Source organism: Haliotis rubra, unplaced genomic scaffold (genome assembly GCF_003918875.1).
Source record: "Haliotis rubra isolate DU_JTF1 unplaced genomic scaffold, ASM391887v1 Scf9, whole genome shotgun sequence".
Taxonomy (NCBI): domain Eukaryota; kingdom Metazoa; phylum Mollusca; class Gastropoda; order Lepetellida; family Haliotidae; genus Haliotis; species Haliotis rubra.
In genome coordinates this window covers 1,398,399-1,542,577 of record NW_025767634.1, presented here as the reverse complement: position 1 = coordinate 1,542,577, position 144,179 = coordinate 1,398,399, and the positions used below count along the sequence as shown (strand labels likewise).

At 40.8% G+C, this 144,179-nt stretch overlaps 5 protein-coding genes and 1 long non-coding RNA gene across 6 annotated transcripts; 2 read left to right on the top strand and 4 right to left on the bottom strand.

Annotated features, from left to right (window-relative positions):
• Positions 1 to 48,841: 48,841 nt before the first annotated feature.
• On the bottom strand, positions 48,842 to 50,858 carry LOC124263858 (dextranase-like). Its single transcript, XM_046698578.1, has 2 exons — positions 49,901 to 50,858; positions 48,842 to 49,459 (listed from the first exon to the last, which is right to left on the bottom strand). Exons 1-2 carry the CDS (start codon positions 50,801 to 50,803, stop codon positions 48,917 to 48,919), a joined length of 1,446 nt encoding a protein of 481 aa, XP_046554534.1. The 5' UTR covers positions 50,804 to 50,858; the 3' UTR covers positions 48,842 to 48,916.
• A 5,154-nt stretch (positions 50,859 to 56,012) lies between these two features.
• On the bottom strand, positions 56,013 to 58,630 carry LOC124263835 (dextranase-like). The gene is made up of 2 exons (XM_046698558.1): positions 57,723 to 58,630; positions 56,013 to 56,583 (listed from the first exon to the last, which is right to left on the bottom strand). Exons 1-2 carry the CDS (start codon positions 58,620 to 58,622, stop codon positions 56,041 to 56,043), a joined length of 1,443 nt encoding a protein of 480 aa, XP_046554514.1. The 5' UTR covers positions 58,623 to 58,630; the 3' UTR covers positions 56,013 to 56,040.
• Positions 58,631 to 61,438: 2,808 nt separating this feature from the next.
• On the top strand, positions 61,439 to 72,358 carry LOC124263827 (suppressor of SWI4 1 homolog). Its single transcript, XM_046698552.1, has 10 exons — positions 61,439 to 61,558; positions 63,049 to 63,219; positions 63,872 to 64,195; positions 64,632 to 64,708; positions 65,466 to 65,573; positions 66,630 to 66,743; positions 68,113 to 68,256; positions 68,752 to 68,885; positions 71,079 to 71,141; positions 71,544 to 72,358. The coding sequence occupies exons 1-10, from the start codon at positions 61,541 to 61,543 to the stop codon at positions 71,927 to 71,929; spliced, it is 1,539 nt and encodes a 512-aa protein (XP_046554508.1). The 5' UTR covers positions 61,439 to 61,540; the 3' UTR covers positions 71,930 to 72,358.
• Positions 69,361 to 88,142, bottom strand: LOC124263828. Its single transcript, XR_006894964.1, has 3 exons — positions 88,128 to 88,142; positions 85,326 to 85,330; positions 69,361 to 69,604 (listed from the first exon to the last, which is right to left on the bottom strand). It is a non-coding gene; the product is annotated as an uncharacterized LOC124263828 (long non-coding RNA).
• LOC124263826 (sodium-coupled monocarboxylate transporter 1-like) lies at positions 84,126 to 114,307 on the top strand. Its single transcript, XM_046698551.1, has 16 exons — positions 84,126 to 84,414; positions 92,589 to 92,984; positions 101,859 to 101,924; positions 102,430 to 102,481; positions 105,208 to 105,275; positions 106,679 to 106,833; positions 108,156 to 108,296; positions 108,591 to 108,720; positions 109,335 to 109,423; positions 109,605 to 109,720; positions 110,217 to 110,284; positions 110,866 to 110,952; positions 111,597 to 111,841; positions 112,221 to 112,321; positions 112,971 to 113,089; positions 114,075 to 114,307. The coding sequence occupies exons 2-16, from the start codon at positions 92,616 to 92,618 to the stop codon at positions 114,204 to 114,206; spliced, it is 1,938 nt and encodes a 645-aa protein (XP_046554507.1). The 5' UTR covers positions 84,126 to 84,414; positions 92,589 to 92,615; the 3' UTR covers positions 114,207 to 114,307.
• Positions 114,308 to 139,710: 25,403 nt separating this feature from the next.
• Positions 139,711 to 140,157, bottom strand: LOC124263890 (corneodesmosin-like). Its single transcript, XM_046698617.1, has one exon. The coding sequence runs from the start codon at positions 140,155 to 140,157 to the stop codon at positions 139,711 to 139,713; it is 447 nt and encodes a 148-aa protein (XP_046554573.1).
• Between the last annotated feature and the right edge of the window lie 4,022 nt (positions 140,158 to 144,179).

The window sequence follows — 144,179 nt, the reverse complement described above, 5'->3', positions numbered from 1 at the left end:
GGACCCTCCTCCATGTCCTCAGGTTCCACTGCCGACGGGCCATACACCACCCAGAAGTAATATATTCTGATTGAATTTCAAACGAACTAAAATCAACTTGCATGTTGTCTCGCAGATGAATTAGTAGTGATCATGAAAGGTACGAAGTCATCACTACTCGGTTGGCGTGTGCCAACGGCGCTTACACATTCGTATATATAATGCCATACCGAGAGAATAACTAGTCTCGATTTCATTCTAGCATTGTGGTTTTCTTTCATCTGCAACACAGCTTTCACATTCTGTCAAGTGCCATTATCTAACGCGAGCTTAGAGGTTTGAGATGTCAGTACCTTGATGATGAGGGTCGCCTGCACGTCAACTAGTGTCACTAGGTCCGTGAACGTTCCTATTTATTGTGTCCGATGTATTTGTTTCAAATCAGCAAATGGTTACTTCCAGTTCACTGGATACACTGAATATCAGCATACCATGCCATACATTGTCAACTAGTTTTTTTGTCAATCCAAGACTAAGGACTTTTATAACTTTACTATGATTAGGACGTGGATTTTGAATGGAGACTCTTACTGATGTAATACAAACAGTACGGCCCAACCCGTCTGGAAATTGGAAATTACGGCTTTGTAACGTTTCCCATCTTGGGCCAGCAATCTACGAATGCTCTTTTACATTCATTTAGATTCATAACAAATGCCTATCCGTGGAAGACTTTTTTTCTATTAAAATTTCATTTCAGAGGATCATAAAAGTACAGGAAGTGCACACACAAAATGATCATTAATAGACTCTCTCAACAAAACATGTCTTAATTTGATCTTTATGTGAAATTTTGCTTGATCTTACGAAAACGAAAAGTGCAAAGCACGATCTACTCTACAAACGTAATGAGTGATCGATTACATTGATAGTTCATTTCTATGTTCAGGTGACAATGGTGATCGATGTATGGAAGGACATTCAACGCAGTGATGGTACTTATAAATGCAGAAAAAGATTTCTTTAACTAAAATATAATATCATCTGTTTGGATTAAATGAAACCAAGAAATCAGTATTCCGTCATGTCTTTCCGTTTCAATTTGTTTGTTTGTTGAATAACTTTCTCTCGGCAGTATTCCATCACGGCGACAGCTCTGTTACATGCAATGTCGTCATTTGTTAAGAGATTCTTTGACTTTAAATATTCACTCACTCACTCACTCACTCGCTCGCTTGTTTAGAGATTCGTATTTAACGTGATCGTGGGATGTCGATATAACCTTGGTAATTATATCTGTGTAACCTCTCCACCCAATATTTCTAACGGTAAAATTTAACAATTAGAAATTCCGTTATCCTTCAAAGCTTCAATCATTATTCATAATCCTATTCAATATCTATAATAACTTCAATTACGCGAAATTAACATACATCGACCGAACGGTAAATTCGAACAGGGTTTTAGATGTTTTCATTGTTCAAGTAGAGTAGCAAAGTTAGAAGGACTGTTTGCAATTTTAACCAGATCACAAAGTAGCAAGTGAAAATGACTTACCTAAAGGAGATGATCCCAGGCAAAGAGGAATAAGTCAGTGGCGAGCTACTGCGTTTAAACACGAAACCCCTGTAATTTAACATAGGTTGGACACATTATGCAAGTTTAAAAATGAAGGAGGAAGGAGGAAGGAATAATGAAAGGACGATAGGTGACTACCAAGGTACTACTTGGTCATGCTACATGCCAACTGGTTCCTGCCAGCACTGTAAATCTCAACCTGACTTCTGGAGTTACACCGAACTCACTCAAGACTGCGGTACTAAAACCACTGCTGAAGAAACCCTCTCTTGACCCGGATATGCTCAAAACCTATAGACCGGTGTCGAAATTATCATTCCTCTCAAAGTTAATATAACGTGCAGTGTGTCTTCGGTTGTCTGACAGACAGACAGACAGGTTTTATTCAGTAGTTAAGGCCCAGTGGCCCAAAGTACAATTGATGATGCACAATTTCAACTATTGGTCACGTGACATGAAATTATGGTTTTACATGCGATTTACGGATGGACATCAAATGTTTTATGAAAATGGCAACAGATTCGATAATATCAGCATTATTTGAATTAAGTACATTATATATTGTGGGGTATCATTAGAGCATTTTAAATACTTCTTTCGGCGGGCAGAGAAGGCATCACAGACTAATAATAAATGGTGTTCGTCTTCAGTTTTACCAGAACAATAAGAACATGATAAATCTTCCAATGTATTATTATCTTTTCTAAAACGTTGTATTTTTAAGGCACGTAAAGAGATTCTAAATTTACAAAAGTTTCTTAAAAGGGACTTATCATTAAGAACACTGATATATTTTTCAGGTCCGAACATCGATTTACATTGTGAATAATGACTAAGAAAACTAGATGAATTTACTGATGTGTACCAATTCTGAACATAAATATCTTTTATTCGTTGTTTAAATGTTGAAAAAATATTTTTATATCACCAACATCTTGCTTAAACCATACATTAGAAAATAGTTTGCTCACCAAATTTCTGATCCGTATAACAAAATTGGTGCTATTTTAGTGTCAAAATGTAAGGAAGCAAAATGAAATGAAATAAACGTATTAACTTTAAAAGTTTGAAAATAGAAAATAATGCCTTCTTAGTTTGTGCTGCGATGGTTTTACATGCCATGGACCGATTTAATCGACTGGAAAATAAAAGACCCAAATATTTATAATATGAAACAACATTCATATTTTTGCCACGGAATGACCATTTTTCAGAATGCTCCACTATACTCCCGTTTCTAAAAACAACTATACTAGATTTTTCCATATTCAACTCTAATCCCCATGTGTCACAAAATGTTTGAAGAATATTCAGCTGTCTCTGCAAACCGTTTACCATAAATGAAAACGTAACAATATTGTCTGCAAACAAAAGTAAAAGTAAATCCTTGATTTTGGGAGTAACGCATATTCTTTTATTACATGATTTATACATAAAGCGTCCAGGAGCTGCTGTGCATCAGGACTCATTGTCTCAATAAAGCTGATTACATCATGTGATTCACAAAATGATATAAAGTCTGAATGTGATATTTTGGTATTTATACCACAGATATTCCATGAACAGAAACTTAGATGATTTGGAGTACTCTTATGATCCGCCGATTTCCTATCTGGAACCTGAAGCAGACGACACATCTTGCGGGGAGCCAGCCTGGTCATGAGCAGACAGTGGACGGGGAGTCAGAGCGGTGATGAGCAGGTTGACTTCTGCTCGACCAGTTCCGACGTCGGCCAATCTGACGGATATCTTTGGTCTCCTCGTCAAAAACAAACAGATCGCCGTCAATGACCAGTTTATCATCGCTTAAAAAAACTACCTTGTTACCATCCCTTGCCTGCTTCCTAAAGGGAAATAACTGCTGTCTGATCCAGCGAATGTTTTCGGTAAAGTCATTAGAAACCCTATTAACAACATCTCCCACCTTCCATAACGGATTCCTTCTCTTTATAGAAAGTGAAACGGGCAATGACTGGTCTGGTACCAGATTTTCTATGCAAACGATGGGCGCGGTCAATGGGAACTTATGTTGCATTAACCATGTTCAGTTTAGTTGAGAGAACGTCTCTAACTTTACTTTAAACTTTGTCCCACGTCTCTCCTTGCTCTTCAGCAATGCCATGTATAGTAACATTATTGCGCCTGACTGGGCTTCTAACTTGTCTGTCTTCCTCTCTAAGAACAGCACTCGGTCACGGAGTGAGTCGTTTTCTGATTGAAGCGCACGTATCTGTTCGTTGAAATCACGTGCGAAGCGGTCAAACGTATCGTTAAGGGAGGTAAGATCAGCCTGTATCGAATTGAGTGCTACAGCGAGTTCCGACCCACCTGACAATGGCGATGATGACACAATCCCTGTGACATTGGTCGTAGATAATCTGGTCTGCGTCCGATCCCCGGAATTGTGAGTCCTGCTCTGGGACTGGCGAACTCCCGGGTTGGACTCGGCGTCCCCGGGGATAGACAAGAGAGTGAACAACAACACAGCGAGTCTGAGTGTCAAACGGGTACCCTGGGGTAGCCTTAAAACAGGGCAGAAAAACACACGTCTCACCCTGGTCGGAATAAAACATCCTACAGCTCTTCTCCAGGTATCAGTACATACACCCATGTCGGCGTCACGGTACCTTCACACTTTTATGCAACACCCTGTACCATTAAATTGATGTCGCAAGTTGATATTCGACCATAAATTGCAAATTTATGTACCGAGCAGTAAACACGTCTACCTGCACAGGTAAGTCACGTGATCACCACGTGTCTGAACACCTTGACAAGTATGATCTACGAGAGCGCTTTCAATCAGTTTATCGTCCACGACACAGCACGGAAACAGCCCTGCTCCACGTTCTTAGTGAAATCCGAAACGGTGTTGATAAAGGAAATGTTCCTCTGTTAGTTCTTTAGATTTCCGTTTCTGGTGTCCTCTGCTAAAAGCGGCGTAAAACCCAACTCACTCACTCATTCTTTTAGATTTCAGTGCAGCATTTGACAATATTGACCACAGAAACCTCCTTAAGTGTCTTGAGAGTCAGATTGAGATCAAAGATTCTGCTCTACAGTGGTTTGATTCCTACCTCAGTGATAGAAGTCAGGCAGTGTCATCGATGGATGCACCTCAACATCAAGCAAGTTAGTGTGTGGAGTTCCACAAGGCTCAGTGTTGGAACCTGTCCTATTCACACTTTATACAAAGACCCTTGGCAACATCATTGACAATCATGGACTCCATCAACACTTTTACGCAGACGATTCTCAGTTTTTGGATATGTTCAAGCCACAGACATCTTCAGGAATTGCTGTAAAAATCCAGGATCTCATTCTGCTATGAGGATATCAAGAAATGAACGACAGCCAATAAGCTCAAGCTCAACGATGCGAAATTGAAGCACTTCTGATTGGACCCACTTCCAGACGGGAACAGACTGAACTGAAAAGACTTCCATTTGTTCCTCATCTATCGCCCTTTCTCATCTGGGCGTCGTACTGGGCTCTGAGCTGACGATGGAAAACAGTTCTATCTTCACATCAGAAACATCAGCTCTATACAGAAATATATCGCTACTCAGTCTGCCGCAACATTAACAGTGTCACTAATCCTTTCCCGACTCGATTAATGCAACAGCCTCACTGCGGAGCACCAAAGGCTGTCACATCCAAACTTCATAGAATCAAAAACACAATAGCTCAAATTGTCTCACTCACACGCAGATACGATCACATAACGCCCGTTCTGAAGAACCTACATTGGTTACCAGTGTGAATACAGACTGAAGTTCAAAGTCCTCTGTCTGACTTTTTAATGGCACAGCTCCAGGATACCTCCGCGACATGATTGAGGTTTACCATCCCTCCAGGACACTCAGATCTTCAAACCAAAACCTCTTCACAACATCACGGCGGGGACACCAGAAATGGGCAGTACATGTGAAAGACTCACCATCTCTTCAATCATTCTGTAGAACACTGAAGACCTTTCTCTTTCACCAAGCTTTCTGTGCCTGAACTCTGAACTGTGTGACATCCAGACTTCGTATTTAGTTTTATTCATGTGAGCTTAGAGCATGCTGATGCATGGAATACAGCGTTATATCAAAACACTTATTCTTAACTGAAGGTGAGAAATTCTTCAGGAATGTTATCTTTCGTGTTGGTTTTCTTTGTTAATTATTCTAGGCTGGTCAACCGTGTCAAGAGTGGTTATGCCCGTACGAATAGAGTCCAGTGTTTGGGCCACAAGGAACAGGGACCTAACATTTAATCATGTTCCAAGTCAAGAAATTTATGGATGTCAACTTCTTTATTGTGAATGAAACGGGAACATACAGCTATATATGTACATGTTAAAACAACAACAGTTTGGAGATAAAAAGGGAAACCAGTAGTTACTTCCACTTGTCCATCAAGTTAGTGCTAATTATATCTCCATGGCTTCTATTTGTTTTTCTTATCCCTTGTTAAATTGCCACCTTTGTTACCTTAGTCATGCCTGGATTAGCAATCCCTGGCTTCCACTTGTCCATCTACCAATTAACTACTGGTTTCCCTTGTTATCTCATAAGTGTTGTTGTTTTAACATGTACATATATAGCTGCCTGTTCCTAACTGTTTCATTCACCTCGATGCTCATGATGAGACTCGATTATTTACAGACCGCCGCCATGTAGCTGGAATATTGCTGAGTAAGAATATACTTCGAAATATCGTGACCTTTCATTCAATAAAGAAGTTGACATCCATAAAATTTCACAATAAAGAAGTTGACATCCATAAAATTGTTGCCTTTATGTGTATTCACTTCTAAATGCCCTTCAAAGACTCTGTGTTCCAAGTCGATTGACCGGTTCCAACAGCTTGGATACTAGAGCACTGTACACAACTTAGCAGTTTCTGAAAACATTTTAACTGTATTGAGAATAGAAAAACACATGTTCGTAATGTACATAAAAACCTAAATATAGAAATAGTAGTCAGTAGCTAATACCAGTTTCATTGTTATCGTAACCACGGGGCGCCGTGGAGCTTTGGAACGTAAAAGCCTTATTTGGTACATGTGGTTAAGATTGACTGAACATTTTCTGGAGTTAACGGGCAGTCAGGAATGAGATTCGAGAGCGATATTTTGGCCAATCTGTTTGTCACAGTGAATTCGTTCCGGTCGACAGTAAGGTTTGGAAACAAATATCCAGAAACTCCAAGTTGCTCCACTGTGTAGGGAGGTCGAATGCCCCAGTGGGTTGAACAGAGGCTAATGAATAGCTCTAAAACAAGACCACTGTGAATCCGAGGATTGCTTTGATAGGTGAGAAGGAAGTGAATGGACGCAACTGCAAGGGTGATGGCACCCAGGGTAATTAAACATGATACTCAGCAAGATCAGAGACGAGAAGGCCAAGACTAAAAGATGTTTGTGCAATGTAATTTAGATCTAGAGCTACTGGCTGTACCTAACACGAGCAGCACGAGTAGCCAACAATAGTGCAACAGAGAGTACTTGAACTTTGAAAAACATCTTAGTGAACACAATTAAGAGATAACTGAAGTAGCCGAAGCAGAAATGGACATGATTGCAGTAGTATTTGACGGTCAAGCAGAGGTTCTGCAACAGATTTAAATATAGTTAGTGTTTTCCCTGCGCTTCAGCAATACCCTTAAGACTGACATGATACTGTTTATCACTGGCTAACACATTAAAAAATTCATGAATCGTACAAAATAACAGCTCTCCAGGAAGTTGTATCGCCATCAATACCAGAGAGTCATCAAAGAGGTGTTGCATGAGAGCAGGATTGGTTGGGTGAAGGTGCATGATCTGGTGGTGTGAAGCACGATAGGAATCGGATGATGTGGGATAAAATAGATCATCAGTGGATAGAGAAGAGTAATGTGGAGTAGCGATAAGAAGTTACATCTAGGAATCACACTTTTATTGTTCTGAAAGAGGTCAAGACAGTAGAGCTTTATTGAATTGACAGTGTATGACAAATTCACCATCGGATCAGGGAGCTAATGTAGGACTGTCTAGACTTATGAAATGTAGAGAATCAGAAGACAGGACAAAATAGGGCGGGATATCAAGAAGTTGAGTGTAGTGGGTTGATGTGTTGTTCACTTGAAGTGAGAGAGAAATAACCTTATATATTTGGAAAAAATTAGCCAAAGATGATAAAGGAAATTTAACAAATATGTACAAGCACATATTCATTTAGCTTGTAAATAGTAATAGGTTGGGTTGGTTTGGAGATTAGAAATTAGGATACGCATTTGATAAAATTAAAAGGTACGAATAGGTTACTCCAAAAATTGTGGGGCAGTTAGTAAAGGATATTAGATTTGACAGGTCTCATTTGAGCTCATCGAGGTGATGAAGTTGATTTAGTCCATCGAAATGGAAGTAAAAGAAACAAATGGACTGATTATTTCAGGCATTATTCGAAATCGTTGTGGCTGTGAAAGTAATTTCATCATGATTGGCCTTTACCTTTCAAAGCATTTTAAACCTATTGTTGACTAATTTCATAAAGGAAAAGAGGTTGATTCTGTACTGTTGAAGGACATATTAGGGGTTGGTGTAATGTGGAAATAGAGCATCCAAATGCTTGGCAAGCATGTTGACGTCGTCAGTAGTGACTGTACCAAAACATGTTTTAAACAGGGACCCATGGAAGACTGCTCGTTTGGAGCGATGAGGAGAAGAAGCCACATCCTAGTGGAAAGATTTCATTATCTTCTTAAAGCTCTTTAATTATAATGAGTGACAGCTGTTCCACAGGCAAGGTCTGACGCCAAGACCTTTTGGAAACGACGAAGAAAACCTGAGACGACTTCAAATCTGGGCTTAACACGCCAGGAACAGACCTTTGAATCAGTACTAGTGACGGAAGCAGTGGCAGTCAATGGACTTCACCCCAGCATCCTTTTACATAACACATTATTATAACATAGATTTGTCTTAACAATGAATTAGTAGTCTGTCTGTTGAAAACGCTTCGCTAGCTAATTGAATGTATGTTCGTTGCCTTCATTGATATTTATTTTAGATCCCTGCTTTGCTCTTGAGATCCTCTCTGTTTGTTTTTGAAGGCGATGAGATTCCGGATATTCAGGTCACAACAAGGTTATTTCATATGGAGAAGACAAATGGCGTTGTTTGTATCGATTGTATCGATGCACTCTCCCATTGCAACGATCTGATTTTACAGTGACGTCGAAATTCAACAGCGAGTAGGTTAGTGAATATTATTTATATCATGATATCGCTGTTTCCATATTCCACAAAGCACCACTACTTACAGTCTTAGTATTCTGTTTTGTGACAGAATGTTCATTTCTCCCAATTTCTCAGTGAGAAAGAGCACCAACATTTATTTGCAAATCAGAGATTAAGACTACCTCTTCCCCAGGATTTCATAGGAATAATGTACAAAATATTGCAAAACAAAGTCTGCCATCAGTTCTGAGACAACAACACACTGAAACGCTGGAAATTCTTGAAAAACGAGGTCTTGTTGTTTCAGGATTTATAGAAGCACATTGTTACAGAATGGCGGTTCGGGCGCCTCGTGTCTCAGCAAAGGGATTGATATGTTTCTCTGCTGTTTGTTATGTGAACGATACTCCCCATGGAAAGAAGGTTTGTGGCCTTTGGGCACGCTGAAGTGACAAGCACAAAGCTTGTATGAATGTTTGTCCAAGATTTCTTCTTTTGTATTATATTGCTTTCACGTGGACTTGCCAAGGCTTACATTAATGTAACATTTACAACAACACCAGGACATTATTTCTCATTAAAAGACTGCCTCATATTCCATGTTTTAGCATGTTAGTGTGATTCAGTTCCAACCAAGGCAGAGCTGAGGACAACGTATAGTGGCCGAGTACTGTCAATTTATTAAGCCGAATATTGAACACAATTACACACGTTCGTGCTTGTAAAATACCATAGAAAAACAGGGGGCAATAAAGAATACATATATTTGTATATGTTAGTCGAAAACTAGCATCCCAGATCTGAAACAAGTTTGCACAGATTAAGGGCCAATAGAAGATACAAATGTTGGAAAAGATGTCATGGCTTTCTGATGAGCCTTGTGAATACTTCCGTTTACAATGCAGGATTGTTGCTGAGGAAATCAAGCGTACAAAAACGTAATTATGTAATTTCCATGAGGATTATACCAATTGTATGAGCAGATAAAGAGTTCTGGAAGTCCGGCCTTGAAGGAAATGTCATTTCTGCTTTCGTTCATCTTGTTGACTCATCGCGATCTGCCTTCAAAGGTTCAAAATTAGAAATAGACACAAAAACGATTACAAGTTTCGAAGCTCAACGCGTTAAATGAGTACATTGTCAGTAGACAAATCTGTGTGAGAGATATCATATTCTTCCATTCTTATGCACGCAAATTTCAACATTTCGTTATGTGAGTGAGTGAGTGAATTTGGTTTTATGCCGCTTTTAGCAATATTCCAGCAATATCACAGCTAGGGACACCAGAAATGGGCTTCACACATTCTACCCATGTGGGATTCCGGGTCTTCGGCGTGACTTCGTCATGTACGGACTTCAAACGGTGTCATTTATTCTTATATACCCAAACGTCTAATCAAAATATGAATGAGCGATTGAACAATCATTATATTGAAAAGAATATCTTCAAAATCTGTGTAATACATGAAGGACAGCAAACAAAACTGGATGTGTCTAATAGAAATGAAACAAACACGAAATACTCATTGTATCATAACTCTGAAGTGAATACATCTCATGTCAGTTTTAGGTTTCATCATAGGTTTCATTATAATATAGATAGTAACTATTAAAGTTGGGGAAAGACAATCACGTACATGACAAGCATGATACCTAACTATGTTCAGCATTTACATTTTTGCAATATTGGGGAGAATATTACATACGTAAAACGAACGCAAAGTTTCAAGTAAACATAGGAACGGATAATCATTTCCTGCACTACCGTAAATCAGTCGTCACAAGCACACAATGTTGTATTAAAAACAGTGTTGTACATAAAACATAAGAGCCAAACTATTTTTGCCACTCTGCCAGCAGAGCTGTGTCTAATGTTTTAGTGACCAACACTAGGATTAAATTTGCTGCCGTTGACAGATCAATAATTACAAGTGACAGCAGTTAATACATCTGTGATTTTGATAGTAGATCAATAATTAAAAACGACACAACCCTTTCCAAGGACTACAGTTAATACATCTCTTGTAGCTTCATTATTGAGCAAGCAAAGACGTATTGGTGTCAAATCATCCCCATCGTTGTCAAGAACCTATGTTTTAGGCATAGTTTTAACGCGTTGATGTGATACAGTTCCGTAGGCGTAGCAAAGAATGCATAGTTAACAAATATTTTCAATTTATCAAATGGCACATTGAATATAATTACACGCGTTCGTACCTCCAAGGTAGCATAACGAAACAGTGATAAAACGAAACAGGCGTAAAACTAAACTCACTCACTCACTCATGAGTAAGCAAGCAAAAGTCTAGTGTCAAGTCATCCCGATTCCAGGAACAGTCATGTGGTTGAATCATGTTTTAATAAGATGAAACCTTAAGGATACAATAGTTGTTTTACATCGTACTTTTCCCCTGAAGGGATCGGGGGTTTTTCATCCTTTTCTTACTCGATATGAGTTACTTACTCGAGTTAATGAAGAACTAACACTGGAATGGTTTCATTGCATTTATAACGGTATAAAATATGAATATTCATAAGAAGCATTTTATCCGTTATTCAGTCATGAAAACCCATATGGTAAAACACCGAAAACCCCATAAGATAAAGCTGCCAATGATACGCTGTGGCATTATGAGGCATACTCAATAGTAAAATATCTGCTTGACTGCAGGTCAATCAAGGCATCTGGGATTTTACTATTACATGTATTATCTCTTATTTGAGATGAAGATTGAAACGGACCTTGGAATAGGTGGTTGTAGGTCAAACGTTTCCCAAGTTATAGGATAACCATGCTTACAGATCTCGTCGGATGATGCTTCAGTTTCCTTGACGATTTTGTTGCTACTGAAAGGGAACAACTTGCAACAGCCGTTGTGGAAACAGTGACCTGGATGTAACGTTAAAGACATCCTTTTTGTCATAGATTCATGTTGGTTTTGTAAATCTTAATCTATGTGCACCGATCTAAATACGCTATAGCAATAGTCGCTGCGTCACTGTTATCTTCTGTAAACTGAGTTGTCATGGTTTGCTGTACCCAAACAGGACTAGACATGGCGACAAGAGTCACGCCAGAAGTTCATATGACTTAAGCGGGTTTTCTTCAGGATTTTTCTTATTTTATCAAACCATTAATGCAGTGATTTTTTATTTGTTTTGTTTGTTTATTTTTTTTTTGTACAAAATTGTAATCTCGAGTATACGTGCTTTGGATGGCAGCTGGCTGGAACAAAATGGGTATATCCAATTCTATTTTCTCTTTTTCATTTGCGCATTGTTCCAATGACAACATAACCCGCTAATTTAGCTCACCCTGAAAGACATTCGCACAAGTCATAACGTTCTTGTTGGTGCAAAAATGAATGATTTGAAACACACTGAAGCATTTTCTGATTGAATTTCAAACAAACCGAAAATGAACCTGCATGCTAGATGAATTAGTATTGATCATAGATGGTGCAAAGTCATCAGTTGATCGGAGTATGTCAGCGAAGCTAATATATATAACGTCATCTTGACTAAATGTGTAGTCGCGATTGCATTCTAGCTGGTGCTGTGGTTTTCTTTCATCTGCAGAACAGTTTTCACATACTTCTGGATCCCGTTATCTCGAGCGAGCCTAAAGGTGCGTGGTGTCGGTGCATTGGAGATTATGATGTGCAACTGCATGCCATAAACGTATATATTTTTTTAATATTTGTCAACTTCCTCATCTACCTTTATTGTCATAGACCTAGAACTTTCACAACTTAATTATCATATAGACGTGGTCTATCGAATGGGGATTCATATTGAAGTAATACAAACAGTTGGTCCAAACCCATTTAGAAATTGGGAATTACGGCTCTGTGTACATAAGATTCTCAGTTTGCAGCTCGAACCAGCAATCTGCGCATACACAATTCATTTAGATTTAATACCAAATCTCTATGGAAGACCTTTTTCGATTATAACCTAATTTTGAAAGATCTTAAATGTACAGCAAGCACACATTCATAATCATCTTTAATCCATTCTCCCAACATGACATGTTGTAATTTGATTTTCATGTGAACCTTTGCTTGCTTTATCGAAAACGGAGAGTGCAAAGCACGATCTGCTCTACAAGCGCAATGAGTGATAGATTATAGTGATCGTTCATTTCTATGTTATTGTGACAATAGTGATCGATGTGTGACAGGATATTCAGTGCAGTGATGGTTCTTGAAATGCAAAAGAAATATCACACTTCCAAAACGCATGCATTACCTGAAAATATATATATCATATGTTTTCATCAAATGAAACCAAGTCATCAGTAGTCCGTCATACCTTTTCATTTCAGTTAGTTATTTAACCTTCAGTAGGCAACATTCCAGCCCAGTGATCATGAACTTTCTGTTACATGCTGTCATTTGTTAAAGGGACCTTTCTTTAATGTGTTCATTCATTGCCGATATGACCTTGGGAAGTATATGTGTGTTTCGTCTCTACCCTTTATTTCTTGTTTGCTTCAAAACGACGCTTTTTCGTGTCCGGGCTTTAGGCTATATAGCGCTGCAATATTTAAGTCCCATGGTAGCAGCGATTGATACATAGTTCATATGTATTCATGTTTTGAGTTGTACCATACTCTCTCGTGTTCAGGTGAAGCATTGATTAGCCTACACATGTGTTTATGACGGGTGCCACCGGTTTGGCCAGGAAACACTCAACTTTCAATACCTGGTACCATCACAATTTGATACTCATTCATGAAAGCTTCTTCATGATCATCAGAAACCTACAATTAATTCTGCTTTTTGCAGGGATATATCTATGGATATGGAAAGGGTTCGGTCGCTTTGATTTAGATACATGTTGAAAAAGCACCTTATTTGTATCGATTATCTTTAAGCCACACTCTCCTATTGCAACGGTTACATTTTACAGTCACATCGAAATTCAACAGTGCCTTGATGTTATTTATGTCGAGCTATAGTTGTTTTCATATTTGCAAAGCACCACTACTTACAACCTATGATACTTAGTCTGGTTACATGTAAGAAATGAAACCACCCTGTCCGTATGTCACTTTGCTGCCGGAAACACCACTTCCGAGCACATCTGTGTCAATAGGGCTCCAAAATTAATCAAATCATTGGAAAAAACAGTTCGCTAACTTAAGCCAGTGTTTTGTCTAAGTGACAGAATGGGAATTTCTGCCAATTTCTCAGTGAATAAAAGTACCAGCAGTTTCACAAATCAGAGATTAGGACTACCTCTCGACAGGATTTCACTGACATTAAGCGGATTATAGCAAAAAGCATGCCATCAGTTCTGAGACAACATCACAGTGGAATGCTAGAAATTCTAGAAAAACAGAGTTCTTGTTATTTGAAAAATTACAGGAGGACCTTGTTACAGAAGGGATTTCGAGCGCCTCCTGTCTTCGCTTAGAGAGGGATACGTTTTTCTGCTGTTTGTTATGTGAAATGACAAGCACGAAGGTGGTCTGATTGTTTGTCCATGACTTCATGGTCTGTAGTAAATTACTTTCAAGAAGATACACCTGTCCAGGAAGCTATTACTTTAACATTTACAACAACACCAGGACAACATTTCTCATTTGATAGTTGCCTCGTCGTCCATGTTTTTTAACGTGTTAATTTGATACAGTTCCAATCATGGCGGTGCTTAAAACGCATAGCTCACAAGTATTTTCAATTTGTCAAACGACAGATTGGATATAATTACACATGTTCTTGCCTCTAAAGTGCCAGAAAGAAACAGAAGAAACGGAGTGAATACATTTGTGCCGACAAAGTCAGGTGGAATCTGCATCCCAGATATAAAACAAGTTGTCTTCTTTTTCTGATAACCTTCGTTAACAATAACAGGATTTGTTTCTGATAAAATCAGGCGTCCACAAACGTGATTATGTCACGCCCATGGGGATTATAACAACATTGTTTCCTGTTTGTGAAAAGCAATTTCTGCATTTGTTGATCTTGTTCAGACTCATGTTCAGTCTTTAAGGTTCCAAATTTCAAAAAGTTCGAAAACGATTTCAAGTTTCTAGGATCGAAGTGTTAAATGAGTACGTCGATAGAAGAAATATATGTATGTGAAATATCATATCCTTCCATTTTTATGTATTTATTCATCTGGGAAGTGATAATCACGTACATGACAATATTATTGACAAACGTGATACCTAATTATGTTCACCAATTACTTACATACAAGAATTGTTAGATATTAATAATCAACTCCAAACTTCAAATAATAATCGGAAAGGATAATCGTTTCCTGCCACAAGCATGACTGACTCACACAATTTTGCAGTTAAAAAACATACATGTGGGTGAGTATTAGGAGGACTAAAACGGGTTTGGATAGCTCGATGCATCACGTTGACAATCACCATGTTTAGTACTCTGAAGGTCTACAAAAGTATTTCTAGAATACTTTGTTTAGACGTTCATGGTGCAACCTTGGTTGAAAAGCTCAGTTTGTGTCTTTCGCGAAATTTGAAACAAATGTATGTGCTCTGAAGTGTCCTAAGGTTTATTGTTCAACTCAAAAGGAAATGCATCCATCGTTTTCACTCTTGTACATTATCCAGCTTGGGACAGAGGCAGCCATTATTTTATAGTTAAATGCATAGACCCAGATCAAGTAACATCAGTATAATTGGTCGAATTGGGGTAACTAAAAATGTTGCTCAAACTATAATCTTGTGTCTCAAAATTATGTTTCATTTCTAAAAAGGAAAAAGGCTAAATATTCAGCGATTCGAACACAAAATCCAACGAGATCCAATATAGTGTGCAGTTACTTCCCTTTGCATACGCACTGCTCTACTTGCTGTGGTCATTTTGTAAGCCTTGAAGATCGATTTCTGCCGCACATATTCTTTACAATGTCTTTAGAGACCAACACTAGGATTACATTTATTGCTGTTACAAGTTCAATAAATAAGCAACAACGCCTTTTCCAACAACTGCAATATATACGTCTTTCGTTATAATCATCAGCAAGCAAACATGAAATGGTGGCAAGTCATCCCTGGAGAGCATGTCAACACACCATAAAGTTACATCTCTCACTGGTATATCTACAGGAATAAGAATCTGTCGTTTTGAAATACTTGGCTATAAAGAATGCATGTCACTGCAAACGCTTTGACATGCTACCTTAAGGATACTTCTATTATCATGATCGCCAAATGCCCTCATTCTCAGCGCCTTGATCTGACTTTTTGATACTTGTGGTCGTTCCAAACATTACCGTTTCTTCTATTTTTGACCACAGCAATGATAGACGTCGTATTTTTATCCTACGGACATAGAGGTTTTGTGTCCTTTTCTTACTCGACATTGGTTTTGAGCTTCAACTTACTAGTAACAGCCGTTGTGGAAACAGCGCGTTGGTGAGTGCCGTGGAAGTAGCGTCCCTTCGAACATATTTCATTTACGTCGTGTCGAGCTAGTTTAATATGGGAAAACACATTGATAATAAACTTGGATTGCTGTTGCCATTCAGTCTTTTTTATTTAGTCAATCATGGATATGGCGCCTGCAGAGCAAGGATCGTTCCATAATAGCTATCTGGGATGTAAGTTGATGTAGCAGTTATATGACAGTAAGAATTCTCTGTCACAAGCAGCATCCATATAATTCTGACTATTACAAGGGTACATGTATGTGTTCATGAATCACTCCTGAATAGTGAAGATGCCAGGTGATCGCGTAATTGTATTTGCTACGCCAAAGAAGGTATTCGGCCCAAGCGCATGCAGCCAATATAGGGACAGATAGGGGTTGATTCGTTGATCACATTCATTTTGTTATACCTCCCAGATGACAGTTTTTTGTCAGATTTGTGAACTACTCTGAATACGCAACAGGTGAAGTTGTTTCACTGCTCTTCTCTGTTTCTAGGTGATAAGTGCGGCAAACCTCCATTTCTAACTTTGATGGGCAAATGAGTGTTATTGATTTTACTATGAAAGAACGATATTAGATCACAGATAGATATTAGTGCTTCCTTGATTGAACAAAGGAATACGGTTAATTTTGTATACATGAATTTGGTGGTACATTTGGTGGACCCAACAATACATATTTCTTCCAAGGGCAGTGGGGTAGCCTAGCTGTTTAAAGGGTTCGCTCGTAACATTGACGACCCGTGTCCATTGCCACATTGGTACTATTTAAACAACAACGTTGACAAGTCAAAAGCGTAATGACATCTTCAATTTCCATGTTAATAAAGACTCATTCGACATAGTCGTCATATCTGATGATGCCCTCGACATGTTGTAGTCGGGACCAGAGAAACTAGAAGCCGGTGGCTGATAACAGGTGGCAGGCAAGGACGACGTTTGAACCCATAATGATCCGGATTTGACTTGGTCTTCAGTAACTCATGCTTGTCGTCAGAGTTAAATAAACGGAACGGCTGTTGATCACTGGGTTATCAGACTTGGTTATTTACAGACCGGATCCATATAACTAGAATATTGCTGAGTGCTAAACAACAACCAATCCAGATGGGTACAATGTATGAAGTCCATTCCTGGTGTGACCGTTGTTATAATGCTGGACAACTGCTTTAAGGCTCATTCTCCACTAAACGTGCATATAGGTGGGTGTGGGTGCTGAGAAATAAAGTGTCTCATAGATTACCATTTGGTTAGGCAAGCTGCAGAGTAACGTCAGGGGAACATGTTTCTGAAGTGGCTGGACTGTCCGATGCTTGTGCTGGTTGTTATGGTGGTCAACATTCATATACCCCTTTTTGTGTATGGACAGATACGTTACTACATCACTTGTTAGATGAGAGAACTATATACAAAACAACATGCACACATCAGATATTGATGTATTTTATTGAACTGTTGATACCTCTTGTAGTACAAAACACATGTCCAGTGGGTACATGTTGTACTTTGAAGTATGCTAAACAGTGTTTGGGCGAAAAGAACAAACAGCTTCCTTTATTTATTCAATGATTACAAACATAACATTTTCTTCATAAAAAAAGGGAATTGAACCAAGAATGTACATATTTCTCCAGATGAGGCATTTGTCTGTGCACAATATGGTTAAAGAACAGAAAGATGAAAATATATTACCTTAACCTCTCCAAGAAACTATTTTCACCAAGAGTCAAATTGTCACGTATCTGTCACTCCCACGTCACGTATCTGGTTCACTATAAAACGAACATATATAAACTAACAATCCTTTAACCTTTAAACTAACATGTAGGAGATCAACGCAGGATACAACTAAACCAAAACCAGTGAACCCTTACGGATACAACAGCAGCTGAAATCAGTAACGTATCTGTTCACATAGTGGTCTTGGCATTTGTGACGGACTGAACAAGATCTGGTGCCATTTTGTAATACTTTCTGAATCGCCCAAGGGACGTTACTACAACTGGCATGATTATATCATGGAATGTACACCAGATGGCATCACGATGGTCTGGCCATTGCAGTCAGATTTTACCTTGAACAGTTTTCTTTGCCATGAAGGATATAGAGGCACCTGCATCCTCCATATCAACCTCAAGCACGTGTCCTGGAAACCAGTCATCATCATCCTTCACAGCTAGCATACCCCCCACATTTGGGCGGTGTTAGACATGTATAGATGTAAACTCGGTATCTTTTGGCAGAACCCCAGGTGTATCTGATAATGTGGATTGTTGAGTTGAGTGGATTGTTGTAGGTCTGTAGTAGCTGCAGTGTCTGGTTCAGTTACGTTGGTTGTTACTGGTGTCAGCTCATGGGCAATCCATCCGTCACATGGTTGATTCCAGTTCAGACAGTTGTCACAGTAACAAGATGTCTCTCGAACAAAGATAACCCTGTCTCAAGAAGACTGTACAACATGAATCTTCACAGTTCCAGGGACTGTCTTAGATTTCAGTGAGGCAATTAGGCTGCTGCAGCATCATACTCATCCTGGGAGTAGAAAATATACCGGATTGTTTTCTCATTCTCAGATGCCCATTTGTAATGATTATGGGCATCCTGAATTGTACCTATGCCTTGTTTGATAGCATGTGCTGCCATACGTTTAGATGCCCCTATATCCCATCGCACGGACCTTTACCATGTCCACATCAAAAATAATTCCATCTGGCTCGCATGTTGTCAATATATCCCGTGTGCTTTGCAATGGTGTTGAACATAAACCTGTTTCTGTACTGGGAAGATGGACTATCAATTCAGTATTGGATATCCGTGAGCTTTGGATAGAAAATTTTCAATTCAGGTATCAGCTTCTGCAAGATGGTGTACACAGCATTAGCATTATGATAGCTGACATCTGACACATAGACCAAATTCTTATGTGTCACTCTTGATGCTATATAGCTGGAATATTGCTGAGTGCGGCGTAAACCTAAACTCAATAAACTGTGTCACTCCTGAAGTAAACAACAACTGGGTGTAATGAAGCTGCTGTAGCATTCCAGTATGCGGACTGAATTTCATCCATGGTCTAGCATATAAAGTCCGCAAAGTCCATCTGTATCACGGCATGTCCTTTGGGCAAATTTTTTTCAGATTATGGAGCGCTTTGTATTGTGCAGCTACTCTTTCTAAGAAGAGGTGGTACTGATGGGGTTGATACTGATAACGAGAAATGCTGCAGTACTGTAGTAGCTGTAGGGTCTGGTTCAGTTACGTTGGTTATCATCAGATTTCTTCTTGCGTTCTCGATAGGCTTTTTTAATTTCGACCCCTGTTTTGGCCATGACTGTCTGCACTTGAAATTAAAACCCCATTTAGACTTTAGGAATCGTTGATGGTTATCTAAAACTAGAATTTCATGCTTTACCATCTAGTGAAGTTAGTGAAATCTGATAGAATGTGCAGCTGAAAATGTGCAACAGATACGTTACCAAATGCAACAGATACGTTACTATGAAAGACTTCAGTAAATCATCAATGCATGTTTATACAGTAAGCTAATTATAATCGCAATTTATAAATAAACTTTGCATTAAATAGTTAACATAACAAAAACCCAATATAGCATGTTTTTACAACATTTAGACTGGCGACGAAACAAGATTGCATGGACAATAAATACATACCTTTCAGATAGGTGACGTTCCTTCTCATGCGTCCTTCCTACTAACCAGAAATGCTTCTGTGATAAAAAACATCGTTAATTATCACGTCAAACTTGAGTTCTTAACGCGGAAAATTCAAATTTTGACACGGTGGTAACGTATTGGTAACGTATCTGTTCTTAACGTATCTGTTGGACATAACATGTATTGAGATGTGTTGGACAAACAGTTAAAGCCAGAAAAGGGCCATAACTCCCAGACTACTCAACAAACTCCATGCACGATGATCATGTATGAGAGTCGGTGAAAGTAGGACGATTCATTCCAAAATGGGAGGCAACATATGTAACGTATCTGTTGATATTTTCGCGTACTTGTTACAGTTGAGAGTACTCTCTCAAAAAACATAATATTGTGAAAGCATGCGTCAATCCACTGATTGTTAAATATTGTTTTCTATTCATTTGCGGTTGAGATGACATTCTAATTATTGTTATAAACCTTCAATTTTGATTTCATAATGCAACATGATTTTAGGTAACGTATCTGTCAATTATTTTGGCGACACCTACCTCTGAGCCTGGCTTGAAAAACACTGACATACTAAAGTATTGGAATCGTACTAAATATATTCTTATGTTATCGAGTCAACATTAAGATCTAATATTAAGACAATTTGTTCACTATTTCGAATATGACATATATAATTGTTACTGCTCTGTTGGCTAGCGACATGCATATTTATGTAAAACTGGCACATTCAAGAGCCTGAAAGTAAATAAAATCAGTTTCTATAACTTCTGTTAAACATGTTCTGACACTGTCATATCATAAGGTACACTTTGGAGTATCAATTGCTCATTACCAACAAAACATTTTATAACTATCCCAAAGCGACGCCATTATCTGTTAAATGCACGTTTAGTGGAGAATGAACCTTAAGCGCCGCAAAACCATACCCACTGACACATATATTTCTTTCTATGGTGCTTTTGATTCCAGTACAAAAGAGCAATAGACATGTTTTCAGAGTCACATCGGCTGTATTGATGCGAACAGGAAACAGAATATACTGTTTGAAAATGAAATAAACTGGAATCTGAGGCAAGGAATATGCAGCCCCTGAACTGAATATTTGACCACGCTAATGTTTTCTCACTAACACAGCCACGCCGTCGCTGCTGTTATAGTCCCACAAGTTTCACATAATACCGAACTCCGTTGAAACAGCTTTTCAATGTTCAATTTTAAGAAGCCTTTCTAATTTTCAATAAAGCAAATATATTTTATTGTTCACAAAATTCAATAAAGTCACATATTACAATTTTATACTTCCATCCTGGAATATTCCAGAACATTAACGAGGCACTATCATGTGGGGTTCTGCCATCCTTCAAGCTCTCGCTGTCGAGTTAAATTTGAACCTTCTGGTCTGTCGTCGTGTGGACGGACACGTTCTTGTATTTCTGTCAGCTGTACAAGAGAGATTGTTTTACGATATAAGTAAACGCCCTTACTTTGTCATATGCAATTTCTCACCCGACTCCTCTCTTCACGCTCCCCTTTAGTTCGTGAGTGAGTTAAAGTTCTACATCGCGCTCCCTTCAGCCTCTTCTCTCATCACTAAAGATTCTTGCGTTTATCGTACCGTGTATTGCAAATCCTCAGACACTGCCAAACTGACGTCCTTTCGAAAGTTTACTACTACTTGGTAAAGAAAATTCACATTTCAGACAATACATTTCCCAACTACAGCCTTTTTACAGCATGTACCAACAAAATGTTCCCCTTATTAAAGTTATAAGTATAGTATATACGTGTTGTCAGTGTTTCTATATTGCTTTTCCAAATGATCGCACTTTAATTTCAGTTTAGTAACCGATGCTGTGATTGTAGATGTGCGTTGCATTCCTCGTCCAAAGCGTGGATGATAGATGAGCCTGGACTTGATTCACTCTTGTGAATACCAATCTAACTTTGAACAGGAAAATCCGATCTATCAGTTACTCTCATGCCTCACTTCATTTCTTACTTAGTGTTTCTTCGTATGTTTCGAGTCGTTCGTTGGGCATGTTGGTGGACATATTATGAATGGCTCACTGAAAATACAGTGATGACAGCAGGTGTTCGCAGGAGACATGTCTTCCATTTTTAACACTGAGAATAATTCCTTCTTTCAAGGGTCTTAATTGTAATGTACTGACGTCGTATTGTTTCTATACAATCACAAATTGTATCAGCTGCAAAGTAATTTCACCTCCATTGTTAAAGTCAACATATTGTGACATGTCGGGCACACAACTATATTTGAGAGTTTGATAGTCTGAAATTAGCTATTCGATGGCTGTATATTTGGTAGGTATCATAGTTGGGTTTTGGTCAAACCCATTTTGAAGTATGTACGTTCTTTGGCCCCGCCGTTTGTAGGTGTATTCTTTCAAAACGCAGCGAAATACAATTGTCAAACAAAGTTTGTCACTCTTTGAAAAGTTATATCAATATACTGTTGGAAAAGTTATTTTCAATATCCTCTTAAAGGGTTACTGTGGATACCCACTTCAAAAAGTTTTGCAAGCCATAACATAGCAAAGTGTGTTTCATTTCTGTATTTTCGTTATTTCTAGAAAAGTATAATAATCATATGTATTCAAGAATAAACCCAGTGTTCCTTATTGAAGTCTCATTTTGCTGAGATATTATTATAGAGGATGCAGTTTGGTTAATAACGATAAAATTAGAGGGCAAAATATACAAAGCGAATGTATTGCTAGTTTTGGAAGCATTCTTGTGGGTGATGCTGCGGTAGCCCATCCGTATTTCTGTGATTTCTTTGATCTTTTGATATAAAACAAAACACCATAACATAAGTCCAGGTTATGATAGAATGTGAATGATTCCTCTTTTAATTGCAAATGATGTATGCTTGTCTGATTGCATAACTCTTACATGACTGGTCACACATTTACAAATCACTGCTAACAAGGTAACATATACGACTCTTCAAAAGTTTAGACTCACTTACAACACTCACTATATGTTATGTATATATATATATATATATATATATATATATATATATATATATATATATATATATATATATATATACATATATGAGTCCAGATATTTCCTCTTGTCAAATCTCCTTTATATTTGACTCATATTTTATATATTTAATGATAATACACCTGCAGAAATCACGTGTGTGTATATATAATATATATATATATATAAATCGAAGATTGATTTCTCAACTAACTCAAGGGAACCAACTGCAAACTTCATGCAGCTGAATTACACGAGGATCATGTCTCAAATTGTTGAAAAGCATGTGCAAATATTGCGTTGTGGTGTAAAGTTTTCACTGAGTTTCATCTTTTACTGAACTCATGACAATAATCTTTTCAACGTTACGAATTTGTATTACAATGCATCAGTTCATGTGTAAACAGTACCTTTAAACAGTATGGCATATTTCAAAATTTAGTTCACAACGGTTGCCTGAAGTAAGCGGCTATATTTACACAAGTGAGTCTAAACTTTTGATGAGAAGTATATTTAATGACATGCATGTTGAACAATCTGAAAAATATTTGCAGTGTGCATGGATAAGTGCTGGGGTCATTCAGAACACAACCACCAACGACAGCTTGATAAACTGATGACTGGCATAGTGTTGACCAGGTCCTCAAACTACTTGTAAAACATAGTTCCTAATGACCTACACTCTGGTGACCACTGACAGCTAGTTAAACATAATTTCCTTAATGACCTGCCCACTGGTGGCCGTGCTCCGATCAGAGGAAGTTATACATACAGATGTGTCGTGTGATTCTCCAGGTTAACTTGAGGGACAGTCGAACAGCTAAGATTAGCTATGTCTTTCAGGGAAGGACGAACTGATGTAAACTCTGACGTACATTTCAGTAAACTCTGACGTACATTTCAGTAATCAGCTGTGGGGTCAGTCTGTTGTCCAGGTGTATACTGCAGTAATTACATTCAGAATGAGCTCTGATTGAAGTGGAATGTGTAACCAATAACCATAAGTAAAACTGTGTGGGAGGAATCTATGCTCCGTCATGAGAATATTGTTGTGGTAAGAAACATTCATCACAACATTATTTTTTTTATTCTTTTATGTTATTTTTTGGTGTGGGGGAAGGGGGGAGGGGGGTTTGAACAAACTTAATTGCTAAATGAGTCATCTTGAGGTGGGTGGTTCAGAAGTTCCAGAAAGTCTTCTTAGTTTGCATATGCATATTTACCAAATTTCAAAGGTTACACGTTTTTAGAAGAAGGATTTCTTTTTTAAATTTTGGATAATTATCCCAAATGCTGTAGCTCATCCTTCCAGTTGGTTAGAATAAGAACTGTTAACTCATGGAAAAGATTAGAAAAAGGAATAACTTGTAAGCTCGAGGTGAATTTTTGAGAAAAGAAAAGAGACAAACATCATATTGCTCACTGGTTTGTCAAATTTGGAAATGTCCACCACATGTCCACCATATTGCTCGACAGAAATGAAAGAACTGACTATTGAAAAGTTGAAGTCATGTTAAGTCATGTGGACGGTGTTTTGTTACTTTCATACATGTATCTAAATATGTTATTCATTTGTTTTGTTTAACGCCACACTTAGCAATACTCCAGACTGCGGTCTGTAAATAATGGGGTCTAGACCAGAAGATACGCTGCTTGACATCAATAGATCCTGCTGGGAAACGGCTATTTGACCATAGGCGGGCCAAAGACGGATTCAAATGAGTAATTCTGGTTTAAGGATGCTTTTACAGTATTCCAGTTGTGTATCACCTTGATGTAGAAGGAGAACTCTTAATGTGGCTCGTTTAAAACTTTGGTAAAACTCATATTCAAGTACCATATTCAGGTCGAACCGGGATTCGAATCCACTATCATAGTTTTCTGGCGTGTCCAAGGGACGCAACTCTGCACAGCGATTTGTGTCCGCCTTAGACCGACAGATACAAATTCACAAGCGCATGGTAAGACGAATGTTATAAGGTAATATTTTAGGATTCTGATATTCTGATATATAAACTAAACATATCTGTCTGCGTGTGTAACCTGACAAGGTGTAGTGTTTTTGTCGTTGTATGATCATGTTAAGTCCAAGTATGTTTTTGGGAGCAAAAATACCCAGATTCTCAGATTTCACATCTAATGTTCATCAAGTGATGAATTGGTATTACTTTTGTGCGATGATAATTAAAGATGTTTGTTTTCGTTTTGGTGTAGATTATCGCTTTGATATCTGACATATTTGTAGACATCCATGTTCACTTTGAAAAGAAAACTAAACCTAGTGCTCTATAATCACATATTTGAATAAGTATACACGTATTTTACATAATGCTGCACATATCATTCACCTGATGAAGGAGTAAGAATATACTCCGAAACGTCGTGTTACTCAAAATAAAAAAAGTTGACATCCCTAAATTCTGGAGGGAATGGCTGATATTCATACACAGATATCTCCCTTCTTTGGTTTGGTTTGGTTTGGTTGGTGTTTAACGCCGCACACAGCAATATTCCAGTTATATGGCGGCGGTCTCTAAATAATCCAGTGATCAACAGCATGAACATCTACGCAATTGGGATACGATGACAGGTGTCAACCAAGTCAGCGAGCCTGACCACCCGTTAGTCGCCTCTTACGACAATCATGTGTTGCTGAAGACGAATTCTAACCCGAATCTTCACGGCATGGCATCCAGCTCTGATAACTGCATGTGATGGACATGGTTACCGCCGACTGTGATTAGCATTAAACCATGTGTAACTACAGGTAACAAACAATTGGCAATTGCATAAAGCTTATATCAATGAACCTAAAAAATATGGTGAACCTAAAACAAATGGTGACTCCAATGTTTAACAGAACGTTTTTTGCATGATAGTGTTAATGCATAGCTCTTTTGTTGCCATAAACTTAGTTTTACAGAAAGTTCAGAACAGTCAACATAGGTCAACTTGGACCAGTCACCATAACTCACTTGTGACTTCACAACACGACCCGATCTGGTTAATGTTGTTGCAGAGATACTGCGAACAACGCTGTTTCACCCTTTGGAACAGTGTCTCAAACTTGTGTCATGTGACCGCACACTATCAGTCCCGAATCACAGTGTCTCCTTTGCTTGTTGTAATAAGCATGTACTGTTTTGATTCATCGTCCATGTGCATACAACTCTCACCGTTGTTCATCACACCAACTTTTAAATGCCACTCCAGATAGTAGGAGAAACAATCAGTCACAATAAGACAATGTTCCCCTTTAACACAGCCAAGATCAGCTTTAACTTTCTGCCAAGGTCTGTCTGGTAAGCTGAGTTTTTTCTGTGGGGTTCTTTCTTCTGCGATGGTCTGTTGATGGTGCTCTGAGAAACCTTTACTTTCATATCAGTTGAAATGTCAGGCCACCATAAACCTCTGTTTCCAATGCCCGGAGGTCCTTGGTGGATCCAGTCCACAATATCCTCTGTCAACTGTGCTGGTACTGTAATGCGATCTCTGAACATCAAGAGATGATTATCACCTGAGAGATCACCGTGATTTTATTGTAAACATGATATTATGCTGGTACATCGCAGATGTGGCCTGCCCATCCTAACATTGCTAACTGTATTGCTATCGACAAAGAACTGTCTGACATTGTGGCCTTTTTCTGCATTCTGCTATCGCATCTGAAATTGGTTTGTTTACAGAAACTGATTCAACAAAGTCTGTTATTTCTCCTCCATACATGCTTCATCAATCTTCTCTGGCAAAGGACTTCTTGCAGTGTGTCTGGTACAATGAGACTCCTGGCTGACACATTTTCAGCGCTGGCAAAGCGATGGCACGCGATTTATGTCATGGTAGTTAATGAATGGGACCAATTCTGAGGTCTGACAGATTCTAGTCCCTCAAGTTAACGACTAACTTTCTCATGACCCATACACCAGTAAAACAATTTTTTCAATCTTTGCATATTTTACTTCTGAAGCTGTGAGTGTGCTTGAACAGAAGGCAAGTGAAGGTAATGCGTCCCCATGTGCTTGAAACAGTGGTCCACCTTAGCCATAACTACTGGCATCAGCACTGACCACAAATGGTAAAACTGTATCATAGAACTCGAGTACTGAACTCCATACTTGTTAGTACATCTTAGATTGCTGAGCATGCAGTATCTCATGCATAGCCCCCTAAATCCACACTCAATCATTCTTGAAAAATCTGTTTTAGGTTTATTCACAGTATCAGTCAAGTAAGAATTGCCCAAGTAAGTTGATTCGACATAGTCTCAGTTCAGTCACATCGTTATGGTATGTTTCTTGGCTAAAGTCTTATCTGGCAAAGAACAAAAGCTGTCAAGAATCCTGAACCAAATGTAATATGATGAAGCCTAAGATTACAGTCATCATATAGCAACTCAAACACGACGCGAAGAGATTGCGAATTCGAAAGGTACCACTTATCGCCTATTCAAACTGATCTTGTCCTTGAAAAATATTTGACATTATCACTTTCTCCCTGGCTCTTAAATTCCTCTTGTTTAGAGGTTCCTGCCATCGTTTATCTATAGAAGTAAAAAGCAGTATAACACAAAAGTCCACCTGAAGAAAGAATGTGTAACCTCTGCGACACGTGTGATGGCGCTGGATTTCATTATATTTTCTCGGCCCTGCCTTCAAACACTTATATCCCAAACCATTGTATTGAAAGAACATGTTAAGATTTAACGAATTGTTTCAATGTAACAAATTTGTGCTTTAAAGAAACTATGTATAGTTTGTAATACCATCATGAAAACAATCTTCCATGTAAATCACCCTCCCATCCTTTGTACTCTTAACTGTATATTTGCTAGTAGGGCAACGATGGCCTTCAGCTTGTTCCGGTAGGCACTCCTCCCATCCTTAATGACTTTGTATCCAAAGTATACTATGTCTTATCTTGAAATTTGCATTTGTCTTTTTAAGCTTCAAACCAGCTCATAGAATTGTATTCAACATACGATCTAGTCTCTCATCATGCTCTTTTGGTGTGTGACAATTAACTTGAATGTCCCCTGTCAATACCTCACAAATTTTCCTCTGAACTATGCCTGGAGCTAATGTTATTCCAAAAGGAGCACTCCTACAGCAATAACGTCCACATGCGTCATGAATGTCGTCAGCATCTGACTGTCTTCATGCAGAGGCATTTGGTAAAATATGATGGATCTGGTATATGACCAGATGGTGGCCACATGAATACGTGCAAACACCTAGTTGCGGGTACAGCAACGTGCAGTGAACTTGGACAAAGTACTGTGACTATGTGTCCCAGTCCACCCAGCTGTGAATGGGTACCTCGTTAGGATGAGAAAGCCACAATAACTCGGTGCGCCTAATGGCTGCAAGAGCTGTATACTCCTCAGGGAGTTGAGATTGATAATATGATGTGCCGTTGAGATTGAGATCCAGTGATCAAGGGAAAAAATACCAGCGCCTTGAGTAAGCACTAGTTGCTTTGATATGTGCGCTATATAAATATCCTATTATTATATAAATATATATATATATATATATATATACCTGGATGGATCCGAGGTTGAGAATACCGTTGAGCTCGATTCGAGATTCGGCATCATGAACCTCTCATGCTCCAATGCCTCTTGAAGATCCACACAGATTCGAACCTGGTCAGACTTCTTCATTACTGGCCCCATGGGAGCGCAGTACTTAGCTGGCTCTGTTACCTCATTAATACAGCATACATCTTGCATGCAAATCAGATTCTATTCTGCGTTTTGTCGCGATACTATACGGTTGGACATTCTCTTTCAACTTGATGTTAACTTGCTCACTCGTGAACAAGCCCACGGATACAAACATCTGATTTCACCTACATGGGACTCTGCCAATGTTATCTTGAGGGACATATCTATACTCAGAAGAGCATGATACTTGACATCCGTCATAAACGGCCCTGCACACCCATTCTGTTATGCATGCATAACTCCCTGTCTGGGGTATCAGCTTCGTTCCAGGGATTAAATGTTGATTGTGAAATCGCGGTTGTATCAGCACGAGTGACTACTGTAAATTCTACCGGGCTGCCCTGTAGATATAAGGTTACCATCTACACTCGACCATCATCATCACAGGTCACTGATACGACAAAGAAGTCTGATGGTTCGTCCTCTGAAGTGCCACCACAAAGAACCTCATTCAGTTTCCACTGGAATGGCTAGATCGACACAGGGTTGCGGTGTCCAATTTTACGGCAATTGTATCACATTGCCTGTGTGCCCGCCCACAACGTGACCACATGGAAATTGTTGAGTATGGTGTGTACTCTGATGTTTATCTGTACCACCTTGACCATGATGCACCTTTTGCTGGTTGCTAAGGTAACTGCTGTGAATTCTCGTTTGTTGACTTGCCTTCATCATGAGCAATTTGACCGTCTTGATTTATATCTTACTTCTTCGACATCCTTAAAGTCCTGATTTTTAACTTGTCATTTAATCAGTCCAGTTTCTTTGGCCATTTGTAATGCCTAATCCAATTTAAGCCCTGATTAAAGCTGCATTTTCTCTGTAATTTCTTTATCTGATATTCCAATCACAATCCTGCCCCTAACGCCGCTGACATCATGTGCACCGCACGTGCGCTGGGGTCATTTATTCTGCCCGATGAGAACTGATAAGGGAGCGGCTTATTTTAAATACACACTCTGACAGGAGTCAGGATTAATTCCGCATGGAAGAGCCAGTGTGCACTGCAGTCATCATGACAGCTTTGGCACATTCATCTTTGACACACTCATAGATGCGGCATTTTGAAAATGGAAAACCAAACATGTCACCCAGAAGACGTTCGCAAACAGGCTGCATGTGCAGTATTTGGTCTTGTGCTCTACTATTCCCAAATGTGGTCTGTACTTTCATTTCGTCCTTGCAGGAGGTCATGTTTCCGTCCATACCAGACCCGTATTCACTGTCCAATGTAATCACTCATACTGATGTGTGGTAAGCAATGATTTTAAATGTACAAGCGGAGACACATCAGTTTCATTGTTTAGTTTGAATATATATTTGTTACTATTAATACAAAATACATGTATGAGAAAATGAGCCAGTCCACATTGATCATGGGCCGGGAGACAGAGTCCTGTGTTGACTGTTTCCAGTCACAATTCCCTGTTCCCATCCGCTGCGATGTACATAATACTACTTAGGAAAAACATGACGTCTAAAGTCTATATCAGCACCTTCAGTTCATCATTTGGTTTTGAACAATTTATTGATCTTAGAGATTATTTTTCGTTTGAGTTTTGGTCTTGTATAATACAATTTTGTTCTTTGCTTGAAATTGACATTGTTTGCATTACAGTGACAGACAACATGTTTTACATAGACATCTGGAATAATGTTATACGAAGATAATACATTAGGTTTGGATATTGCGGAAAAAACAATTTTCATTATTTCAAAAGCTCATTGAAAGTGTCACGAAAACAAATGATCGATTGTAACAGTGTGATTTCTTTACCAAAATGCCAGATTTGACGGATTATTTTTGTTCAGTTGTATGATATGACCTGGTCTAAGTAATGGCACATACATACCGTATGTCGTGAACCTTGTATGTGAAAAGAAAACTCCATTACACACATCATTGATTGTTATCACATCATTGATATGTAAAAATCTTGTCAATGTCAAGATCAACGTTTCGATATCCGTGCATGCATAACCATCATAAAATTTACATTCAAAAGCAGTGTTTGTGATTCATATCTAATATAAGCTTAAAAATTGATGCACGTTCTATCTACCGAGAGTGAGTTTGTGCTATTTGGTGTCATTGGCATTGTTTTTGTTGGGTTCAAATCCCTATCTCAATGAAACGTTGTGGCATGAAAACTTCTCAGCCAATTAATTTACTTTATTTATACTGTTTGAGAGTTGCTTGAAACTTGGTTGAATGAAGATCTGAATATTCTGGAAGATGACAAAAAAATATTGATGTAAGGGTCATATTTACCTCGGTAGACACCGCCATATATGCGAAATCATTTCTTCCATATCCCGAAAGCTAGCATTTCAATATCTGTGGAACCTTTGTCATCAGTGTCTGACCTTATTCTGCCATGTTCTCTCAAAGAATGAATACAGCACTGTGCTGTTGATGATTATGGATTATCTCCTACAGACGTATCTCAGTGGTAATGGTACTGGTATCGTTAATGTATTCAACGAAACAATTCCTAGTGTTTGAACAAAGGTTGATACATTTGGGTTTTATATATCCGATTAGCTCGTCGTAATGTTGCCTCTACCCTCATATATCAGTTGCGTTACCTGTTCATTTGCTGTAAGTAACGGTTAGTTTTTTCCGTTTGTCGGCACGAACTTGAAAAGAGGAGTATTCACACAGATAACAGATTGACTTGCCCCCTTGTGAAAATTCGGAAGCTTGCTTACTATTACTTTTATTACCATATGTCGCTAGCAAGACATTTGTACCAGGAACATCCATAAAGGTAAATATTCCTCATACAATTAAGGAATTTAAGATCACCATCAAGGTATATCTGAACATGAAAGATCAGTCGCTCAACTGTGTCAGATGATTCAATGTTTCAGCTCCCTTGATGATGTCTGTTAAATCCAGTGCTGCCACCCAATATCCTTCCTGAGCAAAATCCATATTAACAGCTCTTAAAATATTAATAAACACCGTAAATATAAACAATACATAATCTTTTCCGATTCTGTGTGGTGCCTTCAGGCTATCAATAATCTCTCTTGTAAACATCCACTTTTAATTGAAATTATTGAATTGTATAATGATCCTGCTACTGGCCAATGCGACATCGTCTTTTGTTGGTTACCCAGCCACGTTGGCATTTCTGGTAACACAATGGCTGATCTTGCTGCCAAGGCAGCACTCAACAAATCTGTGACACCACTTCTTATTCCATACTCTGATTATAAAGCTGTCATCAGATCTTATATCCGTGATCTAATGCAGAAGAAGTGGGACACCCAGGTAGGTATCAATAAACTACATGAAATAAAACCCTACATTGGTTACACCTACTTCGGTTGTCAGTCCAGATTTAAAGAGGTCATCATCATACGACGGTGTCGCATTGGCCACACAAGATATACACATGAATATCTGTTAAAAGGTGAAGATCCTACGTTTTGCATCCCTTGTGATGGAAGAATCACGGTCAAGCATGTCTTGCTTGACTGTGTTGAATATTCCCTCACTAGGGACATCTATTTCAAATCACGAACTATGAAGGATCTTTTTAATAATATAAGTTCTCATTTAATTATTGCATTTTGAAAAGAATTAGATTTGTTAAATGTAAATAGATACATATTTTATTATTGGTAGTTTAGATTAATAACTGAGATTGTTAGTGGCTGTACCCTCAAAGGGTGTTGAAGTAGCGTAAAATTATTGTCCTCTTGCGAGGGTACGATACTCCCAAAACTTTCAAAGGAAATTTAAATTTACCAGCTGTTTTAAATGTAGCATTTTTGTCATTTTAATTTTGGCTCAATTTGACTTCAGTCGCCAGAGGCTGAAGGGATGATATAAATCCAGCTAGGGTCCATGCAGGAAGCAAAAGTACTGTAAGTCCCCATGGTTCCTAGTATGATGATCTACCTTCAGTTGTTGGCGATCTATAGCCCGTGTTTTATATTGTATTGTCTTTTTTAATTAAAATCTTTTAGTTTAACATTCTAGTTTTATGTTCATATATGTGATATTCTAGTATTTTTACTGTCCATCGTCGACAGGTTTTACTTTCCAAAATGTTTTCATTTTTATTGTCTAAATTGTTTTCGTCACTATATGGATATTGCCGATGTGACGTTAAATATTAACTCACTCACTCACTCCTGCACAAAATCAGTCAATATGTAGTTGCCTTCAAAACTTATATTAGTCATCCCCTAAAATAGTGTAAACCAATATTGAACATCGTTCCACCTTCAGTAGTAAATCCCCTGTTAACACGAAGACACCTGCGCCTAATATTTTAGTTTTCTACAAAGACTTTTGAACGCCATTGCTTTGTCTAGGACCATTGGTTTAACTACACTACATTGGTTTGCAGGTAAGGAGGGAACAACCATATCTGCAACGGAGAGATAAAAACAGATTTTCAACATCATATTTCATATTCTTCAAAGTTTTCAGCATAAAATAATCCGAATCACGGCGGATTATATACATCAGTGTCAACAGACATCAGTGGTACAACTGGTACTTACGTTGTGATACGTTTTACACGCATAAAGATAGTTTTGACACTTCAGTTTCTTTTTATGACTTTTCCAAGATAGTACAATGTAGACATATCACAAATGAAACTAATACGGTTCACATATCACACCGCACAATCTATTAGCAAAACAACATCAGGAATGTTTTAAAGATTTCCTAGTTAAAACCAAATTAATTTTTAAAGTCTTGATATCACTTTCATAAAATGTAAGACAGAAAAACGCTTATAATCCGGAAACCTGAACATCTCATAGTTTTCGTTTTAAAAAGTCATAAACAAATCCCTCTGATCGATGGCTTGTAAAATCTGATGGATTCAGAACGTTTCGAGATGTATCTGAGCTGATTCCTTCTGGCATAGTTCCCTATTTCTTCCACAACCGTTATGAAGAAAACAAATCGAAGATGAATTATACTTTTCTTGAAATCTGTGTCAAACTCCTCCCTCATTCCTTCTTCGTTGTAGCCAAAGCTAAGTGTCTCTCTGTTAACGTCATAGAACTCTCCTGTAGAGTTTATAACCCTGTACCATCAATGTATGGTGTCCGAAATAAATGACAGGTGCATTTGTATCGCACTGTTTTCGCTGCCTTTCCTGGGAATAGATAACAGTTCCAAGTGAATGTCAGGTGCATTTGTATCGTTAAATCGGTGTAGAGTTCTGTTGTTGATGCCTTCCTGGGAATAGATAACAGTTGACAGATCAGTCAAAAGGTTTATCATCGCAGGTGTAGAGACAAGTAGTTTGATGGATAAGATGGAATTGGTTCGTGTCAATACAACTTGTCTCATATCCAAACGTCTGTCGCTCACTGGTCATATTTAAGGGCCATTGCATGTGGAGCAGCTTGTCGGGCGGTGCGGTTTCTGAAATATTGACAGCGGAAAACGTCTTATCATATCAGACAACGGAACTTGGTGCAAGCAGAATTGGTTATCGTGAGTTCAAGCGTCTGAAGTCCAATCATTCCCTCCCTCTTAGTCTTTGAGTACAAATAAAAAGACGATGTAAGAAGTACAGTGGGGATGAATGGATTTATTAATGTATGTTCTACACATTAAATTCTACTTAACCGTATCAATCTTAATCAAAAAGACTCTTTGGGTAAAAATCGCGGTTTGTGGAAAAACCTGATTGTGGAAGCCGCGGTAGCTGAATAGCTTAGACGACAGACTTTGTTTACTGGCGATTAGGTGCCTGAATCTGAGGGTGTGGGTTCTAATCCTGGATGGCACTCAAACCAACAAAAGTAAACTCATGGGAAAAAGAAAGTATAGGTCATTTTGAAGATCAGTAAAACAGAAACAACACAAGATTTGGATTATGTAATAGATGTATTTGTAGCAAATTCATTTGCACTTTGCTGTGTGTACAAATCATTACCTGGTTGAAAGAACTGAAAGGTGACATTGACATTCAAACAGTCAGGGGGTAAATACCAAAGTTACAATGATATTCCTTTGACGAATTGCGCACACAAAAGACAGAAAAGTTCGTTCAAGAACGATCACAACGTCATTAGCGTGTGTGTCCGCGAGCAGCCTCGATGCACGCTCGTGCACGTCGTCGCATCGATGACATCAAGCGTCGTATGACGTGATTTGGCAGTCGCTGCCATTCGTCCCTCAATGCCACTTCCAACTCTTGTCTTGTCTGTGGAGGGTGATGACGACCACAAATTTGTCTTCCCAAATGATCCCACAAATGCTCGATCGGATTCATATCTGGTGATCGAAAGGCCAGGGTAGAACATTAACGTTATTCTGATTAAGAAAGTTTCTCGTCGCTATTGCTGTATGGGGAGTTGCTGGTTGATTGTTCAAGAAAGGTAAGACAACAGGCTGCAAGACTTGATTTCGGTACTCGTCAGCATTGAGATTCCCCTGAATAACGACCAAGGGTGTCGTTTGGTCGCCAATAATGCCACCCCATACCATCACACCACCTCCACCATAGGCATGGACTTCTTGAATGCATGTTGCTGCAAAACGCTCATGCCATCGCCTGTAAACTCTCTGTCGGCCGTCTTTTTGTGCAGACAAAACCGACTTTCATCGGTGAAGAGGACCCTACGCCAGTCACGCACTTGCCAGCGGTATACTCGTCTTGCCCATTGCAGTCTTTCAAGTCGATGTTGTTGTGTTAGTCTCATTCCACGGAATGGTCGATAGCAACGTATTCCACCTGCTCTCAAACGTTTGAGGACAGTCCTTCGACTGATGCGACGTCCCAACGCTGTTTCGGCCGTTGGCGTTGCCGTAACAAATCGATTTCGGAGGTGTATCAGGCGTATATGGTGATCTTCACGTGCGCTGGTTACACGTGGACGTACACTCCTCGGCCTGTCCTGTGTTCGACCTGTCTGTCTGAATCGTTGGAGGAGTCTCGCTGTCGTCAGTGGCGTACAACCAAATCTTCTTGCAATTCTGACGTTCGTCGCTCCCATATCGGACATCCCTATGGCCCTCTCCCTCTGTTCTGGCGTCAGTCGTGGCATACTTTTCATGTGTTTTCAGCAGCTGTGATATGACGGGACCGACGCATCGCACTTATACCGAAACTTTGCACGTGCATTATGTGCTAGGGGCATGGAACATGCTTTCCACATGTGTGACCTCAACACTCTCACCGTTCGAACGTGTTGCGTTTTGGCGGTGTATTTCCCTTCCCAGTAGTGGGGCCAACATTGTCCGCATGTCTAATTCTCATAACCATGTCAATGACAGTGAAAAAATAATTTTTCCAGTCCTATACTTCCTTTGGCCCATGAGTTTACTAAAATTTGTACTTTACTGAGAAAGAGTAATCCCAAATATAACATGTGTCACATATTTTACGCCGTTAATGATACCGATAAATCCAGTGGTGATTAAAGACATTAATGATGGCGATGCCTATGGTCACAACTTCACTCAAGGCAATATAAACGACCACTCCATCTGAGGATTCTAAAGAAAACAATTTGTTGCATGTCTTACAGAGAGGGGCGGTGGGGTAGCCTAGTGGTTAAAGCGTACGCTCGTCACTCCGAAGACCCGGGTTCGATTCCCCACATGGCCGCAATGTATGGAGCCCATTTCTGGTGTCCCCCGCCGTGATATTGCTGGAATATTCAACTAAAAGCAGCGTGAAACCATACTCACTCACTCATTCTTACATTGAGATATAACCACAAAAGCTACAGTGACACAACGTTTATTAAATATAGTTATGCATAATTATATATATTGCACACCTGCATTACGTTCTTTTAAGGGTAAGTAATGTTAAGACAAATCACAAATGAAAGACACTTTCTTTGCAAAAAACATATTGACCGATTGTAATAAATGTATCAGATAGATTCATTTGATAAAGATGTTACAAAAAGTAAAAATTTCCCGCTTTATACCGGTAGCTGCTACTAAGTAGAAAAGATGAAAAAAGGTGCGTCTGTGAGGTTGTAATAAGTATGTCGTAATTGCTGCTCTTTTCCTAGATTCCAGGTGTTAACGATGGTTTCTGGTTGTCGTTATTCTGACGGCTTTCCCTTTTTCTCTCAGTGAAATCTGTCTCGGTGGACTGTTTGAACTCGGGCTTCGGGATTCATTTTTAAATTAATGTATGCTATTAACGGATTTAATTACATGTCTCCAAATGTTAAGAATCTGTGCATGCTATGGATTTTCAAGTTACAATCTTTAAAAAACCTGCATTGGATAAAATGAGAATGTTGATCATGTTTTTGTTTATTAATGAAACTTTCAATCCAAATGCAATTTTGTTTTATTGAACTAACGCCAGGCCACTGGTGAATAGCACAACCATTTTTAACTTTTATAGTTTTACAGACATATTTTCATAAGACAGCAAGAAAATACCATGGAAAGGACACTAAACGCTAAGAGCAAGAACACGCTGTGACATTTTCCGTCAAAATGACTAAAAGGTCGAAGTCAGTCAATTTGTCATTCGTTTGGCGACGTACTAGAAGCAGGGAAATACCGAGACTGAATGCTGCCAATCGCAACATCGCCACAGGACGTCTTGAAACTGTTGTCTTCAGTTGCGGGTACTGTCTTTGTTTTGTTTGTTGTTTAACACGGCACTCAGCAATATTCCAGCAATAAATAATCGATTTCCGACTAGACGATCCAGTGATCAACATCATGAGCATCGAATAGTCGAAATTGGGATACGATGACATGCTTCAACCAAGTCAGCTAGCCTGACCACCCGATCCCGTCAGTCGCCTCTTACAGCAGGCAGGGATTGCTAAAGACCAATTTCTAACCCGGATCTTCACTGGTTCGCGCGTCATTTCAACGTACAAGAGAACCATCTCACTCACGGGATCGGTTTACCAGTTCAAATCAACCAAAGATTGTGCGAGCAGTGTATGTCCAAATGCCTCCACCACATCCGAGTCTTTCATCTACGTCATCACCATGGTCCTGCAACAGAGGCCGCAGGACATGTGCCTGGTCCTAGGGCGGTATTGGCCTGTCTGTGAGACGTGGGATCAGGAATCGTTTGTAATGGGTGGAACTTAGACCCAGAGTGAGCATGATTTTACGCCGCTTTTAGCAATATTCCAGCAATATCAGGGCGGGGGACACCAGTTGTGCTCCCCACATTTTACCCATTTGGGGAATCGAACCCGGGTCTTCGGAGTGACGAGCAAACGCTTAAACCACTAGGCTATCCCATCACTTCCGCAAACAATGTAATGATAGTGTAGGGAGTGTGCAGGATGTGTTGCAAATTACAAATCTGATATGTTAAGATATGAATGCTAGCCAAACAGGAGAAATACAAGTTGAATGGACACGTTGCTGCTCGAGATGCGGGAGGTGTGGCATCTCAGTGGGCTTACACAAAAGGCATAACTAAATTCTAAGCATGTCCTACCCTAGCGGTAGCATCACACAAATTGTATCAAGAGTAAGTATTTGCTGTTTGAGGTCGTTACATTTCAAACCTCAATCTCAAACAATGCTTTTTGGGGCAATACAGGCTCAAACATGATTTCCGGTGTATATTTTTAAAAAATAGGTTCAAATACTCCATTGATACTTAAATGCCATTTGCAATATTACTTTGGGGCCTTTCAGTATATAAGCAGCTTAATGATGAAACCCGTGTCATGCCGTGTCATGCCGCGATATCATCTTTGACCAGGGCCCCGTTCTACTCAAGGGGCGAATTGTAGCGCTACGACATTCGTAAGTCTATGTTAAAGGATAGGAGTTACGATCAACATTAGCGCTACGATCGCCTTGAGGAACGGGGCCCTGTTCGTAAACACTTGATGTCTTCAATGATTTTCAGTGTCCATTCGAAAAAAGATCACAGCTATTTGGTGCCTTGATGTAATATGTTTCTTGAAGCTCAATAGCTTTTATCTACGTTGAGTCAACAAGAAAAACATGTTGAGATGAGGAAGTAAAACTGACACACACTGTGCTGCAAATGAATATATAACTTGAACGTCTTCTTTATTTACAAGCAGCAGAATCTCTGCACTTTTAACAACAGACGTAAATCGAGGTTGACATCTGGTGTTGCTCCGTTTCAACAAAATCCGTACAGGAGATATGGTGTCACTGTATTTTCTGGTCCATCGATGACTAGATTGTCTTGCTTGTTGACATCTGCTGTTGCTTCGTTTCAACAAAATCCATAACGGAAATATGGTGTCACTGTACTTACTGGTCCATCCATGATTAGATTGTCTTGTTTGTTTGCGTGATGACAAATCACGCAGGAATGCTGCTGTGAGACGTCAGACAATAAATGGTAAACTTTGTATGTAAATTGTATGAATGTCGTCACCGCTGTGATCATTTCCCATCAGGAGTAATACTCAGGGAAAAGATTAACGTTATTCATTTCCTTTAATATTGCTGTAAACTATTTATATGAAGAAATGGGTTTCATTGAATTAAAGAGTGATAGCAAAACAGATATTCATTTGGAAGGTGACCTCATTCATCACTACGTGCACACCCGGGAAGATCCGGGTTAGAATTGATCTTCAGCAAACAATGCTTGTCGTAAGAGGCGACTAACAGGATCGGGTGGTCAGGCACGCTGATTTGGTTGATACATGTCGTTGTATCCCAGTTGTGTAGATCGATGCTCATGATGCTGATCACAGGCAAACAAACACTACACGCACACACCACGAACAAACGTGAAGCAAATTCTAACCTGATCACAAAATATCTGTGTGGTGGAAATATCCATCATTTAGACCTTATCTAAAGTTCGATACAGCTTCTTTATTTTAAATCAACACGTTTTTGACGACGTCACGTCAAGTCGGTAACAAAATATTTGTTTTCGACCCAAATGAAGTCGTGTATCGATTTTCTGCTTTCGTCAGTTGTACTTGGCATTAACACGAACGTAAGTAATTAAACTCAAATTCGACGCCCAAAAACACGCCATCGCCCACAACCACTCCTCCCATGTTCATACTTGTATCTACCAATTTACAGTATTCAAAAAGACTCATTACACTTTCCCAGCCTGGGATTAGGGGCCGCAACTGCGCATTAAGGCAATAATTACCTAACCTGATCATGGCGGTGTCCACACTTACACGTACACTCGCTCAGCCTCATAATTTTTTTTCCTGTCCACTTTGTCAATCAGATGTCGCAATAAAACTGCAGTAATCTCGAACGTGACTTAAAACACAATTTCATCTCGCATCCATCGACGGGATCAAAATATACTGCCCATCAAAAGTTTAGACTCACTAGTGTAAATGTAGCCACTTACTCCAGTCCACTGTTCTAAACTAGATTTTGGAAAAATATTCCATAATGTTTAAAGGTACTGTTTACACACATGAACTGATGTATTGTAAAACAAATTCGTAATGTTGAAAAGATTATTGTCATGGTTTCAATAAATGATGAAAATCAGTGAAAATTGGCGAATTCTTAACAAAACTTTACACTAAAACGCAGCTGTTCACATGCACGATATTTGCACATGCTTTTCAGCAATTTGATGCATGACCCTCGTGCAGGTCATCTGCATAAGGTTTGCAGTTAGTTCGTCTACGTAGTGGATAAATTCATCTTGGATGTAGCCATATATATATATATATATATATATATATAACAACACATATAGTGAGCGTTTTAAGTGAGTCTAAACTTTTGATGGGTAGTATACTATAAAATGTGGGGATGGCAAAGTATTTTATGAACTCTTCATCCATTAGTGAATATACGTGATCAATCAGTGGTGTTGTGATGATAAAAAAGTATCATCCAATCGAAATTAAGCACTGTTTCAGATGAACACAATTTCTCCCAAATATAATGGCAAATATTACAGAATTTAAATTGAAATCCGAACTTTGTGGAAGTCATTTTTCTGATGTGGGTCTTCAATCATTTACCAAAGCCAGACTAAAAATATAGTCTTCATTATTCGTAGAAGGAAAATCTAAACAGATTATGTTTTGTAGGATACGAAATCTGATGTGTCCAATTTCGTATAACCTCTATGAAAGCAATGTCGTTTAACAGTTATGAAGTAGCGACTGAGTAACACATTTCCGGCAGATTAGGAGATGACAAACGCAGAACGTTGAGAACCAGATGGCTTCGTGTCAGCTTAACAGGCTGTTGTACTAAGAACAGCAAGATTTATGGATGTGAACTTCTTTATAATGAATAACACGACGTTTCGGGGTGTTTGCTTTCTCCTTCATCAGGGTGGTGTACTTTTCAGGGTTGCAGGAATACGTTTATCAGTTTTGTTTCTCTGTCTCTAGGTGATCTCGTGTGTAATTTGCAACTACATGTTAGCGTATTTCAGCTTAGGATTGCCTTGACAGTGAAGCAAAGGATCTCAACATTTGGATGAAACAGACTGGGTGAGTGAGTTTAGTTTTACGCCGCTTTTAGAAATATTCCATGAATATCATAGCTGGGGACACCAGAAATGGGCTTCACATATTGCACCAACGTTGGGCATCGAACCCGGGTCTTCGGCGTGATGAGCGAAACACTGTAACCACTAGGATACCCCACCGCCCCTTAAACAGACAGTTGGGTCCCTGCTACTAATGATGACACCATGGGTCACAAAGATTTAACATGTCTTACAGGTCTGCAAAGAAACGTGTCCGTTTGTGGCCTGATCAAGAGCTGAAATACTTGAACACTGACAGAAAATAGATAATCTTTTAAGTCAAGTGACTTGAATAAAGTTTAATCTGAGCACAAAATAACTTAGTAATAGTATTATCGCTGACCTAGATCTTAAACAACTTTTAATGTAGCTATAATTTTTAAATAAAGCATGTGTTTTTGTCAGTAACAAAATACCTGCACTTGTACCTAATGAGGTCTCTAAAAATATTAGAACACTTGATGAAGCAATGTATATATTACACTTAATTAGTCACTAATCCCCAGTAAATTGCATCGACTGCCATGTTTTTTTTGTACGTTCATCTATCGTGTTAACATATTTGAAAAGTCATAAACAAATCCCTGTGGATGGTTGGTAAAATCTGATTGTACATTCAGAATGTACGTGACTTGTGTATATGGGCTGATTCCTTCTGGCATAGTTCCCTTTTTCTTTCACAACTGTTATGAAGAAAACAAACTGGCGATGAATTATACCTTTCTTGAAATCGGTGTCAAACTCGTCCCTCATTCCTTCTTCGTTGTAGCCAAAGCTAAGTGTCTCTCTGTTAACGTCATAGAACTCTCCTGTAGAGTTTATAACCATGTACCATCAATGTATGGTGTCCGAAATAAATGACAGGGGCATTTGTATCGCTCTGTTTTCGCTGCCTTTCCTGGGAATAGATAAGAGTTCTGGAAATCTTAGAACACATGATGAAATCAATATACTTAATTAGCTTCTCCCCTGTAAATCGCAAGGACTTCATGTTATTTTGCACTTTCTTCATACAGATGTATATAATATTGCAACTCGCTAAACTTACTCCGTCACACGACGGAGGGAACCTGCGGCCTTGAAACACCTACAAAAACAATATAGTTAGTATCCACAAAATGTGGTGATTCATGTTGTAAAAAGAACAATGGACATAAAAGACTTGATTAATTAAACTTGAAAATAAATTAAAGTTTCAGCTTGATTTTAACAGAAGACTACCACGGACGGCGTATATTGCAGGTGGGCGTATAGAGCAGGTGCTGTAATCACATCTATGCCCAATTACCTGACTCAGTCACTTCTTGTTGAACAGCTGACAGCGGTGACGCTGTAGGTCTCCTCCAGGGTTTTTACGCCGATGTTATTTAAATTTTCTGTAGGTCATCCATGCATCGTTATTTTGAATTGGGATTGTGTTTGCCACATACAGATTTCCAGCCTTCACCAATCAATACGCGTGTCGCGTCAAAAACAAGAACGTTCTTTCATTTCTAATGGGTTTCTTGCGGAATGTTCAGTATAAAAGATTGGTTATTAGTTTGTTACTTTCGTTGTTTATTGGTTCCCAGCTGGACACTGTCAACCTAAAGTTTGTTGCGGAGATTAGAAAGATCTTTGGTATCAGAGGTACTTCCGTGACGTCAGCCTCCAGAGCCACTGCTAGATTGCCAGTATAGCCTTCATTTGTGTACAACTTCCTGTTGTAGGTGTGCAGTAAAACAACTAAGTCTTACAATGTTTGAAATATACAGCAACTCGAAGGCTTGATCGATTACAACATTTAGACCATGTTTACGGTCAGTGTACGTTTCCTTTCTTTCATATGCTATGAATAAAGTTATAGTGTTCGTTGTTTACTTTCATTCGCAGTTTTATTTCAACATTGTATCTTACAACTATCATAGCTATTGTTTTTGTATGTCATTAAACATTAAACATTATTGAGTGCAAAGCAGCAAACACATATAAATTAACCCCTTTCTTTACCCTGGTTTACATGTCACAATGAATATGCACATCTTGTAGGGTTTCTCCAAAAGCAAGAGGCATGGCGTTCAATAGGTTAGCCAGGTTCTTGGAGAAATACGAGCGAAGGTTCAACGTTCCATGTAACGCCCGTGGATGAGTCAGCCTCACCTATCCTGTTTCTGGCGTGAGGGTTCAACGTCAGGCACTAAATTTCACTTGAGTCTCTTGAATCTTGAATTACTGACCACATATATGCAAATTGCCTTGTGAATATAATATTAAGAATTGAAAAATGTCTGCATGTCAACCAAAGTTAAATACCTATTTGAGTGAGTGAGTTTAGTTTTACGCCGCTTAAAGAAATATTCCATCAATATCACAGCAGGGACACCAGAAATGGGCTTCACATATTGTACATATATTTTCTCGATCTTCCTGCTAAAACTGTAATGACGTGACATATTCGGTTATAGTTTACTATTACAAGCAGTTCATAAATGAAAAATTGTTTTCGAAGAATGTCCATACTGTACAAAAAAGGTTAATTGTTTGGTTACCAAAATCCATCATCTCGATTCCATCGTATTCCCCATCCACGCCGCTTTGAGACGAGCGCTGTCGGACAAAGTACATGCAATAAAGGCCATGTCTGTCATGTGTGGAGGGGCCTTCCTTCATTGAGACAGGGGCGTTGAACAGTGTCCCACAAAACCACAGACATCATGTGTTGCGTGAAATGATGAGGGATGCTGCCTGACTTCAGTGGTAGATGCCAACAGAAGAAGGGTGGACTGTATTGGTATTGGAAAAAGCATATTCAAGAAGGGTGTATAGCACCTGTAAGGAGAGATCAGGGTCCCGTTCCTCAAAGCGATCGTAACCGTAAGACGATTGTAACTCCCATACTTTAACATAGACTAACGATAGTTGTAGTGCTCAGCTGGATCCGGTTGTATCATTGCTTCATTAACTAATGTCAACATTAAACCCAAATGATACATTAAATCCTTAATGCATCATTAGTTAATGGCATCATTAAAAACGGTTGTATCAAACACTTATTAGCGTATCATTATCTAATGACGTCCTAATGTAAATATTTTCATTAAATCAGGGGATTCCCCTAATTTTTTCCCACAATTATTTCGCCTGGCAGGTATCAGTAACGTCATGGAGTTGGCTGCTTAGATTTTGTGGTGTCCTTGACATGAATCAATGCTGGAGATAATACTAAAAGAATGTGTTGGAGATAACACACACGAACGTGTCCCTGTCAGTATCGGTGTTATCTGAACGGAATTGTACTTTCCCTCACGCGTACATCAAACTTACATAAAAAGCCTAGATAGATACGCATCATTCGCCCGAAAATAGTCGCTTTCGTGACTTTGATAATACAAATGTAACTTTGAGGTGAATGTACATAGACTAATGAACAATTGATATATATTCAATTACTGTGATGACATCGCATCAGTTATACACAGTATATACAATCTATATTGATAGCATCATACTGTGTAAAACTGATGTGATCACAGTAAACTACCGGACAAAAGAAAGTTATCATTTTTTAGGTAACTGTAACTGTACAACTTAGGTAAAATAAAACAACGCTGGTACAGGTTTGAACCCAAGCAGAAAACTTTCGCCAAAACGCAACATGGTCCCGATAACGAACACAGCTGTCCGAAAACTACGTACGAATCGTGCAATTTTCAAATCATACAGGCTAGGGGACATTGGTTTGAATGCAAGTTCAAGATTGTGGCATAAATACCAGTGATGGACAGAGCAAGCAGTAACAAAAACACCACCACGAATATGCCAAGACTTACGCAACGAGACAGGGCGATTGGTATGGCCAATATGGGGTTTCACAACGTCAATGGCAAATTCAACTTTCTACTGCCGCCAATATGAGGGTCAGCAAATTGATAAACCGCTGACAGCAAACAGGCGGGACCCAAGACCGCCCGAGATCGGGAAGACCAAGAGCCACGACACCGGCCGGAGAATCGCTGGCCCCCGGAACAGATTCGTGACGGCGACGTTTAAAATAGAATACGGTTAAATTGTATTTCCATTGTGAACAAATAATTATCTTCCCACTAAATCTATGAATCCCTTTTCCTTGTCCCTTTTTAACTTTCTTCGAATGTGTCTTGCATATATAATTTGAAATGGTATGAAATATATCATTTATGAATAAGCTTATGCAAATAGTATATCATTATTTGAAATTAATTCAGTTTTATCGTGTTCTGACTATTTTCACCTTTGCTTTATCACTATTGAGGGTAGGGTTTTCGATTCACTAGACCTCGATGAACATCATGTGGTGCGTGTATCGCCCCGTCAGACTTGTTCTGCGGTTACGTGTATCCGTTGTTGCCACGAGTGATTCATACTGTTCGGTAGGACTGCACGGTATTACCGGTATACCGGTATATCGCAATACGGTTTTCAAACGATACGTATTGCAATATTTTTTCTGAGAACCGGTATATTAAGAACATAGATGAAGTTTTTGTGATTATCTTTATGGTTAAAATTACAATTTACACACTTTCATTCACAACAAATGTTTTCCACCGTTATTCAATTACAAACCGGCATACGGTAATACAATAAACTGTATGAAAAACAAAATAGAATCCAGGACTATGCAACCTAAGTTTGAGATTGTTGTTATCAGAACCATTAACATGTATGTGTAGGGACTTATAATGTAGAAAATAGGATCGACATGTACAGTTAGTGTCACTTACTGTCAAACACTTCAGTTCCCAATATATCGCAATACGTATCGCGATACGAGTACCTGAATCGCAACATATCGCAAAACAATTTATTTGCCAATTCACATGTACAGCCCTACTGTTCGGAGGCGCTGTAGCTCCTGCATTACAACGACCATGTAATCTAATCTGGACCGGGAAAACAAGCGCCTTAAAGAATTTGCAATGTCCGCGCCGTCGTAGAAGGAAGACACGCAATGATCGTGTCTGACCATCTGGTCCAATTAAGTCTCCACTTACAACCAAATCCTAACCTGCTTCTCCATGGGGAACCTGCTTATCTATATTCCCAGACCGTCTAGCGATCCAGAGACGTCTTCTTAAACAGAAATGCATTACATTGATACGGGGGCTTCTTTTCTTCAATCGTTCTACTACAAACTGTACTTTACAGCATCATGACGAGCCACCAAGTCTAGTCTTGTTCATTTCAAGCAATCTAAATGTAAAGTACTCGACATATAAAGCAAATTGAGTTCAAATCTGAATGTATCCGCCCTCTCCTGAAACGAAATGAATATACGTGAACATGTACATTTAGGGTTTTTTCATGTTAAAAGTTTCTGACTTTACAAAAGTTCACAATATGAGTTAAATTTATGTCTGAAAGAAATATGTTGATAAGTAGAATTACAAAAATTCCAAAAAGCTAATCATGGAGCGATTACACATGTATGATTTTAGCACAAGACCCTACTGAGAGCTGAATCGTTATAAGTGTAGTTCGATGTATGCATTTCGACTAAAATATACAGCAAATGATCGGAACCAAAACACAGATGAATATATTTAAGACTGACTGACTGAGTATGGTTTTACGCCGTTTTTAGCAATATTCCAGCAATATCACGGCGGGGGACACCAGAAATGGGCTTCACAAATTGTACCCATGTGGGGAATCGAATCCGGGCCTTCGGCGTGACGAGCGAACGCTTTAACCACTAGGCTACCCCACCGCCCCATATTTAAGATTCGTTTTAGGTGTTGGTTATAAACGTAGTTTTCTGTGACGTGACTAACGTCGCCGGGCTACACGTAATGTTCCTACTTGTTAGAGGGCAGTGGGTACAATGTGTGAAGCCCCTTTCTGGTGTTCCCCGCCGTGATATTGCTGGAATATTGCTAAAAGCGGCGTAAAACAAAACTCACACACTCGTCACGCCGAAGATCCGGGTTCGATTCCTTACTTGGGTACAATGTGTGAAGCCCATTTTTGGTGTTCCCCGCCGTGATATTGCTGGAACATTGCTAAGAGCGGCGTAAAACTAGACCCACTCACTCACTCTTACTTGTTAGTAATAACGTAATGCCACTTCTACCTAACTCTCTAGTTTCTGATACAGCTTCTATTTAAACTATGCCATCATATAAGTACCACTAGTCTACATCTACTACTACTACTACTACTACTACTACTACTACATCTACTGCTACTACTACCACGACTACTACTCATAGGCGGATCCAGAGAGACCGTTTAAACTCTCGTGAAGAGTGCACCACCCCACCCCACCAATTTCTCAAAAAGCTGTATCCGCCCCTGGTACTACTACTACTACTACTACTACTACTACTACTACTACATCTACTACATCTACTACTGCTGCTGCTCAGTAGCTTGTAATGCTTTGTAAACAAAGACGATATCACTGTTGATGCCCCCGCAAAGTACACTGTTAACATTTATGCGAATACTACGACAACTCAACCTCGAGCTGTTCCAGCCATTTCTGTTTATTGGCTGTAAATCTACAGCAAGATTCTTGGTTTTATGTTGGAGGTGGTTCCAAATGTGATGAGAGTGCGGGGTTTCATAACCCTGGAGAGGTCGACAAGAACTGTATACCTGTCTGGTGGTCGCCCCCTCTTCCACATCCGATGCAACACAAGTCGTCGAACGATCATGTGTACATCTGTAAATAGCAGCAGGCAATCAATAGTGTAGCTTCCTTTGAGAATTAAAACGTACAAAAATTTAGAGATGTTGAAGTCAGGGATGACTGGTACTTTAGCATGTTTCACTTGTCACCCTAAGGTGCATGAGTGTCCCATCTATGGCGCCTCGATTCGGGTTTAGACCGTAACGTGTGCCAGAAACCTTGCCATTATCGTGAGACTGAATCATGGATTCAGCCTTATGTGGTTGCAGTTTATGTCACCGTACTCGTGGGCGTCATTAAAGTGGTAAGCCTCTAAGGGGTGAGTGAGTATGGTTTTACGCCGCTTTTAGCAATGTTCCAGCAATATCACGGCGGGGGACACCAGAAATGGGCTTCACGCGTTGTGCCCATGTGGGGAATCGAACCCGTGGGGCGAACGCTTTAACCACTAGGTTACCCAATCGCCCCGTAAACCTTTAAGACTGGGCTGTCCTCTCATGAAGCTGACACGTCGTGATGTAACTGGAATAGTTTTTAAACTCAATGTGTTTTGAAACATTATCGTTTCCTTTCCGTGAACAGTGAGTGAATGAGTTTAGTTTTACGCCGCACTCAGCAATAGTCCAGCTACTAGTATATGGCGGCGGTCTGAAAATAATCGAGCCTGGACCAGACAATCCAGTGATCAACAGCATGAGCATCGATATGCGCAAGTGTGAACCGATGACATGTGTCAACCAAGCCAGCAAGCCTGACCACTCGATCCCGTTAGTCGCCTGTTACAAGCATGGGTTACTGAAGATTCATTCTATCCCTGTGAACAGAGTGTCATGCCTTAATATACATGTTGCTACTTGACCCATGAAGATCCGGGTTAGAGTTGATCCTACATGCTGTTGATCACTGGATTGTCTGACCGCCGCCAAATAGCTGGAATATTGCTGAGAGCGGCGTTAAACAACAAACAGTCAGATAATACAATAGCTATACTACTGGGCCTAGATTTTCGAAGCACTTTTCGCGCTAAGATAGCCGTAAGTTAATATTAATGAATGGCACTTACGACTATCTTAGCGCTAAGAGAGCTTCGAAAATCTAGGCCCTGGAATCATAGCGACCGTTGATAAATTTTATGATTTACTACATTTAGTTTATTTAATAAAACAAATTGCTTGACACACACATTACACAACAATTGCGACTGGCATTTGTTATCCAATTATTGGATCCTGATGGCAAGAGAAGATTATGTCCTTGGTTGTATGAAGATCAACACGGAAGTCGCCTTGACTTGGATTACTAATACAGTGACCGCCTATCTTCAAGTTTACAAACTGCCAATTCGTTATACGTCCCCCAATGGACGTTCCAGCAATTGCATTATGAATGGGGTCATTCGTTGGCTGAGATTCCACAGACATATTGATCACCTTTATGTTTGAGATGGTCCCCTTCGCCGCAGGATCCATAACGAAATTGACAATCCTGGGACATGATCCCTCAATTCGAATGTCTTCAAAGCGCATGTCACTGATGTCAAAATGGCGTGTGTTACCAAATGTGTCCAGTACAGCATCATTCGAACTGAAGTGAGTGCACGGACCTTTGAACTTGCAGTAGTCCACGTGGATCACGTCCATGTCGCTGATGCTGACGTTACGCACGTATGCTGTCTCCCACCCTGTCTGGAAGACACCGCCGTTCTGCATCTGCCACAGTACGCACCGTCTCACAGTCATGTGACTCTTGTGTATCTGAAAGATGCATACAATGTCAAGTTTGCCACTGAACAATTCACCACAAAAATGTTTTCTTGCAAAGTGGTAACCCTTTCTGCTTATTCTTAGTGAGTGAGTATAGTTTTACTCCTCTTTCAGCAATATTCCAGCAATATCACGACGGGGGACACCAGAAATGGGCTTCACACGTTGTACCCATGTGGGGAATCGAACCCGCATCATCGGCGTGAGGGGTGAACGCTTTAACCATAAATAAACTTATGCAAAAAGCATATTTTCCATATTCTTAAGACATATCGGCTAAAACATGAAAATATAAACATAAAATTACTGTTCTTCCACTTGAACGGTTTACCAACTTAAAATTGTTTAAAATGTACGAAATATAGTTTTCCTAGAATTATACAGTCTGCAAAGTCTGTTATGGTATTTAAAGAAAGCAATCACTTTTAGTACCTTAATGTTAGCATCATCAGCTATTATGAAGCTGTCCTCCACCAATCCACGGTCTCCAATTCCGATTCCGTCTGAGTTGTACATCCACGCCGCAACAAGGCGAGCATTACGGACAACGTTGTCGTCACCGTTGCTCATGTAGTAGAACTGACTCGGGTCAACTATCGTCACGCCATCGAATGTATTGTGAGATGATCGTTGGAAATCGACAGCAGCTTCGCCAATCCTGGCATCATGCCGAACAAAATTTTCGTTGGAGATGATACCTCGACCGTGAAATTTCACTCGCCCATGGGGTAGCTGAAAGCCCCCTTTGATGTAAGCTCCCGGAGCGATATATACCTCCCTTACGTCCTCATCAACTACTATTTCCTTATGAAGGTCATGGATCCCCGGGCCGTAGTACAGGACATTTTTATCTTGCGGTGAAGGGACCTTTGCTTCAGGTGGGTCAGCGAAGACAAAGAGTTTGTCGACGATGTCGGACGCACCCAGACCGTAGTCGTAATCAAACTCTACAGACATCATACGTGTGTTGTGGGTGACGATGAATGTGGCTGTTTTGGGTCCCGTTCTCTTACATTTGTAATCGTAGCTGGTAGGTTTGATGACACAGTTGTGGAAGTCTTTAGGGGCGTGGACCTCGACCGTGACGGGAGCGCCGGTGAAGGCAAAGGACGCCCAAGACATACTTCTTCCAGATTCTGCTCTAGGGAACTGCGTATGCCGGTGGTCTGATTTGCTGATGTAGACAAACAAATTGTGGTGGTGTCCATTTTGAGAGATGGATACGTGGAACTTGTCTGACGGCTGGATCCCGTGAGGAGAAGGGTACACTATGACATTGGAAGACGTACACTGAACCAGGATGTTCAGTAATAGGAGAACAGACTGAACTTCCATGATCACCTCCCAGAATGCACGTCGACACAGTGTGGCCTTGCTGAGTTCCAGTTTTGTTCAGTGGAAACTTAACCGGGATGTTTCAGATAACCTACATAACTTTAGTTCGTGTAGACAATATATAAACTAAACGATAAACATTGACCTTGCGTGTTTTGGTGATCACAGTTCCACACATTTTGGTCCTCAGTGTCAGCTAAGTTGTTAATTTGTTAATGGTGTTCTCATTCCACCCATAGTTCTTACTGACTCTACACGTGATATGACGTGTGTTGGTGCTACTTGTCAAACATTATATCTATGTCGTATTAGGACCGAAATCAAAAGATGTTGTTCTGTCATAAGTGATTGTTATATCAGTGCGTTAAGACATGGAGTGATCGGACGTCTGTAGAACAAGAACTGGACTTTTCACTCAACCACATGACATCCACAAATGACGCTTGACAGGTGAGCATTCACTCAGTGTCGTTGAATTCATGTACACTTCAGGGCCTAGATTTTCGAAGCTCTCTTAGCGCTAAGATAGTCGCAAGTGCCATACATTAACATTAACTTATGACTATCTTAGCACTAAGAGAGCTTCGAAAATCTAGGCCCAGACGTCTTATATGTTCAGGAATGTTTTACTTCCATAATGGTATGAACTATGCAGTTTTGAACGCATGTGTTTTTTTTACTTTTATCAAAATCTACCAAAAGAGAATGCTTTTTAACAAGTTATGTTTGCACCAATGACGCCACGTCATTCGAAATTGAACGGTCAACTCTGCCATCACATTGTCCACGTGCTTCAGACACTCAGCCATTAGGTGGTAATCCTTTGTCAGGATCGTTCCACACAGAATGGAAATAGATCAAACACAGATAAATGTAGTCAGTGTCTCTTAACATTTGTCTCTTAAGGTAAAAAATTGATGATTGTGACTCCCACCTGAAATCGTTTGATACTGTGCGTTTACTGAATGAGTGAGTAAGGCTGGATTTACACTACGTCCGATTTTCTCTGCGTTGCGTCATGCGTTGCGTCCGAAAAAACGCAAGCAATACATTTTCCATTTAGACAATACACTAGGTGCGAATTTTGCATGCGTTGCGATCCGAAGCGATTTAGATAAGTAGCCCTCCTATTTTTGACGCAACGCAAATGAACTCGCATGAGGAATTCCCCTGATGACGTCATTCCAATAAGGTATTTCCCCTAACAGGTTGACAATCAGGTAAGGTTATTTCCTCATCTTACGATAAAAACACGCGATTCCAATTGCAGACAGGCTGTGTTTTTTATGAGATATTATTTATAATGTGTTTCTGCGCCTGTCTGTGCATAACATATACAATAATATGACAAACCTGTGATAAATTTCATTCTCAGAACAAGCTACTTCAAGATGCTTCTAAAAGGCTTATGGAAAATAAAATTGCCCAGATATTTCATGAGGCTCAATTTGGTTCACGTCAACAGAACCCTCAGAACTATGTTCCCCAGGGAAATCAGTACTGCTCAAATTCTATATATGTGGAATTTGTAATGCCTGAGTGTATGAGAGAACAATGTTGGTATGAAAGTAAATATTTTTTACATACTTTTTAGTTCAATATTTCGAAAACACATAATGATTGATGTTATTTAATTCCCTAATAATTCCCTTATAAGACGATTATAGGCTCCTTCAAATAATCTTTGTTGGTTTAAGGGATGTACCCACCATCTCCGTGTTTTGTTCTCTTCCTCATGCACAGAAACTGCCAGAGATGCTAGGAGTTTTCCTCCATCTTATATTCATCCGTCTTATATCGCAGATGATCGCACCTAGTGTATTGGAAAAAACGCACTCGGTAACGCATGCGTCAAAAAATGCGTACGTAGTGTAAATCCAGCCTAAGTGAGTTTAGTTTTACGCCGCACTCAGCAATATTCCAGCTATATGGAGGCGGTCTGTAAATAACCGAGTCTTGACCAGATAATCCAGGGATCAACAACATGAACATCGATCTACGCAATTGGGATATGATGACATGTATCATCCCAGTCAGTGAGCCTGACCACCCGATCCAGTTAGTCGCCTCTTACGACAAGCATGGGTTACTGAAGATCAATTCTGACCCCGACCTTCACGGGTTGCGTTTACTGAAAAAATAACAATATGTGGAATAGTGGATTTTCTCACTGTCACGTCCATGTAAAAGGGGGCGGTGGGGTAGCCTAGTGGTTAAAGGGTTGGCTCGTCACGCCGAAGACCCGGGTTCGAATCCCCACATGGGTACAATGTGTGAAGCCCATTTCTGGTGTCCCCCGCCGTGATGTTGCTGGAATATTGCTAAAAGCGGCGTAAAACGAAACTCAGTCAGTCAGTCAGTCCATGTAAAACTTGTGGGTAAGGCATTTACACAAGAAGTAGGCATACCCATGGACACCAGGTGTTCTCTCCTATCTTATGGAGTTTCAAATCGGAATGGCAAAGTCAAAACGCAGTAATGTGGCCAAGAAGTTGAACTTAAGCTTTCCCACCTGACATGCAAATAAAGGAAGCGCTATAAGACCGCCTAATCTGTTTCATGTTTTGATCAATGCAGAAGGGTTCAGACTGGCATAAACCTGCCCAGACTGTGGGAAAAGAGGAGTGACTTCAGCTTTTTACACAGTCCACCTTCCCATTATGTTGCACATGCTCCTTTCACCAATGTTTCAAAGTGAGTCAAACGACTCAGAAGTTGTTAAGTCAAGGTCACAACATTAAAGTCCTTTCAAACACGTGAAGGTAGCCATGTGGAGGACATATCCACGTCTGACGCATACGTTACAAACATGATGTCCAAAACAATTACCTGTTTTGATTTGTACCATATTTTCCCGTATTTTGTAGATGTACAATTGACTAGCATTTGCATGTGTTTGTGACGTGTGACCTAGTACCATCGTTGTTTGATACCGATTTAGGAACAAATGTCAATGATATTGAATCGAAAATCGGGTCTTCTTTCAGCAGAATATTCTTATTGGTGTGGAAAATATTTAATGGAGACATCTGTATTTAAGATTTAATGTTAAACCATAGCTTCCAGGTAGATGTTCTGGTGGTTGGTGTTTCTTCGTACAAAATGTGTTGAACCAGGAGGACGGAAGCAGCGATATAGAAAGCTCCATATGTTTAAAACTTCCAAAATCTGCGTTTAATTGAAACTGCTATTTCATGTTGTGTAAGAATGTGCTTCCGGCGGGTTCCACATTTCAGAATAGGAGAAATGATTCTGTGACCATATGAATCAGATATATTTGAGATCTGCATTAAAAAACAAAGGCAAGCCTGCAAGTACTCCATACCGGTCCGCCATCCCGTCTGGAACACGCCGCCATTTTGGGACTGCCAGATAAAATCACGTTGAATGTTAAGATTATCTGAATACAGCTGAAATGAAGCATTCAGTGTATGGCTTTGTCCTTCGAGATACTCATTGAAAATGCTACTGGAACCACTTTATGGCGTGTGGTTACCACGGGTTTTTCAAAGCACAAGGAATACATTTAAAATGTTGGTTGGACAAAGTATTAATATAATATAACCAGCAGCTCTTCTTTTCCCGGCGGAGTGTTCGGGCTCGGAGGGCTTGCAGGGGGCTCATCTTCGACAGGGATGGCAGTCCGGGCGCCCTCTTCTGGTTCAGGGGCAGCAGGCCTCTGGATATCTTGGGTAGATGTAGACGGGGTACGCTGGGGCCTTCTTTGAAGACCTCTACATTTTGACCATTCTGGCCGCAGTAGGCTCACAATCGGTCGCAATGAAATCGCGGGAACGCTCTCGCCGGTCGCTGAAGGCTACCAGTGCGTTCGCATAGCGCTCGTTATGAACTCGCCACAGTTCGCGCACCGCTTGGCTAATGAAAAACTTGACGCGATAACTACGAAACGCGCGGCGCGACTGACCTCCGAGCTACCGGCGAGTTTACTGAGACTTATGCGATCATACTGCGACCAATTTCGCGACCTCACTGCGAGATGGACCTATCGCAGAGGTTGCGCGAGTGTGAAAACCACTAAAAGCACTCGCCAAACTACCGCGACGGGTGCAGAGTGATGGTGATCGTTGGTGATGCTTTTGGCGATGATAGAGAACTCACTGAGACACCACTGCTACCCCACTACAACTTTATGCGAGGTAGTGCGATCGAGGGAATATTTGTCGTTCGTAAATCAGTCGCACAACCGGGGTAAACATGGCATAGGCGGAAGCAGAGGGGGGGGTGCAGGGGTGCGCATCCCCCTTTTGTGCTGAAAGTTTGTTAAATGACCATTGAAACTCGGGTGAAAACGAAGTGTGCACCCCTCCTTTTCTCAATAGTGTGCACACACCCCCACCCCCACCCTTTCTCAAAAAGCTGTATCCGCCCCTGCATGGTATAAGTTCGTGGGTCCAAACAAGATGCGAGAATAATGCGTTCGTAGTGTTAAAGCGCGTTTCTAGACTGGATCCACTCATAGTTCCATAATATTCCGTTAATGATGATAGTAACATGTCAGGTCTGGTGGGTGTGTTTGTTGATTAAAGGCGCCCACAAAAAAATGACGGCAGTCTGTAAATAATCCAGTTTGGACCAGACAATCCCCTGATTGACATCATGAGTATCGATCTACGCGCCCGGAACATTCGTTCCCGTTAGCCGAAGACTAGTTCTAACCAGAGATAAGCATTCCGACTTTGTCTACACTGGGTCATATGTTAATATGGGATCACTTCAGATAAACTCACGAGCCAGAAACCAGTCAAGACCTATTATCTCGGATTCCAAACTATCTCATCAAAACCAGATCAAGCATAGATATCCCATTGTCGTTTACGTCTCAATGACCTGAACGACCAGATCAGCTAACCAGATCTCGTATAGTGTCTGACGGATTCAAAATAGTAAGCTTCGTCTATCTCTCGCTTCAGCAGGATGAACATTTGAAACGGACCAGACGTTCTATAGTCCATGGAAAGAACTGTTCAATTCCGGTCGTTTATTAGACATTGGAGAATTTCTTAGTTAACTTTTCAAAACAGCGAGAGCTAAGATCTGTTGTTTAAAATGAAATCATGATCAAAGGGACGCAACTCTTCATAGCAAAGTTATAGCGTCTTAGCCGACTCAGCCCCCAGCGTCCCCTCAATACGAAAGCCAGCGAAACACTATTCTGCAAAATTATTTTCAAATTGGTTTTCCTTTATAATTTCCTTCGATATGCTCGTGTTTCCATATTATCCGATGATATTTTCTCCACAAGAAAACTTAATCCCGCTGGCGTGTTGAGAGTCTATGATGAAGTCTCCGGCTCCTGAGCTGGTGATGCATTGACCTCCAACTTTGAAGTTGAAAAAGTTCCAGTTAGCGATGTGACCCCCAGCGGAGGTGCCCGCTATTTCATTGTGTAGGTTGTCGTGGGTGGGCTGAGACTCTATGGACCAGTTCTCAAACCGGATGTTAGAAACCGACCCTTTTGCCCCCGTGTGCATCTTGAAGTAGATTACACGGGGACATGACCCCTCGATTCTGACGTTTGAGAATACCATGTCATGGACGTCGAAGTGTGTTGTATCTCCAGCCTGATCAAACACAGCATCGTTTCCACCAATGTGGCAGTTATCTCCCTTGAACGCGCACCAATCCGTGTGAATTATGTCGATGTCGTTCACCCGTACTTTCTGCATGTCCCTACCGGTCCACCATCCCGTCTGGAACACGCCGCCATTTTGGGACTGCCAGATGACAACACGTTGAATGTTAAGATTATCTGAATACAGCTGAAATGAAAAATTCAGTATATGACTTTGTCCTTCGAAATACTCACTGAAAATGCTACTGAAACCACTTTATGGCATGTGGTTACCACAGGTAGCACAAGGTATACATTGAAAAATGTTTGTTCGACAAGGTATTAGTATAACATACAGTGAAACCACTTTACGTTATAACTGAATAACGTGATTCCATTTAACTCTGAAGCAGAGACATTATCTCTGTCGGCAGTGTGTCATGTCGGCACACTATCCCAACTAGAGATATACTGAACTACTTTAGAAACGTATCACCCTATCATGGAATATTCAGACGAATTTTGAACTCAAACCATGCTTGAAGTAATCTGACTATGGCAGATAAACGTGATGCACACCGAGAAGCACGTGCATCCCTGACAGATCATGTGATCCCCTCGTGCTGACAATCACTTTTGCACCTGTAAATGGCGTGAAAATGCATAAAACCTGTCGGCTCATTGATAGATCATTCAACTGTGTACCAAAGTCAAAGCACCTAATTCTAATTCTAATTATTGTAATTTGCTATTTTTGGTTCCTCGTCACTGCCTTTTATATAAGTCATGATATATTACTGGGTTTTTCAGATTATTACTTGGGCGGTGGGGTAGCCTAGTGGTTAAAGCCTTCGCTCGTCACGCCGAAGGCCCGGATTCGATATTCCTCACATGGGTACAATGTGTGAAGCCCATTTCTGGTGTTCCCTCGCCGTGATATTGCTGGAATATTGCTAAAAGCGGGTAAAACCATACTCACTCACTCAGATTATTACTAGTCTGTGATTTTCAGCTATTGGAAGACACACATTGTATATGTCATAATTAAAACTTGTTCTCAGTAGTTAGAAAAGGTTGATATCAAGAAATGTATCCTTGACATCATGACAATAGATGTGATAGACACGTAGGTTATAACACTCATATCATTAATCTTCCTAATTAACTTAAAGTTTAAACGAAACTAGTGAGTATTTTTACGCCGCTTTTATCAATCTTTCAGCAATATCACGGCGGGGACCACCAGACATTGTAACCGAGTAGTGAATCGAACCCGGGTCATAGGCGCGGCGGGCGAACGCTTTACCACGAGGCTACCCCAACGCCCCATAAATCAAACTAACGTACCTTCAGTGCATCGTCGTTTGCGTTAATGAAGGAGTCTTCAACTACGCCGTCATGACCGATGGCAATACCGTCAGCGTTGTACGTCCATGCACCGACCATTTTGACATTTCTGACGGTATTATGATCGCTCTGGCCTCTATAGAAAAATTGCTCTGGGTCCGTTAGTGTAATGCCCTCGAAAGTGTGGTGTGATCCCTTGTCCATGAGAACAAGTGCCCACTGGAATCGTTTATCTTTGTGAGGATAAGTGCTGCCAGAGATCACGCCACGACCGTGGATCTTCACAGAACCGCCGGATGTTCGGAACCCGCCGTCGATGTAGGAGCCGGGAGCCAAATAAACCTCCTTGATATTATGGTCCAGCTCCTTCTGTCCATGGAAGTTGTACATCCCCGGCCCGAAATACAAGACAGAGTTGTCGTTCTTGTTAGGAACGTGTGTTTCCGGGGCGTCGGCAAAGATTAAGAATTTATCTGTAATGTCGCCGTGGTTGCTGCCGTAGTCGTAGTCAAATTCTACCGACATCATCTTTGTGTTTTGTTTAATTACCACTTCGGCAGTCTTACTCCCTGTCCTCCTACAGTGGTAATTGTAGCTCTTTGGTCGAACAATGCAGTTGTGGAAATCGGTGGGAGTATGGATCTCGGCTGTAACGGCCGCGCCAGAGAAGGCGAACGACGTCCATGACATCGACCTATGGGGCTTGGCGGAACTGTTCTCCTTTGTTCTCGGGTCTGATTTCGTTATGTACGTAAAGCTTTTCTGTTTATGTCCCCCTTGACTCAAATACACTTCAAACTTATCCGAAGCATGTAGTCCGTGAGGCTGGGGATAGATCTGAAGATTCCCCACCACGCTGTGGGCCACACACACCGTCAACAAACACGCCAGCAACATCATGTAATGATGAACACGGATCTAAGTTAGATAACTCGTGCATAGGTCGTTATCAACTTCTCTTTCTTTCAAATGTGGGAAAATAAACACCTGCTTATATGACATCAACTGGTTTATCGTTGATTCCAAAGAAATATAGGCGTGTGGATTAAATATGTAACAAGACGTGACAGACATTCACACCTGACACACATTGGCCGGCATGGTCGTATCTGCACTACACATACACTACACCTCCAAACTGACCTCGAGAGAATGATGGGTTTTACTGAGAATTAAGGAAAAGAAATATGGATTCTGAATATAATAAAGCATGCAATATAACAATATAGTTACCAATATGTCCGTTAGGTTAAAATAAATATGGGTGAGTGAGAATGGTTTTACGCCGCTTTTAGCAATATCCTCGCAATATCATGGCCGGGGACACCAGATATGGGCTTCACACATTATACCCATGTTGGGGAGCGAACACTTTAACCACTAGGCTACCCCACAGCCCCTATAGATATGAGAACAGCATGATTAATTGTGAAGCTAGAAATATAACCAATTCCTGGGCCGGGAGGAATAGATCGGATAATTTAACAGTTTACATATGACACTTGACACACTGTGACACCATTTTGACCTCATTCCGTCATTCCGCCTGCAATAAGCGAAGCAGCTACTCACATTTAGCTTATCTCAGACACAATTTTGTCTGTCTATGGATCTGTTTATTAGCAACCACACTAATTTGTCATTTTAATCGTCACCGACTCAGCATGCCATCAAACTACAACTATACGAAATGTTTGATCTGCCGTTGTATTTCATATTGCGAATGCTATTCAAAATGGGCTGCATGTAACTGCGAACATTGTAGTGAGTGAGTAAGGTGAGCTTCACACATTGTACCCATGTGGAAAATCGAACCAGGGTACCCCGCGAACGCTTTTAACCACTAGGCTCCCCACTGCCCCTCGAACATTGTATATGTGTGGCACCAGTATCCCCGATTATTGTTATACAACTGTGACCTCCAGTAGCCCGAATGTCGTACACATTTAGCAGTAACTGCGATTATTGTTATACAACTGTGACCTCCAGTAGCCGCGAATGTCGTACACATTTAGCAGTAACTGCGATTATTGTTATACAACTGTGACCTCCAGTAGCCGCGAATGTCGTACACATTTAGCAGTAACTGCGATTATTGTTATACAACTGTGACCTCCAGTAGCCGCGAATGTCGTACACATTTTAGCAATGTTATTGTTATACGTCCAGTAGCCCGAATGTCGTACACATTTAGCATTATTGTTATACAACTGTGACCTCCAGTAGCCGCGAATGTCGTACACATTTAGCAGTAACTGCGATTATTGTTATACAACTGTGACCTCCAGTAGCCGCGAATGTCGTACACATTTAGCAGTAACTGCGATTATTGTTATACAACTGTGACCTCCAGTAGCCGCGAATGTCGTGCGTATTATTGTTATACAACTGTGACCTCCAGTAGCCGCGAATGTCGTACACATTTAGCAGTAACTGCGATTATTGTTATACAACTGTGACCTCCAGTAGCCGCGAATGTCGTACAAATGTACCCGTGAAGATCCGAGTTAGAATTGAAGTTCAGTAACCCATCGTAAGAGGCGACTAACGGGATCGGGTGGTCAGGCTCGCTAACTTGTCATCGTATCCCAATTGTGTATATCGATGCTCATGCTGTTGATCACTGGACTGGACTGTCTGGTCCAGACTCGATTATTTACAGACCGCCGCCATATAGCTGGAATATTGCTGAGTGCGGCGTAAAACTAAACTTGCTCGCTCGCTCCCACCTTCACTCACTCACTCACTCACTCGTACCAATGTGACTATTTTGAGACCGATATCTGTTTTACAACATGAACACAAGAACTCAGAAACAGCGATCAGAAGTGAGAGTTACACAAAGTTCTTGCATTTCAAGTGCTGAACTTTGACCTTCTACAGTTTATCAAAGGAGTTTTCGACTTGCACATGGCGTTGTCACAACGAGGTTAAAGATAAATTTCACGCATTTTTGTAGAATTAAACTTACATCTCTTACATCTCTGGTATGCAGAGAATATTTTGGAAATCTTTACTTTGTATTTAACAGGGCACTGTTAACGGAGAACATTCTCAAGGTCCATGTTTTGAACATGGATTTATGCAGTAGATTGTATAGAAGTGAATACAATGAAACAGGAACTGAATAAGTACTCTCTTCTGTTTGGTGTTCAAGAAAATATAAATTTACACAATCACATGGCAAAAACAAATATCCATATTAAAGTATTTTAGGCGTAAATCAATGCTTCCTGGGGTACTTATCATCTGAATAGTCGAAATAGTTTTTACACTAATTAAAGCAAATAAAAATCATATTTTTCTTACAGAAACAGAAACCTCGTACTGATAACATTGTATAATCTGTTAATAGTAATGTAATGTAGCTTGTTGCAGTATAGCCTGTTTGTGTGGCTACTGTCCATTTAAAGCTGTCAAAATCCGTCCATCTGCCATTGCCATCATTTTACATTTAATGCAACATAACACCTTAAGGAATTTTTTAAATAGTAAAAGACATTATGAAAAATAAATACGGCTTACATTGTCAGAAATCCAAAATAACTCTGTCCCTTAAAATATTCATTCATTCATTCATTCATTCATAACAAGAAAGTGCGCTAAAGGTGGCGGAAGAAGCCGAGTGTTGTCGAATATGAACTGCCTCGTCTATCGAATCGAGTTTAACGGTCGCTATGGAGTGTTCCGATTGTAATTGTCATGCGCACTGTGCATTTCCGAGGCATTACTTCCGGTCCGGACCACTATGTCTGCCATGTGGTCGTTGTTTTGATTGTTGACATTCACATTAGGCACAAGCCAAGTCATTTCTCATCATGGGAAGAAAGAGAAAGGTACGGTCTCACGAAGAATCCATATGGGAAATAAACGTGGCGATTGAGGGGCACGCCGGTTTCACGAAACCGTTAGCAATTGTCCAATTGCATCTACATGTAGTTGTTCTGTGCAGACGATAGTCTGTAAAAGTGTAATATTTGGTGACGTTTAGAAGTTGTGGTGCCATACCAACGAAGACAGGGTTAAATTAAGGTTTGAAGTATCTTATAAAGCAACGTTGCTTGCTTTACAAAGCTGTTTTTTCTTTGTTGTTGGGGAAGGGGGCTCTGCGGTTTACATCGCGGCTCTCTGCCAGGTTGTTACATTCAGGTTGGGGAAACCTACGATCGGCCTATAAATAGGCCAAACGGGATATTATAGGCCGTTCTGCCTTATTTGCTATTGGCCGATCGGCCATAATTATGTTATTTATCAAATAAATTTAAAGTGGTGCATTTCCGCACGAGGATATTAACATCATTCAAGTTTTGATGTCCTAAGGCTTTCATTCAAACCCTTTTGCGAATTTTCATCACATAATAAAGGAGTTTGGAAATTACTAATTAAATTATAACTCTATAATATTTTTTGACAATTTTCACTGAAAATTAATGACATAAATATCTATGCAAAATTGTGTTCTTAATGAAACATCTTTTCCTGAACATGGTATCAATTTCCATTTTGTCCAAAAACCTTTTTTTTCAAGCTGAGGTGGTCCATTAATTCTATGATCTATAAAACCATTTTGTGCAGAAACTGATAGTTTTTTAAATAATTAGAAAAATGTTCAAATATAGACCGATCGGCCTATAGCAAAATAGGCAGAACAGCCTATAATATCCCGTTTAGCCTATTATAGGCCGATCGGTAGGTTTCCCCAACCTGACATTTTTGTTACCGGTACCTGAAAAGATACTTCAAGCCGAAAAGTATGGAAACGTCTTGTGTGGTCAACTAACTACGTTCAGTAGCATGTACTGAAAGTGAAACCTGTATCACTAGCAACTAACCATGACTTCACCGTTTTCAGGTTACTGTGGTCCACTGAAATTTTTATATGCTTTATGTTTATATATACCTGTAATATAATACAACGTGTCAACCACAATACCCATTCCTTTTCATCTCCTCAGTATCCTCAAAGTTATGAACATCCTTGTGTTTTGTTATCTGTGGTGTTTGTGTGTCACATGATGATTTATTTTGATTGCTATTATGACTAAAGCCGACAAGAGAGCCCCACAAGAAACCCAGAGCCATGTGTGTGTGAATAATAAATGAATGAGTTTAGTTTTACGTTGTTTTTGAGCAATATTCCAGCAATATCACAGCAGGGGACAACAGAAAAGGGCTTCACACATTGTACCCATGTGGAGAATCGAATTGTGTCTTCGATGTGACAAGCGAATGCTTTAACCTTTAGGCTACCCCACCGCCCCGTGCATGAATAACCTGAAGCATGATAAGCTTTCATTAAAGTTTTAATGTTTATCATATTTTTCAGCACGGCAATTCTCGGAAGACACAAGCCATTCATGAAGAGACACAAGATGCAGTTTATAAAACTGCTCCTCACTCCTTCGTGTTTCACAGAGGGAAGGTGGGTGTGACAGTGAGGATGTTGATACAAAACCTGAGGCAAGTGATGGAGCCCTATACAGCCAGTAAACTTCAGGTGGGTCTCATTTAGAGGAATTAATAAAGCATTGTTGATCAGATCTATCAATAAACTTCTTTTGTTTCTCATTTTCTGTTATTTTTAAAGAATTGTTCACAACATTTCATAATTGATTCACGTCATCTGAACATTTCTGCTATGTTAGTTGCTTAGTTATGATTATCTGAATGCTTAAATGCATGGTGCTCAATAATATGTTTACTGCAATAATGGGAAGGAAGCTGTCCCGACATGATGGTTTATCACAACAGTTCAACGACCATGTGACCTGAACATGATAAAGAGGCTACTGAGCTCTTCACCTATTAAAGATCTTTTTGTATGTAAGGGAGGTAGTTGGATGTAAGATGTAATAAATGCAATGAATTGAAATCCGCATTGTTCATTTTATTTTAAATATGCCTGTGTTGATTAAACAGTTTATTATAAATTTTGTCACTTAAACATCTCTTAAATTGTTACTGCCAAAGTTTTCTTGTTGATAAAATGTCTGCTAATAAACTCCATGCTTGAGCATGATAAATTTGTCTAGAATCTTTTGCAATATTTTATGATCACCTTATCCTTGTAAGTATGATAAGATCCTCTTTCAATTTTATTAATGAATTATTAGCAAAAACTCGCATCATGGTGATAATTTTCGTTGCAGGTTCGTAAAAACAACGTTTTGAAAGACTTTGTGAGTGTGGCTGGTTTGTTGAACATTTCTCACTTTTTAATTCTCTCCAAAACGGACAAACATATTCAACTGAGAATAGGGCGTGTCCCCAGGGGCCCTACATTGACGTTTCAAGTGAGAGAGTTCTGTTTGAGCAAGGATGTGTTATCTGCTCAGAAGAAGCCAGATTTAAGTGGGAAAGTGTTCAACCACCATCCATTGTTGGTGATGAATGGATTTACAGGCGACGAGAAAAGCACTCAACTCATAACAACAATGTTCCAGAATCTGTTCCCTTCCATCAATGTTAATAAGGTATTGTGGTTTTGATTCAATGTTTCAGTCATATGCATGATAAGGCATACTGATGTATAAAGAGTGCCCCACATGGGTACAATGTGTGAAGCCCCCTCCATGATGTTGCTGGAATATTGCTAAAAGCAGCTTAAAAACATACTCACTCACTCACTCACTATACACAGTGAAGTTATGGTAGTGGTTAATGTCATAATTAATTGCAGGTTGTCCATCCATAACTGATATTCAAGACAATTATTAATTGTACTGTAATCAATAAATAAATACATGACATGTACGTCAGCACTGATTGGTTTTGAGTCATGTTTGAATATGCTAAATATATAGCTTAAAAATCACCTCTGTGGTTTGGGTTGAAGGGAGTAGCATTCATATTCAGGGTGTTCATACTTTCAATGATTCAGTAATACATTGTCATTATTGTATGATGCAGGTAAATTTGAATAACATCAAGAGGTGTGTGTTGGTGAGCTACAACCCAGAAACAAAACTCATCGATTTCCGGCATTAGTAAGTATCATACCTCCTACTTTGCTCAATGTCATACACCCAAATTGTTGTGTTTGCTTTTGATAGGAAACGGTTAACTGAAGAGAACTGTTCATTTGAATCACATATTTGTAGTCAAAATTTACAACTTGCTTAAGTTTTGGACTTTACTATCTAACTGATGTGGCATTGGAGTAATTGAGAGGGATGTGAAGAAGTAGACTATGCTGGGGAAACTGGCAGTCCGTGTACCTACATGTATAGGCACTAGTCAATTCCAACAAGGCTGTAAATATTTTCAACAAGGAGCTAGTTACTTTCCACAGAACTATTGTTATTTCATACCAGACACCAGTTATTTCCCCAAAAGCACCAGTTATTTCCCACATGGCACTAACTATGACATGTACACGATCTAGACATGTCTGCAAATCGCTACCAGGCCAGGGACCATAGCACATCTCTGAAACACAGAGGCAGTTGGGTAGCATAGTGGTTAAAGCGTTTGCTCGTCATGCCGAAGAACAGGGTTCGATTCCCCACATGGGCACAATGTGTGGGGCCCATTTTTGGTGTCCCCCACCATCATATTGCTGGAATAATGCTAAAGTGGCGTAAAACTAAACTCATTCACTCTGAAACACAGCTGACTTAATTAGCATGATTACTATCGTAGTCTCTGTTGTAATGACAAAGGTTTTGTGTTCAAAATGTAATGGTGCATGCAAAATGATGAAATTGTTACTGAAAGTGAAGAATGCTATTCCCTTTCTTCCAGTACAATCAGCCTGACCCCTGTTGGGTTGACTAAAGGTGTCAAGAAACTAACCAAAACACAACTTCCCGATCTCGGCAAGTACAATGATATCAGTGAATTCATTGAAAGGTGAGGAATTCAGTGCCTGTACCTCTCATTTCTGGCTTCTGTCCCTTTCTATAGACACTCTTTGTAGTTTTAAAAACTTAGTTCTTGAAACCATGGCAACAAATGCCATCTATGTTTCATTGGAACTGACATTGGTTCATAATTAATCAAGTATTCACAAAACGTAACATGTTATATTTGGGATTACACTTTCTTAGTAAAGTACGAATTCTAGTACTTTTCTTAGTTGAACCATAACCCGCTCAGCCACCACGACTTCCACAAAAATGAAAGTCGGACAACTGGTAGTCTAGACTGCGGACTTTGTGTACCCCTCTGATAAGTGTTAATAGGCACGGCTCCCACGGCCGAAAGCTATGATTACACAATTCCATTTAGAAAGTGATCAAATGTAACATGTTATTTTTGTGAAAGTCGCAGGGCTGAGCGGGTTAGGCGGCTGACTTTGTGTGCTGGCGATTAGGAGCCTGACTCTGAGGGTGTGGGTTCGAATCCCAGATGGGTTCAACTCAAAAAAGTACTAGAATTTGTACTTTACTAAGAAAGTGTTATCCCAAATATAACACTTTCTAAATGGCATTGTGTAATCATATTCACAACACATCCAATTGAAATAGTCCAGCTGTCACCATCTCACAAGATCAGCCTGTGACATTGATAATTGTGGTCCCTTTTACTTTTTAATGTGTTGACATTTTCTGTCCATTTCAATAATGTTCAATTTATAGCAAAAGAGAAGCACTGACAACTAGTTGAGAATTATATCCATCAAATGATACAAGTCAGTGATGACTGCTGTCATTGGACTTCCCTTTGTTGTCAGCACAATTTAGTAGTCTCATTATCCCAGACTAGCTTGAATATAGAATGCTAGCTATAAATGCCAAATAGCTTTTTGTTTCGACTTATGGAGTGTTTGGGTGATTAATTAGCAAATTAAGAAATACATGAACCTGAACACTTTGGTTATAAATTCAGCATCTTGGCACAATTAGCATGTTTATCATATCATGAACAGTAACCTTATTCACTGACTCTTATGGAATTGTGATTCAGGGGAGGTAACTTGTCTGAGAGTGAAGGTGAACAGGATGGTCCACACAATGAAGTAACACTTCCACAACAGCTACATGGCCGTGGGAACCTCAAGGCTGGACAGAGTGCAATCAGGTGAGTGACTAGCAGGAGACATATCATCAACAAAGGAGGATGGAAGGACTTGTTGATTATCAAGCGTTTAGCCTTAATTCATGGCGAGATCACCTGTTGTGTGACAATACACTTGTAGGTATCTCATCTTTTCCTGAAACGTATCTCTGAGAAAGGTGTGCACTTAAGTGACAGGTCTCAGCAGTCATGACAAAGATTATTATCCAGCCTCATGTAAGAATGTCGAGTTTTGATTGGTTCACATGACTCTGATAAAATACCATGTACACCCGTCACGATCCGCGATCCGGAGTACAAAAGTAATATTATCCCGCCACGCCTTGGTGACCACGCAAAGTGAGAAAAGCGTGCATCGCCAAGCCTTTAGTAACGTGCGCTGCATTGAGGTCAATCGATCAGCTGTTGTCAACATGGCAGCAAGGAAACGTTTTGCCACAACAATTGAGAATGAAATTGAAGCAAAACATTCGGCTAGATAAATGCGTTATCACATCATGTCGAGGGAAATACAGGGTTTTATCAGTCCCTCGTAAGGTTGTATACAAGCTTACTCGGGACTGATAAAACCCCGTATTTCCCTCGACACGATGTGATAACTTATATAGTCAGTGGTCGAATCATCAGCTCTCAGTGTTATACACCTAATATGGGAGTGACTTCCTTTTTCCCTTTTGAATTAAGATAATGTGCAAAGTTTACAATTAAATACACTTGTACTCAAAAACAGTATCTAACATTGACTCATTTAGTCCTGTGTATCCGTTCTATCATTTCAAATAACTTTGACCTTTTCCCAACCTGAGCTTCATTTTGAATTTACCCATGAAGATACGGGTTAGAATTGGTCTTGAGTAACCCATGCTAACTGGATCGGGTGGTCAGACTTGCTGACTTGGTTGACACATGTCATCATATCCCAACTGCGTAGATCAAGGCTCATGCTTTGATCACAGGATTGTCTTATCAAGACTTATTTACACACCGCCACCATATAGCTGGAATATGAGGGGCAGTGGGGTAACCTAGTGGTTCAAACCTTCGCTCATCACGCCCTAGGCCCGGGTTCGATTCCCAACATGGGTACAATATGTGAAGACCATTTCTGGTTTCCCCCGCCGTGATATTGCTGGAATATTGTGAAATAAATAATAAATAAAGCGAAATCTATCTCACTCACTCACTCACTGGAATATGACCGAGTGCTGCGTTACAAATTCATTTCAAAACACCTGAAGCTGCAAATTCACCAGATTTTCTGGCTATTATAATGATTCTATACAGGGTGCAGTTATAGGACTGGAATATTGTTAAGTGCTCCTATAACATGCTACAAACAAACAAACAATATTGTTATCGTCTATGTGTGCAGACTGAAGGAGATTGGTCCACGCATGACACTGGAGCTGGTGAAGATCGAGGAGGGTCTGTGCGAGGGAGCAGTCATCCATCACAGCTTCATCCACAAGACCCCTGAAGACCTCCTGGCTGATAAGAAGAAGAAGGAGCTCAAATTGTATGTCTGAGATTTACCAATTTATAGTTTTCAGGATAGCAGCATAACCACGTTTAAAGTTTTCGCTCAATACACCAACGTAACCAATGGTCTGGGTTTAATACACCAAACTGCTGCATTATTTGAAGCTGAATTCTAATACCCCCTGTTGTGATATTGTAATTTTGCTGACAAAGGTGTAAAATCACACTTATTATATGTATCATTCCAGTGTATGGGACTTTTCATATATTATTGGTGTGTAGCTCAGATAATTGGGATGAAGAGTTTGTGGACAGAGTGTTTGCCTCTGAAATTCTCAGGTTTGATTCCCATGGGTAAAAGTGTAAACCCCATTTCTGGTGTCCCTGGTGTGATAATATTGGAATTGTTATTTTTATTTAAATGCCCACTCCTTTCATCATACTATGTTTGTTCATAAATCTTGTAGTGCTTGTATTCTGCTTTACTTAGAACATTTTACAGTTTTCCTTGATTCTGACCTTGACCTTGCAGAAAGTTAAAGCAGTCTCGTCAAACGAAGCAGATGCAGAACGTGAAGAAGAAGGAGAAGCTGAAGGCAGAACAAGTAAAACAAAGTGTGGAAGGGATGAAGAGGAAACAGGCAGCAGAGCAGATGAAGGAAAATGGTGAGAGTTGTGTCCCCTTGTGCAAGATTAGTTGGCTCAAACATTTCATCGAGAGTTAAAAGCTATGACATTATAACAGTGGTGAGACTGTAGTTATCAGTTAGTGTTTTATGACATGGCATTACATACACACCTTACATTTCACAAAGCAATCATAGCACTTAGGTGACTCCCATACTTTAACATAGACTAAGATTGCCCTGTGAAATGGGGCCCTGCTCTGATCCCTGGTCTAACCAACCTATGCTTATCATACATCAATCAATCTGTATTTCTTGTATTGGAAGCCACAGGCCCATTCTACATTTACAATGGACTATAAGAGAGTATATACAATGTACAATATAAACAATAACATACGGTTTGGTTATGTTACAATTAAACAAATGACTGTCTAAGACGCATAGCTTTATATACATACACTGCTAGATTTTTTTAAGTTTCTGGATTTATTCGTGACATTAACGTGTTAAATTTATGTACAGTAGGATTCAAATAGTATTTCCATGGCAAAAGTAAAGACCTCAGATCTTGGTATACATTACATTCTAATAAAAAATGGTGTTCGTCTTCAATATATCGTTCTTTGCATAGAAGACATTATCTATCAACTTTAGTTTCATTAGCATATCTGCCAGTTTCAATTCAAAGCCGGTGTGAAAAACATCTAAATTGAGCAAACGCAGCCCTGAATTTTGAAATAGTGAGTTCTTTGAAATCTCACAATTGATGATTGTTTCATTACCAACAAACAATCATCATTAAAAATGGGTTAGCGTCATTTTTCAGATTTTCCTATCCAGGTTGTTATTGCAGATATGTATAACATGATGCAACTTGCTACTTACAGTGATGACTAATATATCATGAACATAAACTTCCTGAGTCAAGAAAAATGCAGTCATGACTTTTCAACAAGTGAAGTGAGTTTTCTAAGAATTAAACATGTTTTCAGGCCCTGACAACTTCTAAGATATGTTCCATCTCCAAGTGTTTCAAACACTAAAACAATAGTGACAAAATCATTTGTGTTCGATTATGAGAAAATGTGAATGATTGTTTGGTGACTTGGTCACTGCGACCAATGTTCGATTATTTCAATTAATCGGAACACCACTAATGACGAAGCTGTGATACGATACATATCCAGTTAATATGGGTGCCATTCATCTGTATCACGATACAGTACGTTTGTTTGAAAAGTTCATAGTTTCTCCGTTCTTGCGTGTTAATCACTAACTTGAAATAGGGGCTTTGGGATAGCCTAGTGGTTAAAGTGTTCACTTGTCATGCCGAAGACCCGGGTTCAATTCCCCACTTGAGTACAATGTGTGAAGCCCATTTCTGGTGTCCCTCGCCATGATATTGCTGGAATATTGCTGAACGCGGCGTAAAATCATACTCACTCATGCCCTAACTTGAATTATGTGTTTTTAAATTTTAGACAGTGAAAATAGCATATCTTTGGGGAGAAACATATAAGCTTGAAGCACCGCGCACATTCTGCTATATAGAGGAGAAAATACTGGGGAATCTGCAAAACCTGGTTCTTATACAGTTTGTCATTATTCATATATTTTATTTCAGTATAACTTGTAATGTAATAAATTATGATTTATTGTGATGCAGGCATTGTTAAAAGATCATTCGCAATACAGTACTGGATTTCTGCAGGTCATTACTAGGTCAGATGCTGTGACTTTGTAGATCGCATATTTCCTACAGAGAACAAACATTACATACAGTGTTTTGAGGACAGCTGAGGCTACAGAAAATAGCTTGAAATGTTACCCAATATCAGTTATACAATGTTTTATGCTGAAAAAATATATGTAAAAAGTTAGTGGCAAAAGGCGATATCACTGATAGACTATGAGGCCACAGGCTATGTTATTTTCTAAGGGAAATAGATTGACTGACATGACAGTATTTTGCAGTCACAATAAAAATGGGCAGGCCAATTTAATTTTGTGTTTTACAGAGCATGTCAGATCTGGAACCCACTTCCATGATCCAAATTGAATAATTTTCTAATTTACCTTGGCAATGATATCTTGACTGATCTGATCATATTTGTCATGATTATAATATGTCAGGTAATAATATGTATCTATTTTTGGCATGGAAAGAGAAGTTTTCAGACACTTCAATTTTGTTTTCCGTTTGTTACATGCCATTGATTATCTCCCTTAGATGATGAGAGCGATGATGATATTGCCCACTACAGGAAAGAGGTTGGAGCCAACCCTGACAAAGGTGGGTTATCTTGATCTTACACAAGCAATATCTACTGTGGAACAGAGTTTTGGATAATAAAGTATTATTGAAACTGGCTTTATATGCCAGCTTCACTCTGATCTGCCCTTCACTTGATTATTATTATCAATATTTTGTTTTATTTGGGATGTAAGGGCAGTGTGGTAGCCTAATGGTTAGAGCATGCATGTTCGATTCTCCACATGAGTACAGTGTATGAAGCCCATTTCAGGTGTCCCCAGCTGGAATACTAAAAGCAGCGTAAAACGCAACTCACTTTTGATGGCACTAAACAGGAGGGACCTGAACGAATAAAATTTATTTTTATGTGTCCTGATATATTGCCTCAGCCTACATCCCCTCCCCTTCCCACCATTCACTTACTCCTGTATCTGTTGTCAGATCTGTTCCCCAGCCAGGGCAAGAAGAGGAAGAGGTTGGACAGTTCCGATGTTCCCACAAAGAAACTGAAGAAGAGTCCTGGTAAAAAGGACAGCAAGCTGAAACCTAAGAAAGTAGCTCCACCTGGCTTCAGCAAGAAGCAACAAGTGGCACAACAGAAGAAGAGGAAGGAGATGCGGAAGAAGATGGGTACGAAGAAAGAGAGTCAGCCGGGACGGAAGAAGAACATGATGCCGAGGAAGACGGGACCGGGTGGGAAGACAGGATCAGGCGGGAAGACAAACAAGGGGGCAGGAGGGAAGAAAATGGGGACGCTCAAAGAAAATGGGAATGTCGAAGAAAACAGGATCGAAAGGAAGCAAGGTGAAAGCTGGCTTCAAACCTAAGAGGAAAAGTGGAAGATAGCCGATTGTCATTTGTGGGCAGGGGGGATTGTTAGCTTGTTTTCATGTGAAGATGCACATAGAGATATTTGAACATTCAATAAGTTTTTAAAAAGGTTTCAAATGAAAGAATTGTTAAAATTGTTATTTGAGGAGTTACTTAAAATAAGTTAGACAGCATTACTTGATCATTTTTTCTTGCAAATTAATATACTAAGATAAACTTTATTAAGAATTTTGAGAAACTGAAATAAAACTGAAGGATACACTGACAGTTAAGCATCAGTATTGACTATAATGTAATGAGGACATATTGGGATCTTGATAACTGTCATGTAGTAATCCCAAATGGTTACAATTGTTTTCATTGTCGCTTTGCCTCATTGATTGTTTTGATGGAATACATGGGAACGGATAAATTTTATATTTGAACCATATTGTTGATATTTCTGTTGATGTTGCCCTAGTTAAATCGGCAAGTTTAGAACTGTAACTTGTCACTCGGAAGTCCAGGTTCAATTCCCCTCATAGGACACAATGTGTGATTGCTATTTCTGGTGTCCCATACTGTTGATCACTGGATTGTCTGGTCCAGACTTGATTATTTACAGACCGCCGCCATATAGCTGGAATATTGCTGAGTGCGGCGTAAAACTAAACTCACTCACTCACTCATTTCTGGTGTCATCCATTGCTGGAATATTACTAAATGCAGCATTGAAGCATATTCTCCCACTCATGGGTCGGTGGGGTAGCCTGGTTGTTAAAGTGTTTGCTCGTCTTGCAGAAGACCTGGGTTCGATTCCCCTCATGGGTACAATGTGTGAAGCCCATTTTGGGTCCCCCTGTGATATTGCTGGAAAACTGCTAAAAGCGGAGTAAAACTAAACTCACTCACTCATTCATGGTGACAGCTTGCAATAGTGTCCAAGAGTGTTGATCTTTGCTCCTGGTTTAAATCACTGGATTGTCTGGTCCAGACTGGATGTTTTGCAGTTTAGCCTTGCTTCAAGTCTCTTCACAATGTTTCAAATATTGTCTGTACATATTCTAAGCCTGTGTCTGTTAAAGACAAGCTTCATGTGTCGTTTATCTTGCCTATGCTGCTCTAGACCTATTACCACATCTAGACAATAGATACATAAATTACCCAGTAATGTACCATACACTTAATTCAGATCTGAACACTATAAGGTCCGAAGATACCTTTATCAAACACATTTTTCATAGGATTTCAAAGAGTTGTTAATTTAGCAAATGTTCTCAGTCACGTGACTGCAGCTACATTTTGTTCAATGTACACAGATGTTCCATGGGCCACACCGAAATACTGAGTATACCTTTATGTTGTGTTCATTTGACTTCATGTATTGATATTAAGCTAATGCTGAGTGGTTCAGCCAGCCAAAGCCTAACTTGCAGGTTACCACAGTTGTTTTCTTCAACCACGAACATGCCAAACTAATGAGTCTTTAAAGGCATTAGTTTTGCTGATGAAAATGCCATTACCTCGGCAGACCAACAGATCACTGATCACGTAGTTGACGAAGCTGGAGTAGCCACTGTTGCCGCAACAGGGTTAGGGTGTACAGGCGGTGAGTCGGACAATATGTTGACGCGTGTATTGTTCAACGTCGACAATTTGGTGGAGAAGGCGTCATGGTATGGGTAGACATCACATCTCATGGTCGGACGCAACCTGTCATTGTCAATCTGACAGGTCTGCGCTACAGGGATGAGATAATTGCTCCTCATGTGCAGCCGTTCATTCAAGGACACAGACGTAACTTCACGCATCATCAAGGCAAAGCCTGTCCACAGATAATACAGTGTTATATGAGATTTCCTGAGACAGCAGAACATTCTGGTACTCCCCTGGCCAGCTGTTTTTCCGCACCTGTCCCCTATCTAGCACGCTTTGTGTCGTCTGTGCGTCGTCGTTGTCAAGCCTGTATGAACGCCAATGGTGGACACACATGATACTGAATTTGTGAACTAACTATTGACACAAGGGTGTGTCACGATGCCCAGTGTCAAATCATACATATTTCGATATTATCCCGTCAGCAGTTAAACAGTGATTAAGGAAAACACCACAAATCATGTTATTATCTTTTTGTATTTAAAAATGGCATAACATCAAATAATACACAGTTGCTTTATTCCAGTAGTATACTTGTAAGTCTCGGCTGGTCAGTACTTGGAACACTAAATACACGAATCCACGTCGGTAGGACAAGATCCAACCTTGATCTCAGTTGGCAAACCGCTGGCTGTGACCTCATCACAGCCGTAAAATTCCAACACCAGGCTACTCAATTTAATTTTACGCTGATGTCATGTTTCAGACAACGCGGTTACCGCCCCTACCAGTAAACCCTGTGAGGTAAATGTGTGTCACCGGGTTGCGTGATGGGATGGGAGTTACGATCATCGTAGCACTAATAAAGTCTTAGGTCTATGTTAGAGAATGGGAGTTACGATCATCGTAGCACTAATAAAGTCTTTAGTCTATGTTAGATAATGGGAGTTACGATCATCGTGGCACTAATAAAGTCTTTAGTCTATGTGAGAGTATGGGAGTTACGATCATCGTAGCACTAATAAAGTCTTTAGTCTATGTTAGAGTATGGGAGTTACGATCATCGTAGCACTAATAAAGTCTTTTGTCTATGTTAGAGTATGGGAGTTACGATCATCGTAGCCATAAGAACGTTTAGATAAAGTGGGCCCAGGACGAAGTTAAACACCATTCCGAATAAAGCAATACACAATCACCTTTCGCCCAACTTATAAACTGATCATAATGAATAATTCTTTTCAAAACCATGTTCGATCATTCACACGTGATTTCGAACTTAGACCACTAATTACTCTCGCAAGTCATGGAAAATTTAAGCATAGGCACCATCTGCAATGTTAAAGTTAGACTAAGGTTTAAATTTTGATAGTAACAAATAAACCCATTTAGATTGAAAAGGAGCAGGTTAGATGGGGGATCCTAAATCTGGGGAAATCTAGACTTGCTTCATTTAGGGCTTTGTCATTACAGGGAGGGCTTGGCAGTAGGGAAAATAATGTGGTTCAGGGACTGTGAGACAGACTATGTTAAGTACGCAGGCCCCCAACCGGACACGCAACCCGGTGACACACATTCACCTCACAGGGATTACTGGTGGGGGCGGTGACCGCGTTATGTCTGAAACATGACTTGAGCGTGAAATTAAATTGAGTTGCCTGGTGCTGGAATTTTACGACTGTGATGAGGTCACAGCCAACGGTTTGTCAACTGAAATCAAGGTTGGATCTTGTCCTACCGACGTGGATTCGTGTATTTGCAGTCCGTTTAAGACAAAATGATACCAATGAATTGCAATCTAACACAAAAACAAATAGACGTAAAAGAATCAAACCAAAGCGGACTGCATTAAACACAACAGACCAACTCTAGAAAAAAATTGCATAATTTGTGTCACAAAAATAAAAAAGTTGTTTTAGAAACTGTCATCATTTATTTGTGCGTTTTCCCAGTTTGTTACAAGGGCGCATTGGCTACTAAAGGAACAGCGCGAAAATTTTGTCTCAAACGGACTGGAGTGTTCCAAGTACTGACCAGCCGAGACTTACAAGTATACTACTGGAATAAATCAACTGTGCATTATTTGATGTTGTGCCATTTTTAAATGCAAAAAGATAATAACATGATTTGTGGTGTTTTCTTTAATCACTGTTGACAGGATAATATCGAAATATGCATGATTTGACACTAGGCGTCGTGACACGCCCTTGAAGAGATCTGGTGTCAATAGTCAGTTCACAAATTCAGTATCATGTGTGTCCACCATTGGCGTTCACGCAGGCTTGACAACGACGACACACAGACGACACTAAACGTGCTAGATGGGGACAGGTGCGGAGAAACAGCTGACTAGGGGAGTACCAGAATGTACTCACGCGCACTTTCTCAAAAAGCTGTATATCCGCCCCTGATGTATCGCAGACTTATCAGACAGCCTTTGACAATGACAGGTTGTGTCCGACCATGAGATGTGATCTTCCCCCATACCATAACGCTTTCGCCACCAAACTGTCGACGCTGAACAACGCACGCGTCAACATATTGTCCACCTCACCGTCTGTACACCCTAACCCTGTTGCGGCAACAGTGGCTACTCCAGCTTCGTCAACTACGTGATCAGTGATCTGTTTGTCTGCCGAGGTAATGGCATTTTCATCAGCAAAACTAATGCCTTTAAAGACTCATTAGTTTGGCATGCTCGTGGTTGAAGAACACAACAGAGGTAACCTGCAAGTTAGACTTTGGTTGACCGAACCACTCAGCATTAGCTTAATATCAATTCGTCACGATATGGCTGAAATATTGCCGATGTGACGTTAAATCTTAACTCACTCACTCACTTAATATCAATAAATGAAGTCAAATGAACACAACATAAAGGTATACTCAGTATTTCGGTCATGTGGCCCATGGAACAATTGCGTACATTGAACAAGATATACCTGCAGTCACGTGACTGACGACATTTGCTAAATTAACAACTCTTTGAAATCCTATGAAAAATGTGTTTGATAAAGGTATCTTCTGACCTTATAGTGTTCAGATCTGAATTAAGTGCATGGTACATTACTGGGTAATTTATGTATCTATTGTCTAGAATTGGTAATAGGTCTAGAGAAGCAAAGGCACCGCAGATAAACGACACATGAAGCTTGTCTTTAACAGACACAGGCTTAGAATATGTACAGACAGTATTTGAAACATTGTGAAGATACTCATGTTACATATTACAAATACCATAGAAAGTTAGCTCGTCATGCCGAAGAACAGGGTTCACTTCCCCACATGGGTACAATGTGTGAAGCCCATTTCTGGTGTCCCCCGCCGTGATATTGCCAGAATGTTGCTAAAAGCATCAGAAAGGAAAATAATATGCGGTTGAGAGACTGTGAGACAGACTATATTTCTATTCGAGAAAAAATTCAACTGATGGTAATTCAAGTGAACTATATATTGATAAACAGCCCGCTCTTGTACCTACTGTCGGTCAATCGGTTAAACAGCCCCGCTCTTGGACTAGTTTGTCTCACAGGTACTAGAACTGCATTATCTTCCCTTTTTGTAGTGCTGAAGCTCTATATGAGGCAAGTCCACATTTCCTCAGGTTCTGAGACCATCTCAGTGGTCTCCTTTTCAATTGTAAATTTCAAAGAAATTACTTGTTTCTATCAAAATTTTATATATTCAAAGACGAAGCATCAGTCTTCTCTTAGACATTCTGTCGGTCAATCGGTTAAACAGCACCGCCCTTGGATCTACTGTCGGTCAGTGGCACCGCCAGTATTCCCATTACAGCTTATCAACACGGTTGTGTTATGTTGATCTGTCGGGGGAATTTATTTCCTGACCATAACAATCTTGAAAAAGGAAACCCGAGTACGCGCCAAAGAGGTTAATCTTAACTATAGTATCATAAAATAACAAACTTGGTTGAAACATTTATTAATAGCACCAAAAACCTGATTATTGTGGCGACCTTTTGCTCATGTGAAGTATATTAATTGAACTAGGATCAGCGAAAAAGTTGCTACCCCATCCTTCTGGTGTGGCCTAGAGAGCGCAGCCCTCCAGTATGGTTGGGCAGCGCCGATAATAGGGTCAAACGATTGTATCCAAGAGAGGGCGATATGGGGCAATGTGTAATGGAAGAAATGTTAAGATAATTTCCACCTGGCACAGTTTCTCTTTCTACTGTTATATGTCTTGACGTTTAGCAGAGACGCTCTTGTTATAGACACAGTTTACTTTGGAGAAGTAGGTGAACACTGTACCTGAACATGTTTTATACACAGGACCCACTCAGTCAAGAACTGAAGGTTTCTTCATGGGCAAAGGTGGCATAGACCATTAGCTGTTGATGCATCTGTTGAGGAAGCTCCATCATATGTACAAAGGCTGAAAGGTTTTAAATGAAATCATGATCTTGACTTAATGGCTTCGAAACGAAACGGGGGCGGTGGGGTAGCTTAATGGTTAAAGCGTTGGCTCGTCACGCCGAAGATCCGGGTTCGATTTCCCACATGGGTACAATGTTTCAAGTGAAAACATTGATTGCACAACAGTCTCGTTTCCTGCTGACTGGGTTCCGTCATTTTGCGCAACTTAGTACAATAACCAGTCCAGAATTTTGAGACCAACTCATTCAAATGGATTTATAAATATTAATCAGTATTATTTGATATGCCTAATCACTTGTATATTGCAACACTACGCTCCTTCTAATCCTTGCAAACACGTCGTGCAGCGTGCTCTGTCGTACAGCGTGTTCTGACAAACGGAAATCTTGAAATCGCGGAAATCTCAAAACGAGGCTCGGCTACCAGAAAAGTTTGGCGGTCTGGTACGGACTTGATATTTTATCAATCACATTGCACGTTACAAAAATACACTTAATAGGCGCAAAGAACACATAACAGGTGTAACCAGTGAGCCAGATGAATTGTGAATCATTGTACGACCACTTCGAACAGGGGCAGTCTGTGACGTCTTAGTTAACGACATGCTGCCTAAACCTCGACATAGCATATAGAAATACTATTGTTTAAAACTTTAAAACTAAAATCAATTTGTAAATACCATTTTCTTATGATACAAGGAAGTGGAATTCGGCGTAACCATAGTTGTCTGTAGTGTCTCTTTTCACTTTCACACGAGGAAATTCGTATCGGCTGAAAAGTAGGTCATTGTCTGAACTGGTTAATGAGACTCATGTTTCGGTTTTTAGCCCATTTCTGGTGTCCCCTGTGATATTGCTGGAATATTGCTTAAAGCGGTGTAAATCTAAACTCACTCACTCAGGACTTTCAATAATGTGCAACAGTGCAATTTTCAATAATGTGCAACAGTGTCACTTTCAATAATGTGCAACAGTGCCACTTTCAATAATGTACAACAGTACAACTTTCAATAATGCGCAATGTACAACTTTCAAAAATGTGCAACAGTGAAACTTTCAATAATTCGCAACAATGCAACTTTCAATAATGCGCAACAGTGCAACTTTCAATAATGCGCAACAGTGCAACTTTCAATAATTCACAACAATGCAACTTAATCATCCTGAAGTTTCAAAAATAAAACTGAGTAAACCCTCAGTTGGTGTTTGTGAGTAAATACAAACTCAACACCCATCTCAATGCCTATAGTCCCCGTTCATTAAATGAACGTGGCCAGCGTTGCCGAGATCGGGATTGTATTTCGGGAGTCATCAATATTACAATCGGGTATATATTTTTTACAGCTTTTAAGTTTTATTGACATCTTAAAGAGGCTGTAAATAATGCTGTTGTTAAGAAATAAGCTACTCGTGGTCGTTGTTTATGGTACAATAAAACCATACAGGGAGACTAAGTGTTTTATTTCATTCCTAATGGTTATTTCTCCTTATACAAGCACCTTCATCGTGATAGTGTAAGTAGCTACTGAAGGTATATATAAACGGACAAGTCAGTCATACATCACTCTGTGGCCAACTGACAAACTCACTGTTTATTAACGCAGGTAGGCAACGTGTACTGTTTTGTATCTTAACTGCATGGCTGTATTTTGGGTAACATCTACAAGTTTGTATGACCTTGACCTTCATACCTTCATGATTGTTTTAGATCTTTTCGTGAAATACTAACTTGAATTCATTATGTTAACACTTAATTATGTTGTGTCCAGCGGAATATGCATGCTGCTAACATAGTATGTGTCTTGTGTGAATAACCAAGTCAGGTGAGGTACTGTTGCGTCTTACGTAATATGCACAACTACTGTTATATAGATGTCTTGTGTGAATGTCACCTCAGGTGATGCAATATTGTCATTACCATAGTATGTGTCTTGTGTGAATGTCACCTCAGGTGAGGTTCTATTGTGCCTAATGGAATATGCAATTTGTCATTAACATAGTATGTGTCTTGTAAGAATGTCACCTCAGGTGAGGTTCGATTGTGTCTAACGGAATATGCAATTTGTCATTAACATAGTATGTGTCTTGTGTGAATGTCACCTCAGGTGAGGTTCTATTGTGTCCAACGGAATATGCAATTTGTCATTAACATAGTATGTGTCTTGTAAGAATGTCAGCTCAGGTGAGGTACTATTGTGTCAAATGGAATATGCATTGTCACTAACATAGTATGTGTCTTGTAAGAATGTCAGCTCAGGTGATGTACTATTGTTTCCAGCGGAATATGCATTGTCACTAACATAGTATGTGTCTTGTAAGAATGCCAGCTCAGGTGAGGTACTATTGTGTCAAATGGAATATGCATTGTCACTAACATAGTATGTATCTTGTAAGAATGTCAGCTCAGGTGAGGTACTATTGTGTCAAATGGAATATGCATTGTCACTAACATAGTATGTGTCTTGTAAGAATGTCAGCTCAGGTGATGTACTATTGTTTCCAGCGGAATATGCATTGTCACTAACATAGTATGTGTCTTGTAAGAATGTCAGCTCAGGTGAGGTATTGTTTCTATTGTCACTCAAATGGAATATGCATTGTCACTAATTGTCATAGTATGTGTCTTGTAAGAATGTCAGCTCAGGTGAGGGTACTATTGTGTCAAACGGAATATGCATTGTCACTAACATAGTATGTGTGTCTTGTAAGAATGTCAGCTCAGGTGAGGTACTATTGTTTCCAGCGGAATATGCATTGTCACTAACATAGTATGTATCTTGTAAGAATGTCAGCTCAGGTGAGGTACTATTGTTTCAAACGGAATATGCATTGTCACTAACATAGTATGTGTCTTGTAAGAATGTCAGCTCAGGTGAGGTACTATTGTGTCAAATGGAATATGCATTGTCACTAACATAGTATGTGTCTTGTAAGAATGCCAGCTCAGGTGAGGTACAATTGTGTCAAACGGAATATGCATTGTCACTAGTAAACATAGTATGTGTCTTGTAAGAATGTCAGCTCAGGTGAGGTACTATTGTGTCAAATGGAATATGCATTGTCACTAACATAGTATGTGTCTTGTAAGAATGCCAGCTCAGGTGAGGTACAATTGTGTCAAACGGAATATGCATTGTCACTAGTAAACATAGTATGTGTCTTGTAAGAATGTCAGCTCAGGTGATCTACTATTGTTTCCAGCGGAATATGCATTGTCACTAACATAGTATGTTTGTATGAGTACTCAAGTCCTCTGAATGTAATTTGCCGTATGATTAATAATAATGGTCCTGCTGTGTATAATTCAATGTGTATGCGCGGATCATTCTGTAATCTATATGTTCATCTGACCTTCCTCATATATATTTATTAAATGAATACATGAATACGTGTCATGTATTCATGTCGTCCAGCTTCTAAATGGATTTCAAGAACTATATTTATTAAACACCCATTTAATCTTAGGATAGTAATACAATGCAGCCAGCTTAGGCGACTTCCGTACTGCTGTTCGATTTCCGTATTGCACGGCTGTCGGATCTACTTCACTTTAAAACCATTTTAAATACGGTGTGATCTCTACACATGAACTCGGATATGTTATGTTGTGAGGTCAACTCCTACCATGACATCTTCTCGTGTAATACATAAGGCTGTGCAATATAACCGGTTTACCGGTATTTACCGGTTCAGTCATCAAAACGATACGTATTGCGATACGCTGATTGAAAACCGGTATTTTGACATGCGTTAGAAAAACTTTGTAACACACGGAAATCTTCGGATATATCCGTTTTTCACACCGGAAGTCATGCGATTGTTGTAAAATGGTGACACCCAACAACGAACAAATACTAGGACAAAGGTTTAAGCATGGCAGCATTTGGGTTGAAAAAGTTCACGGTTTTTATTTTGTCATGATTAAAAGTTGTTATTAAAGCTTAATCGAGCATTGTGAATTTGTTGTGTTTTTGCTTTATAATAAAGCATTAACGCGATTATGAGTCATTTTTTGTTAAAAGAGACTTCATGCAATATATTGCAATACATATCGCAATATATGATTTCGCATCGCAATATATCGCAATATTAAAATTATCTGCAATACCCACCCCTAGTAATACATAAGGTCCAAATGCTCTAGTTTGGCGTTCTATATCTGTACATCTGTAGTTGATGTGAATCTTTTGGGGACCACAGGCGTCCCTGTCCTCTCAGTTGAACACGCTAGAAACCCGTGATGGCTCGACTTCCGGTTCGTGCTGACTGGTTCTGGATGAACACCATACACGTGCCCATAGGTTTCACCAAAACGTTAAAACGTCGGAGAACAGAATATTGCTAAAAGCGGCGTTAAAACCCAACTCGCTCATGATCAGACACTGTAAACATTCCACAACTGTTTCTAAGCAATCCCTTTTGACTGCTGAATTAGACACACTCTGTGGCTGACTAATAGACTCACTGTTAATTCACTGAGGTTTTGTGTTAATATGGGTTTGTCGTGTACAGCAGAGCCTCTGCTTAGCGAGTTGATCTCCTGCATGGAGCTTATTATATACTGAACTGCATATTTGAACATTAAAATGAATATTGAACCTGAAATAAGGTTAGTTATAAGTGCGAAATAAGTTACCTTTCTCTCTTTCTTTGTCGTTAAATACAACACAATATTGACGCGATATGACGGCAATAATAAATCTATGCCAGACAATCCCGTGATTGACGAGAGCCTCGATTCACGCAACATAAGACGACATATAGACATATAGACATTCAATCAGTGAAGTCACCTATTGCGTCGAGACAAGTATATAGGTTGTTTGGGCTTATATTCCTGCCCGGAATCTCCATGGGTGAATAAATCACAGCTGACTGGGTAAACTAGTACTGATAACTGTGTTTGTTCTCGCTGTGTCATGGCACTGATAACACTGATAATTACCGATCAAACAATCGATCCATAGCAGTTGGCAGCTGACAAATCAGAACACCAACTCCGTCCATATGCCCGATAAGCTACAACACATCACCAGAACAGATTAGGCAAAATACTCTTCCAAAGATTTTGTTTCACCCCCAAACGCTTGTAGGTCCTTGTCAGATTTTGCTTAACATGGATCAACCTGATAACCTCGTCTGACCCTGGATGACGGAGGAGTATCAAATGAATCCCAGCTGCCAACAAGAGTTGCCCAAGGCGTATCTATAGGTGAAGGTTACACTGAACAAAGTGGACACACGAAGTACCTAGCCATGAAGGACAATATCATTTACCCTCGAACTCAAACACATTGTGCTACATTTTGCCAAACAGGGACAGGTGAATGACCTTCTGTTGCACATGCAGGTAAGAATGGCATTTTTAATATAATGTGTAGTTATTTCCGTTATTTATTTTTAAGATATTCATTCAAGTTTAAAATTATCATTTTGATAGTATCACATTTAATTAAAACTTGTGAAACTCTGCAAGTGCAAATAGATCTTCTTTGTGATAGGATCCACATGTGTATCCTGTCGAGAAACCAATACGTGTTTGAAGAGAGCAATGAGTAAGTGAGTGGCTTTGGTTTAACGCCGCTTTTAGCAATATTCCAGCAATATCACCAGACACCAGAAATGGGCTTCAAACATTGTACCCATGTAGGGAATCGAACCCGGGTCTTCGACGTGACGAAGTGAGCAATGACCCCTCGTTACCAAATAGGCAGTGTAACGGGCGATTTTGAAACTTCTAAAGCGGTGTCATCTATAACCCCAATTTTGCGCATGCGCATGGTGTAATGTGTACTTGCAGCTTAAATTAAGAACAAACTCATTCACATGTCAATGATATGTAGCTTGGTAAAGTTAAACACTCGATGCATTAAACTTCAGTTAGTTTCTGAAACTATTTCGGAAATCAACACTTCACGTAAATGAATTCGTATCTCTTGGATGTATATTTTTATGTTTCCCTGGCATGTAAATATATACAGAGGATTTCTTTCTTTTCGGTTACATCAAATCTTGTAATCCTGCATCATCTAAACAGATGGGTTGTTTCTACGCTCCGCAACGCCAGAGAACGCACCCAGTAATAAATGAATAAATGTATGAATGTATAGCCTTGGTGAGGCTGCTGGCGAGTTTTATCGCCTTGCCGTACCATATCCATTATCCCCTAAACGTCTTAACAGTTTGAGTGTTTGCCCAACCTCTTCGTCAGCGTAATAGGACGCTCAACTCTGCTTCGACTTTAGCCCTTTCGTAAACTTTTTGCTTCGGACAGACATTTTCACACAAGGATAGTGAAACCTTTGATGCGGTTGAGCTTCTACAAGTTCGTTTGGCCTGGAAGCGAATGTGGCTTTCTCTTTGACTTAAGCGTGTTTATATCCCCGGAAAAAAACTAGCGGCGATTTGAGGTATGTCAAATTCCTGTTCGCAGGAAGTGTTCTCAGTCTATATTTAGCCAATGGGAATCTGCTCAGAGGTGCCTCATTGGGAAGACTCTCGTCGGTACACGCGGTAAGATTGAACATTTTCCTTTATCATACCTCCGATGCAAACCCTCACTGTACTTTGCTATGCATATAGAGATGTATGTTCTTGAATTCGAAATCGGCGTTCTTCGTGTTAAACTGTTGTTGTAATCTAACGCGTGTTGAACTGCAGAAACACGTGGGTGTACACAAACAAAAGAAAGGGTTGACCTATTTGTGCTACGAGTTCTCGTAGTTACATGGGTCAGTATGTTTTTGTGTGTACAGTTATGTGAACCATCAGTGCCGTGTTTCTTTAAATCTCAACAATGTCTTCAAACACAGGTACCGTGTTCTTGACTGCGATTCTTGTGTTTCTACACGGCTGAACTAAGTGGACGTAGATTGCACTAAACACTGATGATAAAAAGTGAGAGGAAGCACTTGGGCCACTTAGCTTCACCACCCAGTGCAATGTGATATAGTTGGCAATGGGCACAGAGTGTCATCAGTTATAGAAGTGATATGACGAACGCTGCATTACTCAGTATGTTATTTTATTTATGAATCAATCTAAAACAAAGTGTTCTTTCATAATTTCCCTCTTGCAAGCTATTTTGAGTTATATTTACACGAAGTGTGTTCCTTCAGATACATTAATGTATAACGATTAGGTAGCTGACTCTGGTGGTGTGGGTTCGAATCCCGGATGGGACTAAACCAACAAAAGTACTCGAATCTGTGATCCCAAATATAACATATGTTTAATGAATCTCCAATTGCGTCCCTTTGTTTTTTTATATTTGTTGACGTCATCGTAGAGTGTTTACCCCACTTCTGGTCGTATACCACCCCTACAGACTGGCGTTGTCAGGACAACGGAGTTGATTTGCATAGTACATGTTATGAATGTATTCACAGTAATGTTCGCAAAGCACTGCTTCACAATACCACTACACAATCTTCCAATAACTTCTTAATTTCATAATTAGCCCAATCATCGTTCTAAATTAATATTGCTCTTCAGAAACAGTATTTTATTTCAAAAGCACCAAATGGATGTTATAACGTGCCGTGTGAATTAAGAGTCATTGAGTAAACGCATGTTTCAGAATACCTCGGTGATGAAATCTGACGCCCGTGTGTCAGAGCACATCAGAAACGATGACATGAGTCGTGCTGAGAATTCAACCCCCCGGCCCAACATGTGTTTTTTTAAGTTGACAGCGTAAGCTTTCCTGGAAATTTCACCCCACCCCAGCATGGGCCGCGATGAGATGGGATTAAAGTATAAGGTTTGCCCTCGTCCAGCGACTTGTCACTTCTCTGTACTTACGCAATGTCAGAAGTATGTCATGTCATAAGTCTTGACCTCATCACACGGCCGTGTACAAGGTTTGGCCTACATTGCGACTGTTTAGGCCTCTGTGTTATACAACTTCAATGTGAACAACCTGTGGCCAGATGTTGTGAGGTGTTGACAAGAATTAAGTGTGACAGTTGAAAGCTTTAGTATATGCAGATTTGTCAGCTTCTTTGTGAGTATACATAGCGAGCTGTCAGCTGGACACTTGAACCAATTGGGTACCAATTTGCGAATCATTATGTTTTTATTTATACAGCTCTTATGTGAGAATTTGTGATCGCAGAATACCCCGCCCTTTGCCAAGAGGTTGTTCCCACGCTTGGAAAGTACTTTAGTCTGATTAAACAACGGCCTGTTGAGATGGTTGAAATCGTAAATACTTTCTAACACCGTGTAATGGCATAAAAAGAATTCTACTTGATTCCCTTTCTCTGTCTCCATGCAATATATGTCACAATGACGATATTTCGACGGATCACACAAACGTCGAAGATTTACATCCCCGTGAAGATCCGGGTTAGAATTGGTCTTCAGCAACCCATGCTTGTCGTAAGAGGCGACTAACGGGATCGGGTGGTCAGGGCTCGCTGACTTGACTCACACATGTCATCGTATCCCAGTTGTGTCGATCGATGCTCATGATGTTGATCACTGGGTTGTCTGGTCCAGATTCGATTCTTTACATACGGCACCGTATAGCTGGAATATTGCTGAGTGCGACGTTAAACAACAAACAAACAAACAAAACAAGCAAACAAATAATTACAATCTCAAGTAGTCGTTGTTCAAAGAACAGGGAACAGTCTAATCCGTCTGACTGTCACTTAGACTTGCACAAGTCTCTAAGGTAATAATGAATAGTTTAAATGATAATTTCTAAAAAATATAAATAATAGACTGGCGTCCTTAGATTATAAAGCTAAAAGGAGCAAGTCTCAATTTCAACGGGTCTTAAAACTCGGGGTTTTTTTAGTGTGTTTTTTTTCTAAATTATACAGTTCCAGAGACCAAGCGTTTGTGTCGGAAGCCTCGCAATAAGTTTCCGATTTCCATAGCCCGCCCTGAGACGGTACGGAGCAGTTCCGTTGGTGCAAAACGGTAATTGATAACGAGACCGAACAGAAATAGGCTGACGAGTCACGTAAGGTTATATACTCACAACCTCGATTACATGTTACCGGCGTGAGGGGGGTTTGTACCACCAAACTCGCAGGTTGTAATCACGCCAAGCTGACATTTTGATTTAAATGATCAGTTTCAAGCAGGTGTCAAGTACATGTACTTTAAATTTGTGCTGTAAAGCGGTTTTTTAACGAATATGCATTGGATATTTCCCCCTGCTAAACTATACGAGGAAACCGCGTTAACTTCCAAGTATCATCGAAATTCTATCGAGGTTTTCACGCGAATGTGTTTTGTTATGATAAACATTCTGTATTAGGAATAGCTCTTATATTTAGCGAGCTTTGCGGGGTATCCTATATCAGCAATAAAGGTTATATTTAGCCTTTAGGATCCTAAACACCTAAAACAGTCAAGCATGATAACCTCTTTCTGGGTATACGAAGCAGGTTTTCTTCAGTGTGTATGAATATATTACATCACGAGGCCTGTGATTAGTCAAAAGGACAGCGATAACATGAAATATAGTTCTGGCTGAAACTTGTGTTTTAGATAATATTTCTTATTATGATGGATCCGATCCTATCGTCGACATAGGCGATGCTAGGGAGCTGATAAACACAAGTCTTTTAGAAAAAGCATGGCCCTTGATGTGTGAAGCAAACTGGCATTCATTTGATTACATTACATGTTACAAGAAGCCAAACATTCCAAACACTTAATTAAATCACCTAGCATTGCGCCAAGGCTGTACTGAATGCTAAGCAAATGGATGTATGGTAATTCTATGATTTATAGAAGCAAGGGTAGATAAGCAGACAGTACAGTCTGTTGGATGGACAATGTGCTCTTTTTATTCATATTTTTTTAGAAAATATCATTCAAACTATTAATTATTACCTTAGAGACTTGTGCAAGTCAATAAATCACAGAACGATGCTAACTGGCAATCATAATACTGGTGAAATGTGCAGAGAGGAGATTCCATTGGTTCGTTTTAAAATCACGTTCTAATTTAGGTCTCCCAAACTATGCATATCACTCAATAGGTAACTTAAAACATGAAACGTGGCGTTTAGTGTAGCTTATGTGAACAGGGTGGTCCACGTCTTGTTTACCAAATGATTCTGGAATGGCACGATGATCGGCTTTTCTGTGACCATTTGACTGAGGATTCTGGGCATATAGAATACTTCACAATGTATGGCAAGCAAGAAAGTGCATACATATCCCAACATATAAACGGGATATTATGAACTAGACGTATGGACATTAACAAAATGAATAATTGTGTAGAGCATAAGTACCAACTAGTATGATGGCGTTTTCTATTCTCGCGGTACTTACGGATATCGGCTGAAAAAATAACACAAACAATTTTTATCGTATGAATGCTTCTTGTTTTTAAGTGAAGGGCCTTCTCCTCTATCATCTGCATCTATCACCTGCTAGATCCATCATGTGAATTACCCTTTGTGAGCCCGGTGATAAACAATGCCATCCGCCATTGACGACATGAGGCTTCTCCCATTCTCGGGGTATAACGAGAAAGTAACGTTGTGGAGTGCATGGAAGAGCAATCATGCCGGAAAGGGCGGGGAAAAGTTATGACATGTCCAAGTTGGTATAAACTCACCAATATTCGTGACATTGCAAGATTTTGATCACTCGCAGACTTGGTCCACTTCCTAGTTACCGGTCGGTAAGGTTAACAACCGCTCCGTGTCGCGCATCGGTGATATCGACAGAAAACGTCTTTACCGCGAGAATAGGAAACCCGCGAGAATGGAATACCAACTTCCAGACTACTACGGTATTAGGAAACGACATAAATAGTTCAAGTAATTATGCTAACAATAAAATTACCTTCACGCCATAAAATGAATCATTTTTCAAAACTTGGCACAAATGATTACCAATGTAATACATTAACTACAGCGTGCTTGAACAACATCGTCATTGGAAATCCCGATGCATTAACACAAACCAGTCGCTTTTCATAGGTGTCGATATTTGACTGCTCTGTTGCTATGCGTGAGTGGTCCTGTTTTGACAGTATTCAGTTGAACCACGGCATGAAATCTTAAGTGGTAGGAACACGAAGTGAAAACCATAAGCTCAGAGGTGCTGAAAAACCTAGATACATAATCAGGGCGAATCGGGATTCGAACCTGTGGTAATAGGATTCTGACCCATCTAAGGGATGCAACTCTGTATAGCGAATTGTGGCTCCTGACGCTACTACACCTTCCGTGACCTCCAAGTATGAAGAAGCAAACAGCCTGGTATATGTTATCATTACACTATGGGGCATTCAACTGAAGGAACACGACACCACCAGGTCAATGACCCACTTCCCCCAAGACGTTCATCTACAGGGTCGATAACCGCGAACTCTGCCATTGTCAGCAGCACAGATGGTGAAGTCATCTCCGAAACTCATCCGGGGCCCAGCAAGTGTTTCAGGCAGACACTAGACTGGAATTACCTCGGTGAACAGCAAACGGACAAAAGGCATATATATTTACAAACCTGACAACTAAACACGTCTGCCCAGCAGTAATCATGTTTTGAAACTTTATCCTGCACCTGGTAGGTGGGAAACTTTCATCACTGGTTATAAGAAGAAGGGCACCCTTCCCTAGAATGTAACCGGTTACTTACAATGTACTTTGTTTCCTCGTGGCTATGTAGGGATACCTTCTCCAGGTTTCCCCGTGGCACAATACGTAATACTATTGACTGACTGACTGAGTCTGGTTTTACGCCGCTTTTAGCAATATTCCAGCAACATCACGGCGGGGGACACCAGAAATGGGCTTCACACATTGTGCCCATGTGGGATCCGAACCCGGGTCTTCGGCGTGACGAGCCAACGCTTTAACCACTAGGCTACCCCATGGCCCCCGTAATACTATTGGTATCTTGTTCATTTACATTGTTTTACTCTATCTTAAAATTTGTAGAGCTACGCCCAGTTTCAGAACCGTCTTCAGGGTTCTACTATCACAATTATTGTTTCTAAAGATTCATTTTCCAAGGAGTCAAGAGTACAGAAAGAAACGATAATACGACTGACTGACTTTCAATTGTTGGAAACACAGTCAAAGTTGTTGTTGTTTTAACAAATAACACTGTCACTTCAATAACAACACGTTTCCTCATTTTATTCTGATTTATCTTTAATTTCACTGCAATATAACGACCGATTCTCAAGTCAAATTGTAACTGAAATAATGTTGAAAGCGGCGACAGAGCAAGTTCCCACATCAACACTAGGCGACTATGTGCTATGAACATGTTTAGGTGTGAACATATTGCAAACACATGTCAGGGATATTGATATGTTCTAAGCTTTTTAACACATCGATTTCGGGGACATTGTGGGATATGAAGTGAGGATTGAGTGGTGGAAATAGTGGGATATGAAGTGAGGACGGAGTGGGGGAAATAGTGGGATATGAAGTGAGGACTGAGTGGGGCAAATAGTGGGATATGAAGGAGGACTGGAGTGGGGGGAAATAGTGGGATATGAAGTGAGGACTGGAGGTGGGGGAAATAGTGGGATGGGATGAAGTGAGGACGGAGTGGGGGAAATAGTGGGATATGAAGCGAGGGATATGACGGAGTGGGGGAAATAGTGGATATGAAGCGAGAGGACTGAGTGGGGAAATAGTGGGATATGAAGTGAGGACGGAGTGGGGGAAATAGTGGGATATGAAGTGAGGACGGAGTGGGGAAATAGTGGGATATGAAGTGAGGACTGAGTGGGGAAATAGTGGGATATGAAGTGAGGACTGAGTGGGGAAATAGTGGGATATGAAGTGAGGACTGAGTGGGGGAAATAGTGGGATATGAAGTGAGGACTGAGTGGGGAAATAGTGGGATATGAAGTGAGGACTGAGTGGGGAAATAGTGGGATAAGTGAAGTGGGATATGGGGAAGTGAGGACTGAGTGGGGAAATAGTGGGATATGAAGTGAGGACTGAGTGGGGAAATAGTGGGATATGAAGTATGAGGACTGGAGTGGGGGAAATAGTGGGATATGAAGTGAGGACTGAGTCGGGGAAAATATGAAGTGGGATATGGGAAAGTGAGGACGACTGAGTGGGGAAATAGTGGTATATGAAGTGGGGAAATAGTGGGATAAGAAGTTAGACTGACAGGTGGGGAAATAGTGGGATACAGAAGTAGGACTGAGTGGGGAAATAGTGGGATATGAAGTGAGGACTGAGTGGAGGAAATAGTGGGATATGAAGTGATGACGGAGCAGAGTGGGGAAATAGTGGGATATGAAGTGAGGACTGAGGGAAGGAAATAGTGGGATATGAAGAAGTGAGGGACTGAGTGGGGAAATAGTGGGATATGAAGTGAGGACTGAGTGGGGGAAATAGTGGGATATGAAGTGAGGACTGAGTGGGGAAATAGTGGGATATGAAGTGAGGACGGAGTGGGGGAAATAGTGGGATATGAAGTGAGGACTGAAGTGGGGAAATAGTGGGATATGAAGTGAGGACTGAGTGGGGGAAATAGTGGGATATGAAGTGAGGACGGAGTGGGGGAAATAGTGGGATATATGAAGTGGGGGAAATAGTGTGATATGAAGTTAGAACGGAGTGGGGAAATAGTGGGATACGAAGTGAGGACTGAGTGGGGGAAATAGTGGGATATGAAGTGAGGACTGAGTGGAGGAAATAGTGGGATATGAAGTGATGACGGAGCGGGGCAAATAGTGGGATATGAAGTGAGGACTGAGTGGGGGAAATAGTGGGATCTGACGTGAGGAAACAATAAATTTAACAGAGAAAATTACATGTACATGCAAAAGAATTCAGTATGAAACCACAAAGAAGTTGTACACAATAAACAGTTGTATTATAAATTAACTAGGTCTGTAGATAAATGCAAATAATTGCAATGTAATCACGATAGCAGTACAATTACAATGGCGGTAGTCTTACAGTGGCAGTATGAAATTACAATAGCAATGGTAATAGCAATAACGTCAGCGATACGAACATCAGAGTGCTTGTCGAATCAGCTGCTTAGCAGAGGCACCACTGTACACACACAAAACCGGAGTGAATAAACAGTGTCCGCATTTATACCTATACCTACTGCAGATAAACATCTGAATAGGAATGACAATGAGGTTGTTATTGCTAACTCCAGTTACATTGACAGGGACACAATAGTAACATAATTTATTTAAACAAAGGCATTGGTGCCAATGAGAGTTTGATAAGAAGAAGAATGGCCACCCTTCTTGCATGCCACCGTTGACACGTGTTACGTACGATTTGATAAGGATATGTGGTGATACCCAAAAATGTAATGACGCATCAAATGTCTTTGTTCAACAATCTGACCAGTACAATAAGAGATATTGGCCCCCGGTTATCAATCCAATGCCCGTTATCGATGACTATCGACCGATATCTTCAATATGTCGCATGTAATGTGATGAAATATATCTGCCAATCAATATATTTGTGGACTATGGTTTCATGTATTTTATTGCTATGTTATCCGTAACCCTAGAGTTGTCTTTATCTTGTCAGTCTTCTGTCATGTGCTGCGACCCCACGGATGCGCATACAGCTGTGTAAATGTTTTGACAATGTAATTGATGAACCTTTTGATAAACCAAATGAAAGGCGGCATCCGCCCATGGTAATCTCACACCACTACTCAATAAAGCCTGTCAGTACAACACTCGCTTTTGTTTTCAGGCACATCTCCAGGTACAGTGAGCAAAGATGGGGGAACGACAGTACAGTTTCCAGACCGGCCAGAGGAACTCGTTCCATTGGCTGGATTTCGTCATTTTCTGTGGAACCCTGCTCTTTTCCGCCGGAATTGGTATATTTTACGCTATCAAGGATCGCCGTAAGAAAAGCGTGAAGGATTTCCTACTAGCCGGTGGGAACATGCACCTCATTCCCGTCGCGATGTCATTGCTGGCCAGCTTCATGTCGGCGATCACGTTGCTGGGAACGCCAGCGGAGATGTACAACCACACGACGGTGTACATCTATATTGGGATTGGCTATTTCCTGGCTATGGGGCTGTCCGCGCACATCTATGTTCCGGTGTTCTACAACCTTGGAGTGACAAGTGCATATGAGGTAAGTGATAATCGATGTGCCCAATGAGAACGCCAAGATGACGATGTACTTGAAAATATCAACACAAGTAGTGAGTGAGTGAGTATGTATTTTCGCCGCTTTTATCAATATTCCAGCAATATCACGGCGGAGGACACCAATAAAGGGCTTCACACATTGCAACAATGTGGGGATTCGAACCCGGGTCTTCGGCGTGACCAGCAAACGCGTTAACCAATCGGCTACCCCATGGCCCTCGACATAAGTAACTTGACAATAGTGCACAGAGACACAAAGGTACTTATAACAGCTGAGACTTCAGTTCGATAATTCATCCTGACCTTTATTCTCCTTCATTGTCCTGTAAATTGTTACATGTTGATTTCCAAGATGGAACTATATGCGAACCGCAATTATGTACGCAAGAGTGAGCAAGTGAATGAGTGAATATGGTTTTACGGCGCATTTGGCAATATTCTAGTCACCAGGCTACCCTACCGCACCCTGTACTTAAGAAACTTCAACGTGAAACCAAGAAACAACAAAGACATGTTATACGGCTAACAATTGTATTACTAGTATATAATTTGCTAAGTTAACAAATCGGTACAAATTTCTGCTTGAGAATAACAAGGACAGTACAAAATCAATAGAGGTACAAAATCGATGGCAAACAAAACTAAAAGCGATAAAGACAATAAAGACAAATGACATTCACCTCGTTGCAACAGTAGTCAGGCTTCCAAAAGTTGCTTAGGATGGTAACCCAGGGTGAAACGGATTTCCACACAACTGCTGGAGGTCATGATATGTGAGATGTAATATGAGCTGTGCCTCCTTTGAATATGATTCCAGTCTAAACATATTAACAAACACTGTTGTGAAACGAATAGCACAGTAAAACCATCTAGATCGATATTCATGATGATTAGTTATTTTACTTGTTTTTATGGGTTTTATATTGTTCTCATGTTAATATCTCAATTAACAGGCCCGTTTATTTACAATGTTGTTGAGTGAAGTGTTGAGTAACGCGCGCACCTCTATGAAGTTAAATTATTCGATTCGTCTTAAATCTCATTGTCAACAACTGCTGTTGGAACTGATATCGACCTGGTATATTAATCCCAATACATAAAACGAATTACTGTAACGACCCCAAGACTTGCTTGTGTAAGATGTTCAGTTGATTTAGTAAAATCCACTTCCGTTAATGACGCCTAATTATGATTACAGTCTTTACTGAGGTAATGATTAGTGATAATAACCTACTACATTATTATAAAGGTGACGCGTATGTGTGTCGTCAAGGTGCCGTCCTTGACACAATACAAATCTACTCAGTCTTCATGTTGGAGGTTCCAAATGGGTTTTCAGATAACAAACTTATACATGGACTGACTGAGTTTAGTTTTACTCCGCTTTTAGCAATATTCCAGCAATGTCATGGCGGGGGACACCAGAAATGGGCTTCACACATTGTGCCCATGTGGGGAATCGAACCCGGGTCTTCGGCGTGACGAGCCAACGCTTTAACCACTAGGCTACCCCACCGCCCCCTTATACATGGAGACTTCTACCTCTTATATGACTGCTTGTAGAACGCCGCGCTCAGCCATATTCAGCTACTTGATGGCGGTCTGTAAATAACGTTACTGGGCCAGACAATCAAGTGATCAACATCATGAGTATCGATCTGCCTATTTGAGATACGATGGTATGCACTAACCACGTCACCAAACCTGACCACCCGATCCCGTTAGTTGCCTCAGTCTTATGACAATCATTGGTTAATGAAGAGCACTTCTAGCCCGAGTGTTTTCCACCTGAAACCTTTGCCAAACTAACTTTAGAAGATCAAAATATTGAGGCAGGTTTGTGCTAATTATTTGAATGAATGCGTGAGGGAGTGAGTTTAGTTTTACGCCGCACTCAACAATATTCCAGCTTTATGGCTGCAGTCTGAAAGTAATCAAGTCTGGACCAGACAATTTAGTGATCAACAGTATGAGCATCGATGTGTCAACCAAGTCAGCGAGCCTGACTACGCGATCCCGTTAGACGCCTCTCACGACACGCATGGGTTACTGAAGATCAGTTCTAACCCAGATCTTCACGGGTCGCTAATTATTTGTGTTTTCGAGAAATGTAGATAATACATTCGGCCCTTGGCCCGTAAACTGTGTCTGATAGGGCTCTCCACGTTCAATTGCAGCACGGTGTAGCCCAGTGGTTAATGCGTTCGCTCCTCACGCCCATGAACCGGGTTAGATTCCCCACATGGGCCTTGTGTGAATCCCATTTCTAGTGTCCCCCGCCGTGATATTGCTGGAATATTGCTAATAGCGGCGTAAAACACTACTCGTTCAACTGCAGCACAGTGAGCTAGCACTATATACATGGGCATTTGTCCTGACCAGCACAGGCAGCAGATACCTTAAAGCCTCATCCATGATGAATATATCTGCAAAACTAAAGTTAGGTAATTACGTATACAAACGTTACTCACTCCCTTTAAAGAACACTGTTGTTTCAGAGATTGTAGATATGTACCAACAACCGCAATGCATGCTCACAACATATTTATTAAAAATAAAACTAGCTACCGTTAGAAATTGAATTAAATTTGATTTGACAACAACAAATATGTTATGAACACCCTACTAGGCGGTAAACAGAAGCCGAAACGGTGCAAACGTAATGTCCAAAAACAAAACTATGATACCAGTATACAATCAAATACATCACCATCGAATAATCACAGTGCGCACTGAACCTGAAGAGGTCATACAATTTGACACAATCCCTCAATATCCTGGGTCCACCCTCTGCTGGACCCAAAACTATCCTTAACGCCTCTGTAAGGTATATTTCAGATGCGACTTGCACTTTACCCTAACATTCAACCCGTGTCATTAGCAAATGAAAAATACTTTCGAAATTAAGACAACGTATTTCAAGCAAACAAAATGTTACTTGGACTCCCGCCTGGATTGTCTGGCGAATCCATGACACCATCATAAGTTCAGTCCCCTTTCCGGTGTAAACATTGTTTCAGTCATAAACCGGAAATGGGCTTCAAATAGAGGTCAAACGTGGAATGAATCAATGTATCCGAAGAAGAACCAATGTTCCCGAACATGTCTGACTCCAGTGGATGGCCATGGACATTGCACTATAGTTTGACGAAAATAGTAACATATAGGTTATGATAAGCGAAACTGAACGTTGGTTGTTCGGTTGTTGTTTAACGCCGTACTCAGCAGTATTGCAGCTATATGGTGGCGGTCTATAAATAATCGAGTCTGGATCAGACAATCCAGTGAACAACAGCATATGCATCGATCTACGCAGTTGGAATACGATGGCATGTGTCAACCCGATCCCGTTAGTCGCATTTTACGACAAGCATGAGTTACTGAAGACCAATTCTACCCCGGATCTTCACGGGTTTAACTAAAGTCAGTTAATTATATTTGCACAATAGATAGCAATGTTTTACCTAAATGATACCATTGCAGCAAGATATGTCTTTCCCATCCATTGCAAGGTATCTTCATGAATTTGTTAGATCGAGACTGGCAGCGACTTGATTGTACAACTGGGCATGTATCTGTGGGCTTACTTCCGGTCCCAGTGTATCCACCCAGGAGCAAGGAATGGGACTTTTAAGCTCACGAAGCCAAAGCGGGTTTCAGGTTTCTCTCAAACGGTGTATTGATATTCTTAACAAAGATTAATTACTGGCCGAAACCCGGCTTTGAGCAACACTCCCTATGCCACTGTTGAAACCGACATCGCTGATAATCCTATTTCGCTTGTGGACGTGTCGTACTTCCGGTCTGAAAGTGTCCACTTCCTGTACGTGATGACACGTTTGAACTCCATGCGCATTGGTCGGCTTGAAATAATATAGATGATGAAGTTAGCGGAGGAGTTGACAATTTCAAGCCAAGCTGCCAGTATCCCAACCAAGTTGTAAACGTTGTTCCGGGTTATAGGAAAGTTGTATTCGTAGTCAAATAGCTGGGATAGGATATTGATGGCACCCGGCGTCATACAGAAGAAGAACAGAAGAGCCAGACCAAACAATGTCTGAGTGATGCGCTGTTCTGCTGACGACTCGTCACGATTCTGATCCGTCATCTTGGAGCGCGCGGACTTGGAGCGATACAGACTGACACTGATGGTGATGTTGCAGACGATGACGATAAGGATGGGGATGAAGCGAAGGACAGACATTCTGACGATGTACAGCGTAGAATAAAAATCCCGGTATTTCCCGAACTCCGACAGTTTGAGAACTGTGATCATTTCTGTCGAATTTGGTTTAGGGAAATCCGTAGGTACGAATTCCAGGGCATAGGGAACGAACATGGCAATAACCAGAAGACTGCAGAAACATACTGAAGCTCCCATTGTCTTCCTTGACCACAGTGATTTGACTTTCAAAGGGAAAAGGACAGCACACAACCTCTCCAGTGATATTACAACTATCAGTAGATTTGATATACGACCAAAAACCGACATAAGAAAAGATCCAAAATATGGATACGCTTTTCTTGAGATATACAATCCAGGTTGATAGTCTAAAGCAATGGTGACCCCGATCAGACAGAATAGTATCATTGCAATGATATGTAGAAAGTCACAGACAGTTATGGAAAGAAGAACTATCTTGGTTGTGTCCCGCATTTTGTGACGTAATAAGACCACAAAACTGATGACGTTTCCCACTAGTCCAATGAGCCCTGTTACAGGCATGATGGTCGTATACATTGCCAACCGAAAGGTGACCATGTCGTCAGCAGGGATGACAAAGTAGCCGGGTGGATATATTGACTTTGGCATAGTCCCAGGGAGGTCGGTAACGTTCACATCGCCCATGTTGATATCGGTAGAACACGTGTTCATGGGTGCAACTGTAACCTAAAACGAGAGCAGAAATACCCAGAGTGACAATAACGCCTAACTATCTAAAATACACTTAACCATCTGTACATCAACAATTATGGCGACAAAAGCCTTCTATAGTCTCCACCTAAGAGCGTCTTATACGACTCCAACAAAATCCTGAGCACAAGTTTATAAATCACTATCAAATAATGATGATTCTACCATGACTTCAGTATATGCTGGATTGTGATTGGTTAATCAAAGTCATTCAGAGGTATATAATCACGTTATATACCTCTGATTTTCCAACACCGTATGTATATTTTTATAATTTTAATAACGTGGTTGTGGTAGAATGGAGATAAACGAACTGTGTTGGAAAATCAGAGGTATATAACGAAATGGTAATGCCTCTAATTTTTTTTATTTCAAACCTCACGCTACGCGTTCGGTTTTAAATCTAATTTTTAGATATTATATTTTCGTTATATACATCTGATTTTCCAACACCCTATGTTTTAATTTATCTCCTAATTACAGGTGTACGGAAAGTTAAGTCATTCAGTGTTGTAATGAATTATGTCATGTTGTATATAAGGAATTATAAATCTTCACGATTCTGCTGCTCTGCGCATGATTCATATGTTGAAACTGGGAGATACCAACTTGAAGGAATTAAGATAGAAAATAGAATCTGTCAAATGTTCAACTTAAATGATGTCGAAGATGAATTATTTTTTTATGTGTTTGCCCAGCATACTTATTGTTGATATATGAAGAACCATTATCATACATCCTGAAACTGAAATTTATATCATTCATGAATAATTCCAGTCAGACACAGTTAGAAAGTTTGTCCACAAATATTCACAAAGCTATTATTCTCAGAATGAATGAACAACTTCCCTCACATAACTACAAACCTGTGGCCTTTCAGTATGAAATAAGGATTGATAAACTATATACCTTAAAACCAACTGTTGTAATAAAATTAACAAATAGACCGTACCAATAAGCAAAATCTAATGAAACATGGATCGATTAATGATGAAACTATTTCTATGAAGTACATTGGGCTTACAGATGTATCAAAATAGCAATCTCAATGTCAACCTAGGTTCGTCGACACTGCGGACGGACTGTAGTTAAGTACTATTTTATTGCATATAAGTCTCAGCAAGATTTAAGAGTCCACCTTTTTATTCCGTCTATTGAGGTTAATAAAATATACCGATCTGTCTTTAAGTGGTTAATAAAGTCAATGTCATTACACTTTAATATCCCTCGCAGAAAGTCACTAGCACGGATACTTCTACTTGTGACTTAGAGTGAGTGAGTATAGTTTTATGGCGCTTTTAGCAATATTCCAGCACTATCAGGGCGGGGGACACCAGAAGTGGCCTTCACACATGGTACCCATGTGGGGAATCGAACCCGGGTCTTCGGCGTGACGAGCGAACGCTTTAACCAATAGGCCACCCCACCGCCCCTTGTGACTTAGACATCAAATTTGAAGACGTGGTCAGAAATAGCAGAGTTACTTTAGTGCAACACTAAAACGTAATACGACATAGTAACACAACCAAGTGGTTGACAGCTCGAGCACCGAGTTTCATAATCTGCCAAAATGGTCAACCATACAAGTATTCTATAGATACACCTGAAACGTTAAGCATCGCTTATGTAATCATATATCTTAGACAAACGGTACAATGAAATCTGCTCTAGGGGATATTGCTAATGACTTTGAAAATGTTTTGTGGGTACTATTTCCTCAAAAATTAGACAAACTGTTTTATCGTAGCCTTTAATAAGGCATTTGAATAATTTTGTCAGTAATACTACTGTTGGAGTACAGAAATCTGCATCTAGATCCTCCTCTTGTTGCATCTTATGATGTGATGATAATATGTCATCTTAGACGTATCTAGAAATGAGATTATTGTTATGTGTCACATGTCACATGTCTGTCACGTGTCACATGTCACATTGTCGAACATGCATGAAAAATCGGAGGTTTTAAAATAATGGAGTATGGCTGAAGTTATTTCCAGATGCATATTGCACTAATTAGCATTGTTACCATCGTGTTTGGACGTGTATAAAACAAGTCGTACCTTATGTTAAATCGGAAACCGTAGTGCCGTGTCTTGTCATGCCCCGATCTTGCGCTGATCTTGCGCGGATCTGATCACATCTTGTCCTGATCTTGCCCCGATCGTGTCCCGATCTTGCTATCTGAAAATCGTGCCCCCGATCTTGTCCCGATCTGGCTTGATCTTGTCCTGATCTTGTCCTGATCTTGCCTGATCTTGTCCTGATCGTGCCTTGATCTTGTCCTAATCTTTTCCCCGATCGTGCCCTGATCTTGTCCTGATCGTGCCTTGATCTTGTCCTGATCTTGCCTGATCTTGTCCTGATCTTGCCTGATCTTGTCCTAATCTTGCCCCCGATCGTGCCCTGATCTTGTCCCGATCTGGCTCTGATCTTGTCCTGATCTTGCCTGATCTTGCCCTGATCTTGTCCTGATCGTGCCTTGATCTTGTCCTGATCTTGCCTGATCTTGTCCTGATCTTGCCTGATCTTGTCCTGATCTTACCTGATCTTGTCCTAATCTTGCCCCCGATCGTGCCCTGATCTTGTCCCGATCTGGATCTGATCTTGTCCTGATCTTGCCTGATCTTGCCTGATCTTGTCCTGATCGTGCCTTGATCTTGTCCTGATCTTGCCTGATCTTGTCCTGATCTTGCCTGATCTTGTCCTAATCTTGCCCCCGATCGTGCCCTGATCTTGTCCCGATCTGGCTCTGATCTTGTCCTGATCTTGCCTGATCTTGCCCTGATCGTGCCTTGATCTTGTCCTGATCACCAGGGACTACCCTCTTCAATATATACCACCTCTCTAGACAAATACCCGCCCTCATAATTCAAGGCTATGAAGATGATGACATATTATTAGATGATACCGATATTTTAGTTCTTGTTCTGTGTGTACCTTCGAGCGTGCAATCGATCATACTGCTAAGGGACTGATTACAAATTTGTCTGATCAATATTTGATCCATCATCTTCGAGGGAAGTTGGCCAGTTAGGGCTAGACTGATACTTTACAAGGATTCATTCTTCAGATTGCTATAACAAATGACAATCCATTATAATTATATACTCAGCACAATGAGAAACATGACACGCACGTTAATGGTAATAATTGTGAGGGGGTGTTTCGTTGTGGTTACTTGTACAATACTCACGGCAATGTCATGTAAGTTGCTTGAACATGGTCTTGGTGACCGACGTGACAAATCTGGTCATTGAGGGTGAAATACAACAATCACCCGCACCAGTCAAGAGATCACCTTAGCAATCGCACGTGCATGGAATTGCCAAACCACGGCCATAACTAAACACAAAACGAATTAATCAAAAAGCGAGTAGGTATAACCACAAATCTGCAAAGGGAGTGTACCATGGGTCGGCTGAATGCTGGACAATCCGTTGAAGCAGTTGAAGCCCGGGGCTGTAGTCGTCAGACAAAACACAACGCTGGGAGTGGCTGTTGATGCCGCAATCCACTTTTCATCCTCAGTGTTCTATTTACCAGGGACTCCTTTAACAAAGCAGTGTTCTATTTACCAGGGACTCCTTTAACAAAGCACTAAGGAGATCGTAAGTCACTAAGGTAACCTTAGTGTAGTGTTAAGGAATTGGCGTTAATGTTAACCTTAGCAAAGGTTGCTTCGTGAAAGGAGCCCCTGGTGGACATACATTTATTTTCATAATAGCGCACACGCTACGTCCATTGTGCTATTCAATTCAACACGTGTCAAGTGTTCTATTTAGTTGAGTATTTTTTGGAAATCCTGAAAAGGTTCTGTTTTGATTCATTCGTAGATTGATCTAAAGTACCTTCTGTTCCATCTTTGGTGTTAATGTGTACTTTGGTCGTAGGTGTTGCTAAGAATATGTAATTGTTGTAACAATCATGTTTGTTTTTGCACAGTATCTAGAGAAGCGGTTCAGCAAGGGAGTGCGGACTGCCGGAACCCTCATCTTTTGTACCCAGACGGTAAGAGCAAATCAAATGACTTTGTCGGCTTAAATGTAAAAAAGTACTACTGTATGCCATACTGTATGGTCAAACAAACTCGTCTATTTATTTCTTGCATCACACAGGAGAAATGTTAATAGATAATTTATTTACATGAATTTTCCACTTGGAGGTGTGTCGTATTGTCAGTCACTGCATGCATGCATTAGACCACTGCATGCACAACGTTGTTGTTGTTTGTTGTTTAGCGCCACACTCAGCAATATTTCAGCTATATGGAGGCGGTCTGTAAATAATCGAGATTGGACCAGACAATCCAGTGATCAACAGCATGAGCACCCATCTAACTAATTGGGATACGATGGAACGTGTCAACCAAGTCAGCGAGCTTGACCACTTGATCCCGTCGGTCGCCTCTTACGCCGAACCTGGGTTGCTGATAACCAGTTGCAACCCGGATGTTCACGGGTATATAACGATAAGGTAACCATCTGCAGCTGTACACCAATACTTTCCATTACAGATTATCTACATGGCGATAGTGCTGTACGGCCCATCCCTTGCCCTGAACGCAGGTATGCCAACATGGAAAAGCGATCAGCTGATTAACACAAACTAATTTGTGCAAGTCTAGGTTATAATGACAATCACCAAACCTGACCATGCCATCCATTTAGTTTCCCCAGCAGCCAGCATATTTTGCTCCCACAGGGTCCAATATATTATCTAGGACTGCAAGGTATTACCGGTATACCGGTATATCGCAATACGCTTTTCAAACGGTACGTATTGCAATATTTTTTCTGAGAACCGGTATATTGGGTAAAGAACATATATGAAGTTTTTGTGATTATCTTTATGGTTTAAATTAATATCTACACAATCTACATTCACAATTAATGTTTTCCTTCGTTATTCAATTACAAACCGCCACACTGTGATGCAATAAATTGTATAAAAAGGAAAATAGAATCCATGACAAAGTGACCTAATTTTGAGATTGCTGTTATCAGAACCATAACATACATGTTTGAGATGTAGAAAGTAGGATCGACATGTACAATAAGTCTCACTTACTGTCAAACACTTAAGTTCCCAATATATCGCAATACGAATCGAAATACGGGTACCTGAATCGCGATATGTTGCAATACAATTTATTTGCCAATACACAGCCCTAGTAGTAACTAAAAATACGTTTCACAAAGTTGGGTTTTGGTGAGTGAGTTAGTTCTGTGTGTACACATGAGCCTTAATCAAGCACCTCCCACCTTTATGTATTTGCTAAACACGGAAATACTACTTTTATAAGCCTTAATCTGATTAACTCAAAATACGAAACTGAAATTTGGTAAAAATGTATTTGCAATCTGTGAGGAATACAACTACAATACAAGAAATATCAACAATGTTGAACAGTATGGTCACCATGACTACGCCTGCAATCTGATAATGATGATTGTGATTGTATGAGCGCAACCACTGGCCACCACATCCTCATACTGGCAATCACGACTCAGCATCGGAATCTTCTGCAATTCCTCACGAAGTGCCTGACTTAATCCCTACATATTTTGCTGGTCTCCTTATGGTTAATGGTTAACGTCTCGATGGCGTTCTTCTGCAAATGACGGCTCGAGCACGGTGAGGTCTAATGCTGTCATCCTTGAAAATCGGACGACTGTCAAGGTGATGGTTATCAAAATGTGGCACAAGGCAGTGTCCAGTACTTTAATTGATAAACGATGACCACTGAGTGTCCCAGGTACTGTAATGAGACCGAGCAGTCATACGAAACACAAAAACACATCATCACTGAACCACGAAGAAAGGGTTCGGCGACATGGACCATTCCACCTTACGACGTCACCATGTAGGGAAACTGAAATTTGGTAAAAATGTCCCAGGTACTGTAATGAGACCGAGCAGTCATACGAAACACAAAAACACATCATCACTGAACCACCAAGAAAGGGTTCGGCGACATGGACCATTTCACCTCACGACGTCTCCATGTAGCGACTTTCATCAGACCAGTGAACCCTACGCCATGTCCTCAAGTTAGGCTTTGCTCGGAGACGCACCAGACGTTCTCTATGAGGTAGGGCCGTCTGATCGGACGACGTTTCCTCTGGCCAGCGGCCTCCTTTTGATGGTGGTGATGGAGAGTCTGACTCCCTCTCTCCAGGGATCATTTGCGGTGGCGTCACAGGTCAGGTCACAAATCAGTTGAAGTTAAACAACTTCGAGCTCGGAGTGTTCTTGGATGGGTGACCGTGTTTGGCAGCTTGACTCCTGAGAGTTTCTAGGGCTTCAGTCCTGCCCCACAACGAAGCACATGTGATACACGTGGTCTAACCTTAGGCAAGTGAGTTTGTTCAAAATTGCCTCTGTTCACCCAGCAGGAAAATGGTGAAACAAGTCATGCGACTATAACCTTCTAGCGCCTCACAGACAGCTTGGGTTATCCGGGGTAATAATGCGCTGTGCTATTGATTGTTAGCGCTATGAGCATACCTTGTGTGAAGCTTGGCGCTATATAAATGGACTCATTATTAATGGACACATTATTATCCTTTATGATCCATGTTCAAGTTAACACCAACGTTACGACAGGATTTCCCTCCGTCATGCATGCCAATAACTTACCATTGTACATTTTCTAAAAGTCTAAGTCATGCCATCTTGAGGAAGGACATGCTTTAGTACTGCCATCTTTCAAATCAGTGGGTACAATTGGTCCAGTTCTTTTTAAATGCCCTTGAGTCAGGTGGTGCTTAATTAATTTCATGTGTATAATTTATGTGGTGTTGTAGGACAAGTATGTTGTATAGCCTTGTCCAATATATTGTGGGGTATTGTTCTATGTATTTCGTTGAATTGTTCTACGTATTATGTAACCTTGTTCTATGCAATAAGCAACATTGCTCTATGCATTGTGTAATATTTAGGAACTGCATAATATATGTTGTGTACTGCCCAACAATGTTCTATGCATTGTTGTGAGGTATTGTTCTATGTATTCCTTGAAAGTGTTTTGAGTTTGTTTTTTGTTGTTTTGTTTTTGTTTTGGGGTTGTTTTGCGGGGTAGGGGTGGGGTGGGTTTTCTTACTTTGAGGGTTTGGGGGAGGGGCGTGTTGCTGTCGGGTTCTTTTTGTATACTCTTACTTGGTTTCTTTGGGTGTTTTGGGTTTGCTGTTCTTATTTGTTTTGTTTGCTGCTGTTGCTGTTGCTGTTGTTGTTGTTGCTGTTGTTGTTGTTGCCCAATTCATATTGCAACGGTGATCTGTTATTGTTTCAGTGACAGGCCTGTCTCTATGGGGAGCGGTTGCCGCAGTCGGGATTGTTTGTACGTTTTACACAGCTATTGTAAGACATACCTATGTATATACGTATTTGTTCATTAGCCTAGTGTGTAGCAATAGATGTTGGATCCAAGCACATAGTTCCTCACTCTAACCAGACAGGAACACACAGTGATACCCATACGTGCTACAACATGTAGAATCAGAATAAATGCTTAAGGTGTCATTACAATGACATATACTCGATCATCATCCGGGAGTGTTGATGGAGTTTGCTTATGTATGACATCCCCGTTTGTGTCGATAGTTGTGAATACGTCATCATAAGTTTCAAGCTTACTATTGGAGTTGTTATGTCCAGTTTGTGAAAATCAGTATTTTATGCCTACATTGTTTCAAGATGATGAGGATAATATAAGAGATACAACCCATCACCAAGTTGCTAGTCATTTTACACAGGGTTGGCATCTTAGAAATTGAAACGAAAATCTTTTTAACATCTTCCGATACAGGGATAAGGGGACTTACCCCTTCGATGAGATAGTATATGAAGTACGTCATTCAGATCATGTTGATATTTGATCGTACATTTGGCAACCCAGCTATCACCTTCAGCTGTTACATGCTTTAAGAAGATTAAATAAACCTGCCCTTTAAGTGAATTTTCAAAACTATACTGGACAAAAATAGGGATATATGTAAATTTTGAAATTATGAACAATGATCTATTTATTCATTGACACACTGATAATATCAATCATAAAAATACAAATATTTTATATTACAACTCATTTTGTCCAGTATATATCATTAATCACGATAAATAGCAGGGGCTAAAATGTTTATGTTGTTCAATTGTGTATGACCTTTATCCGGCTTGTGATAATGAAAGGTCCTTCATGTGCTTATGTTAAATGTTGCATCAATGTTGAGCATAGGATGATACAAGTTCGTTAGTTTTTTTAAAATGATCAATTTGGTAAATAATGATAATAGCAACAGTTTCATTTGTTTAAGTTATTAAATATTGTAATAATTCTCGGTGTCCTATAATAACATGTATTAATGTGCTTAGCCTATTGAATTTTGTGATAAGTCCTTTAAAGAGTATATGTTTACAAAGCTAGACTGATTAAACACCTTTCCATGTCATTTTGTGTAAGATAAACATTTGAAGGATGTTTATCGAAAATGTGCGGCATCCATCTAGTTTCAAGCCTAGCTGTTTGCAATTGAATTTATGAATGAAAACATAAACGTTACTTATTCATTCATCTATCATCCATCCTTTCATTTATTCATTCGTTCAATGACAAAATAAGCGTTACTTATTTATTCATCCATCCTTTCATTCATTCATTCACTGAATGATAAAATAGCGTTCCTTGTTCATGCATTCATCCTTTCATTCTGTTCATTCATTCATTCATCCTTTCATTCCTTCATTTATTCATGTATTTATTTCAGGGTGGGATGAAGGCGGTGCTGTGGACGGACACGTTCCAGATCTTCATGATGCTGGCGGGACTAGCGGCAGCTATGATCCAGGGGTGTATAGAGATAGGCGGCTTCGGCAAGGCGTGGGAGATAGCCGAGAACAACCACAGAGTGTACTTTTCAGAGTGAGTGAGTGAATGGTGGCTCAAACAATTGACAACAACTGTACAACGTCTAACACGGAGTAGTTACGGACCACCTCTGTGGTCATGTGGACACAGCGTCTGTACGGAAAGGAGAAGGTATGGGTTCGATCCCCAGCCTATACATACCAAAGTACGTTAAAAGACGGCACTTGTTGTTATACAGTTACCTTACCAGACGCTCGTTATTCAGGGGGACAAAACAAGGGCTAGTCAGCTTGGACCCACTGCCCGAATATATGTATGTGGAAGGATCTTGCACTCGACGTTAAAACCCATTTCCCCTCACCTGTAGAAACTAATTTGATTGCATTTCTTTCGACAGATGTACTCTCTGAAACACCTGGCGTGAGAAAACATATGACTGGCATCTGATCAAGTATGCTCTTTATGTAGCAATTTATCTTTTGATCAAGAAGTTTGTCAGCCATTTTTGGCTATGCCTATACGCCAAAATAAGTTCTAAGCTGACAAGTCAACAGATGCTATATCGGGTCAACCTTTGACATTCTGTGTCCCTCATCATATCAGGTCCATCATTGACGTCTTGCATGCCTGTATATATCCAGTCAATCTTTGACGTCAATCGTGTGATGCCCCCGACACCACGGAAACACGAGATTACCGTGCATGTTTGTTGAAATTCTTTTTATCAGTAAAAGCTGCCTGCAAATACGTTGCAGTATCAGGTCGTGAACCAAAGATGGTCGAATCAGGCGATTGGTATGTTATAAAGTAGATGCACTATTGAATCATATTGGCAGTGTTCCGAGCTGTCAAGTCACCACGGTGTAGCTGGAGTATAGTCTTCACACCTGCTGACCTTATATTCTACTGCAATATCTCAATTATTCAAATTCCATAGCCAAGAAACTTTCATTGTGTGATCCCGGGCAACGGATTAGTGTGTATTCATCTTGCATCGACATCCCATTTTTCAGTATGCAAGCAACCCAAGCTGGCGATTCTTATTGGAATTCAAATTCCAAGTCTCATCCTTCCGGTTACCCACTCATTGCAAAATTGATAGGACACTCTAGACCTGAGCTCGTTACGAAAAGACAGTTTGGATCACCACTTGATTAATGAATGAAGCCCTTTTTAGCGTTGATGACATCGATATTGCTGTAGTATTCCTAAAATCTGTTCACTGACGGGTGAACAGAGGCAATATTCCAACCTCAGTGGCCTTAAAGAAACCTCCTGTCAAGCAGTATTTTCCAAAGTGTCTATATCTCAGTGATATTAAATATAAAGGAAATAAATACTGACTGGCAAATACTACAATGTCCATGTGTTTACAGTTTCAGCGTTGACCCGACTGTGCGCCATAGTTTCTGGTCTCTGACAATTGGCGCTGGCTTCCTATGGGCGTCAGTGTATGGAGCCAACCAAGCACAGGTCCAGAGAGCTCTCACGTGCTCCTCTTTGAAGGATGCTCAGATGTAGGTGGTCATTTTTCATATTACACAATATAAAATATATGATGTTTGTAGCAAATATAAGTTAATGTAGGTACTTAAGATAGAATTGTAAGAATACATTGTGAACGTCTATGACTTGCATCACTTCGAGCTCCCTTCCCCCTCCCCTACCATCACCACCACAACTACACCCCTTCCAGCCAAGCAGACACTCCTTAATATAACTGTGATATCACTCAAAATTGCGCTAGACAAAACATACTCCCTCAACCAAGTTTTCAATGTTCATGTTCATGTTCAATGCTTTCCTTGCAGCGCCCTCTGGATCAACGCCCCCGGCCTCTGCATCATCCTCGTGCTCTGCAGCATGATCGGCATCGTTATGTCCGCCTTCTACGCAACCTGTGATCCAATTAGCTACGGTCTTGTATTCGCCTCTGACCAGGTAATCTCGATCGCTTCACACGAAGTGTAAAGACGTTAAGAACACCTGGCGTTAACCTTTTTGAGATGTAACAAATGAACCAAACTCCAACAATAACGATTGTTGGGCCAATATATTCTTCCGTTTTCTCCGCTTCTTTACCTATGATTTTGATTAAATACTTACCATGCCTAATGCATGTCGGGCTGACTGACTTCATCAGAACGGTTCCCCTTTCTACTATTGGACTTATATAAAATGTTCTTGTGTTTGGCTCTCATCAACACGAAACATACTCCCATATGGTTTGTTTGATATTAACGCCCCACTGGGCAACACTCTAGCTTTATGACGGCGGTCTGTTGATAATCGAGTATGGAGCAGACAATCCAGTGATCAGCTGCATGAGCATCGATCTACAGAATTGGGATACGATGACATGTGCCAACCAAATCAACGAGTCTGATCACCCAAAGAGCCTCAAGACCAATTATAACCCGGATCTTCCCAGGTCACTTCTGCATGGGGTAATATGCTGGTGATATTACAATATTTCACAAATATATTTTTCATCTAAGTTTTAAATTTGATCAGAAATATACAATGACGTGTTGATGTCCACTTCCATGTTGCAGCTGTTCCCACTATTTGTGATGGATGTGTTAGGCCATGTGCCTGGGATTCCGGGTCTGTTTGTCGCCTCCATCTTCAGTGGCGCCCTCAGGTCGGTCTACAAACACCTTGGCTTTACAACAATGGTTTATTTTATATATCTTCTAGTATTATGGTATACGCGGTTGAAATGAAATATACAAAACGCATTTATAGACAAGTGATGAATAATAACAATGTCAATAACAATTTGTCCAGACAGATGGTATATATCTTATGTGTCACATTTACAGCACCATATCTTCCGGACTAAACTCTTTGGCAGCTGTGACTCTCCAGGATATTCTCAAACCATACTTTCTCAAAGGAATCAGCGAAAGCAGAGCCACCAACATCTCCAAGATCATAGGCGAGTAGCAGAGCAACAAAGATTCCATTTTGCTGTTTTTAGTGTTTCAGTGTTCTTCTATTCACTTGCTGAAAGTATTTTCCTGCACTTCTTTGATATGTGGCCTCAACTAAAAGAAATTCAATTCCCAAATTCTGTAATAAGTTCTTCAGAACTGATTGTTGCAACAAACACAATCGATATTAGTGCTCGTAATTATCAAAATAACACAGGTCAATCTGAAATATATTCATATTTGAAAGTTTTTGAGGTGGAGTACTTATCTCTCACTTTCAGTTGTATTTCTTGTACTGGTACATGCACTACAGTGCACATTATGTAATGAGAAGATCATCACAGAAAGTTTATCATTATATTTTGCTGGGGTTTTTTCATCTCTCCGATGTAATAACAAGCTCTGGCTTATGAAAGCTACTAAAGGTAGACTCTTCTGTGGCATAATAACAGAACACACACTCTATATAAGCACTGTTGACAATATCAGTCTTTGTTGCAGCTGTCGTGTTCGGTGTCATCTGCCTGGGACTGACGTGGGTCGCCTCCAAACTCGGCGAAATTCTACAGGTAGCCAGCCCGGTTTCAATTGTCTAACGTCCTCAAAATCTCAGTATTTTCAGTTGCAGCCTTTGACAAGACAGTTCTAATATAACTTAAAAGTTTTTGAAAGGTTTTAATAAATTTGCTTTTCATATCCCACACAAATTATAAGCGTTGTCATGCACACTGTGTTCGTATCTGGATAATTGGTGAATATTGTTTGTGGTGTACATTCGTGACCAACTCGTGTTATTCCGGGACAAGCCGAATAGCGACTTCTTGGAGGTTACGGAAAGGGGCGAGTGGTGACGAATGTGTGGTGTAAGGTGCCGTATTTCGCGTTAAGTTGCGACCTTCACTTCACCTTCAATTTAGCTCTTAACAGCGACAGCTAGTTCGCGGAGAGCTCTATATCGATGACGAAAGTGTAACGCACTGGGAAGGAGCTTGGTCCTGATGAGGAGTGTTGTTCCGTTGGCATCATTCACCAAACGTAGGTTTCTCAGAAGTGTCAACGTCTGCAAACTGTGACACACATTGTTCTCCTCCCATATGAATTTCACTCACTCACTCACTCACTCATTTATGCTTCAATGGTATCTCACCAGGCGGCGTTGTCTCTGTTTGGAATGCTGGGAGCGCCCATGCTTGGACTCTTCACGCTGGGAATGCTGTTTCCTTGGGCCAACAAATGGGTATGTGTACCCGTAGGGATTTCGGAGGGGTATTCCGTTTAAAATAAATATTTTTGCATTTTGTAATGTATCACAAAAACGTGCGGTTAGGGTGGCTCTAGTCTGATCCTGAAACCAATATATCCAAGGAAGCGCATGCAAGTCTAGATTTCCACAGTTTCAAGTTTCTTGGCTCCTTTTCATTATATTTTATGATTATTCTTTATGAACAGTTTTTTTCTGTAAAATATGTTCATTTCAGAGACAAGATGTTAGTCTGGGGTGGCTCCTGTTCACCATAGTATAGGATTATTCTCGGGTTACCATGGCAACCTTCAAATGTTTAAACTGCTTGAGTATGTCACCCTGACCCGGCGGATAGATGTTCATGTAGACTTGCACAAGTCTCTAAGACTATGATTTATAGATTTAATCATAATTTCTAAAGAATATAAATAAAGAGAACTCATTGTCCCACTAACAGACTGGCGTCCTTGTCCGCCTATGTAAACCTGCCTCTTCAAAGGATAGACTAATTATACACCTATGGGCTTAGCAGTCAGTACAAGGCCATAACCTTGGGTCAAGGCTGACGCTCATGGTATCAGCCATGTACATGTAATTTCTATGTGGTGTTACTTATAGAGTTTGTGTACTCTCCCCAGGGAGCATATTCTGGCCTGTTCACCAGCCTCTTTATGATGTTCTGGATCGGTATTGGTGCCCACGTTGCTAAGCTACCAGCCAATAAGAGTCCAATCAGTATCACGGGATGCAACTGGAACATAACGTCAACAACTATGTACACCTCACCCGGATATGACGTCAACGCCACTTTGTCAACGCTAGCCTCCTACAACGTCACAACGACACCCACTGTTTTAAACGTGACCGAAGCAGTGGAGGACTGGTAAGAATGCCAGCTTTTTGTTCAGGAAGTGTATTGGTACACCTCAAATTTGATTCTAGTAATCCTGATCTTGTAGTGTGTGTGATAGCTGGTGAGTACATTGATGCTGTTCGAAAGGATCTTTTGGCCTGGGTGAGCTTGGATGTGGTCAGAAATCTTTGTTCTTCACAGAGATTTTGTGATCTTTGATTCTTACAGGAAGGGGTCTTGAGGTTTCACCGATGTGTGAGTCACCACAGTCACCTTTTATGTGATTATATAATGGTGTTTAAAGGTGCTAATAATTTCTCTAATGTTGTGTCACCATTAACATAGATGGACGTATACCTTTTAGGAGCAATCTCTTAAACTGTTCTGTGATTGCAACGTCTGTTTGCAGGAGTCCTCTGAATAGCCTGTACGGCCTGTCCTACCTGTGGTACAGTTTCACTGCGGTGCTGATTGTCCTGGGTGTTGGCTTGCCTGTCAGCTACTTCACAGGTGGGTACATGATGAAAAATATCAAATGCCAAGAGAAATTCAAACACGTATAATCTCTTTTGATGCGGGGAAAACCCCAAAATGAGACCGACAACTTCATTGAGACTGACACCCATGACATTGAAAACTTAACTGACGACACCAGGTGTGCGCTTCTAGTGGGTGCGTAAGAGTTGGGCTTAAGAAATATAGGACAACCATCCCCCGATCGCCATTAAATTGACCTGGTGACAATACTACTAGTTATGGGGTTGATTTTTTTATTCGGGTGAGCGCTGCTCATGCCAACATGAATCTTAATAGTTGGTGACGACCATATTCTCGCTTAACAGTAAAAAGCAACTAAATTATTAAATCTATCGTTCACGCCGCTTCGGTTAAATAGTACGTGCTAAATTGGCACAGAACATATCATACATTATAGAAATATTTAGTGTCGATTATCAACCGAAACAGATTCCACTGGGCATCCAAGGCAAAATAATGGTAGCATGGTGGAAAATGTTTGTTTAGATCAATGTAAATCTGTGAAGAAACCAGGTTATTCCCGAGTATGTTTACAGCTTTGATTCCCGAGCATGTCCTCCTTGCCCATACACGATTCATCCTGCTTATACCTGGGTGTATTCAGTCAACTGAATAATTACAGGCTTTGAGGACATCGAGAAGATTGACCCGCGTCTGATCTGTCCCCTGTTTGACGTCATCTGCTGCTGTCTGCCGGCCAAGTGGAGGGAGGCGTGTAGATGTGGGATTAATCACCAACAGGTAACCACATCAGCTGTGTACTGGCTTAACCGATCATGCTGAAATATATGTGGATACTTTATAACTGAATACTCCAGGTGAGACTGGATCACAAGAAGGCCGTTTGAAGGAGAGTAAATTTAAGTCTCAATGTTGACAATATCTGAGTGAGTGAGTATGGGTTTTACGCCGCATTTAGCAATATTCAAGCAATATCACGGCGGGGGACACCAGAAATGGGCTACACACATTGTACCCATTTTGGGAATCGAACCCTGCGTGACGAGCGAACGCTTTAACCACTAGGCTACCCCACAGCCCCGACAATATCTGAAGTAAGATCCTTATGACACACAACCCAACTGCTGTTCGGCTAGTTACAAGGTGTGATTTTTCTGATTCTCCGCCCTCATACTCTCACAGCTTCTCAAGGGACGGTGGGGTAGCCTATTGGTTAAAACGTTGGCTCGTCACGCCTACGACCCGGGTTCGATTCCCCACATGGGTACAATGTGTGAAGCCCGTTTCTGGTGTCCCTCGCCGTGATATTGCTGGAATATTGATGTAGGCGGCGTTAAACCATACTCACTCACTCACTCATTCACTCACTCACAGCTTCTCAGGAACTACATTATATTTTGAACCATGGCTCATTCGCATAACGCTCCGCTATGCACAGATGCGCCCCTTGCGCACGCCAGAACCTCTGATGATTGTGGATTTGAATCCCGGTGCGACACGATTATTATTACAGGGTATATCGCCACAAATCCCGTGCTCATAGCACTCACCAAAGTTGTAAACGGAGTGATATAACTAGAATACTGTTAAAAACGGCTTTAAACCCAACTCACCAGGCCCCTTGAACACACTTAGTGATATCGGCTGAAACAGCTGAAAGAATGTTCAAAACCCGCCGAGATTCAACAAGAAAACGAAAGTATTCACATGCATTTGCCGTCTCTCTATCGGGTTAGATTGAACTGTACGTTGTACAATATTTCAGGAAGATGAAACGCCAGAACCCGGAAGAGAAGCCATGGATGAGAAGACAGCAAACGAGTTGTCCTCGTTTATAGATCGAGACATCGAGATAACCGTGAATCCTCCTGGGTCTAAAGAAGACGTTATGTCTTAATAGCCGACACACTTGTAGAGAATTAAGGAACTGAGCCCGTTTCACAAAGCGTTCGTAGCGCTACGACTGTCGTAAGTCTATGTTAAAGTATGGGAGTTACGATCAACTGGGTCGCATTTAACAAAGCGATCGTAGCTCGAAGGTGACAGTAACTCTCATACTTCAACATAGACTCACGACAGTCGTAGCTCTATGATCGCTTTGTGAAACGGGCCCCTGAACTACTGGGATCTGGACCCCGTTTCATAATGCGACCAGTACTAAGATTATCGTAACTCTCGTATTTTAACATTGAGCTGCGCAATCGTAGCGCTAAGATCGCTTTTCTGAAACAGGGTCTTGGTTTATGTGTAGTTGGTGTGTTTCAAGGACTGGATTTTGAAATAGCTGACGTGCTTCACCTCGTCGACAGGGTATATGACTAGGGGATTTGCTACACCTCAGGGACTGGTTTTTTCTCTCGTTAACGTTCCGCAATTCAGGGATTGGGTTCATGACAAGCTGACACGCCAAACGTTAGGGACTGGTGTTATGACTAATTGACGCCCTACGCTTCAGTGACTTGGTATAAGACTATATGACCCAACCCCAGTAAAATCAGATCTTACTGACCACTACTTGTAAGAAAGATCTCATGGTTCCATAGCAGGTCACGTCAAAAACCACATTTCGCGAACTTTGTCTAAACAATGCAATTACAAACAAATACCAGACTAAGCCAATTAGAAAGTTGTTTTACGAGCTATGCGGCACCAATGGAAGCGAGAGATAGACCTTGATTTTCCGACTTAAAGCCTGTAACTGTCGTTCGGAAAATCCGAAGTTGAATGATTAAAAAACACATTTCGACTGTCACTCTCCTGATCGGGTATGCGATGTTGATATAGGTCGGATGAAAGGTCGTTTTGAGGAGACTCGTAATGGGTTGTCCCAAGTTCTCTGTTTGGTGAGTAGCGAAAACTAAAATCCAAGTTTAATTACATTAGGTTTATGACTAGCTGGTGTACTTCACTTCGTGGACTGGATTTATGACTAGCTGGCGTGCTATATTTTTGGTACTCAGTTATGACCAGTTAACGAGCCTGACCTAAAGCTCATAGTTCACTTGCTAGCTGACGCCATACACTTGCCGGACTGGGTTTCTGACAAGCTGAAGCGCCATGCTTCAGGGACTGGATTTTCAAAAGCTGATGAGATTCACTTCATGGATTGGGTTTATGAATAGTAGACACGACAGATTCTAGGGACTGTTTTGTGCCCCAATGAATGCGCAATGCCATTTAGAAAGTGTCCAAATGTAACATGTTATATGTTCACGTTCTGGCGATTAGTGCCTGACAGTTGAAGTTAGAATCCAGTATGGGATTCGACCTATCACAAGTACTCGAATCTGTACTTTACTGAGTAAATGCAATCCTAAATATAACATATGTTATATTGGACCATTTTCTAAACGGCTTTGCGCATTCACAGCTTTCGGCCATGAAAGCCGTGTTAGTTATAACCTACACAAAGTACGTGATCGAGAATACCAGTTGTCCGACTTCCATTTTTGTGGAATCCCCGGTGGCTAAGTGGGTTAGATCGCTGAATTTGTGTGTCACTTGGGTACTCGAATCTGTGTTGTACTGCGAAAGTGCAATCCTAAATACAACATATGCTACGTTGGTTGGTGACCCGCCAATGTGCTTCACCTCAGGTGGTAGGTTTATGACAGGTTGACGTGCACTTCAAGCACAGGGTTTATCACTCGCTGACATGGTATAATTTAGGGGCTGGGTTTATGCACAGTTGATGTGTTCTATCTCAGGGACTAGCTTACATGCCACACTTCAGGGATTAGGTAGCCACCTGACTGTGGTTAATTATATGCGTTATTGGTACTGGCATATCTTGATTTGTAAGACATATACCATTTGATAGGAATTTATATAGATTCAAAGTTATAGATTTATGTTTAGAAGATATAGATTTATATACATATAATTATGTGTGTATGTGTCTTTTCATGTGAAATAAATGTTTAGCACATCGAGTAATCTATAAAGTGGATATTTCATGTGTGGGGAAACCACGAATGACTCAAATGTCAATTTTGCAGGTCACGAAATGAAATACACAAGATTTTTTACAATACGACAAATCTTCTATTTGAAAAGTATTTGCTAGAATGAATTTTATGATCTTACACTGGTCATCGATTTTGACTGAAAGTAGTTCCGGCTAAGGGGCTCAACTCAATAACCGGCTCAAATCAATTTGGCCTAGGGTGAGATCACTCTAGAATAACTTGGACCTGGGCTGAGATCACTCTAGAATAACTTGGACCTAGATTGAGATCATTCTAGAATAATTTAGACCTAGACTGAGATCACTCAGAATTATTTAGACCTAGACTGAGATCACTCAGAATAATTTAGACCTAGACTGAGATCACTCAGAATAATTTAGACCTAGACTGAGATCACTCAGAATAATTTAGACCTAGACTGAGATCACTCAGAATAATTTAGACCTAGGCTGATATCACTCAGAATAATTTAGACCTAGGCTGATAGCACTCAGAATAATTTAGACCTAGGCTGATATCACTCTGAAATAACTTGGACCTAGGCTGATATCACTCTGAAATAACTTGGGCCTACGCTGATATCACTCTGAAATAACTTGGACCTAGGCTGAGATATCTCTGAAATTACTTGAACCTAGGCTGAGATCAATGTAGAATAACTTAGTCTCTTGCGTGTTTAAATAGCAGAAATAAATCAAAGTTAACATATCTTGTGAGTTTCAACAAAGCTAGTATAAACGTTCTCTCATAACACTGGTTTGTATGATTCAGAGTCGATTGTTTGTTAAGAAACAAACTACCTTTAGAGCTGGACAGAGCCTACAAATTTCGGGAACACCTGGTGTCATCACTATTTTTCAGTGATCCATTCATACAATTGTTATCACTGGTTTGACTTGGTATGACATGCGTTTCAAAATATAAACAAGACTGATCATCTGGCGCTGCCATTTTGGATTTACTGATTGACAGATATTAGCTTATGGGCCATCATGTATTCAAATGTTGAGCAATTTTTATCTTTAATCTGTCATGGCCATAAATATGACGTGCTGCATTTTTAATTTTTAACATCCAATTTTACCAACCACTAAATTTATTATGCCGAAATTTTGTATACAATTTTTCGTCAGTTAAAATGCTAATATCTGAGGACATGATTTAATTCCGATTTCAGACAAAGATGTCATAAGCAGTCGTTACGAAAATACCTTTTGACCCAATACTGGATGTATATTTGTTCTTTTGTGAGATCATTCACGGTGTCATAGCCAGAAGCCCGTTTAAGGGAAATGAGGAAAGAAACCAGGTCAATAAAACTCGGTACAAGCCAACCTAATTCCAAAGTCCACTTACACTTTTACTCGAAAATACCAACAATGTCATATGCTTACAAATGTTTATGACTCTATACGTTTTAACTGTAGTCCGATATATCATCATCTGGATGAGGCATTAAAGTTGTAAGGTGTAGAATGACCTTCACTGAAGGCCAGGTTTCCTGAATGGTCATCCGAAAAAGATTCTGCATCAATGTGTACCGAAATGTTGAAACTAAAGACCGATGTCCAGTGAATGGGGCTTTCTAGAGTAGATACCTTTAGTGGTGGGACTCTTTTAGAAAGATGTAATGCATTCTCCACGTTTTTCCTACGGTTTTAATCCTAAACCGGAAGTGAAGTTGTGAAGCCGGGAATGCATGTAGCTAGAGATATAGGACTTTCTGTTTGGTCAGAGAAGATCACTGTACGACCACAAGTACTATGGTCAGAAGCATGGCATTTGCGTCTGATATTTTGTTGCAGGTTACAGTGAATTCCTGTAACTGCCAGGTGGTACAAATACATTTGAGGGTTCTTCTGTTGACAAAGGCCACATAAGAATAATTGGTTGTTTCTCATTACCGCCGGACCCTACAATTTGGCCCTACCCTAATATTAAAGTCATTTTTACACTGGTAAATTTGCGTGTATAAAGCCCTTAGAATTCCGAAATCCGCCTCAGTTTCCGGCAATCCAAGTTTTCGACTAACAATGTATAGAAAATGACCAAAAAAATATTAGAAAATAAAAATAAAATCCGCCCTACCTACCCATTTTTTGTAAAGTAATTTATTTTATGTGGCATTATGTTTTTCATGCATTCTATTCCAAGCTGTAATGGCTTCGCTCAGGATTTCTATCCCAGGTCATCATGGTTATTGATATTGACATAATTTGTTACGCACAACAAGAAACAGTTGACTATGTCATATGTATATGCATGTTAGATCTTAATGTGGAACAAAACGAAATTGGACTTATGTCTACTCACTTCTAAACAGAAACTTGTTTGTTCAGTATATGTATACATGTAGAGTACTTTTAACCTGAAGGTTGTTTATGACTTTTAGAATTCAATGTATTTTTTCATGTATTCGCCAAATAGCACATTACATAATAAAAAAATAGTTTTTTGTAATTGTTTCTTTTCGCTTATTACATCTGTGATATAAGATAATTATGGGGAGAGTGATCAAAAGGTGTTTGTAAATAGATGAAATAGTACTCATAAACTGATTGGAATTGTTTGCCCCAATGCTTAGAATACAAAGAATTACCGTACTATTCTCCATTCTCCCTCGGTACCAGGTAATATGAGAGACCACATGAGATTGCGCATGCGCAGTCGGATTCAGTGCAAATGTAAAGTCGGATAGAAGTTACGGAAGTTTCAACGCCTTTAGACCCAGAAATTGCTACCTCAGTCGAAGGATTAATGGTTACAAAATTAGAAGATAAGCAAAAGTCGGAGATCCTTGACAGGCAGGTACGACCAGAAAATTGCTGCAAGTTAAAGCCTCCTCGGGTGAAGTCGGAGATTTGGCGGATCATGGATCCTAACAGCCGATGGCCGGATATTAAAACCCAGAAGTTCCAAGAGCTGATTTGTAGGGGACTTATTCCGTTTGCAAAAGTGGTGCACACACTCTGTAACACGGACGTCAACAATCTCGATGTGTCATCGGTGGTGTCCAACTTGGTAGATGGCATTTCTCTGATTGCAGCTGCTAATCTGGATCTGAGCTTCAAACGACGTGATGCGATAAGAGGGGATTTGAAGCCAGAATACAAGAGTTTGTGTGCTCACAATAACCTAGTTACGGATAGCCTGTTTGGTGACAATCTCGTTGATCAGATTAAGGAACTGTCAGAGGCAAATAATATGATTCGCCGAGTGAGTCAGACAGGTCACTATGTTTTTGGCCATCAACAGGCCCAAACTTGGCAGAAACCGAGATCCAGCTTTAACAAAGACATGGAGCATTTAAAGGCGGAAGAGGTGTGTTCCGACCTCGGTCCAGAGGGGGCCTATATTTTTAGGCATTCAAGGCCATCAGCAATCCCGACCCTCACCTTACAACAATGGCAAGAGCCCTCGAAGGGAAGGAAAAAAAGGAAATATCAAGATTAGAAGTGGTGAGTGACAAAGTTTCAATGGAAAATTATGAGAAAGTTCTTAACCAGCCAATTTGGGCAGGTAGACTATCTTTCTATATGAATTCATGGCAGGACATTACATCTGACCAATACATTCTACAGATAGTGAAAGGATACACAATTGAATTCACAGATTTTCCTTGTCAGACATCCTTCAGAGAAACTAAACTGTGTGGTCAGCAAGCTCAATTCTTAGATCAAGAGATTCTCAAAATGCTACAGAAGGGTGTGATCGAAATGGTTAGTCCCAGTGACCCTCAGTACATAAGCACAGTTTTCCTGGTTCCTAAATCTGATGGGTCTTACAGAGTTATTCTGAATCTTAAATCACTGAATGAATCTGTGGAGAAGTGTCATTTTAAGATGGAACATTTGCTGTCTGCAATCAGACTAATGGCTCCAGGTTGTTATATGGGATCTATTGATTTGAAAGAGGCCCACTATTCGGTGAATATTACTGAAGAGGACAGGGTTTTTCTTCGGTTTGTTTGGCAAGGAATCACCTATCAATATACCTGTATGCCTTTTGGACTAACGTGTGTTAGTCCCCGCGTGTTTTCACAAAGCTTCTAAACCCAATGTTCAGTTCTCTGAGGTTGAGGGGTTACCTCTCGGTGGCCTATGTTGACGATTCCTATCTTCAAGGAGAGAACGAACAAGTTTGCAAAACTAACATACTTGATACCAAAGACTTACTGGAGAGATTAGGTTTTGTGACCAACTATGAAAAATCGTTTTTGTTGCCTTGCCAGTCACTTGTATTTCTGGGGTTTGTACTTGATTCACGAACAATGACTGTTTCTCTGACACAGCAAAAGGTGGAACAATTTCTCCAGAAATGCAATAGTATTCAAACTAAGACAGAGGTTTCAATTCGTCAACTTGCTGAAATTATGATCTCTTATGCCTTTGCCATTCGTTTTGGTTTGTTGTTTTTAAAACAACTTGAAATTGAAAAAGCAAGGGCTCTTAAGCTAGCCAGAGGAAATTTTGATGCAACAATGCAGCTGTCAAAAATCTGTAAACAAGACCTTTAATGGTGGACTGTGAACATTCGAAATTCTGCTCCAGTGTGTAGGGGTTTACTAACTCTGGTATAAACAACAGATGCATAATCCCGGGGTTGGGGAGCTGTGTTGTATGAAGGAAGTGTGAAAACTTGTGGGGCCTGGTCCAATTATCTTGAACTCAAAGCTGTTTTGTTTAGACTGAAGACATTTGTATCATGTTAGGGCAAGAATAGAGAATTCTACAGCAGTAGCATATATCAATCATTTTGGAGGAACTAAGTCACAGCTCTGCCACAATATGGCCAAGCATATTTGGAAATTTGCTATGGAGAATAACATATGAATGTCTGCTACTCACTTGCCAGGCTGCATGAACGTGGATGCTGACAATGAAAGTAGAATTTTCCATGATGAAACTGAGTGGATGCTTTCTAAACCCTTATTCTACAAAATCACTGAGACATTGATCTCTTTGCCTCCCGTCTGAATGCACAAGTACCCAGTTACATATCTTGGCGTCCAGACCCTGGGGCATGTTTCATAGATGCATTTATGTGGGACTGGTCACTTTATCAATTCTATGCTTTCCCTCCCTTCAGTGTGCTGGAACGAGTGATCCAAAAGATCAGGCCAGACAGGGCAGAGGGCATGGTCATCCTACCGAGTGGCCTACTCAGAGTTGGTATCCTGTTTCCATGAGAATGTGCATCTCCAGCCCACGAAAGATTCCCATTGTAAAGAAAAACCTTTATCTTCCATACAAGCCAGACTTGATCCACCGACTCCACAAGAAGCTAGAACTGATAGTGTGCCATTTATCGGGAAAGGCCTCCACAGCCTTGGCCTGTCGAGTCAGTCTGTTTCCTTTATACTGAACCCCTGGCGTAAGGGTACCAGGGACCAGTACAAGACATACCTTAGTCAGTAGGAACAGTTCTGTGTAAAGACATCCAACAATCCCTTGGATGCAAACCCTGTTGTAGTTATTGAATTTTTTTAGAGAACTTTATGACAAAATTTGCGGCTACAGTGCTATCAACACAGCCACAAGTGCACTATCATCAGTGCTTACATTGCCATCAGGTTTGCCTATAGGCCAGCACCCCCTGGTGAAGAGATTTGTTCGAGCGGTATTCAGTTCCAGACCTTCTTTACCCAGATACAATCAGACCTGCGATGTGAGTGTGGTGTTGAGATATTTAGAGGGAAAATGTCTGAACTGTAATCTGACTCTAAAAGATTTGAGTTGGAAATTGACTTTGTTACTAGCGCTTGTTACAGGGCATAGAGCCCAATCACTACAGTATCTAAAGGTTGACAACATGGCCAGGGTTTTACACAGACTTTTAAAAATGGGAGTCATGATGGGATGACGACTGGTGGAGGGAAGGGTGGAGATCTGAACTCCTGTATGGGTGGGGCGACGACAGGTTAAGTGATAGATGGGGATCTGAACTTGGGTATGGTTGAGATGACGACAGGTGGAGGGAAGGGTGAGGGTCTGAACTTGGGTATGGGTGGGATGACGACAGGTGGAGGGAAGGCCGAGGGTCTGAACTTGGGTATGGTTGAGATGACGACAGGTGGAGGGAAGGGTGAGGGTCTGAACTTGGGTATGGGTGAGATGACGACAGGTGGAGAGTGTTGGCTGTGATGTAGGAAAACAACTTTAAGCTGGAGCAAAGCTCAGAGAAGAGAGTCTGGTGCTAGCCTACTCTTGATGTTTGGTCACTAGGAATCGTCTCAGAAATTATCTTGAAGCACCAGCATTTGGCTTAAGACTGAAACTTTGCCGCTGAAGTCTTAAAGAGTGACCATAGAGTGGGTTGACCAGCAACACAGTGTTAATAAAAACTATTGAATGAAGACCATCGTCTTGTGATTGCTGGAGGAACTACGGTAACGTTCCAAGGGCCCCCGGGTACTGACAATGTACCTCTCCACCATCCCTTATCGTCAGGACCTAAGTACGGGGTTATACCGTAGTTCAGGTAAAGGCACGCCATCCCAGGTGTGGGATACTGACAGGTAAATACCATCTACCTGCCAGGTAACGGCGCTGTCGGAACGCCTTGGAAAGAATATCCACCATTGGTAAAATGACAATCTGACAGAGACTGATTCATTATTAGAAGCATCTTAACAGGCACGTCGTGATAACTACTGGCCATGCTAAAAAAGAACACATCTGATTAACGATTGAAAATTGACCAGTGGGGCAATCCAAATAATCAGGACATGATATAGTCTTCGAACACTCTAATGACACCGTCATTTCCACGGCTGTCTTAGAATAGATTACCATTCTAACGGTATGTGTATCCGGTTTGTGCCAGATGTTTAGCATTCTTCTCCAGCAGTATATTTACCAGTTCAATATACGATTGCCTCATATTGTATCTTTGTCACAAAATAATACTTCTTTTGTATCATAATAATATATTTCTACTTTTGATATTTAAGTAAATATATACCTATGGAATAAAGTAACTGTGCATAACATAAAGTTGCATAAAATAAAAGTTATAAAAATAACCCTAAATAAACATGTAGCAAAGCACTTTGCATGAAATTTGATGTCACGTGTCGTACGTGGCTCGTGCGTTTTGTGCACAATGACCTTACTCACTTTTTGCATGCTTTTGGACACCTGAAGTTTACAAGCTGATATTGAAAATTGGAAAACGGTTAATTATTCTCTAGCGTCTGAATGTTGTGGAAAACTCGTTAATTTAAACATAAACTGCGCCTACATCATGTCACGGCTCACAGAAAATCAGCGTCTCTGCTCCGTATGTATGCAGGAGACTGGAATGGCCCAAAATGAAGTGACCAGACATTTTGGTGTATATCGAAACACGATCTCACCTCTATGGAGAGCTGACGTTTTCAACATAATGGGAACACGAGAAATTTCCTCGGACCGGCCGTCCACGCGTGACGTCACGTCAGCAAGACAACCACATTCGGCTGACCCATCTAAGAAATCGATTCCAGGCTGCCAGTTTGACTGCTTGGACCATTCCTGGCTTACGTCCAATCAGTTCCAGGACTGAAGATAGGGAAGCGACTGAGGGAGCACAAAATCTGTACTCAACGACCTGCAATACGTCCGATTTTCCTCCATTATAACCGACAGGCACGTCTTACCTGGTGCAGACAGTATTTACGGTACAGGAGACAAGATTGGGATGGTGTTTTGTTCACTGACGCGTCGAGATTTCCTCGACACCTGAGACAGCTCAGATGGCAGGGCAAGGGTGTACAGACGGGGACGTGAACGGTATGCTGATGCGTGCGTTGTTCAACGTCGATAGTTTGGTTGTAAAATCGTTATGGTATGGGGGAGCGTCACATATCATGGTCGGGCACAACTTGTAATTGTCAATGACAGTCTGAGAGGTCTGCCAGCTGCTTATCCGGACCTGTTCCCTATCCAGCACTCAACGTCGACATTACATCTCGGACACAACTTGTCATTATCAATGGCAAGTAGACAGGTCTGCGATACAGGGATGAGATCATTGGGCCGCCTATGCAGACGTTTATTCACGCTTCAGCAAAATAATACCCGTTTATATGTTGCCATTTACCAACCTTCCTTAATCACTCATCTGTGCGTCGTCATTGTGGACACACCTTTCACTTGGTGTGTCTTCACTTATTGGAATAATTTGATAAATGAATAATGAAATTAATAACTACTCAGGATATAATTTAATGTAAATATATACATGTATATGCTCTATGAATTGTTTATATTGTATTAATATTGAATTTTACAATAGGCCCGTGGCCTTGTGAGTGCTGGAATAAATACTGACCAGTGACACACGATGCTGAATTTGTGGACTGACTTTTGACACCACATCTCTTCAAGGGCGTGTCACGATGCCCAGTGTCAAATCAGACAGATTGCGACATTTTCCTGTCAACAGTTAAACACTGATTAAGGAAAACACCACAAATCAGTAAAAATGGCTTAAGATCAAATAACGCACAGTTACATTATTCCAGTAGTATACAAGCTATCGAAAAGGAATATGTAGTTCAGTCTGAATGCAAAACCATGACAACCTCCTACAAGATGGTTTTAAATGTATCAAATACACTATTTCTGCCACGTACAACAACTGTGGAATGTGAAATAATGTCAGTGGTGACAGTTGTGTTAACCTTATTTACAAACCCAGCTACAATGGAAAACTCAACCACGAACGTCGATTCTTTCCAAAATTCCACAGCAGACAGCTTCATCATCACTGAGCTCCCAACCACAACACCGAAATCACTTTATCCACCCGGCTACTTTGTCATCCCTGCTGAACACATGTTCATCTTCCGGTTGGCAATGTACAATGTACACGATCATCTTGCCCGTTACAGTTCTCAGTGGGCTGGTGGGAAACGCCATCAGTTTCGTGGTCTTATTACGTCATAAAATGCGGGACACCACCAAGATGGCTCTTCTCTCCATAACTGTCTGTGATTTTCTACACCTCATTGAAACGATACTGTTCTCCCTATTTGGACTCGCCATTGCTGTAGGTTAATAACCTGGACTAGATATCTCCAGAAAAGCTATTTCCTAAGTTTTGTGTTCGGTAATATTTCAAGCTTTGCGCTATGATTTTACCTTTAAAGGTTAAATCACTGTGGTCAAAGAAGACAATGGTTATTTCAATATTCATCTGCAGCCTTCTGGTAATATTGCTCCAAATTCCCTCATCCTTGGAGTTTGTTCCAACTGATTTGCCTACAGTGAAAACGACTCAAGCGTCCACAGTTCTTACACTGACAGAGTTCGGGAAAAACCGGGAATTTTATGCTACGACAATCACCATCAGAATGTCCCTCATTCGATTCATCCCTGTTGCCATCAGTGTCGGTCTGTACCGTGCCATGTCCTCGCGCTCCAAGATGAGGGATCAGAATCGTGACGAGTCGTCAGCAGAGCAGCGCATCACTCAGACATTGTTAGGTCTGACTCTTCTATTCTTCTTCTGCATGACACCGGGTGCACTTGTCATCCTTATAACCAGCTTTAACAACGGGAGTGACACATCCTCGGCAGTCAGCTCAAGACTACAGTAGGATCTTTCTGGTGTGAAATCTCGCGGCAAGACGCCATGACGTATCAACCCCTGACATCGATAAACAGAACCCATCTATTTATGTCAACAATCCTGTGGACCCTGTGTCGGTAACTCTACATTCCAGCTTAGTTCCTGTGAACCCCGTGTTGGTAACACTGTATTGTGGCTTAGATCCTGTGTGCTTTGTGTTGTAACACCGTAGTCTAGCTTAGATCCTGTGCACCCTATGTTGGTAGCAATGTAGTCTAGCTTAGATCCTGTGGACCCTGTGTTGGCAACACTGTAGTCTTGCTTAGATCCCATGGACCATATGTTGTTCACTCTCCATTCCAGCTAAGATGTCATGGACCCTGCGTTGGTAAATCTGCATTCTAGTTCAGAGCTGAATGTTTTTGATACTCTTTTCTCTGGTGTATACTCTGTCTTGGTAGCTCTACGTTCGGACTTACATCTTTGGACCTATTATACCACGAATTACTGTTCGTTCTCTTTGTTGTTACATATATGTGTTGTCAACTTGTGGTTAAGACCGCATATAACTGTGTCCTCTGGTTTTCGTTGTGACATGTACGCCCTGGCAGAGGCCGTAATAACCTCTGTTCTAAATTTCGTAGGAATGTATTTACAATACGTACTCGTACGTGTTCTGTTGTGTACATTACCAGTCTTGGATTAGTAAAGGAGTAAAGAATTATGTTTGGTTTAGTCCATATGTCCATAGTCCATACTACTCGGTGGGTTCACCGAACTCACCTTACCTGTGTTTTAGAGGGTACACCTGTCTGACTTAGCCTGGTCTGTAAAAAGGTAAACCTGATTGGCCACGGGTGGGTACACCTCACCCAACCTGTGTTTTAGAGGGTACGCCTGTCCGATTTAGCCTGGCCTGTAAGAGGGTACATCTGATTAATCATGAGTGGGTACACCGTACTCACCTAGCCTGTGTTTTAGAAGGCACACCTGTCTGACTAAGCCTGGTCTGTAAAAAAGTAAACCTGATTGGCCATGAGTGGGTACACCGCACTCACCTAGCCTGTGTTTTAGAGGATACACCTGTCTGACTTAGCCTGGTCTGTAAGAACGTATACCTGATTGGCCACGGGTGGGTACACCGCACTTACCTAGCCTGTGTTTTAGAAGGCACACCTGTCTGACTTAGTCTGGCCTGTAAAACAGTACATCTGATTGGTCATGAGTGGGTACACCGCACTCACCTGACCTGTGTTTTAGAGGATACACCTGTCTGACTTAGCCTGGTCTGTAAGAACGTATACCTGATTGGCCACGGGTGGGTACACCGCACTTACCTAGCCTGTGTTTTAGAAGGCACACCTGTCTGACTTAGTCTGGCCTGTAAAACAGTACATCTGATTGGTCATGAGTGGGTACACCGCACTCACCTGACCTGTGTTTTAGAGGATACACCTGTCTGACTTAGCCTGGTCTGTAAGAACGTATACCTGATTGGCCACGGGTGGGTACACCGCACTTACCTAGCCTGTGTTTTAGAAGGCACACCTGTCTGACTTAGTCTGGCCTGTAAAACAGTACATCTGATTGGTCATGAGTGGGTACACCGCACTCACCTGACCTGTGTTTTAGAGGATACACCTGTCTGACTTAGCCTGGTCTGTAAGAACGTATACCTGATTGGCCACGGGTGGGTACACCGCACTTACCTAGCCTGTGTTTTAGAAGGCACACCTGTCTGACTTAGTCTGGCCTGTAAAACAGTACATCTGATTGGTCATGAGTGGGTACACCGCACTCACCTAGCCTGTGTTTTAGAGGATACACCTGTCTGACTTAGCCTGGTCTGTAAGAACGTATACCTGATTGGCCACGGGTGGATACACCGCACTTACCTAGCCTGTGTTTTAGAAGGCACACCTGTCTGACTTAGTCTGGCCTGTAAAACAGTACATCTGATTGGTCATGAGTGGGTACACCGCACTCACCTAGCCTGTGTTTTAGAGGATACACCTGTCTGACTTAGCCTGGTCTGTAAGAACGTATACCTGATTGGCCACGGGTGGGTACACCGCACTTACCTAGCCTGTGTTTTAGAAGGCACACCTGTCTGACTTAGTCTGGTCTGTAAGAACGTATACCTGATTGGCCACGGGTGGGTACACCGCACTCACCTAGCCTGTGTTTTAGAGGATACACCTGTCTGACTTAGCCTGGTCTGTAAGAACGTATACCTGATTGGCCACGGGTGGGTACACCGCACTTACCTAGCCTGTGTTTTAGAAGGCACACCTGTCTGACTTAGTCTGGCCTGTAAAACAGTACATCTGATTGGCCATGAGTGGGTACACCGCACTCACCTGACCTGTGTTTTATAGGATACACCTGTCTGACTTAGCCTGGTCTGTAAGAACGTATACCTGATTGGCCACGGGTGGGTACACCGCACCTGTCTAGCCTGTGTTTTTAGAGGATACACCTGTCTGAGCCTGGTCTGTAAAAGCAAAATACCTGATTGGTCATGAGTGGGTACACCGCACTCACCTAGCCTGTGTTTTAGAGGATACACCTGTCTGACTTAGCCTGGTCTGTAAGAACGTATACCTGATTGGCCACGGGTGGGTACACCGCACTTACCTAGCCTGTGTTTTAGAAGGCACACCACAATGTCTGACTTAGTCTGGCCTGTAAAACAGTACATCTGATTGGTCATGAGTGGGTACACCGCACTCACCTAGCCTGTGTTTTAGAGGATACACCTGTCTGACTTAGCCTGGTCTGTAAGAACGTATACCTGATTGGCCACGGGTGGGTACACCGCACTTACCTAGCCTGTGTTTTAGAAGGCACACCTGTCTGACTTAGTCTGGCCTGTAAACAGTACATCTGATTGGTCATGAGTGGGTACACCGCACTCACCTAGTCTGTGTTTTAGAGGATACACCTGTCTGACTTAGCCTGGTCTGTAAGAACGTATACCTGATTGGCCACGGGTGGGTACACCGCACGTACCTAGCCTGTGTTTTAGAAGGCACACCTGTCTGACTTAGTCTGGCCTGTAAACAGTACATCTGATTGGTCATGAGTGGGTACACCGCACTCACCTAGTCTGTGTTTTAGAGGATACACCTGTCTGACTTAGCCTGGTCTGTAAGAACGTATACCTGATTGGCCACGGGTGGGTACACCGCACTTACCTAGCCTGTGTTTTAGAGGATACACCTGTCTGACTTAGCCTGGTCTGTAAAAGTAAACCTGATTGGCCATGAGTGGGTACACCGCACTCACCTAGCCTGTGTTTTTAGAGGATGTTTTAGCCTGGTCTGTAAGAACGTGTCCTGACTTAGCCTGGGTGGGTAACCGCACGTACCCTACCTGATTGGCCACCTGGACTTAGTGGGTACACATCTGATTGGTCACTCACCCTAGCCTGTGTTTTAGAGGATACACCTGTCTGACTTAGCCTGGTCTGTAAGAACGTATACCTGATTGGCCACGGGTGGGTACACCGCACTACCTAGCCTGTGTTTTAGAGGGCACACCTGTCTGACTTAGTCTGGCCTGTAAACAGTACATCTGATTGGTCATGAGTGGGTACACCGCACTCACCACCTAGTCTGTGTTTTAGTGGGTACACCTGATTGGCCACTGGGTACACCGCTACCTAGCCTGTGTTTTAGAGGATACACCTGTCTGACTTAGCCTGGTCTGTAAAACAGTACTTACCTGATTGGCCACGGGTGGGTACACCGCACTCACCTAGCCTGTGTTTTAGGGGATACACCTGTCTGACTTAGCCTGGTCTGTAAGAAGGCATACCTGTCTGACTTAGTCTGGCCTGTAAAGCAGTACATCTGATTGGTCATGAGTGGGTACACCGCACTCACCTAGTCTGTGTTTTAGAGGGCATACACCTGTCTGACTTAGCCTGGTCTGTAAAAAAGTAAACCTGATTGGCCATGAGTGGGTACACCGCACTCACCTAGCCTGTGTTTTAGAGGATACACCTGTCTGACTTAGCCTGGTCTGTAAGAACGTATACCTGATTGGCCACGGGTGGGTACACCGCACGTACCTAGCCTGTGTTTTAGAGGATACACCTGTCTGACTTAGCCTGGTCTGTAAATACGTATACCTGAACCATCTCCCGTGGGTTGACAGTGAACTCCTGATTGACCTAACCTGACCTTGAGATTGTATACCTTATTAATCTTGTCTGACTTCAAGTACGTACACCTCCTAGGTCAAACCTGGTTTTGCGTAGGTACACTCGGTTGACCTGTCCTGGTCTTGACAACGGAGACGACCCTGAATTGAAAGCGGACGCCTCTCAAGGGTTGTAATGCAAGACTAATTCCTCAACATCCAACTCACGTACATACCGTTTTACACATTCATTCTTCTAAATCAATAGGACATTTCATCATCAGCAACAAAATAACAGAACAATGCGTTCCTACTATTATGAGGAGTCTTGGAGAATACCCCAGTCAACATTTTGACAAACATTTTAGTCTCTTAAAGCATTACCAACACATTAACATGTTATTTAAACGAACTTTTGATCAATTGTGTTCAAAGTCCGTCTTATATAGAAATAACACACAGCCAATTATGGAATAGCGATTGGTCTAATTATACCTGAAATACGTACTGTGATCGTCATTTAACTTTAGGTGCCACCTGCAGCATCTGGGTCAGGATTTCAACTAGATCCATCACATGAGTAGTCTTGGTAAATACTTCAGTCAACATTCTGACAAACATTTCAGTCTCTTAAAACATTAACAACATATTATCATGTCATTCCATGAAAACGAACATTTACTCAGTTTTGTTTCAAGTCCGACTTATGTCAAATTAACACTCAGGTGGTTATCGAATAACGATAGGACTATGCCTGAAAAAGATACTGTCATTGTCACTTCATTTTAAGTGTCAACTGCAGAATATCGGTCAGGATGTCCGGATATATTTCAGCTAGATCCATCACAGTATTGGATGAATATGACAGCAATGAAAGCCTAAGTAGCAAATAATGACTAGACGCAGAAGCCCCTTGACACCTTGATCTCCACTTGGACAAGAAGGGTATTTACAACATACCTAGGATCAATAGTGTAAGTGACAAACAGTATTGAAGGCCTTCTATCTTTGTCTTCCTTTTTAATCATTTTACATGTTCATTTTGTTAATTATTGTTGTTTGTTAATCAGTTCCATAAAATCGTTAATGTTCCCGTGCCAAGAAACACATGCCATAGTCTTCATTGATGAAAGGGGCGGTGGGGTAGCCTTGTGGTTAAAGCGTTGGCTCGTCACGCCGAAGACCCGGGTTCGAATCCCCACATGGGTACAATGTGTGAAGCCCATTTCTGGTGTCCCCCACCGTGATGTTGCTGGAATATTGCTAAAAGCGGCGTAATACCATACTCAGTCAGTCAGTCAGTCAGTCATTGATGAAAACAGACACGCAGGCGGTGGTTTAAGGCTTCCTGGCAGAATATCTTGATGACCAATGTCCGTACTGAGAATCAAGACAACGCCGTACGCACCAACAGATGATGATTTATTTATTCCTGTTTCACTCACAGATACATGCATGTAGAATATACAATCTTACCAAAATACTTATGAGGGACAATAAAACTGTATAAATAGATTTGCATAAAAGGTACAGGTAGGATAAATCATCACATTACCTTTAGCCATAGCATAAAAAGTATGTACTCATATACGTACACATACTTACATATTGTGCAACTGTAACATACATATACAACACACAATATTCTACAGCACGCGTACTGCAGTGCTTGTGGTGGGAAGTCAATACACTGAAGAAGTAGGAATATACTCTGAAACGTCGTGTCCCTTAAAATAGAAGTTGACATCCATAAATTCTCGTCTTGACACAACCCGCGATTATAGGTTTCTTTATAGCCCAGGGGACATCACTCACTCAACGAATTGCCCAATGTTAGACGGCTCAGCTGCTTATGCCCACTTACGGTATAACGAGAAACATTGAACGCTTTGTAAAAGTAACAATGACTAAAACAGGCCTTACATCAATACGGAAATAGTAATTATGTAACACTTTGCATCACCTGTGCAATGTGTAGGATTTAGAAATGTAATGATGCGGCCATTGTTCCGACGTCTATCTGTCGAATGGTTTTACAGTTCTTGACATTTTCTCTGAAGCCCTACTCATGTCAGAACAGCTTTCGTAAGGTCCACCTAATTAGGGATTGAGTGTCATCTTTTCTTAGCTGAGAGCTAGGATTCATTTGTTTGTTGTTTAACGCCGCACTCAGCAATATTCCAGCTATACGACGGCGGTATGTAAATAATCGAGTCTGGACCACACAACCTAGTGATCAACAGCACGAGCATCGATATACGCAACTGGGATACGATGACGTGTGTCTACCCAAGTCAGCGAGCCTGGTCACCCCTGAGATCCTGTATAGAACACGTTCTATACTAGCCACATAAAGAAACTGTGCATTGTCAAAATATTATCCCAGTTGATAAGTACGATAACAATGTCAAAGGTACATATAAACTTTAATGGAGGGATCATGAGACCATAACAAGTCGGGAGAATTTCAATTGAAAAGTCAATCACAATGACGTCACGAGTCCACAAGCGGGACAGGGGTCAAACGACCATGTCACAAGCTCAATAACGGGTATGTCCACCATCGGCATTGAGAACAGCAGTGCATCGACGACGCATAGAGCCTATCAAACGTGCAAGGAAGGCTTGTGGGATGTCACGCCAGATTCTCTCAAGTTCTGTTGCAAGGTCAAGGACGTTGTCTGGCGGATGAGGAAGACGGCGTAGACGTCGATCCATCTCGTCCCAAACATGCTCTATCGGGGAGAGATCCGGTGAATTTGCAGGCCAAGGCAGTAACTCAACGTTGTGGTGTTGCAAGAAATCCATAGCAACCCTTGCCGTATGAGGACGGGCATTGTCCTGTTGGAATGTTAACCGAGGGCCATGACGTTGCAGAAAAGGAATTGCCACAGGTCGAAGAATCTGATCCCTGTAGCCCACACCAGTTAAAGCTGCCCTGAACAATCACCAAAGAAGTTCTTTGGCGTGCTGTTATTCCACCCCAAATCATCACGGAACCACCACCAAAGCGATTCCTCTCCAAGACACAGGCCTGTGCATAACGCTCTCCCACGCGTCTATAGGCACGTTGACGCCCATCACTATGGAAAATGTTAAACCTGGACTCATCTGTAAAAACAACATTTCTCCACCAAAACAAGGTCTGCGGACATGATTTCGGCACCACATTCGGCGAACTTGTCGATGACGTTGTGTCAGGATAGGCCGTATGGCGGGACGTCGTGGTCTGATCCCGTGATGACGTACACGTTGTCGAACTGTGTTGGGGTGGATACGGCGAAGTCCTGGGATGGTTCGGGCAGTCATCACTGCAGTCTGAAACCTGAGGCGAAGATGGGTCACCTTTATCCATATGTCCTGTCTTGGCGTTGTTACACGTGGACGTCCAGAACGTGGCCGATCGATGACGTCATTTGTGTTCTAGTAGCGTCTCACCAGTGCAGAAATGGTGTTCCAGTGGCAGTGGAAATGTGCAGCCACTTGTCGTTGAGACATTCCCCCACGGACCATCCCAATGGCCTCGTGACGTTGTGCAGACGTGAGCCTTGGCATGCTATGCATTTCAATAGCCGTATAAGTTTTTTAACGATCGCAAGGGCAGGGGTTGAGCTTTCCAAAGTGACAGTATTGTGTGGCATTCATTTGCTCTGTTTCTCTTTCCTGGAATGCACGTGCAACAACGTATTGCACGTCTCAAGGACGAAGCCACTGACGTCACGGAACGTGGCACGTGCATGCATGTTGGATACATGTCACTAATGTCTGAGTTTAATTCTTATGTGTCTACACAGGTTTGATAAATTTAGATTTTAAATTTTTGTATGCACAGTTTCTTTATGTGCCTAGTATACAATAACCTCCGATGCGGACGTAAATTCCCTATATCGTGGCTGTGTACGCTTGTCAACACACGTTCGTTTGTAAACTGAACTTGGGTGTGGATGGGATGACGACAGATGTAGGGAAGGATGGGGATCTGAACTTGGGCATGGGTGAGATGACGACAGATGGAGGCCTGGGTGTGGATCTGAACTCATGCATGGGTGAGATGACGACAGATGGAGGCCTGGGTGGGAATCTTATATAGGAATAAAAGCAACAAGACCCTTTCCACACCCATGACTTCTCTACTAAAAGAATTATACAATTCCGACTATATTATGAGCACGTTCTGGTGTCAAGACCGTCCCCAGTTAACAATTTCACGCAGTCACAGCGTTGTCACAACGTTATGCCTTCGTTGATACAACATTATGCTGTAGACTCCCATTTATGTTGTCCCCACGCTGTGGCGTGACGTTGTGATACGTCATTTTCACGTCGACACATTGCTAAAGTTATTTGATGCGAACGTATTTTACGTTGTCCTAACGTTCTATTTAACGCCAATAGTTGAATAGTTCTCCCAGTAGTGAACAGTACATAAGAAACACAGCAGAAATCCATCTCAATGTTTATTCGTCAAGTTGCATGTTGTTTTGGTCGAGTGTTTTCTGAAGTTAATTAGATGAACGGTCTTTAATATAAATAATACTTTTCTTGCGAGTTTGAGAAAGAGACAGTTTACGTCGCATCAACGTTTCAGAAACGATGAAACATAACGTTGTGTTGTAGTCGATACCCAAAGTTTCGACAAAGAATTGCGCTTTCCGATAACTGAGTTGTCCGCCCTTGGATGTGCGCCTTGTGCGCAAGTGCAGCTTCGCGGTGCTCGCTTCCGGGGAGCAATCATGGCGGATTGTTTGAACATCGAATCGCAGAGGAAATATAAGAAGTACTGTTGCATATGTAAAGGAATTTACCTGGGAAAGGTGGGAGGACAATATCACTGCATCGATTTCCACAGAATACGTGTCTAAAACGTGTGTGGATCCAGCGTTGCAAGACAGTTGTGAGGACGTTCATATTGTGGTATGATATATGTTCATAATTTTCAATTTAATTTCTAGAAACAGGATGAAAACCAGATGACAGAAGCATGCGAGGACATAGAGATGACTGGGTCAGTGATGATGACATGGACACAGAAGACATCGAGAGAGACAACAGCACGAGTCTGCTTCTCAATCAGGACTGTCACCCACTGGATGTTTCTTTACATCTCCGTGATTACTGTCATCCAACTCAACCAACACAACCAAACTCAAAAACAAGGTGAGCATAACAAATAAGGTTGTGGTAAACATGGTAAACTAATCAAATAACATATTTTGTCATTCCTTTTATATGATTTACAACTTTGATTTTGTATAAAGAAGATTAGTTTTGCCATGGGGTTGCTGGTCTCTCTCTTCCTGTGTGTAAATGAATGTACTCTGCTATCTAGCCAACCCATCTTTTGCATTGACACATCCTTTTTGCCTTTCAGATGCATGGATACCCGGACAGAGCACGGTACTATTACATCAGAAGCTCAAACAGATGAGAGTTATGTTAAGAAGTTTGCACATACTAGCACACAAACAGAGACACGTATGCGTGATTTTGGCATGCAGTACAAGCTTCCACTTCTTACCCTTGATGACATCAAACATAGAGATGATCTGGTGAGCTTCTACACCGGCATCCCATGCCGAGAAGTGTTTGAAGCTGTGTTTGATGAAATCAACGAGGAAGCGGAAGCTAGAACTTCAAGTCGATAGCTCGACTACACATCATCATCTGGAGGCAGGCTCAAAGACTTTTAGCGTTTTGAATGAATTTTCATGGTTGTAATGAGACTTCGTTTAGGACTTCTTCTTGAAGATCTAAGCTTCAGATTTTTGCATATTAACTTCACGCAGAAAACCTATTTGACACACAAATTGTTTTAAAGACGCAGAGAAATTAGAAGCTTGCATCATTGTTGACGCAATGCTACTGGGCTCTTAGTTCAGATAATCTAAAATTCTGTGCCATAACTTTTTCTTGACAGCTCGGTGCTGATTGAATACCTGACGTGCCTTACCTTGTTATTTTTGTCGTTATTAAACAATCACAGTTGATGTCTTGATGAAAGGTCCAAACTGAAACTAACTTTGTTGGTTTCCGGCAGTTTCCAGTCGCTGAAACTAACCTTGTTATATTTTCTAAAACACTATCGTAGTCTGCACGTGTCGCAAAAGCCGCTAACCAGGCTAGCAGATCACTACATGGTATATTTAATCTTTGTTTTCTTTGAACCCGTTGCCTTTTGTTGTATTCTTGAAGATTTTTGACACTCACATTACCCCAATATTGTTATATGGGTCAGAGGTGTGGGGATTCTCCTATCCTCATAGTGAAATTGAAAAGGTTCATCTCTCTACATGCAAACATTTTCTACGTGTAAAATGTTGTACACCCAACCACACTGTACGTGGTGAACTTGGTAGATACCCTTTGTCTATACTTTGCTGTAAAAGAGTTGTGAAATATTGGTGTAGACTGATTCGATAACCTCCCGACAGATATGTGAAAAAGTGCTATAATATGATGTTAAACGACTTCGGTAAAGTAAAGTGGGCATCCAGGCTACGGTATCTTCTAAATCAAAATGGTTTGGAATACATCTGGGAACTACAACAGGTCAGTGATATAAACCGATTCCTCTCTGAATTTGTTAACCGTATTATGGTTTCTTATGAACAAGAGTGGCATTATGCTTTATGCAATGGTTAAAAACCATCCCTATATTCTTCTTTTATAACGTCATTTTTTATAACGAAATTTCCAAATGCTCTAGCTCGCCTGAGGTGTGGTTCCCACAAGTTTGCAATAGAAACGGGCCGATATATCAAGCAGGATTGACCAGACAGAAAAGATGAAACATAACGTTGTCTTATAGCTGATACACACATTTTTGAAAATGTATATATGTAACGTGGCTGTAACGTTGTGACATAACGTTATAAAATGACGTAATACTAACGTTGTGTCATGACCTTACCAATCTACAACCTTCCCACGACGTTGCGAAAACGTTGTGTGTTTGCTGGGTCGGTGGTGACCAGTGTAATGTCTAAATGTCATATCCATCATTGGTAAAATGTCAAACTAACAGAGATTGGTTCATTATTAGAAGCGCCTTAACAGGCACGACGTGATGACTAATGGCCATGACAGCATAAATACAATCCTCGGTAGTCTATCTGACATCTGATTAAAGACTGAAAATTGACCAGTGGGGAAATCTAACTAATCAGGAGATGGTATATTATTCGAACTCGCTCATGACACCGTCATTTCCACGGCTGTCTTGGAATAGGTTACCATTCTAACGGTATGTGTATCCGTTTTGCGCCAGTTGTTTGGCATTTTTCTCAAGCAGTTTCATGCACGATTGTCTCCTATTCTATCTTTGTCACAAAATAAATCTTCGTTTGTATCATAATATCATATTTGGATATTTTAGTAAACATATACTAACGGATTAAAGTAACTGTGCATAACAAAGTGGCATAAAATAATGGTATTTGAAAATAAATAGTCCTACATAAACATATAGCAAAGCAATTTCCACGCAATTTCATGTCACGTATCGCGCGTGGCGCGTACACTTTGTGCACAATAAACCTATTCACTTTTTGCATGCTTTAGTGACGTCTGAACTTCACTCACCTGATATTGAAAATTGGAAAACAGTTGATTATTCTCCAGCTTCTGAATGTTGTGGAGACTGGAATGGCCCACAATGAAGTGACCAGACATTTTGGTGTATATCGAAACACGATCTCACCTCTATGGAGACGTTTTCAACATAAGGGGGACACGAGAGATTTGCCTCGGACCGGCCGTCCACGCGTGACGTCACGTCAGCAAGACAACCACATTCGGCTGACCCATTTAAGAAATCGATTCCAGACTGCCAGTTTGAATGCTCGGACCATTCCTGGCTTACGTCCAATCAGATCGAGGACTGTAAGGAACCGACAGAGGGAGCACAAAATCCGACCCCGACGGCCTTCAATACGTCCAGATTTCTCCAATGCCACAGCATGTACGGTACAGGAGACAAGATTGGGATGGTGTTTTGTTCACGGACGAGTGGAGATTTCATCTGGACAGCTCAGATGGCAGGTCAAGGGTGTACAGACGGCGAGGTGAACGGTATGCTGATGCGTGCGTTGTTCAACGTCGACATTACATCTCATGGTCGGACACAACTTGTCATTGTCAATGGCAATTTGACAGGTCTGTGATACAGGGATGAGATCATTGGGCCTCATGTGCAGACGTTCATTCACGCTTCAGCAAGATAATGCATACTATCAAACAATGCACAGTTTCTTTATTCCAGTAGTACACGTGCTAAAAGGAATATGTAGTTCCGTCTAAATACAAAACCATGACAACCTCCTACAAAATGGTCATACGTGTTAAATGTATCAAATACACAATTTCGACTTCGTACAGCAAATTTCAAATGTGAAACAATGCCAATGTCGACAGTTGTGTTAACTCTATTTACAGATCCAGCTACAATGGAAAACTCTACCACGGACGTCAGTTCTTTCCAAAATTCCACAGCAGACAGCTTCATCATCACGGAACTCCCAACCACAACACCGAAATCACTTTATCCACACGGCTACTTTGTCATCCCTGCTGAACACATGTTCATCTTCTGGTTGGCAATGTACACGATCATCATGCCCGTTACAGTTATCATTGCGCTGGTGGGAAACGTCATCAGTTTCGTGGTCTTATTACGTCATAAAATGCTGGACACCACCAAGATGATTCTCCTCTCTATAACTGTCTGTGACTTTATACACCTCATTGGAACGATAGCGTTCTCCCTGATTGGACTCACCATTGCTTTAGATTATAAACCTGGACTAGATATCTCCAGAAAAGTTTTTCCATATGTTTAATTCCATAGTTTTTTGTTCGGTGATGTTTCAAATTTAGTCATCGTCGTTATCTCGCTTGAGAGGTTAATCACTGTTGTCAAAGAAGACAATGGGTATTTCAATATTCATCTGCAGCCTTCTGGTAATAGTGCACCTGATTCCCTCATCCTTGGAGTTTGTTCCATCTGATTTGTCTACACTCAATTCGACTCAAGCGTCCACAGTTCTTACACTGACAGAGTTCGGGGAAAAACACCGGGAATTTTATACTACGATAAACGCCATCAGAATGTCCCTCATTCGCTTCATCCCTGTTGTAGTCGTCACCATCAGTAGCACTGCCATCAGTGTCGGTCTGTACCGTGCCAGGTCCTCGCGCTCCAGGTTGACGGATCAGAATCGTGACGAGTCGTCAGCAGAGCAGCGCATCACTCAGACATTGTTAGGTCTGACTCTTCTATTCTTCTTCTGCATGACACCGGGTGCACTTATCATCCTTATAACCAGCTTTAACTACGGATCGGCCCTCCTTTATACCAGGACCAACATCCTGGTTGGAATAATGTCAAATTGGCTTGCAATTGTGAACTTTTCGGTTAACTTCATCGTCTACATTGTGTCCAATCAACAGATGCGTGTAGAGTTCAAGCGTGTCTGCTTAAAGAAACGACCAAACCGGAAGAACACCGCAGAGATATTGGCGAGGGACACTAACACAACCTCGTTGACCGTATCATCAGTCAGTTTTGGAGTACAGGAAGGACGTTTCTGGTCTGACATCCCGCGGCAAGACGCCATGACGTCTCAGCCCTTGACATCGATATACGGAACCCGTCTAATTACATCAACAACGTATGAATGCCTGCACTCGTTTATGACTATGAGCATCGCCGATGACCCCTCAGTAATCACAGTATCATGTGTACCCTGTGTTGGTAGCTCTGCATTCCAGCTTAGATCCCATGGACCCTGTGCGGTTAACTCTACATTCCAGCTTAGATGGACCCTGTGTGGACTCCATTCCAGTGTTGGACCCTGTAACTCTACATTCAAGCTTAGATCCCATGGACCCTGTGTTGGTACCTTTACATTCCAGCTTAGATCCTGTGGACCCAGTGTTGGTACCTTTACATTCCAGCTTAGATCCTGTGGACCCTGCGTTGGTACCTCTACATTCCAACTTAGACCCCGTGGACCCTGTGTTGGTAACTCTTCGTTCTATCTTAGACCCCGTGGACCCTGTGTTGGTACCTTTACATTCCAGCTTAGACCCTGTGGACCCTGTGTTGGTAAATCTGCATTCTACTTCAGATCTGAATGTATTTTTCTGAGTAAGAGAGCCTGTCCTCTGGTAACTCCACATTCGGACTTACATCTTTGGACCTATTCTATTACTCTCTGTTATCTTTTGTACATATGTGTTGTCAACTAGACTGTGGTTAAGATCGCATATAACATGACTACTGTGCGCCTGTCTTGCACCACATATGGCGTCTTTTCAACTGTGTCTTCTGGTTTTCGATGTGAAATGTACGTTTTGGCTCAGACCTGTATAACCTCTGTTGTAAATTACGGAATGTATTTACAATACGTACTCGTACGTCTTCTGTTGTATACATTATCAATCTTGCATTAGTAAAGGAATAAATAATTGTGTTTGGTTTAGTCCAGAGTCCATACTATCGATGGGTACAAAGCACTCACCTAGCCTGTGTTTTAGAGAGTATACCTGTCCGGCTTAGACTATTCAATATGCATGAATGAATTGTTGACAAGCAGCAACTGCACATTGGAAATAGAATATCCAATTTCGTTCAGTTACTACGTAACAAAATACCATTAGGGTTTGATAAACATTCTGGTCGCTTATAGGATTAGCATGTCATTTCATGAAAACGAACAATTATCTAAATTCTTATATAAAAATAACATACAGACGGTTTTGGAACAGCGACTGGACGGATTATGCCTGAAATACGTACTGTCATCGTCATGTCATGAATCTCCGGATATATCTTAACTGGATCCGTCACATGAATAGGATGGACATGGCAGCAATGAAAGCATATGTAGAAACTAATGACTAGACGCAGAAGCTCTTAACACCCGAATCTACACTCGGACAAAAAAGGTATTTACAACACACCTACGATCAATGGTAACAAATAGTATGATAACGTTCTATCTTTGCCTTCCGTTACACATGTAATTCCCCTCAACATCTTCATCTCCGCTTGGACAAGGAAGGATTACAACATATCTAGGATCAATGGTGTAAGTGACAAATAGTACTGTAACTTTCTAGCTTAATTCCGTTATAATTATGAGGGCTTTTTCTGCATTATTGGGCGTTTTGTTATTGTTTTTGGTGTGTGGTTTGGGTTTTTGGGGTTTTTTGTTTATTTGTTTGTTTGTTTCCTTTTTTTTGTTATTGCTGTTGTTTGGGTGTGGGGGTGTTTGAGGGTGTTTTTGTCTTTGTTATTGAATTTTTGTGATTGCTTTGTTTTTTCTGTTAATGTTTGTTGTTTGTTCAGTTCCAGAAAATCGTGTCGGTAAATATACTCTCCCAAAAAAAAAACGCATATAGGAATTTCAACTGTATTTTTATGTTTATTTTGAAACATCTTGTAGGCTTATGAGTCAAAGAAATATAGCGAAATTGCACACTTGGAATGCAGAATTATCCGTCTTTGGCACCAACTCGAGGAAAGTCAGTTTGAGTGTCACATGGAGACGTGTGGTGGCGCTGAAGTCAATACCTCGTGTGACCACCGTGGGCATCCAGAACTGCACGGCATCGCCTCGGCATCGAACGAATAAGTCTCAGACTCTCGTGTTGCCCAATCGCAGCCCACTCTGCCTGTAGTGCCTGTGCGAGTTGCTGAAGTGACTGGAGCTGATACTTACGGCGTCGCACCCGTCTGTCCTGGGCATCCCACAGATGTTCGATCGGGTTTAAGTCCGGTGATCTTGAGGGCCAGGGGAGCACATTGATGTTGTGGTTCTGGAGGAAGTCTCTAGTGTGACGTGGTGTGTGGGGCCTGGCATTGTCCTGTTGAAACAACTCCCTCTGGCGATCAATGATTGGAAGGAGGTGTGGGCGTAGGATTTCGTCACAGTACCGTTGAGCTGTCAGGTTGCCCTGGATCATCACCGAATCACTTCTCCTACGGCAGGTGCTCTCCCCACATCATAACACTGCCCCGGCCGAATCTGTCCACCTGGGGAACGCAAGCGTCGGCGGATAAGTCTGCATTCCCAGTGTGCAATTTCGCTATATTTCATTATCTGTACACCCGCATTCTTCCAGCGCGTCGTTCCAATAGAAATCGTGATTCATCACTGAACCAGATTCTACGCCAATTCGGTAGGTTCCAGGCCTGAACGTTGGTGCACCATTGAACTCGATGTCGACGATGTTGTTGTCGAAGCACAGGGCCAAAATAAGGTCTTCTGGCACGTAAACAAGCCTCTCTCAACCTGTTCCTGACGGTCTGTGCAGAAAGCCTCCTCAATCCGGGTATTTGTCGAGCGGTACTGGTCGCCGTAGCTGTTCGATGACGCAGGTGATGTACCCGGATGTAGCGATCCTGCGCCGCAGTGGTCGCTCGAGGTTGCCCACTACGAGGGGCATCTGCTACCGCATTCTGCCGGCGATATCTCTCCTAGAGCCGTGAAATGGTGCTTTGGTGAACATTCATGCGTCGGGCAACTGCACGTTGAGACTGGCCAGCTTCAAGCAAACCAATGGCGATATGACGGTTGGCTTCACTTAGACATGGCATTTTCCGTTCGTCAACAATATTCCAAATACAGTGAATAATCGACAGACAGCGATCAACCTTTTATACCCATCATTGAGACTATCTGATCCCCAACTTTAATGTTCATTGCATGTGAATTGTGTATTCTGCGACACTACACGCCGAAATTGAAAATCATGCTGTTAAATACGGGTATTTTACGGATGGTGCGTTTTGTTGTGATGTTTAAAAACATAAACACCATAGGACTCATAAACAGAGCAAAACCTATTGTAAAATGAATCACGTTTTAATTCATTGCTACATGAAATTGCTATTTTCATGATGCGTTTCTTTTTGGGGTGAGTATACATGCCATACTCTTCATCATCGATGAAAACAGACACACAGATGGTGGTTTAAGGCTTCCTGGCAGAATATATTGATGACCAATGTCCGTACTGAGAATCAAGACAACGCCGTACGCACCAATACAAGAAGTTTCATTATGCCTCTATATAAAATATACACAAACCTATCCACAAGAACTTTAGCCATAGCATACAAAATACACACATAGAACGTTATACTCTTCGAATTCGTTGTTTCTCTGCTCCCATGACATCTTCTTGTTCAATACAAAACATCCAAATGCACTAGTATGACGTTCTATATTTATTATATTACCCTTTTATCTTGCAATAATCTGTGACTTAATAAAACAGATCATAGAGTAGCAATGTAGAACCTCAGGGGTGCAATACGGAATTTGATGACGTCATCCGTATTGCACCCCTGTATTACTATCCTTAGTTTACAAGGGTATATAATAAATACCCATACGCATACACATACTTACATATTGTGCAACTGTAAAATACATATACAACACACATTATTCTACATATGTACTGCTGTGCGTGTGGTGGGAAGTCAATACACTCACAGTCAGTTAGGGGCTAGCCTAGCAAGAGGAGGCGTGACATTCACCTAATACTTCAGTAATTGATTGTGAGTATAACAGCTAAGGATTAGGCTGTCAACAGCCAGATAATACTTCCTGTCCAAATAGGTGAAGTAGTAAGATTATACTCCGAAATGTTGTGTCCTTCAAAATAAAGGTGAGGTGAGGTGAAATTGAGTTTTACGTCGTGCTTCAGAATATTTCGCTCATATGACGACGTGCATGCGTGTGTATGTGTAGGTGCGGCTGCTTGTACTAGCACAGGCTGAAGCTGGTGTTATAGTGCTAGCCCACTGAGATACCATGCCGCAGTGAAGCATGAATACCCCACTCAGACACATTATACTGACTCCGAGTCGACCAGTCCTTGTTGTACCCATTAATGCCGAGCGCCAGGCAGGGACCAACAAGTACCATATTTTAACGTCTTTTGGTATGACGCGGTCGGGGATCGAACCCGCGACCTTCCGCTCGCCTCAAAATAAAGAAGTTGACATCCATAAATTCTCGTCTTGACACAACTTTGAAAACGTAATGGCGAGAACTGGGATTCGAACCGGCGATCATAGGTTTCTTGAGAGCCCAGGGGACATCACTCACTGAACGAAATGCGCTATGTTATAACGGCTCAGCTACTTATGCCCACTTACGGTACAACGAGAAACATGAAACGTGTTG

Coding starts and splice junctions, on each gene's coding strand:
- LOC124263858 (XM_046698578.1), bottom strand. CDS start 50,803: ATGGAAGTTCAGTCTGTTCTCCTATTACTGAACATCCTGGTTCAGTGT. Junction 49,460..49,900: donor CTGATGATGCTAACATTAAG/GTACTAAAAGTG, acceptor TGCATCTTTCAG/ATACACAAGAGTCACATGAC.
- LOC124263835 (XM_046698558.1), bottom strand. CDS start 58,622: ATGATGTTGCTGGCGTGTTTGTTGACGGTGTGTGTGGCCCACAGCGTG. Junction 56,584..57,722: donor CAAACGACGATGCACTGAAG/GTACGTTAGTTT, acceptor TTTTCATTTCAG/CTGTATTCAGATAATCTTAA.
- LOC124263827 (XM_046698552.1), top strand. Junction 63,220..63,871: donor ATACAGCCAGTAAACTTCAG/GTGGGTCTCATT, acceptor TTTTCGTTGCAG/GTTCGTAAAAACAACGTTTT. Junction 68,257..68,751: donor AAGAAGAAGGAGCTCAAATT/GTATGTCTGAGA, acceptor TTGACCTTGCAG/AAAGTTAAAGCAGTCTCGTC.
- LOC124263890 (XM_046698617.1), bottom strand. CDS start 140,157: ATGTGGAGTTACCAGAGGACAGGCTCTCTTACTCAGAAAAATACATTC.
- LOC124263826 (XM_046698551.1), top strand. CDS start 92,616: ATGGGGGAACGACAGTACAGTTTCCAGACCGGCCAGAGGAACTCGTTC. Junction 102,482..105,207: donor ATCCCTTGCCCTGAACGCAG/GTATGCCAACAT, acceptor TTATTGTTTCAG/TGACAGGCCTGTCTCTATGG. Junction 105,276..106,678: donor GTACGTTTTACACAGCTATT/GTAAGACATACC, acceptor TATTTATTTCAG/GGTGGGATGAAGGCGGTGCT.